The sequence below is a fragment of the Candoia aspera genome, chromosome 17, assembly GCF_035149785.1.
Source record: "Candoia aspera isolate rCanAsp1 chromosome 17, rCanAsp1.hap2, whole genome shotgun sequence".
NCBI classification, from domain to species: domain Eukaryota; kingdom Metazoa; phylum Chordata; class Lepidosauria; order Squamata; family Boidae; genus Candoia; species Candoia aspera.
Window position 1 is genome coordinate 4,564,502 of NC_086169.1, and position 137,455 is coordinate 4,701,956.

Consider the following 137,455-nt stretch of genomic DNA (forward strand, 5'->3'; position numbering starts at 1 on the left):
TAAATGTGGCCCAATTTCCTTGCACCAGGTTGTTGCAAAACAGGAAAGGAAGATCTTTCAGGAGGTTTGAGGATTTCAATTGGACTGGCTTGATTGCAGACTAAAACGGTAGGGATTTCATCAACCTTGAAAGAGGTTTCCCCCATAAACAAGGCTTCTGTTTTTCTGCTTCGTGTGTTTCTCGGAGCGACAGATTTTTTTAGTTGATCAGAGGGGGCCGGTTCCATCGGTCAGAAGCCAGCCTGGCTGCCCACTTCTCAATCTGGAAAAGAAGTCTGCCCATTGCTCCAAGCCACAGTGTGCCTTACTGATGCTCAGGTTAATAAAATGCAGTTGGCCAAGTTGGCACAACGCCCAATAAACCGCCGTTTACTAACCGCAGTGTTTGGATTCGTATTTGCAATAAACCTAAAAAGAATAAGCTGGATATTGATTGATTTGTGCACAATCCCAGCAGAACAGCATAGCCTCCCTCGTCCCTCTGTTGGATCAAAATCCAGGCCATTAATTCAGCTTAATTAAATCTGTACCTAATTGAGATGCGGTGTATTACACAACTGAGCCTCATCCCAGAACATTCAGATTTCCGGCAGGATTCGAGTTCCAGCCCTGAGGTGGAGGAATCTGACGATGGGGGAGAACCAGAGCAACGCAGAGTTGATCACCTGGGATGAAATGGGAGAACCCCAGCCAGGGATGTCCCAGGCGTCCTGGAAGCATCGGTTCCCGCTGACCCCAGACGTAGAATCTACCACGGTATCAACGGAGAGACAACCTAACACGCGAGGGAGGGAGGAATCTCAAACCCCTGAAAGGCTAAGAGTGGTGGAGGCCAAAATAGAATCAATGGAGTACATGTTAAGAAACCTGTCTCTATCATTGGGGGGGCAGGGGAGGCGCGAAGGAGATCCCAGCTTCACGCAACCATCCCCCACTTAATCCATCCCTAATAATGGTTAGCTTGAGAGCCAGTTGGGTGTAGTGGTTAAGACACTAGGCTAGAAAGCAGGAGATTGTGAGTTCGAGTCCTGCCTTGGGCATGAAGCCAGCTGGGTGACCTTGGGCCAGTCACTCTCTCTCAGTCCTACGAAGGAGGCAATGGCGAACCACTTCTGAATCTTGCCAAGAAAACGGCAGGGACTTGTCCAGGCAGTCTCCAAGAATCGGACACGATTGAATGGATTAAAAAAAAAAAAGGCTCGGTCCTAATAGGGCAAAAAAAGGACAGGCAGCTGGGTCTAGTGGTTAGGGTGCTGGATTAAGAATTGGAAAAGCAGAAGGCAAGGGCCAAACTTCTGAAAATGCTGCCAAAAAACAGAGGGACTTGCTTGCGTGCTAGATGGAAGTTAAGACACCTGAAGGCACGGATACCACAGAAGCAAAAATAGCAGCCAGGAATCATGAACAACCCACTTACGTGAGTTTGAGCCTGGCCTTAGGCCTGAAAGCCGGCTGGGTGACCTTGGGCCAGTCCCTCTCTCTCAGCCCAACCCACCTCACAGGGTGGTTGTTGTGGGGAAAATAGGAGGAGGAAGGAGCATTAGGTATGTTCCCCGCCTTGAGATATTTATAAAAATAATAAAGGGATAGAAGTAAAAAAAATAAATTATGCCTATTATGAAAAGCCCCAATGGAAGATTTGGGGCTTAGCTGAGCCTGGGCATGATCCAGCCTGTGGGCACTCGATGCCCCTGGCCCTTTGCATGAAGGCGGCCCGTGAACGTTCAACAGGTACTGCAGCTGGGCAGTAACATTTAGTGGTGCCAATTTCACCCTGGTTAAAGATTCCTGTCCCCCCGCGCCCCCCTTCTCTGCCAGGTGGGAGCAGAACGGAAGCCTGACCGTGCTGCAACGGTGGGTTGCGTCGCATTGTGCTATGCGGGGGAGATGGGAAGGGTGAACTGAAGTGTGGAATTGCGCGGTTCAGCACTCGACCTGAGAATGATTTCCCAGGGTTCTCTAGAATCCGGCGACCTTTGCTCTTTTTCACCTTAATTTTTTCGGTTGTAAAATTCCTTAGGAGGACAGATTGAAGGAACTGGGTGTGTTCGGCCTTGAGAAATGGGCAGGGAGCGGGGAACATAATAGCCTTTGGTATAATACACCGGAGAGCGTCATGTCTTGTTCTCTACCATCTTAGACGCCATGGGACAAAGATCTTAAGAGGCCTGGAGACAGACCCAGTAGGTGAGAGCGGTTTTATGGCGGAACCCACGTCCTGGCGCTTTAGCCGTTAAAGGCGCAGCCCTGATGTGTGAAAAGAACGTGATGACCTGGGGCATGAGTAGTAGATAATATGGGGAGTGGGCCAAGGTGGGGAAAGCTGGTGGGGCCAGATCTAGGTGGAACTAAGATGCAACGGCTAATGGCATGGACTGATCTTTGACTTAGCCTGAAATTTGAAGAGCGGATTGTACGGTGTTTGGGGGCACCATTTCAGAATTCTCTGATCCAGCGACTCTTAAATAGTCTGTGTTTTTTTGGGGGGGGGATATTAAGCTGACTTGCACAGTCTGTGACCCACAAACCAAGCACCCCGTTTGAGCTTCATGTGTTGCGCAAACTCCTGCCCGGATGGGTTCAGTGACGCATCAGTGTGCCGCCCAAGCCCTGAAAACTGGTTCCGTTGAATAAACCTGGGTTCAGTTTATCCACACAATTTTTCTTTTAAACAACAGCTTCATGGATGAACTGAATCCTGGTTTATTAAACCCACAGGACAAATAGTTGAAAGGGGGGGTTTTGATCCCGATCACAGGGACATTGGCTGCCCAGATGTTTTGCAGGGGTCAAAATCTAGGTCCCCGTCTTTGTCTGAGAGTTGTTTACCTCCCTTGCAGCAAAGAGTGGGAAGGGAAATTTCGTTAAGTCAGCCCAGGCAGCTTAAGGTGGTGAAATCAGAATGAAGAATATTTTTATTTCTGCTAAGAGAAGTGGAGGACACTTAGGGCTGAAATAGAAGGAACTCACTTAACCGTGTATGACGGTTACCAGACTGAAGGGGTCCAAAATACCTTCCTTGCAAAGATTTAGGGAGAAAAAAGAGGAGGAGAGAGCTGCTGCATTTGTGGCTGGGGAATGCTGGGAGTTGAAGTCCACATGTCTTAAAGTTGCCAAGTTTGAGAAACACTGGGCTAGAACATGGAGGGCATAGGATGAAGCTGGCTGGCGAGCAAAAGGATGTTTTTCGTCAACCAAAAGGACAAAGTTAGAGGATCGGCAAAGAGAGGCGTAGATATTTTTCTCTTGAGGAAAAAGCTCCAGGCGGGGATTGATTGGTGGAACTTCCATGGACAGAGGCAGTCTACCCCCTGCCCAAGATCCCAGAGCTCTTGCATTCTGGGGGTTTTCGTTAGTGGCTGTAACTGCAGGGAGTCTGTGCCCTCCGTCCGACTCACAAAGGCGTCACGCAGACCCTTGGCAGAGCCAGCTTTCAAAGCGAGGAACAATTGGTCACTTCTTGCCATTGTCCGAAGCGGACGTTTGATCTCCCCAGGAGCGGTGGCGTTCACAACTCTGGTGAGCTGTGCAGCCCCGATACGCTCCCCACCTGCCCCCCTGGCAACACACACCCATTTCTGGTGTGTTTCTAAAATAGAAACTTGACCCAAACAGCAAGACCAGAATAGCTTCGATGTTGTGACAGTCTTCACGGACTGAATGGTGAACTTCATAGCAAATGTTCAATGTGTCTGGAGTCTCAAGGGGTGCCCATGATTAAGCTCTGGTTCCGTAATTAAACTGGAGATCCCCATGGCCAGCAAAAATCTACGTGCCCCCAACTGGTCCCCAAACTCCACCGAGTTGCAGTTTTGAGTGTGATGGGAAATTGAAAGTCATTGTTAATTAAAGGCAATTAAACTGACATTTAAGTTAGTATTTATCCAGGGACCACCCACTCCTTGGTTCTGGTTCCATCTCTTTTTTTTAGAGGGCCCCCCACCCAACAGAGCATTGAAAAACCAAGGGCGATACTCAGACGCCAAAATGGTTGCACGTTATGATCAGAATTAAGAGCAGGGCCAAGAGGATGGCTTCTGGCCCTGAAGGTTTAAATAAGCCTCCAGGCTGGTGGGCAGTCTACCTGAGAGTGCCCCTAGAGCAGTGTTGCTCGACCTTGGCCACTTGAAGATGTGTGGACTTCAACTCCCAGAATTCCCCAGCCAGCATGGGAAATTCTGGCTGGGGAATTCTGGAAGTTGAAGTCCACACATCTTCAAGTGACCAAGGTTGAGCAACACTGCCCTAGAGAAAACATCTGCAGAGGCAAAAGAGAGGTTGGGTCAGTAAGCCATTTGGCAGGGCTCTTCTTATAAAACCTTGAACAGCCTCCCTGCCCCATGGATTGTGCTGGGACTACAATTCCCAAAGTTCCCAGCCAGCTTGCAGGGGTAATCCTCCATGATGGTTTTCTGGGTTGAAGCGATACACGCGAGAGTACCCTCCCCCCCACCTTTGTAGTTGCCCCCAAAGGATCGAAGGAGTTCATACAGGGCTAGGCCTGCCTCCTGATGTAAAGCCTCCCTATCTAGAGGCAGTCTACCTCTGCCCGGGGAACCACACCAACAGCTGGTGTCTTCGGGCACGTTTCCCCTCCGTCGGGGCCGGCTGCAGCGATTGCCGGACTCTTTGGGGGGGGGGGGGTCTGCAGAACCTCCCCATCCCATGAAAGTCCACCTGGGAGCACTCGCCAAAGGCGTCCAAGGCCGGGCGCTCCGCATCCACGCTCCGGTCCACCTTAAGGGATCCCGGAAGGCGGGTCCGGGGGCGGAGGCTCCCGCTCGCGGTACTTGAGCTGCCGGCCGGCGTGATCGGGTTCTCAGATCGGATCCGACCGGATTCCCCACGCATCTCCTCGAAGCAGATCGACGCCGGTTCGCCGCAGGTAGCGCGCGGGGGAGCGCTTGCGAACGCGCCGCGCGTTGCGCTCGCCTTCCTTCGGCGAGTGCCAAGGCTGGCCGGGGATGATGGGAGTTGTGGGACAGCCCCCCCCCCCCCGCCACTTCGCGGGAGGCGGCGGCTTTGGGGAAGCCTGGCTCAGAAGGGGCACATTCACCTGATTTTTTAGAATAAGCTTTTAAAGGCATCGCTTGTAAACCCGGCAGGACTGGGAGAGCCTTGCGAGCTCGCACAGCCCCTTGGGCTCCCCTCCCCACCCTCCCCAGCAGCCAGGAGGATGGGAGTTGTAGTCTGGCCCAGCCAGGGGGCACCAGCTCTGGGCAGGTCTAAGGCTGGGTTTCCCCACCTATACTCAGCCCCAGCTCTCACTAGCTCTTGGGTCTGCTCTCCGCAGGTGACCGCATGACTTCTCCCGGCGTGACTCCAGACACTGAGCTGGACATGAAGGACGTGGAGCTGAACGAGATGGACCCCGAGAAGCAGCCCATGAACGCCTCCTCCCCGCTGGCCGGCTCCCCGGGCAGCCTGGGCGAGAAGAACGGGGCGGTGAAAGTGAAGATGGAGGAGGACGCGGAGGACGCCGAGCCGGCCGCCAAGTTCACCGGCCTGTCCAAGGAGCAGCTGCTCCAGGTGGCCGGCACCCCCGGCTGGGTGCGCACCCGATGGGCCCTCCTTGTCCTCTTCTGGCTGGGCTGGCTGGGCATGCTGGCCGGGGCCGTCGTCATCATCGTCCAGGCCCCCGGGTGCAAGGAACTGCCCAAGCAGGACTGGTGGCAGAAAGGGGGCATCTACCGCATCCTGCAGGTGGAGGGCTTCCAAGATTCGGGCAGCGACGGCACCGGAGACCTGGCAGGTGAGTGGCGGGCGGGCGGGAGGCCCCCCCTTGCCCCTTTAGCGGCAACAAGGGCTGATGGGAATTGTGGTCCCCACTGCCCCCTTCTTGCTTTGGGGAGCAGGCCTGCTCCCCTTCCCTCCCCGCCTCTCAAACTCGGGGGATCCGGGGATTGCTCCGGGAAAGAAATGTCGCCTGGCCTTGGAATTCAGGGGTCCGGTTTGCACGTGCCCCCCACCCCACCCCCGGTCCCAGCCAGCAACTCGGATTTGTTGGCCAAGCCACCCTCGGCTGGGATGAGGGTGGCTTAGCTAGACGGCTGCACATAACACGAAACGGCGATGGGAGGGTGGGGGCTTCCATTTTGCTCGTTCCACTCCTCCACCAAACAGGCAGGCTTTCAATCCACTCACTCTGCTTCTTCATCTTGGGTCCCCCCTTCCCCCACACAAAGCCCCCCTGCTCCAGAGTCTAGGAGCGAAGCGCCTGAGTGAATTTCAAAGGAGCAACGGGTTCAGCAGCTTCAATCCTTCATTTTTGGGCTGGCCGATGCTTGGGGACATGTGACGGTCAGTGGGGTGCCCCTTCTCAGGCTCCAAGGGAATGTACATGCTTGCCAGCTGGACCGCCCTGCACCAAAAGCCAGTTTTAGCCGGCTTCAGCTTCCTGCAGCAATTGCTGAGTCTGGTTTCATCAGCTTCTGACGTCAGTCCAAAGCTGACTCAGCTCCGGGCTGGTTGGGTAAAAGGGCCGTGGGACCATCCTTTCTGATTCCCTCCATCCCCCCCACCCCGTCCTTTTCCTTCCGCCCCAGGCAAAGATCAGGTGGGGTGAAGTTAGAATTTTTAAGATGCTTTGCTGCAGGATTGGTCTTCTTCCCCCAACATCTGACCCTTGGCTCAAACTTTTGGGGGAGTTTGATCTGATGTTGAGAAACTCCAAATAATTGCTGATTGTAGGGCAGGGACTAGCCAGTTTCTCTGGAAAGCCGGTGGTTGTTGCTTCTTGCCCTGGGGCGACTTTGCAGAATTTAAACCTCCGGAAAGAAAAATATTCAGCGCTAAGGAGAATCCAGACAGGGGAGCAGCAAACCAAACGGTGGAGTGAAAAATAAAATAATTTGTCTTATCAAGGGCAATGATTTGCTGTTGATAAGTTTATGTATGTTACTGTAACTCCACAGTAAAAGTTCATTGCCCACAGTTTTTTCTAGCCTGGTTTTGTAGTCTTGAGGACCAGAAGCTTGAAGTTTTTTTTAAAATTAAGCTTAGCTTTCGTCCTGAGAAGGGGTCCAAACAGTTCTAACCTTGTAATGTAGAGCAGCCTTACATCCGGTGTTGCAATTGTTGGCCCTGAGCCTGAGAGGGCCAAAACAAAAACATGTTTTGCTTCCAAGGAAGCTGGATGCCTTTTGTCCCCATTGGACGCCCACAACAACCTTTAGAGGTAGGCTGGGCTGAGAATAAGGAATGGTTGATGCGCGGCCCACTCATTTTGCCCTGGGCTTCTTAACTGCTGACCCATATTGGGTTAGGACTTTTGGCTTTGAAGTGGAGATGTTTGGGATGAGGGATGCCGTGCCCAAGGTCGGTTGCCAAATTCAAACCAGCCCAAACTTGATAGTGGCCACAGTCATGGATATCTCGGCTGGAAGATGGAAAGGCAGGTGGTTGAGATTTAAGAAAATAAGTCTGGGTTGATGAATTGCTCTGGAGGTGGGCAATTATAGAATACTAGGGTGGGGGGAGCCTTGGAGGTCATCTAGTCCAATCCCCGGCCCAGGGCAAGAATTCACTGTCTGATATACCTTCAAAAGGATGCAATTTGCCGCTTGCTTTCTTTTTCTTTCTCTCTTTTTAAAAATTCCCTGCAGCCTCCCATGGTATGATTGTACCACCTAAATTCACCAGCCATGTGCAAAAACAAGTTGCAGCAAGCCAGCCTAATGATAGATGCAAGGAAAATAGGTTCATCGAATTATATTTCCCCGTCTCCTCCCATGAGGTCCTCTCCATGTCCCCTGAAGGAAAAAATTGCTTCCCACAAATATGACCTCCCTTTGCCCAAATTGTCCCCCCCCCATTAAAGTATGTTTTTGATTAATGGGGATGATATTTAAAATATTTTGCTTAAAGGGTGCTATTATAAAGGCTGGGGATGACTGAAGCCTCTTTTTCTTTCATGCGGAAGGAGCTCTTACCTACGACAAGCCATCCGTCCCTCCCCACTTCAAATTTATTTTTTCTCTCTGTGCAGTTTAACACATCCTTGATAGATCCACAGTTAGAGCTCCATGATTGCTCTGACCAGGCTGCTATAACTTTTGGCAGTTTAGGTGGCAAATGCAGAGAAGGACGGCACAGTTTGTAGGGGGCTGGGGCAAACCCCGGCGTGGGAGAGAGGAAAAAAAACACCTCTTCCTCTGTGCTGTTTAAGCCAACATGTGTTGGCTGGTTGAATACATTTCTGCTCGGTTGCCTTTTGGATTAAATGCGGGTCACAGCCTGCAACAGTTGACTGAAGCAAGTTAAACGATTAAAAAGGACAAAAAAAAACAAACCCTGAATTGCTAATTCAGGCTGGGAATGTATAACCTTGAGCAGGGTTTAACACTAGACGGTGTTTGGCATGCATTTTTGTGGCACACACTGGGGAGAACAGGGTCTGGGATTCTGGCCAGTAACTGAGATTCGTTCTCTGCCAGCTCTGGATGGAATGGAGCAGCGCGACGAGACCTGCTTTATTTTGGAATCAATAATTGGTTCCCCAGTTTGATTTCCTGTCTGCCCCATCCCCTTCTCTAATCCCTTTGCTTTGCACTACAGTTAGTCCTCTCTAAATGACCATTCATTTAGTGATGGTTTGGACTTACAGCAGTGCTGAAAAAACTGACTTACAACCAGTTTTCACACTTACGACCGTCGCAGCATCCCCCATGGTCACATGATCACAATTTGGGCGCTTGTCAACCGGTTCGGATTTATGACCGTCACAGCATCCCGCGGTCACGTGATCACCATTTTTGACCTTCCCGGCCGGTTTCTGGCGAGCAAAATCAATGGGGGACCGTGCAATTTGCTTAACAACCATGTGGTTCGCTTAACGACAGCCACAAAAAGGTCGTAAAATCGGGTTGGATTCACTTAATGATCACTTTGCTTAGCAACTGAAATTCTGGTCCCAACTGTGGTCGTTGAGCAAGGACTACCTGTAGGACAGATGAGATGAAAATATATGTAGGGTTAAGTATCTTTGAGCATCTGCAGTGATGTAGTGAAATTTAATTCCAGTCCTTGCATCCAACACTCTGTTCTGGGGTTTCCATCAATAAATTGCGAGGGGGATTGATTATAGTAGCTAAAATTATTGTACAGCCAAGAAGTCGGAACCCTTTATTATATCTCCCAATGAATCCTGCCCACCCTTTTTTCAGTAAATGTGGCACATTGATCTCATTACAGATTTTTGGAACCTGTGCTGGAAGACTTTCTGAGATCCAAAGAGGGGCATGAAAGCGTGATTTTTCCGCACCCTGGTAAACTTGGCTTCTTTTTCCTCTTTTCAGGTGTGAAAGAAAGGGTGAGTTATTTAAGCACTCTGAAACTGAAAGGTTTTGTGATTGGGCCTCTCCATGTTAACACCAAGGACCAGCCAAACGGCACTGACCTCCAAGCCATTGACAAGAAACTGGGCACGATGGAAGACTTCCGAGATGTCTTGCAGGCTGCAAAGAAAAAAAGTAAGTAAAAAATTATACGCACGCACACACACACACACGTATTACAGGTAGTCCTCGCTTAACAACCATTTGTTTAGTGATGGTTCAGATTTATGACGATGCTGAAAAAGCCAACTTATGACCAGTCCTCACACGACCGTCGCAGCGTCCCTGTGGTCGCAGGATCACGATTTGGGCACTTGGCAACCAGTTCCAGTTTATGACCATCACAGTGCCCCATGGCCATGTGATCACCATTGTTGACCTTCTCGGCCAGCTTCCGGCAAGCAAAATCAACGGGGAACTGTGTGATAAGCTTAACGACCACATGGTTTGCTTAATGATCGCTGCAAAAAGGTCGTAAACTGGGGTTGGATTCACTTAATGGCCGTTTTGCTTAGCAACCAAAATTCTGGTTCCAGTTGTGATCGTTAAGCGAGGACTGCTGTATGATTCTGGCTTGTTCAGCAAACCGTGGCTAAAATAAAACAGTTTCATGCTAGGGCCAAATAGAGTGAAAACCTCCACAGGGTTTTCTGGAGTGGCTAAGATGCTTCTCTTTTCAGGTTTAAAAGTTATCTTGGACCTGACCCCCAACTATCGTGGCCAGTTACCATGGTTTACCCAAGACGTGTGGCTCCAAACCAATTTCCAGAATAAAATGACAGTAAGTGCAGAAAAGAGTGTCCACGGAAGGAAAAACCAAGTAGAAGAATATTGGGAGGATCAGCTGGTTCTTTGTCTTAAAAAAAAGAGGCTTTCCTGTGTTTTGAGCTTCTTTTAGAAAATAAATCTGCTGCTCCTGACTTCCTCAACTTGTTGAAAGAGGCATGCGTTAAATTTCTGTCCTTGTCAAAAACAAAGGAGCCTCCTCAGTTTATTTTAAGTGATCAAACATTCGGGCGGGGGTTTTTTGGTCTTGGGGGGCAATTTTAGGAACCTCAGAGATCATCTAGTCCAGCCCAGCTGAGAGCATGGAAAAATCTGCTCCTCAGGATCCCTGGTGCTGGCCATATAGACTGTTTAAAAAACCTCTAACAAAGGGGAGTTTGAATGTTTCTTTTATTTTATTTATGATTATTTAACTTGGTTACAGCCAGCCAACTCTGACAGACTCAGGGGGGCGTACCGAACCAAAAAACCAGTAAAAACCATTCAGAACAAAACCACAAAGACAGCCCAGATTAAAACAATCCTAACAGCGACAAGGAACCACAACAGGGCCCCCCAAAACACATTAGCTGAAATCCCCTTTTTTGTAATCCAGTCCTATTAGAAAAACTAACTGTTGCAGTTTTGCACTTTACCTCTTTCAAATATTGGCACAAGGCTATCGTCTCAATACATTCCACTTTTCCAGTTAACCCTTTTGCAATTTTCCTATATTTTATCCTTGCCTTTCCTTCAAGGAATGTGCAGGTATTATAACTATCTTGGGAAGTTGCTTAAGCTGAGAATATCTTTGCTGGGGGAGCTTCATAGCTAAAGGGCTAAAGTTCTCTGACATTGAAAGTTAATTGGCCAAGATTCATGGGCAAGTAAATCCAGCTGTCACAGCTAGAATTAAGGGTATGTGTTGGGGGTGACTGAGGACTAGTAACTTGTCTGGTTCTGTTCTTACCATCCACCCTGCAGGAAGCAATCAAGTTTTGGCTGCAGGAAGGGGTGTCTGGAATCCAGATCGGAAGCATTGAGCAACTAAACGTATGTAGCTCGCCCATCCTGGCCCCCTTCCACCCAGGGCAGAGGGTTGTATCAAATTGGGGGCACTTACAATGACAGGTGATGTTGCGGATTGGAAAGCAACTTGCCACGGGTCCCTGTTTTCAGGGAGAGAGGATGCCCCTCGCAAGGAGAAGCATCAGAGGGTGCTAAAAACCTGGGGGCTCCAGTCTCAACACCCCCAAATCTGTTTAATCCCCAGGATTCCCAACTCTTGAGCGAGTGGAAGAATTTAACGGAACAATATAATGTTGACGGTCAGGCGAGGTGGGTATCTGTCCCCCAACTGCATCCTTTGGGATTGATTTCCCCTTAGGGAGAAGAGCTGTTTTGCTTAGGGCAGTGTTGGTCAACCTTGGCAGCTGGAAGATGGGTGGACTTCACCTCCCAGAATTCCCCAGCCAGCATGCTTTTCACCACTGGCCAAATTGGGATTAATTCCGCCACCTTCTCTGTCCTCCTCTTACAGGGTGCTGATTGCAATGTCAGGTCGAAAAGATGCTCAAGGGGTGTTTTCCCTTCTCAACGAAATCACGGGGGCCGATCTGCTAGCCAGCCAGTACCTTCAGGGGCTAGTCAAAGCTGCTCAAGATGACATTGAACCAGGATACGCTGCGCAGAAACTGATCAAAGATTATATCCAAGTAGCAGGAAGCAGGTGGCCCAGCTGGAGCGTAAGTTTCAAGCCTTGGGATCGAAGGGAGATGTTTACGTGTGGAAAGAAAATGTCTCTGAATTCCCAGTTGCTCCAAGGTGCAGAATTCTTCTGTCTGAGTTTTAGGGTGGCACGTTTTGGGAAACCCACCGTTGCGGTTTGGGAATCGCAGTGGATGGCTCAGACCAATCCCGTCAACGGTGGCTTCTTGAACGAAGCGAGTGACTTCATGCAGTGTGCAAAGCGAGTGAGCGAGAGAGGAGCCATTGGGGCCTGCTTAGCTTCTTTTCATAAAACAGGGCATGCAATTGCCCTAAGACAGAACTCCTGGTTTGCAGAAAGGTAGAGTTCATATAACACGGTATAGCACAGGAAACCCCAAGGAGCAAATACAGGTAGTCCTCACTTAACAACCATTTGTCTAGTGACAGTTTGGACTTACGATGGTGCTGAAAAAACTGACTTATGACCAGTCCTCACACTTACGACTGTTGCAATGCCCCTGTGGTCACAAAATCAAGATTTGGGCGCTTGGCAACCAGTTCGCATGTATGACCATTGCACCGTCCCATAGTCACATGATGGCCGTTCTTTACATTTTTGGCCAGCTTCTGGCAAGCAAAATCAGTGGGGAACCACGTGGTAACAGCCACATGGTAACAGCCACATGGTCTGCTTAATGCCCATGGTGATTCGCTGAATGAGCACCGCAAAAAAGGTCATAAAATTGGGTCAGGTTTGCTTAATGACTGCTTCGCTTAGCAACTGAAATTCCGGTCCCAATTGTGGTTGTTAAGTGAGGACTACTGTACGGCTCCTTGTCTTGCCTGCTGCTTCTTTCAGTTAAAGCCTCCTGACAGTCAGCCCTTCGAGGTAGGCCTAGTCAGGAAACAGACACTGCAAGGATCGCAGAAATGCCACTTCATTGTTGTAGGGTGTGAGAACGGAATCTCGAAAGCCTGCCCAAGTTGTCTCCTGCTCCCTCTTATACCAAACAGAATCAAGGCAGGGCGATCTTGCGTTTCTTTCACATGCTTTCCCCTTTCCCAGGACTGGGAAACAATTCCCTTAATGGTTCCTGCATTCCTTCGTTAAGTTTTACACCAGGGTTTCTCAGCCTCAGGGGCTTTAAGATGGGTGGACTTCGACTTCCAGAATTCCCCAGCCAGCATTTTTACACTAACCAGCATTCTGTTGGATGCCCTAAACTGGGGCAAAACAGTTTTGGATGCTAAACTGTCTGCTTTTTTGCAGGTGAGCAGACCTGATATTGGGCACTTGGCCAAATCTTCGGGGGAGCAGCTGCTCCGGCTATACCATCTGCTCCTCTACACCCTGCCAGGGACCCCTTTCACAGATTACGGAGATGAAATTGGCCTCCGGGATGCACTGGTGCAGGTAAGATCAGCCACAGGAGAAGGTGGGGATAAGCGCAAATGCCGGAGGAGAGATGTCAGGCAACAAGGTCAGGGCAAAGGGGTATGCTTAGGGGCACGGCTCAGCTTCTACGTGGTGCCCTATAGTTTGCGTTTTCCTGTTGAGACTAGCAGAAGTGGGGCGTTAGAAATAAGTAGTTCAGGATTCTTGTGGCGCTGAAATCCCATCCAAAAGAGAGAGAAAACCCGGTTTGAATGGGAGGAAACCGGGAAACAGTGTTGAGAAACACCGATCTAGAGATAGGAGTGTATGCAAGGAAGCCGGCCAGCCAACGCACCTCCCATGGCTTTGTGGTGTAGACTGGGGGGTTTGATTTTTCCTAACGTCAGAATGCATTTTCCTTGGGTCTGTGTGCCAGGGGTGCTTGATGATGTGGGGGGGATATTTTGCACTGGGGGTCTGCCAACAACATTCCTCTTCTTCCCCCCCCCCAGCCTGCAGCATCCAGCATCACACGCATGCAGTGGGACAACACGGCGAACTACGGATTCTCAAAAGGGGCGCAGCAGGAGGCTGACCCCGTAGGCAGTAACATCACTGTGCAGGTGAGGAGGGGTGCTGTTGGAGAGAAGCTGATTTCGCTGGGATCAAAGGAAAGGTGTAGGGAGGCAGCAGGCTAGAAACCGGGAGGCTGCGAGTTCTAGTCCTGCCTTAGGCATGAAGCTAGCTGGTGACCTTGGGCCACGTGGCTTGCTTAACTCTCACGGTGATTTGCTTAACAACCGCTGCAAAAAAGGTCGTAAAGTTGGGTCAGATTCGCTTAATGACCGCTTTGCTTAGCAACTGAAATTCTGGTCCCATTTGTGTTCGTTAAGCTGAGACTACCTGTAATTGAGGCTAGGATTTTCTTCTTTTTCAAAAAAAAAAAAAATTAATTGATTTTTTTAATTCCACCTTTATTATTTTTTATAAAATAACTCAAGGCAGGGAACGTACCTAATACTCCTTCCTCCTCCTATTTTCCCCACAACAACAACCCTGTGAGGTGGGCTGGGCTGAGAGAGAGGGACTGGCCCAAGGTCACCAGCCGGCTTTCATGCCTAAGGCAGGACTAGAACTCAGCGTCTCCTGGTTTCTAGCCCGTTTTCTTCTTTGCAAAAGGGAATCCATTTGCTTTTTTCTACTGTGCTGTGTCTAGAGATTTCAGCATTTCCAAATCGTTCAAAGGACCTTGGAGACCTTATTTGAGAATTTGGGAACCCCGTGGAGGGATGTTGCAACTGTTGGGTCCCGAATTGCCAGCGCTTCTCCCTGGAGCAAGGCAGACTTTCTGGTCTTTTGTGCAGCAAGCTGTTTGCAAACCCTTCTAGGCAGAAGATAGCTAGAGAATTACTAATTTCCCCACCGTTTTTCTCTCCTAGGCTCAACAGGGCCACAAGGGGTCCATCTTGACCCTCTTCCAACAGCTGAGCGAACTCCGAGGCAAGGAACGCTCCCTCCTACACGGTGAATTTTTCGTGGTCCAGAGCTCCAGCCCGTCGGTCTTCTCCTACCTTCGGATGTGGGACCAGAACAAGCGCTTCCTGGTGGTGCTCAACTTCTCCCCCCGTGAAAGCCCCGTCTCCCTCCTTCACCCTCTCCTCCCCTCCCAAGCAGAGGTGGAGCTCAGCACCCATCCCAGCCGGGAGGAGAAACAGCTGGACCTGCCGAACCTCAAGCTGCATCCTTTGGAAGGGCTGCTCCTCAGCTTCCCGTACGTGGCCTAGCTGGTCTTCTTCCCACGGAAGTCCGCGTCAACCTTCGGAAGCAGATGGCCTCCCGTTTTCTGGAAAGAAGGAACTCGAGCCGAGGGTGGCCTCTGCCGTCTCGCCTGAACTTACTAACCTCCTCCTTTTCTTTCTGCCGGTCTTTGTAACCCCGTAGCACGGCCTTTCCAGACCCCAGACTCCGGCTCCCACCCTCAGCTGACCGGGAGAAAGTCCTGGCTGGAACCGGTGGGGCCTGACGCACCTGGAGGCTGCAGCTGGCCAAGGTGGCTTCAGTTCCATGTACGTTCCTGGATCTGCCAATATTGTCCCCCAAGATCTGATGTCAGCAGATCCACACACCGTCTAGCAGACAGAGGCAGACTCGAGCCTCCGTCGTCTCGGGCTGCAGCCTGGAGCTGATGGGGTTCAACCCAGAGATAATCCAGTGGGAAACCTTTGTGTTGTCCTAGTGCTAGCACACAGGCCAGACCTTTGGACGAGTGGGACCATGGGTACAGTTTCCCCAGTTGCACTGCCGGCCCATTTTGAGTTGGTGGGTCTGCACTTTTCGGCTCCACGTTCTTCCCCAATCACTAGCTGAGTTTCATCCTGTCTGCGTCTGGCCCTCCTGAAGATGTTCTGTCGGCCTAAACCTAACAGAGTGTGCAACCACCTTCTTTGGCGTGGAACAGGTTTTAATAAATGTCTCTTTCCGCTTTTAGACTCATCTGTTTCTATTGAGTACAGCGGAGTCCATATCTAAGGACGTGTGTTCGCCATCTTAGATCCCTTTGCTGTTCGGTTCAGCTCAGCTCACATCTGGGGGAAGGGAGAGAGATCCCTGCTTTATTCTTCCTACCGCTTGGTTTTGAGACCATGGCTGAGCTGAATACAGGTAGTCCTCACTTAACAACCATTCGTTTAGTGACAGTTCAGACTTACAACAGTGCTGAAAAAACTGACTCATGACCGGTTCTCATGCTTACGACCATTGCAGTGTCCCCATGGTCACATGATCACAATTTGGGCGCTTGGCAACCAGTTCGCATTTATGACTGTCGCAGTGTCATGTGGTCACGTGATTGCCATTTTCAACCTTCCTGTCCCATCTGGCAAGCAAAATCAGTGGGGAACCTCATGATTTGCTTAATGACCATGTGGTTCGCTTCACTCCTGCAGTGATTCACTTAATGACTGCCGCAAAAAAGGTCGTAAAATCAGATTTGCTTAAGGACCACTTTGCTTAGCGACCAAAGTTCCGGTCTCAATTGTGATCGTTAAGTGAGGACTAACTGTGCCTATTTAGCAGCTGAGTGGCCGATTGATGGCAAGAGGTTGGATAATGCATGCTTCAGGACACTGCAAGAAGCCAGCTGTTATCTTCACGTATTAGGGAACCAGGGTGTCTTTTTAAGCCGCAGCGTGGTTCTTTTGTCAGGCTGCATTCACACAACAATCAGGGCCCAAAGTGCTTTGCCATCCCCGTTCAGAATTTACCGTGTGTGAATCCAGCCGGTAATTATAAACAGTAGTGAGGATAGGTCTCAAAAGGATATTTTTATACTATAAAAGGAGTATAAGGTACAGTAAAAAGAAATTTCTGACAATTGCATAACTAGACCTTCGTTCATGGAACAGAAGCTTCCATTGCTCAAGGCCCTTTTCTTCTGAATTAGTATTTTAAATGGCTCTGAATATTCGACCATTTTCCCAAGTTGTAGCTGCAAAAGAAGGGTAGGAGCCGACACTGGAAAGGGGAATCTTGGAAAGGGCAGAGAAGGGGACTGTGAATCCAGGCAGGCCGGGTCCTTCCCCGTGAAAGAATTGTGTCTGTTGTTTTGCAAAGGATAACTGTACAGTATGCGTGTTCAGCTGTGTGGATCCTAAAATTAAGCTGCTTTCTAACTAGAGGTTTTTATATCAATGCCTTCCCAAAAGGCTCTGCATTGGGAACAGATGGGAGTTGTAGTCCAACATATCCCACACCAAGCCCAAATGCTGTTGGTTTGCTCTAGGGCACTGTTTCTCAACCTGGGCAACTTTAAGACAGGTGGATTTCAACTCCCAGAATTCCCCAATTCTGGGAACCCTGGGAGTTGAAGTCCACCCCTCGTAAAGTTGGGAAACGTTAAACCGAGGCTGAGAAACGCTGCTTTAGTGTCATTCGTTCTCAAGGTTCGCTTGCATAAACAAATTTATATTTCCATTGCTATTTTAGATGGTTAGTTTAATTAGTGCTCAGCATTTAAAACGAGCAAAGGTATTTTTTTCCCCAGCAGGGAAAACCACGTGTCCCAAAGAGCCTAAAGTTTCTGCCCCTGATACTCCTCCCCTTTAATAACCATCCCGGCCCTCCAGGCGCCTTCCCCTTTAAATCTCCCTCTCCCCTTAAAATACAGCCGACAGTATTTCCTTCCGGGTCGGACTTCTTCCTCGTCTTCGCCAGCCTCTGACTCCGCCCCTCTTTTTTTTCCCCCTCTCCTTTCTCCATCGGCCTACCAGTGACGGCTTCCCCTTTAAGCGGCCCCCTTGACGCAATGCAGGGGAGGCTGAGCCAATGGGAACGCGCTTGGCGGGCCACGTGAGGGAGGAGGGGCGGTGCCGCGCGCGACTTAAAGGGCGCGAGGCGGCGGCCAGCGGCCCAGACCCCGGATGGAGGGGGCGGCGCCAATGCGGCGGGCGCGCGCCCGGACTCGTTGGCGGAGGGATACGCTTGAGTGAGCCGGCCCCGAGCAACGGTTGCCGCCTGCCGTTGGGAGAGCGGGGCGCGCGCGCGGCAGCGGCGGCTCCTCGGCCCGGGGCGGAGGGAGACGGGGAGGCGTCCGCAGGCTGAGAGGTCGCAGCGCCGCTTCCTCGCCCGGTCACCATGGTGAGGGGGGCCGAATTGCGGGGCGGGGGCGTGAGGAGGTGTCCGTGGGCCCCTCCCGGGCTGCGCGTGACCCCCAGGAGGGCGGGGCGGGGGAGGGCCCGGCTTTGGACCCGGGCCTGGCGGAGACCCTCCCTCCAGCGGAGCCCGGTCTCGTCCCAGCCGCCCCCAGCTGGGGGATTTGTAGGTAGAGTCCCCCCCAGACAAGCGGAAGGGGGTGTCCTGAGGGGGCGAGACAATGAAGGGGCTTCGCCTGGGGAGGGGGTGGACCTAGCAGGCTCGCGGGGGGGCGAGGAGAGGAGGGGTCGGCCCCGGAGGAGAGGGTGGGGGGTGTCACGGGGAAAAGCAATCGCGGGGAGGGGCGGGGCTACCAGAGGGCCTGCCCACTGGAGGGCATCTTGGGATTGGGGTGCGCTGGAGGGGCCAAGAGGGGGCGAAGGGCCCTTGCCATCATGCTGGGCCTTGAGTGGAGAGGGAGGTCAGATTGCCCCCCCCCCATCTTATGCAGTCAGTGTACCATAAGCACATCACACAAAGTGGTGGGGGGAATGGAAAGGCCCTGACTCAAGAAAAAATGGAATTTTCTGAGCCTTTTACCTGATTATTATAGACTTGATAGTCCAGGAAGTGAGTGAGTGAGTGAGTAAGTGTGTGTGTGTGTGTGTGTGTGTGTGTGGAGAGAGAGAATGGAAGCATATAGATATATGTATGTGTGTGTGTGTATCTATACGTCTGTGCACATATATTGTACATTGACAGCCCACCCAGGGGTGGTGGACGGAATTAAATTTGGAAGCGTGGGACTAAAATGAGGCTTTAACATAAGAAATGGGGTCCTCGGTTAAATCAGACAACCTGCTCAGAAGCAGCCGGTCTTGCCATGACCTGGCCGGGTTGGGTGCAGCTCTTGTCTGTTGTTGACCGATCCCTTAAGACCCTCTGGAATGCAAGGAGCAGGAACCAGACAAGGTTTCTTAGCGATTGGGACGTATAGAGAAGCGGGTCTGGTTAAAAAGAAGAGGGAAAGTGAGGTGGACGAACATCGACAGTGTTCTTCGTGGGTCCACAGAGGTGCGGAAACAGTCTGATTGAATAGCGTGTGGCTGGCTAATAAAGGATGGTTAGTAGAAGGCAGAGCTTTGAGCTGAAAAACAGGTGTTTTTTGAGAAGGGCAGGTATGGATGTGAGCGGGCCCTGATATGGAAGGGAAGAAAAGGACAGAAAACGTGACACGCTCCAGATCAGGATGCTGGGTTGAAAACATCCGTGGCCCCCTTCATTGTGGGAGCAGAATTATTAAGTTCTTCAGAAAGAGGGGATAAAAAATGTTGGATCCCTGATGGAATAAGATGCTGGTAATGGAGGAAGCCTTGCACATGTGTCTGTTGGGAGTGGGGCTTGGAACTTTTGAGGTGTGCATAGACTGAGAACGAATGGGAAGCACTGATGTGGGCATGGTATGATGTCTCCTAGTTCAGTTCATTCTTTATTACAGTCGTAGACCAGTACAATGAAAAGTACTCAAAGGTGCCCGATAAAATTCTCAGACATGATAAAAATACAATCCGTATCATAGTTGTAATTTAGCGAGCTCGCTATCATTTATACGTACAATCAAGGGAGGATATATCTTAGGGCTGTAACTTTGTTATTCTGGGAGGAGAGAGTTATCAGCAGTTGTCCAGGTGGGAGGAGGCAGATGCTGTATTATTATTTCCCCCCCCCCATTATTGTCTCCATTATAGAAGAGCCAACAGTTAGGAGGGACCTTAAAAACTCTGAAGCAAGAATTACACTGGGAGGGGGGATTAGGAAGGCCCTCAGTGATTTAAGATTGCAAATAATAAAATTTGTAGCTGTAGAGAAACCCTTTCCTGTCCCTCACCTCTACTGCCTGCAGTTGGCTTTTCCCACGTTGAGATTTAGATTATAAGATAGCTTTCTTTTTCTTGCTACTTAACGCTTAAAGCACTCTGGACACTGAAATGAATAAATGCTAATCATCGCAAGTCAAATATTGATGCAGGTGTTGATAGTGATATTACTTCTGTTAAAGGGAGAGTTAATTCAGCCAAACTCAGCTCTGTTGAATTTCGTCTCCCAGCCTGCATAGTCTGTGACCAGGTTGAGTAGAAGTTATTAGAGCTGGAATCCAAGACAGTCAGTGAGAATTATATTGAGGAATGCTGAACTGGAAGGATCTGAGATGAACACAGGAGACAAAAGTGGCTGGAAAGAGTTTGTACCTGGAAAGCTGATGGGTGTCCGTTTCCAAATTGATGATGGGATAAAGCATCAGAAAAACCCTAAATTTTGAACCTTCTAGGTCAGTGTTTCTCAACCTTGGCAACTTCAAGCTGCGTGGACTTCAAGTCCCAGAATTCCCCAGCCAGCCAGGGAATGGCATGCCTGGCTGGGGAGTTCTGGGACTCGAAGTCCACGCAGCTTGAAGTTGCCAAGGTTGAGAAACACTGTTCTAGGTGAAGTGCTCTGCTTCCTTCCAGCTTCACTCCATGCAGGAAACTGCAGCACGGAGCTCAGGAGATCGGAAAGGTGTGAGTAGGAAACTGGCATGGATAAAAGAGGATTTAGACTTTTTATTTTCTTTCCCTTCTGCAGGCTGACCAACTGACAGAGGAGCAAATTGCAGGTGAGACTGTCGCGCTCCCTGGAATAGTTGCGGAATTGATCAAAGTAGCAAGTAGCTGACAACAGCAACCACTGGAGAACAAACAGCTGGTGCTGGAATGTGGAGCTCCAACCAGATTCCATCTGTGGCTGTGAACTCAACTGCCTTTTTGACAGAGAGGTTGCGCTCTCTCAGTCCCTGCTTCCCGTCTGTAAAATGGGACCGCGCGTGGACTGGGCTGTTCTTAGGAACATACAGAGCCTTGACCCCCTGCTCCCTGAACGACAGGCCCGTTGGTTCTTCCTTTACTCTTTCCTGGCTGCTGTCCCCAGCTTGATGCCCTCCAGATGGATGAGCTATCTGTCCATAATCTCCATGCTGATTGGGAGAGATGGCAGACCTGCAGGGCATCTGGAAGCTGGGGAAGACTGCGTACTAAGCCAGTAACTGGAACCAGAGCTTGGGAGCATGCTGTAAATACGTCAGAATAGCCTTGTTTGCTTTGTAAATTTGGAGGGAGGGAGCTCATTGCCTGAGGCTGAGGGGACTGGCTGCCTTGGATCTGACCTTGCCCCCCCCCCCCGTCTTTCTCAGAGTTCAAAGAAGCCTTCTCCCTCTTTGACAAAGATGGTGATGGCACCATCACCACCAAGGAGCTTGGCACCGTAATGCGCTCCCTGGGCCAGAACCCCACCGAGGCAGAGTTGCAAGACATGATCAATGAAGTGGATGCGGATGGTGAGCAGGGCTCTTAACTGGATGCTGGTTGGGAGGCTGTTTTGGGGGAGAGACAAAGGGCTACCGTAAAGCCAAATCTTGACTTTTTCCAGACTTTCAAGTTAGGGGTGCCTAGACTTCTCTGGTGGGGAATCTATCATTGTATGTGTAAATTCCCATGTTTAGGTAGCAAAGAGATCCAGAGATCCCTATCTTCCTCAGGGTCCTGGAAGCAGAAGTTGGTTTAACTGTAGTACCAACCGTCCATCTTTACACAGGCCCTGCGGTGGTCCTTTAGCTGAGAGCAGATGTTGAGCTGTCTGCCATGTACTGTAGAAGCCTCAGCAGCCTTGGAACGGGGGGTGGGATGAAATTTGCCCAGGACTGAACTAACAAGCTGAGTCTAACTTAACATAAGGCAATCTAGTTTAGTTGCAAGGTCTTGTTAGACGCTGCCCAGATTATCCTTCAGGCAGAATAAGTTATAGGGAGGCATATTTGCCAGATCAAGATGTCAGCATGGAATTTTGCAGAGTAGGTTACAAGAAGAACGGGGATACGCAGCGTGGGCTGCCCGTCCTTATTTTGGCAGTTGGCCCTTTTCTTCCCTGTCCTGTCTGAATGGAGAATGTGTTTCGGCCCTCGTTTTCTTCCTGGGGACGTTTGGGTTTCTAGATGGGAGGGTAGACAGACCATCTGCGTTGTAGTGCGGTTGATCTGACTAAATAGCTGATCCTTTCCCAGGAAATGGCACGATCGATTTCCCAGAATTCCTCACCATGATGGCCCGGAAAATGAAGGACACGGACAGTGAAGAAGAGATCCGTGAGGCCTTCCGAGTTTTTGACAAGGTGCGTTTGTTTAGTCTTGAGGAAAAACAGACCCCAGCTAGAAGTCTTGTCCTCTAGTGAGAGGGGGGGAGTAGCATTTTGCACACGCTCAGCAAGTCCTGTTATCTTCAAGGCATCAGGACCAGCCTGGAGAGTTATTTTGAGGAGCCCAAGTGCCAGATTTTTAGCTGGAGACTGATACGCCTAATATAAATGATTTTGCTGAAATGGTTTTGTGAGTTAAATTTTCAGAGGAGGGAGGCTTTCGCCCAGGGAGCTCTGCCTAGCCAGTCACTCTGGCCCTTGAGCGCAGCTGGAGCAGTGAACTTCAGCTTGACCCACGTATCTGATCTGTCCCTTCTTCCTTCTGCATCTAGGATGGCAACGGGTACATTAGTGCTGCAGAGCTGCGCCATGTTATGACCAACCTGGGCGAGAAGCTGACGGATGAGGAGGTGGATGAGATGATCAGAGAAGCGGATATAGATGGGGATGGACAAGTCAATTACGAAGGTAAGAGGGCGCAGGGGCATCTTTAGGCCCTGAGGTGGAAGTCTGGGGACCGCGCCGTCTTGTGGAAGTTGCATTTATTCCAGGCAATCTTGTGTAGTGGAGAGTTTGTTTAATATTTTTCCAAGATAGCTTGAGAACGCTGAGGGCTAGAAACTTGTGAACTTCTTAAGAAAAGGAAGGTTCAGCTCATCCTTTTACAGGTAGTCCTCGACTTACGACCATAATTGGGGCCGGAGTTTCCATTGTAAGTCGTCGCAGTGGTAAGTCGAGACACCACATAACTGGACCTGATTTTATGACCATTTTACGGTGGTTGCTAAGTGAATCACTGCAGTCGTTAAGCGAATCCAGCTTCCCTAATGGGCGTTTTCGGCTGGAAAATGGGGGAAAAAGTCACAAAACCTGATCATGCGACGGTGGGACACTACAACTGGTCATAAATGCGAGCCGGTTGCCAAGCACCCAAAATGTGACCGCGGGGCGGGTGCAATGACAATGCCCGGACGTGCTTTACAGGCCGTAAAGCACCCGTTCTGAGGCCATCCTAACTGTGGACCGTTGTTAAATAAACGGTCATAAGTCAAGGACTACCTGTATGATCTGCAGAAAAGAGGAAACTGCTGTGTTGGTATCTTCTGCTTCCATTTTGGTGCCTATTCCAGTGTGCGTGCTCAGGACCATGGTTTGTATAAGCAGGGCAGATCTACTAGCGGGGTTGCTTTTGATGGCCCCTCCCTTGGACGCGCCTGATCGCCTTCCTGTCTCCTTGCTCCTGTAGAGTTTGTACAGATGATGACCGCCAAATAAGGAAAGCCGCCGCCTCCCCCCGCCCCCGCCCGTTCCGAATGGAAGGATGGCCCGCTTCCCACTGAGACCTTCCCACCCAGCCCCTCCTGTCCGTGTGGAACTCCTGCTTCATCAAGGCTTTCACAATTCATGGCCATTCCCTGCTCCCTCCCTCCCCCCTCCCTCCTCGTGCCCGGGGTGGGGGCAGCTGGGGGGGCAGGAGGCCTGCTTCAGAGCCTTTGCGGAGCGTGATGGAGCTGGACTAAGGTCTTATTGTGAACGGGGGGTGTGGGAGAGGTGAGGCTGCCCCCCTTCCCTGCTTCGGCCCCCACCTCGCAACCGCTTTCTTTCCGGTCTCCCTGCATTCATGGACTGTTGCTGTATGCAGCCGAGAGCATACTTAGGCCATCTACAGTTGTCTTCCTAGGACTATCTGCATATCTTGGGTATATTGTACTTGTTAACCTAATAAACACATTCTCCCCCCACCCCACCCCACTTTCCATGGCTTCAGGGAATGCTTCTGTTCCATTCCAGTTGATGTAAGGTTTTTTTTTCTTTTTTTCTTCTTTTAAATAAACTTTGTGTTTCAAACTGGTGGAGCCAGCTGCTTATGTAGAAATCATGCCCTGAAGACAGACAGACAGACGGCTTTTTTGAAGGGGGGAACGGCGGGGGGGCTCTCATCTCTTTCAGTAGCTTAGAAATCCGTTTTCCAAGTTGCCCCCTCCCACCTAGCGACTGTCTTTGCACCATGCAGGCTGCAGATTCCTTCGAATGGCCATTCTTGGTTTCTCCTTTAATCTGTCCCCTCCCAGATGTGGAAAACCTATAGTTTTCAGCCAGCATATCCTACTCTGATGGTGATGGGAAGTTTGGGGCAGGGGGAGAGATACTGTTGATGTAATTAGTGAAGCTTTGGGATGCCATCAAAAGGAAATTCAAACTCTGGATAGGCAAAATTTGTAGATTTCGGCATAAGATGCAAAGCAAGGTTAGGTCTAACATAGTTCACTAACTCTCTAAATTTCCAGAGAATGTATTCAGCAGGACGCCTAGTGGCATGAAAGAGTGGCCTTTTTATATTTCAGTTTTATTTGGACACCTTTGATATTCTGCAGGGCTGAGTATTTCCATCGTGTTTGCTCGTTACCCAAATTGGTCCCTTTGGGCCAAACCCGGCTAATCTTTTTTGTCTTCATGCAAGCCATTTCTGCAGACAAAATGCCAGAAGGAGTCCAGGGTCACAGGAAAGAGTGATTTGGCTTCAGAGGCAACTTTTATTTTCAAATAAAAAATACACGTGGTTCGGTTGCATGGACAGGATACCCCTGACGGCTGGTTCTTGGCCTCTTGTGCTACGTAAAAGAAGGATGTAAAAGAACGCGCTCCGCTCAAACGTCTCCTTGGCAGAGTGGAGGGCATATGGCAGTTAAGACACACACACGTATACTCAGTTGCCCCGTGGAAGGGTTGCTACTTCACTCCTCCCATTAAACAGCTGCCAAGTGCAAGAACTGTGAAGGAGGAGGGAAGCAGCTGGCAAAACTTCGGAGAGTAACATCTGCACTGCTGTCTGAAACTGATTTAGAAACAGGGTGGAGTTAGCCTAGCATCCCTCCAAAGGGGAAACTGCTTTTTTTTTTTAATAAGGGTGCAGAAAATGCCTTGTGAAGGATGCCTGCATTTCTCCAAATCCTTTGATCTAGACTCCACGCCAAGTTAACAGGATGCTGGTTAAAAGATGGGTACGGTAGACATGCTCAGAGTTCCTCTGTTTAAGGAGCTCTCCCAAGGTGTCACAGCCAAGCATGAATTTTTGTGCAGGGAAAATGGATGATGCACCTTGCCAGAGAAGGGCTCCCTTCCAGGAAAGGAAATGGTTCCTGCAAGATACTGTGATTAAAAGCACCAGATCTCCTCCTCCCCCTACTGTTAGATCAGCACAGAGTATTTGGGAGCAATACGAGGAATTCCCAATTCCTCTTTGGAGAAAGACAGTGACCGTGTCACATTGAAAAAGAAGAAAATTTATAGATCATTGGTCTAGAGAGAGCGATCTGTGGTTTCGCGCTCTTGTCCTCAACACCAACTGCAGAAGGGGGAAGAACAAACTTCTTGGCTGAAATTTTCTCTTTAAAATGAGAATTCCCTACCCATATGCTATGTATCGGTTTTAGAGGGCGGGCGATGCTGATTTGTTAAAGTTATTCAGAATTATCTGAGTATCATTAAACTTCCTGTTTAAAGTGGGTTGGCTGGATACTTTCAGTCAACCTGTGAAAAACAGCGAACCAGTTTCCGTTTCTCTGGCGCTGGGCAGTGCTCATCCCCTCTCATTCTCCAAGTAACAATACATTGCAAATTGCACTTCCCTTTAAAGTGAATATGACTATCTTCCCCTTCCTCCATTCTCTCAACCCCTTTTCTTAATGCTCTTTGTACAATTATATTCTTTGTCTCAGATTCAAGAATCTAGAAGAGCTCCGTCTGTTCTCTCATTCATATCCCTTAGAATCACCCATCTACAACTTTTCCAGATCTTAATATTCCTTACTCTGCTGCCCTCCATTCTTAAAACCTTCAAATTTTTTTCTGAAATTTTTCTGAAAGGCACCAGTTTTTCTACATTAAATACACATTCATCAGAACGCTTCTGCAGCATATATTAAGTTACAAAATCTGCGCACAAAGATCTGTGCAATAAATTTCTGTTTGGGGCAAATACATTACCAAGTTTACATGGGCTAAAAATTTAAAACGTGACCATTTTGCCCTGATAATGAAAGCAATATGGGATTAAAAATAATTGCAATTAATACTGCTATAGGAGGATTATAGTCTGGTAGCCAAAGATGGCCTGGGACATAATCGCCCCTCCTGAATCCAGCAAAACTTTGGAAGTTAATAATAATCCTATCCTTAAGAAAGCAACGTGAAGTCTGTGATTTGACTCAATTAAATTAGAGCCTGAGTAGAATTCAGAGGGTTTTTTTTTTTAAAAAAAAAGCTTTTCTCCCTTGTGAAAAATAAGGGTTTAAATAAAAATCTAGTCTCTGTAAGCAAGCCTGCGGACGGAATTCTACTTAAGGATCCGATGCCCTTTTTGCCCATTCTCTATTTCAGCTTGTTTTATCTCCTACTGAAGTGGGAGAAAAGGCAGGTGTCTGCCCTTTGGTTCTAAATTCAGAGACGCGCTCTTGCACACACATTCACTCCCATGCTTGCCTTCAATATATATTTAAACAGACAGAAATTGCTCTCGCTTCCTTAAAAATATATTCTCTCCCTTCCCCCCCCCCACCCGCCCAAACTGCCTGAGCTTATCAGATTCAGCCAGAAAAATAGATTTGACTGGGTCTTAAGGCAAGACCCCACTGTCCCCTATCATCAAGCCATGAAGAGTCTCCAAAATGCCTTCCAACTCTCTAATTCTATGATGGAGGGGAGGGGTCCCTTAAGAGACCCTCCCTCCCTCCCTCCAAAATGCATTTCCCTGCCATATTTCCTATTTGGCTTCTTTCTCTGAACACAGAAACAGATTGGAGCATCTTATTCTGGTTTTTTGGTTTTTTTTATGCTTATATCTATCTATCCCTTAACCCTACCATCCTTCTCAGAATGGGATTTAGGGTTTTGCCCATTAAAAAAAAAAGTGTTTTTGCTCCTGTGTTTTTAAACAACAGTTTGAGGTTCAGGAGTCAACCAGCTCGATGCTGCGCCCTTGATTGCACCAACCTATCATGTGATCTGGTTGGGTTTGCCTTAGTGCGACATGCAAACTAACCCTAAACCATGGTCGAAACGGCTTAGCGTAACGTCCGAACCTGAACGTATCTTGACGCTAAGCTCTGCCTATTAAAGTTCTGTATCAGACACAGGAGTGTGGGGATAAAAAATAAAATAAAAGGGAATTCCATTGGAGAAAATATTCTCCCTTCTCCCCCAGTGTGCAGTTTTGGCCTCAGAATGAGCAACTCCATTCCTACCACTGCTTACACCAAAAAAAATATGCCATCAATCATTAATAAAAACAACCCCTTTCCCACCCAGCAATTACTAGCTAGGCAAATATAATTCGATTTTTGAATTATAATTCAATTTTAATTATAAATCAAAAACGCAGCTAACCACCTGCAGAGGACAAAAAGAGCTTCTGCCCTCTGCTGGTTGTTGGGAAATTTGCAGCCTGTTACTCATCTGTGCTCTTCCCGCCTCTACCTGCCAGTCAAGGGCTCGGGAAAAGGGACCAGCCCTCTCACGTGCAGAAAAGTGGGGGACTGACCGGGGGGGAGGTTAGGGAACAAAACTGCAACGCTCCCCACGTTTCCCTAGGCTGATCAGTCTCCGAAAACCTCAAACTAGCGGGAACATCCCCACTACGTCCTCGCAATGGGATGGCTGGTTGTGGAACCAGATGCGGATTTGGCGCTGAAATAAGGGGGCGCTTCCAGCAGCGGGAAACGAGTTGTTGCCAGACCCTCCAAGGGCCCTCGGACCAGCGCCGTCTCTGCCCGGCCCCACCGTGTCCTCCTTCCCCTTCCGACAGAGAACGGTCACGTTTAACTGCAAAATGTGCCCCATCCTAAATGAAGATACCACATCATGGGGGGGGGGTGGAAATGGGGGGGGAGTGGAAGCCGTGTTCCCCCTCCCCGAACAGCAACATAGACAATAAATACCCATTTCCCATCCAGCTTTTCAGTGCTCAGCCCCTTCCCCGGGCTGCTACGAGGGAGGATCGTGGCGAATGGCGGGGACCTTGGCTTTGGGGGGGCGGGAGGAGGACCCGGAGGAGGACGAGGAGCTGCTGCTGCTGCTGCTGCGGCGGCCCTCAGCACCGGTACTCGACATCTTGAGCTTGCGCCGTTTGGCCAGAGGGGCGTTTTCCACGCTCTTCAGGAAAAACCCTTCACGCTTCCCCTTGTTAAAGGCCTAGAAAGGAGAGAGAATTTTTTTTTTTTAATCAAAGGCAGAATTCAAGTTTCCTAACAGGGCTGCCTGACTTTAACAAGGCTCATCTGCACATCCTCTAAGTGTCTCTACCACTGAGGCCTCCTCTGCTCTGGAATTTTGTCCCGGACGATTTCTTTGGTCCCACCAAAAAGAAAGATTTCACACCCAGTCTGTAGCAACCGAAAATGGAACCGACCAAACCAGACCCTTTGCTGTTAGTGAGCCGTACACGAAGAACCTGGGCGAAGACGGGCTAAGCCTACTTCAAGTCATAGCCTATAATTTTTGCCTTTTTCCCTCCTCAAAGTGCTAATTCCCAATCAAGAGGCTGCTCTGGGGGTCCACGATAAAGTTTGGGAGGGTGTGCAGGTTGCCCTCCCCTGTCCCAAAGGGCCCCACCCTGCAAGACAACCTTTTGCATCAATGCATCATCCCATCCTGTCCGTCCCTCCAAAAGAGAACTACTTCCCCAGCCTGGAAAATTGGAGCTCTCACCATAAACGTGACGTTGACACCCGTTCGCACAGCAGGTCCGGAGCTCTCGAGAATGTCTGGTGTCATGAGCGGGGTGGAAGAGAGGGCGCTTCCATCCTGGAGCCACTCGCTGTAGCGTAAGTTGGACATTTTCAGTCGCTTGGCAGGGTCCACCGTGAGAAGACCTGGGCAAGGGCCGGGATATGAGATTTAGCCGCAAAAACCACTGTCTTACAATCTAACAGGAGCCTTTTTCAACTTAGTATTTGCCAAACGTCTTGCGCCTCAGCTCCCATAACTGCCCACCTGTGTGCCGATGGGGAATTCTGAGCATTAAAGATCAATTTATCTAGAGAGGACCAGGTTGAGGAATACTAGATTAGGAGACTGGGAGGCAGGCCTGAATAGCTGGAAATGTGGTAGATCCATTGGGTGGGCAAGGGTAGGAGAACAAGACTTCAAGGAGAGGCAAACCCCCCCCCCCCCATTTTTTTAACGGCTGTAATCTTATGGTCCCTGGGAGGGGAACCTTTTGGGGTTGCTAGGCTGTGGGATCTTACAGAAGGGAAATGCTGAGTGGGAAAGCTGAGAAAGGGAAAAGAAGGCATATCAGGTAGCAAGGGATGATGCAGAGACTGTAGTGAGAAGCTTTGGATCAGCGAGATTCAAAGCATCCACTGTTCCTAGGCGTGATCCAAAATAACTAGGTTAGCTAGTCTTGGATGTGGCACAAACTAATACCTTCTTGTGGGTTGTCCAAAGAAAGAAAGTTGGAAAAACTGCGGAAATGCCTCAGCCTTACTTAGATCTGGAGAAACCTCTGGTTCCTTCTTCCCCATGAGATCAAGGGATTTTCCACAAACCCAAGGGTTGGGTTTGCACAACGCACTGAACTTGGTTACTGAATTAACCCATTTTCCGGATCTGCACCACGCTTTAAATCATAAGCTCAACCAGCAGGCTGGGTTTGCACGACACATGCTAAGGCAGTGTTTTTCAGTCTTTACACAACCCATGCTAAAGCAGTGCTTCTCATGCTTGCTGGGGGCTTCTGGGGGTCGAAGTCCAGGCTTCTTAAAGTTGCTGAGGTTGAGAAGCACTGTGCTAAAGCATCAACCAAGGTCAGCGTCGGGCGTTATGCAAATCCAATCACCTGACTGACCAGGCCTAAGCACGTTGTGTGAACACAGCTGGACCCATGATCAAAACCTCTTGCTCTTCCCTGGAAGGCCTCCCAACTCCCACGCCCAAACACAACCCTTCTCCCCCCACATCCGTTCCTCTCCCGGCACCCGGATGTCCATCCCCATCACCTCGAACCAGCTCTTTTGCCTCTTCGGAAACGTTTTTCCAAGCCTCGCTCTCCAGGGAAAATTGCCCTTCCTTGATTTTGTGCATGATATCCGCGGCGTGGCTAGCTGCGCTGCCTTCCTGGCTACTGTGGAAGGGGACTTGGCCAGACAGCATGGTGTACTGGAAGGAGGAGAAGGGAAGTGAGCCGGACCAAGGAACGTCGCACCTCCCTGTGTGACCTGCAGCCTGTCCTACCTTGAAGGGTGGGTGAAAGCTATGGCACTGTGTGGGATGCCTGCGCAGGGGGATTATGCAGGGAGAGTTCCTGCCTAGGCTGAATGGTGCATTTAGCCCTTTGGCTGTCAGAATCCATAAACTGGCTCCCCTCGATGCCCCTGAACCAGTGACAAAATCCAACGTCCTCTTTGTCTAACCGACTCCCGAATTTGTGGCATGGATGTCATCACCACGCCTCTGGCTCTCCTGACAGCAGAAGTGATCTCTCTCTCTCTGGAGATTCTTAGTACAGAATTATTAGAAGAAAATCCTTTTCTTAGTTCTTACTCTTTAAAAACACACACACATATTTGTATCTACAGTCACAAGCCATTGTACATCTTAACCAGGCACTCAAACGACACGTACAACGGCCAAGTAAACGCAGCACACAAAGGATCTCGACAAGGAATCCTGGCTCCTAGATTTTGTTGAAAAGAAACGTCAAAAGGCTAAGGAGAGCGGAGACGTTCCTGGGTGTGACAGGAAGAGAGATCAGAGATGATGCAGGTTCGGGGGCCAATGGGAGAAGGGAAGAAATCTAAGATTTAAGCAGAGAGATGCAAAATTTGCTGACTTCTTTCTCGGACCAGTGATGTTCTTCTGGGCACTGACCTGAGATAGATACCTTAAAAGAGAATGTATAAATCCGCTTTTCTCAATCTGGTGCCATCCAACCATGCTGGGCTTCAGCTCCCATGATGACCCCTAGCCAACATGGCTTGGCCTTGCTGGCTGGGGGAATTATGGGCCGTGAACTCCAACATCTGGGGGACATGGAGTTGGAGAAAGCCATGCTAAATGTTTTCTACGTACACACGCAACCAGGTCCAGCTGCTCGGAGGAAAGACCATCCCCTCCCCTTTTGACCTCAACTCACCAAGATCACCCCCAGGCTCCAGAGGTCGCAGGATTCATCGTAGCCTCCGTCCTGCAGGAGCTCGGGCGCCGCATACTGCAGGGTGAAGCAGGGCGTCTGCATGGGCTGCGAGTTCTGAGGGCAGAGGCGGGCAAAGCCGAAGTCGATCACCTTCACGGGGGCGCCCTCCGACTCATCCGCGTACAGAATATTCTAGGAGTACAGGCATGGAGAGTCATGGCCCCTTGAGTTTCAGGGAACCACGCTCTCGTTACCCCCTTTTGGCATGCCCCATGTGTCTGGCATGGTTTGCGGCAAGGCGGTCAACTGACTCGGGCACGGTTGGGATCAGACAACGTGCTGAGGCGCGAATCACAGAGGGCCATCACCGTTGGCCAAGTTCCCCCGAGCAAGCCAACCACATCACGGGTTCGTGTGCTGCCTGAACCTGATCTTGCGGCCTTTGATCCACCTTGGGATCCACTGAGATACCGGGGAACCCATGGACCGCCATCTCATCCCATCTTGGCAACCCTTTTTGGGGGGAGATGGGCGGTAATAGAAGTTTGAAAAACAAACAGAAACAAAGCCAGCCGGCCAGCTGTAGCCCATGTAAGCATGCACTCTCCAGACCCAGAGCTGCTCATAAGAAAATTCATTTCCAATTTCAGAGGAAAAGCGTGTTTCGGCTGGCTTACGAAAGAACTGAATACGAATCTCTGCTTTGCCCCTCCTGACCCCAGAGGGCTGCTGTGAGGCTGAAGCGGGCTAGCTTCATACATATCGCATTTCCAGCAGGAGAGAGATGTTGCTAGCATCCCTCTCTCAGGCTGAGCAAGGGACAGCAAAGTTCTCAGCAGCAGAGGGGCGACGAGCTCTGGGCTGCCTGACGTTCGTTGGTTATTCATAAAACTCGGATTCCACATTTTCACGGGACCACAATCTCATCTCTCCTTCCTCAAGGTCAGGGCAATGCTTCCTTCGCTCTGTAAGGTCACTTCCCTTTCCCACTTTGACTATGTTGTCTGTGAGTGACAAAAAACTTGCTCTTTTCCTGACCTTCCCTGGATTTTGCAGAATATGTCCAGCAAAGCAAATGCCCGATGCCAGCGTTCCTCAGCCTTGGCAGCTTTAAGACGTGTGGACGTCAACTCCCAGAATTCCCCAGCCAGCATATGCTGGCTGGGGAATTCTGGGAGTTGACGTCCACACGTCTTAAAGCTGCCAAGGCTGAGAAGCCCTACTCGATGCATTTAAACACTGTGATGAATCCCAAATCCTGGCCATGTTGCTAAAAGGAAGGGAAATGACTTTGAGAATCAACAGTGATTCTCAAGTCAAGGTGAATTTCAGCCCCAGACGTAGAAACAGGAGGTACAGAACGCCCCGTGGGGGACGGGGACAGGGCAGGGCCGCAACTGTGGGGGGGGGCAAGCAGGGCATGTGCCCTGGGCGCTGCGCTGGGGGGGCGCCAAAATGGGCGCAGAATCCATGTTTGCCCCGGGTGACACAGCCCCTCGTTAGGGCCCCGGGACAGGACATTCATAAGCAAGCGGGCAAGAGAGTTTCACACGAGCCGCATTCACACAGCTTGGCTACTGAACTGCCCCCTTTTCTGGATTTGCACAGAATACCAAACAGCACTTCAGACCAAGAAGCTTGGCGCACAACGTGCTCGGGATGCGCGCACACCCCTCCAGCTTAAACCTAAGCTGAGCAAGTTGTGCGAATGCAACTTCCTGGTCTTTAAGCAAGCTGCTTCACCGGGTCGTGGGAACACAGCCTTCCCTTTTCCTGGTACCTCGGGCTTGAGGTCTCGGTGCACCACCCCCGAGTCGTGCATGAAGCTGACGGCGGACACCAGGCTGCGCATGATCTGGCTGGCTTCCGACTCGCTGAAGTGTTGCTTCTTCTTGATTCGGTCCAGAAGCTCCCCGCCCCGCAGCAGTTCCATCACCAGGTACGTGTGGTACTGCCGGGAAGGAAAGGGGCAGAAATCAGCCAGGGCCCGGCCCAAAGCAGCCTTCTCCAACCAGGTGCCCTCCGGAGCCCAGAGACTGCCATTCCCACCATCCCTAGTCAGCTCGTAGCAGCTGCAAACCATTTAAACATGCACAGAGGCCTACAGGTAGTCCTTGCTTAACAACCACAACTGAAACCAGAATTTCAGTTGCTAAGCGAATCCAGATTTTTTACCACCTTTTTGTGGTGGTCATTAAGCAAATCACAGTCGTTAAGTGAATCACACAGTTCCCCATTGATTTTGCTTGCCAGAAGCCGGCTGGGAAGGTCAAAAATGGCAATCACGTGACCGCAGGACACTGCAACGGTCATAAATGCGAACTGGTTGCCAAGCGTCCAAATTGTGATCACAGGACCGTGGGGAAGCTGTGACAGTCGTGTGAGCACTGGTTGTAAGTCAGGTTTTTCAGCACCGTCCTAAGTCTGAACTGTCACTAAATGAGTGATCATTAAGTGAGGACTACCTCTATTTCTTAGCCTTTGGGCATCACCAGGAGGGGTGAAGCTGAACATTTCAGCCCCCCCCCTTTTCAGCCCCTTGACCCATTTCTAAAATAGTTAATGGAGTCTACTAAAGGTCAATGCACTGTGATCTTGGGGGGAAGTTGGGGAGCAACACAAAATGAAAGGATCCAGGCGAGGCACCTGTAGCTTGTTAGCTGTCCCCCATTATAGACCCCTGCCATGCTGGCTGGGGAATTCTGGGAGTTGTCGCCCAACACATTGGCAAGACTTTGGGGGAGGTTGCATCTAGCCCACCTTTCCTTCAGGAACTTCGAGCGGCATATATCGTACTTCCTCTTCCTCTTTGTCTCCCCACAACAACAGCCCTGTGAGGTAGGCCCAGAATCCCACAGGGAGCTTCCCAGGCTGAGGTCGGAGTTGCATCTGAGTCTCCCCACTCTTGGTCCCCCTCCGTCATTAACCAGGGTGGATTTCTTGAGAGGCTTCCTCTCCAAAGAGCAAGGCCCCTTACCTGGTCGTGATGGACGTCGTGAAGCTTGACGACGTTTGGGTGGGCTTCGCAGATCTGCAAAGCCGCCACTTCTCGCTGGGTGTTCACTTCCATCCTGAACCAGGAAAAAGGGGAATTAAAATGAGATCTTCCACCAAGTTGCCAAGGGGGAGAAATACCGGGTTAGTGGCCAAATGGGGAACTTACTGATTTCACGGATTTGTACATAGCCAAATAAGGAGATAAAACTTTTCTCTGTCTTCCCATACCATATGTTGTTTTCTCATTAATGCGGGGGAACAATAAGATTGAAAATTTTATTTCTGTCTTACATTAATAACTGAGGCCACCCACTTAAATCTGGCGCAAGGTTTTACTCCGAGCCCCTGGTTGTATGGAAGATTTTCAGCTATCGCAGGCTTCAGTATGAAAATGCCAACATCCCCTTTCCGAATGTGGCCTTTCCCTTTAAAAGGTGGGGAGTTAGAAAGCACCTCTGATTGGCCGCTTCCATCGGACCCTCCCGATTGGCTGGGATCGTGTATATAAATGCCACTGCTCACAGCTTCTGTGCGGCATTTTGCCTGCTGCCTCAGGGCAGAGGCACCAGAAGGCATGTTTCTGGCCGTGCGTGGCTCAGCTGGGGGCAAATTATTTTTGTAAGCCGCCCAGAGTCACTGTGAGTGTGTTGGGCGGCCGTATAAATCTCTTTAATAAATAAAAGTAATAAATAATAAATAAAACTATTTCCTTTTGGGAAAGGAAATAAAAACCGCTACCTCTTGCTGATGATTTTGACAGCAAACTCCGTCCCGTTTTGCCGATGTCGGCAACGGCGGCATACGGAGAAGCTTCCCTCGCCCAGGGGGGGTTCCACCAAGTCCATCTCGTATTTCTGGAAGAACGAGGAATCCTGAAAGGTAGAAAAGGAGGGAGTTAGTGAGCAAGGAGGGTTCCTGTACATACAACACGTCACGCAGCATGGCAAATATAATCACGGAGTCTGTTTTCTAAGTGTCTACAAATACTGCAAATCAGCAATGTATAAAAGGGCGAGAGTCACAAACCAATAGATTATTATTATTATTATTATTATTATTATTTTCCTTTTGGAAAATATTTTGGCAATTAATCCTTGTTAATTTTTTTCTTTTTATTAATAGGCTACGCACACACAATAATACAAGGGAGACCTTAATAAGTAATCAGCTTAAGATCAAACCCTCTAGTATATAACAATTAGTTTATGTGGGTTGTAGTGGTTCTTTTCCAATGTTATACACACCTTTGGATGAAAAAGCTACATTATTTTAGGCTTGTAATACGGCCATCCTAACTTGTAATTAACACTGATAGAATATTTTTTTCCTTCTCTTTTCTATTCTCAATATTCTAAGCTATTTAAATAATAGAATGTTAATCAGTTTTGAACATATTACACGAACATCAATGTATGGAAATAACACAATGTACAGGTAGTCCTTGTTTAGCGACTCCTGCTGCAGTTACTACGGTGATGAAAAAGTAACTTTACGACCAATCCTTGCAGTTACGACCTTCGCAGGTCCATAAAGCGAAGGAAAGCTGAAGTCAGATTGTAAGCACAGTTGTGGTTTCACAGAGCGACTGCTTCACGGATGGTCCTCATCGTGGTCTCTAAATGAGGACTACCTGTACTAAGATTTATAACAAATTAATAAAAAGGGGAAAAAAAATTAAAGAAAGAAGGGAGTTAGAGCCTACGGAGGCTTCTGCAGGGAGAGGACATCTCCCCATGCCCAGCCAGTCTTCTCTGTTGTCTTTCTTAACCCAGCCCCCTCCTCAAACTCCCAGAATTCCCTGCAATATCCCCGCTGGCTAGGGAATTCTGGGAGCTGATGTCCGCCCACCCCATCCATTGGGAAAGGCAATGTTCAGAAATGAGTGAAACCAGACTGAGATCATACAGCGTGGCAGACTAAATTGGAGTTGGATTGTCTGTGATTCAGTACACTGTGCGAACTCCGCCATTCCTTAGCTTGTTGCAGGGCCGTTAAGCCAAAATACACTTGATTTTTCTCAGCCTCGCATGTTCTGCAACGTTCCTTGACCCGCGTGGAGGCTCCTGTGTGGATCCAACCCACACCTGGCCTAGCGTGAAGACTTTTGACTTGAACTTACTGAAATGTCCCTCCACAAGAAGGTAACGGCAGAGGAGGTGCCTTGTTAGGAGATTTCCGTGTTTCCAAATCTACACGGCTTTGCTTTCTACTTCCTTGGAAAGCCCCTTCGTAACCTTTCGAGGCCCACCGCAGAGTTTCCTCAGCTTTGGCCGAGCAAGCTGTGTGAACCGGCCACTCTGGTTTGTAAACCAGGATTTCTACCGCCGAATGTTGCATGGCTTCAGCCACAGCAACCGTCCGCAAGCTGCCCCACTCTCTGATCTGCTTCCTGCTTCTCCTTCCAAGGAGGGAGATGAATCCCTACCTTCATCATGGCGCTGCGGGCCACAGCCGAGCTTCCGGGACGCTCCCCATCAAGTGCTGCCTCAAGTACGTCTGCGGTCACAGCATTGCGGTTGAAGAGGATCGACGGGGCAATGAAGGAATATCCCTTTTGGAAAAAGAGGATTTTCTGACCGCTATGCCAAACTGGCTCTTTTCTCTCTCATTCTTTCTCTCTTTTTTTCTTCTCATCTTCTCTTTTCTCATGTCTCACCCATTTACATATCCCCAAACCTCACAAAAACTGGCTGTTTCAAGATGCGACAATTTTCAGTTTCAAGAAGACAAAAATAGGAGAAAAGAAAAAGGTTTTGTTCGTTTGAAGTTTGCACGCTTTTCCCTTTCCTGTTAGAAACCTTTCCTCCTCTGTTTGAAGAAAGGGAAATAAATCTGCCAATCAATCAATCAATCAATCAATCAATCAATTTATAACAGTCGTCGACCAGCACAAGCAGAGTGCTTAGTGAATATATATAAATCTATCTAAATAGATAATAAGTGAATATATATATATATATATATATATATAATTATGTTTTATAAATGTATTTTAACTTTGTCTTGAATTTTATTTCATTATCTAACAAGATAGATTTACTGTATATATATATTCACTCTGCTTGTGCTGGTCTATGACTGTAATAAAATAAATCTGCCTGACGCCCCAGGAATAGCTATGAGAAGCTTGCCTAACCTGGCGAGGGAGACAACTCCCATCATCCTCAACCAGGGCGAACACTGGAAGCCACTATGTTGAGGCTGGCCAGAATGGAAAGAAATTGCTTCCCGAACAGCTTTCTACAGCCATGAGATTTCAGCCTTCACGATTTTAAATTTTAATGCCGGGGCTTTGAAAAGCTGGCAGAGGATGTTCCCGCGCGGAGGCAAGATCAAGCACCTCTTCTGGGGACATCAAGAGAACCCTGCCCTTGTGGCGTCATTTCACACAAAGTGACGTGTTGGCACAGCCGCAAGAGAGCTATGTACCGTAGCTGGGCAGCTGCTAAGCAAAAGGAAGTTTGAAAAGGACAGCCTGAAACTCGCAGCCAAAAAGGGTGGCAAGCAGAAATCTGGACAGAGTGCTCAAACATAAGCACTTTCATTCTGCCCCACCATCCTCAGAGCGGAGGGAGTTTGTGCAAGACACTTCCTGAAATGGTTAAGTCAGGAAAGGAAAAGCCCTCCCTGGCCTCAAAGCAAAACCACAATTTTCTGGGCCTTTTTTACAACTCAGAAAGGCCTCTCTCCAACCTCTTCTCTCCTCAGATCTCTTTCCTTCTCCCCGCGGCCTATGCTTGTCTGTTTATCTATTTATTAAACACATTTATACGGCCACCCAGCTCGCCCATGGTGACTCCAGCCGCCTTACAGAATTAAAATCCAACATTCAAAAAAACCCATCAACCCCTTACCCCCCACGCCGGCTAAAAACACAATCAAATGTTCATTTAATTACCCCCCCTCCCAATTATTTGCTGCCCCTTGCCCAGGCAATTTGAGTGTGTAGAGGAACCCAAAGCAGTCAAACGCCCCCTGGAATCCTATTTTGGCTGATTAATTTTGATTTTACTCCCTTGAACTACACTTTCCATGGAGTAGGGCCTGGGACTATTAGCCTAATATCTTCCATATCTGTCCTTTTGCAACAATTACTCATGGCAAATTGAACTTCAGAGCAGTCTAAAATTCAATCTGCCGTGAGTATTATTGCCAAGATTAATGCGCTACTGACCTATTACTGCAAATGTCAAAATATTCTCGCAGATGGTGGTTTGTAGTTAACCTCCCCCCATTAATATTATTCTGGACATTTAAAGAATCGGAGGACTCCTGTCATCCAAGTGGGGAAATTACACTGGTTCATTGAATTGCAATGTGTTTTGGGGGGTCAAATGGATCCCGAACATCTGTGTATGGGAAAACTCACAGGGAGAATACTGTATATTTTCCGCAGAAGTGACATTTCTCCTATTCTTCCCCACGAGGGAAAACGATCTGTAAGTGCTCCTGCCAGAGCCATGTTGTCATTTTACTAGCTCTTTTTGTCCCCCTTTTCTGACATCCTCTTTTTTCCTCACTTCCCCCCACTTCGTTTTTTGAGTTTGAATTCATCACTTTCAGGGTGCTTGCAAAATTAGGCCAAGGGTAGGATCCTCTTTGGCTCTAAGCTTTTAGTACTCAAATATACAAGTATTCACACTATACCCCAATTCTGTCTTGACATTTCCCCAACCCTTTCTTCCCCTGCAAAACAGGCTTCTGGTTTTCTACTTTATTCTCAGGTTGCTTGAGAATTCCTTTCAAATTTCTCTCTCTCTCCCTCTCTTTTCTTCCTAACCAAGGTAATGGGCATTACCACAAGCATTGTTTTCTCTTGAACATCTTTCCGGCTCTCTGAAGTGCCCATGCTTCCCAATCTCAAAGAGTCCCACCAAAAAAATTCCCTCCAGAGGTCTTCCACTGGAACAGAACAGAAATGTGGGAAACCAGACCTCTGGGGAAAGGATTGTAAAATGAGCAGCAGGACATCCGTGCACACCCCGACATTCTCAGCTGCCTTGAGTGTGGAGAGCACCACATAAGGTCATACGCTAACTCTCTTTTTGTCAAATGGAATGAGAATGGATAGAGATAAAAGGCAAGATGATTTTTCTGCATGGTACTACAGGTAGTCCTCACTTAACAACCACAATTAGGACCAGAATTTTGGTTGCTAAGTGAAGCGGTCATTAAGTGAATCCGACCCAATTTTATGACCTTTTTTGCAGTGGCCATTAAGCAAATCACTGTGGGCTTTAAGTGAACTATGTGGTTGTTAAGTGAATCATGCAGTTCCCCATTGATTTTGCTATTTGCAATCTTCCTGGCCGGCTTCTGGCAAGCAATCACGTGACCGTAGGACACTGCGATGGTCATAAATGCGAACCAGTTGCCAAACACCCAAATTGTGATCACGTGACTGCAGGGATGCTGTGACGGTCGTAAGTGTGAGGACCAGTTGCAAGTTGTTTTTTCCCACCACTGTTGTAGGTCCGAACTGCCACTAAACGAATGGTCGTTAAGTGAGGACTACCTGTAATGCTTCTATCAATGTTTCTCTCTTTGGCCTTTTCCCCTACATCTGCAATATCTATGGAAACATGGCACAGCCCCCCATTTCAGGGGCTCACCTGGAAGACACGGTCTAGGCTGGGAGGGGTCCCAGCTGGGGAATAGATGGGCTCCAAGCTGGTGAATTCCTCCGCAAAGTTTCGCACGTCCAGCTCGTGGCGAATGAGAGGTTTAAACGGCGGCTTCACCTGGCGCGCTGCTAATTCGACCCAGTCCAGGCCCTGGGGGGAGAAAAATATTAGGGGGAAGACATAGCTAGACTGCAGAGACAAACCAGGTTCTCCACCTCTCTCAACACGCTTGTCCACCCTTGTCCACATTTGGCCTGCTTTCTACAAAAGGGAGTGTGCCAACCTGTGGGATGGCATGTCCCATTCTTCCCGGCCAGTTGTAACTCAAAAGGATTCAAGATGCCCGGTCTCTTTGCTGGAGACTAATTTTGTGGTCTATCCAGACCTCTGACTTCCACACAAAGGCCCAAGATATAAACAACAAAATGGAAGGGCAACCAAATCAGGAATTGGGGAAATAAGCTACAGTGAGGCTGTTTCTTTTCTCAGACCCCAAACATGGTTAAAACCAACCAAGTTTATCATGATGGGTGAATGCAGCCCTTTACAGGTAGTCCTTGACTTACAACCATTCATTTAGTGACCATTCAAAGTTATGACGGCACTGAAAAAGTGACAACCGTTCCTCGCGTTTACGACCATCGCAGTGTCCCCATGGTCACAATCAAAATTCGGGCACTTGGCAACCGACATGTATTTATGACAGTTGGAGCATCCCGGGGTCACATGATCACCATTTGCATCCTTCCCACCTGGCTTCCGACAAACAAAGTCAGTGGGGGAAGCCGGATTCACTTAACGACCATGTGATTCACTTAACAGCCGCAGTGAAAAGGTTGTAAAACCGGGCGTGACTCACTTAGCGACAGAAGTTCCAGTCCCAATTGTGGTTGTAAGTTGAGGACTACCTGTATCTTCAAATGAGTACCACCCACTCACCTTACATTTGATCTTTCTGGGCATTTGTAAGCACATCTTTTTTCGGTCATGAGGGAACAATTCTTGCGTTCTCCCTCCCCCATCTTGTTCCTCTAACCCAATGTTTCTCAACCTTAGCAACTTTAAGATGCATGGACTTCAGCTCCCAGAATTCCCCAGCCAGCATGGGTGGAGTTCAACTCCCAGAATTCCCCAGCCAGCATGCTGGCTGGGGAATTCTGGGAGTTGAAGTCCACGCAAAAATACTTTTCAGGAATTAACTCTTCTCAACATCTCAACAGGAGCAGGAATCAAACCTTACCCTGAAAAAGGGGTGCTCTTTGATCTCCTGGGCTCCCGTCGGGCCGGACCCCAAACGTCTCTTGGGGTCTTTGCACAAGAGCTTCTGGAGCAGATCGCGCGCCTCGGGGCCAATGAGCGATGGAAAGGGTGGGCTGCACTTCAGGATCCGCCTAGGAGTCGGAAACAGCTTAGTCAGCAGGAAGAACTCGTTTGGTGGTCTATAAAATGTCCCCCCACCGGCCCTCCATCTGCGCCACGCAGATAAATTAAGGGAGAAGGCCAGCGAGGGCCGTGTCGTGGGGTCCAAATCCAACTGGGCTGAACACCATTGAAAAGCGACGCTGATCTTGGCCAGGTTGTTTGGAAACAGTCACCTTCTCCCTCAGTTTTAGCTCTTGATCTGCCTTCTCCTGCCTGTTCCTCTTGCTCTGCTTGTCCACAGTGAAGTGGGGCAACTTACAGCAACCTCCCCCCACCGTAATGTCACTGCACAGGCCCCTCTCCTTCATGCCCGAGTTGCGATGCTCCCGTGGGGCGGGTCTTGTGCGCGGACGCTGCGGCACATGCTCTGCCATGGCAAATGCACCTCTTCTTGCTTGCTGGCCAGCAAAAAACAGGCCAGCCCGCCCAGCCAGCTTGCTTTTTGCTGGTAACTGTCAATCCCTGGCTGTTGTCAGCCTTCCCAGGTAGACCAGAAAGGAAACACGACCAGATGAGCTAATTCTACTTTATTGTAAAGCTACATCGACAGAATCTTGCAAGTCTGAAAGTCCAATGCCACACCGCCCCCCGTCTTCTTTACAGCCTGAGAAACCAGGGAGGGTCCCTTCTGAGCCTCTTTCTCCACCCATTATGCAGCTGCGGGCTAAGCCGCCTCTTATCTGACCAATCCCTTGGCAGCGTCTCTTTGCCCCGTCTCCCAAGGCCTTTCCCACATACCATTACAGCTGGCCTGTTTTTGGCCAGCAAGGAATAATTGAAATGCCACTCTTTAATTATTTGATGCCCTCTGCCTGGATTTTTTTTGGGGGGGGATCAAGGAACCAATCCACTGACTTCACTGGCTTTCTCCCCTTCCATCGCTCCCAAGTCTGGGTTAATCCTGCCCCTAATATCCCATCATCTGCTACCTGAGTCAACCTCCGTCCCCCTCACTCTTTCTTCCCAATCCTGCCCACCCAGAGTCTCCCCGTCTCACCTGGAGACCTCCGCCTGTGAGTTCTTTTCCCCTTCGAGGGTGAAGGGCGACGCGCCAGTCAGCAGCTCAAAGACCAGGATTCCCAAACTCCACCAGTCCACAGACTGCATGAAAAGATGCAACTGAACCAGGACTGAACCAGTACAATTCCCCTCTTCCCCTTCTTTCCTCCGCCCCCAGATATGTCTCCCCCTTTCCTAGAAATTTTGTTGCTGACATCAACAAAAGCTTTTGCGCAGACATGGAACACAACCTCCTTTTTCCATACTTGAGAAAACTTTTTTCTGTCCCTCTGCCACCTTTGCCAGCCTCCTCACCTTGCCATGTCCACTTTTGCTGCGAACGATCTCAGGAGCCATGTATTCGATGGTGCCGCAAAATGAGAAAGTCCGTTCTTTCTGTGGTGAGGGGTGCATAAGAAAGAAAGAAAGAAAGAAAGAAAGAAAGAAAGAAAGAAAGAAAGAAAGAAAGAAAGAAAGAAAGAAAAAGAAAGAAAGAAAGAAAGAAAAAGAAAGAAAGAAAGAAAGAGAAAGAAAGAAAGAAAGAAAAAGAAAGAAGGAAGGAAAGAAAAGAAAGAAAGAAAGAAAGAAAGAAAGAAAGAAAGAAAGAAAGAAAGAAAGAAAGAAAAAGAAAATGATTCAGTGCAAATCAGCAAAGAGGCACCAAGGCTGGCAACTTTTCAAACAAGCTGCTGTTTTCATGCAACGGAAAGTCAGGAAGAAGGGAAGGAACAAGCAAGCAGATCAGAACCGAGGATTGCCTAACCCAACATTCTGGGATAACTGCAACTGGCAAGGTCTGTTGTTTGATTCTTGCTTCTGGGAACTGAAATCTAGAGGTAGACTGCCTTGGGAGCTGGAAGCTACATTCCTATTTGTGATAGCCAAACCGAGCAGAAGAGAAGCCAGATTGGAAGGCCTTTCGCAAGATCTTGTTTCCCACAGTGGCTGAGCCAAGGAATGCCAAACCGAACACACTCAGAGATACAGTTTCCTTTACCCCCATAAAAGGCAGTAAGAGGAACAATGGCTTGCTAAGGACAGGGGAACCCAATCTGGGGCCCTCCAGATATTTTGGACATGCTGGCTGGGGAATTCTGGGAGCTGAAGTCCACACATCTTAAAGTTGCTAAGGTTGAGAAACACTGCCCTACAGAGACCCTTGGTGCATTATGGGAGACCCCAAACAGCAAGTCCCAGAATTCCTTTCTGCACAAGGAAAATCTTAGGGCTATCCACACTAAGCCAACGGTCTACAAAAGTCTGCCCACCTTGGATGCCCTTCAGATGGTAAAGACCCACTCCCAGAATTCTCAGCCTGCTAACTAGGGAATTCTGGGAGTTGAAGACCACACATCCAGAAGGCTTCCAGGTTATTGGAAAAAGCTGGTCTTTACTCACTGGAGCTGATTCTTCAAGAAATGCTGCTCTCCCTACCAAAGAGTCTCTCTCTCTCTCCCTCTCTCTCTCTCTCTCTCTCTCACACACACACACACACACACACACACACTTTCTACTCAGTTCTGTCTAAACCTTGATCCAAGTTCTACCCTGGAGCCAGACGATCCATGATTCCGTTAGGAGGGAAAGGGGGTCCTTTCTGAAAAGCCAAACTCACATCCTCCGTCACAAATTCCTTGCTCAGGCCGAAATCTGTCAGCACCACGTGACCCTCGCTGTCCAGCAAGATGTTTTCCAGCTTCACATCCCGATAAATGATGCCAAGCTGAGGAATGAGAAAGGGGACACCCCTCAGGTCCCTGTGCCAACAATCCACAGTAATCTGACAAGCCCAGCAGCCAAAATAATTAAGAAGATTTTAACTTTAAGCTGCACCTTGGAGCAGCAACTTTGGGGCATCGAACCCAGCATTCCCTACCAATGGGCATTCCTGGCAGGGAATGCTGGGTTGGAGAATCGATGCCATGCAAAAATAACTACAGGATCAGGGGTGGGTAAAGTCACTGGCCAGAGATTCATTTGGTACAGCAGGTTTAAATCTTCAATTGTGGTGAACTTGGGCACAGGAAGATTTTACAGGGCAACTGAGCTGAAGATCCCACTGTGCATTTGGCACGGCCTCAGAGGCACTCTTGCTTTTCCAGATGGAGGCCCTTCGCTACCTTTCGAAAGGGGGTCCGGCCAAACCTCGGGCCCAACGCATCCCGCAGCTCTGACCGTGGAAGAATTAAGCCCAAAATCCCTCCTTAGCTCTCACCTTGTGCAAGTGTTCAAGTGCCAGAATGATCTCGCTGCTGTAAAACCGTACTTCGTCCTCCGAGAAATGGTCCCGTTGGTACAAGTGAGTGAACAGCTCACCTCCGCTCACATAGTCTAGGAAGAAAGTGGTTGGGAGCCTCAGTTTGGTGACAACAAGTTTTCCCTCTGGCCCGTTCGCTCAGCAATCCCCGAGGGTCTTTTTATATCTCGTTTAAAGCAATGCTTTCGTATTCATCCCCAGTTTTTTCCCCATGTCTTTCTCTGTTAAATCAGCGTGGTCCGAACCCAAACATTTTTGTGCAGGAAACCTAGAATTCCGACATTTTGAAAAATTGCCATCGACGTTAAGTTTCTAGTCCTCATGGCTGCAGAGAAAAACACTGGAACAGTGGCCATTATGTCTCCTATGATTCTAGTGGCCACATCAACTTCTCCCAAACATGGGCCTGCCAGATGTGTGGCATTCAACTGACTGGGGGACTCCAGTCAAGGCCCACCACGTCCAAGGGTGTTGAAGAAGGTGAATTCCATAAATCTGAGCATGGTCACCATTACGATGGCAACTCCACCTGAATTCTATCAACAGGAAAATCTATAACCCAACTCAGGGTGTATCATACACACCTAGTTAAACATCATCTTAATGCAAGCTAGGTGTACTAATGTATCACTTGGGAGTGGGCAGAGACTACAGCTCACCTGAATTTGCAGCCTGTTCCAGGCTCAATTTAATTGGAATATAATCCCAGACCCATTTCATCCAGCATCCCGCTTCTCAAATCTAGGGAACATCCCACCATCAAGAGTCCTCGCTGACTGCTACTCCCAGAAATTGATAGGTGAAATACAGGTAGTCCTCAACTTATGACCGTTTGTTTAACGATGGTCCGAAGTTACGACGACCTCAGAATGGGTGCTTTATGGCCTATAAAGCACTTCTGAGCGTCACAAAATGTTGCACCCCCCCGGTCACATGATTGCATTTCAGGTGCTTGGCAACCGGCTCGCATTTATGACCGGTTGCAGCATCCTGCGGTCACGTGATTGCATTTTTGCGACATTTTTTGCCGTTTTCCAGCCAAAAACGCCCATTGGGGAAGCTAGATTCACTTAACAATTGTGGCGGTTCGGCTAACGAACTGTGATTCACTTAACAACTGCTGTAAAAATAATAATAAACTTGGGTCCGGTCACGCTGTGACTCGACTTATGACCGCAACGACTTACGATGGAAATTCCGGTCCCAATTGTGGTTGTAAATCAAGGACTACCTGTAGACTGCCTTGGGACATGGAGGTTCCGCTACTCATTACTGGGGCGAACAAGAGGAGATTCACTCAAGAGAAAGTGGAAGTTTCTGTGGGACTTTAAGAGAGCCTGTGTTTTGAAGTCAGCCTACCAGGGAGATCTCCCTGGGGTCCAAGGGCCATACACATCTTTTTAATGCTTCTTTCTTCTGGAAGTTTTGGGATGGCAGGTCTGGAAAGCAATATATCATTTCCAGTAGCAGGAAATCCCTGCTCCCTTTATTCCATATAAATTTGAGGATAGATGGATGGATGGATGGATGGATGGATGGATGGATGGATGGATGGATGGATAGATAGATAGATGGATCCCCCCTGCCTCCATTCCTTCTCCTGCCCCGATTCTCCCATCCTACCGAGAATGAGATGGAGCTTGGAATCCGTCTGGAAGGCATAATGCAGCGTCACAAGGAAAGGGGACTGGCGCACGTGTTCCAGGACGGTGCGCTCCGTACGTGTGTGCTCCGTGGTCTTGGCTTTCGCGACGATGGCGGCTTTGCGGAGCACTTTCATGGCATAAAGCTTGTTGGCGTCGTGGCCGGTGACTTTACGGACCAGGAACACCTTCCCGTAGGCTGAAGCGCAGAAGGCAGGCCGTAAGGAGAAGGAACTCGCCAATCTTTATTCCCCCGATTTATTTCTGACCGATACCCCATCTTTCTGCAGCCCTCTAAACGAACCCCACAACAGTCCTGCCAGGCTGGCTGGGCCGAGAAACGGGGATTGGGCCAATCAGCCAGATCAAACACTCTGCGCCTTCCTTTCTAAACTTTGCCTTTCCCCCTTCAGCTCTTCCGAGGCTGGCAGAAATATTATTTATTTCGCTCTGCAGCTTCCCCAAGCACGTGCTCCCCTTTTCTATCCCGCCCCCCCCAAAACGGTGAAACGTAGCTGCAATTTCAAGATTCTTAATGCTTTTTTGCTCGGGGACGGCTCCATCGTTAGGCAGAGCAAAGCAGAGAGTGGGAGGGCTGTTTGGTAAAACCTTCGTGAACGTGGCTTCCACTCACCTCCAGTGCCCAGGACCTTGAGCAGTTCAAAATTTTCCATTCCCACTTTCTCCTCATCATGCCCAGTTAAGTTTGCTATCGGGAAATGAGACAAAAACACCCGCGTTAAGCCAAGAGTGCAATTCTGCCAATATAAGGAATCAGCAATCCAGAGTTTCTATCCAAGCCTGAGATTTATCCAAGAATTTTTTTTTTTTATCCAAGAATAAATCCAAATTGTATTCCGTGTATGGAATCGTAGCACTGGGAGGGTACTCAGAGGTCATGTAGCCCAACCCCCCAATTTTCAGAGCAGGATCATCTCTGAGAAATTATTCTCCCCCGCCCACCTACCCCTGGCCTCTCCTTGAAGACTAGAATCTTTGCAAATGTTAATTGGATCGTGTCTCTTTTTCAATCTGGTGCTGTTCCAAAGTCCAAGCAGCAATTCCAGAAATTGTAACCTCAGTATTGGAAATCAGGAAAGTCTGATCTAACCATCCCATAGATGAGAGAACAAGTCATTAAACTTGCTCCAGACTTCTGGGGGCACGGAGATAGCAAAATGGCCAATTGCAAGGGGGGAAAAAAAAAGATGAAATTATTTAAGGAAGCTGCACAGTGCCTCCGTTGATCAACCTAAGCACAAGGGTCCGATTGGATGTCTTTAAGATAAGCGTCCAGGGGACAGCAAGTGGAACATATCCATTTATTTTTTTAAAAAAAGCAACATTTTTATTTATGTATGAGAGGCGTGCCAAACAAAGAAAAAAATGTTTTTAAAACTAGTAGGGGCAACAACGTTTCCTTAAAAGCAACACAAAAGCAAGCACCTGAGATCTTGAAAAACTGAAGGGACTGATCTTCAGTAATAGCAGTTCAAATAAGAATCAACAACAGCAGCAAATAGTAATAATAGTGCAATACACCTGATAGTCATGCCATCAGAGTCGATTCTGATTAGAGTGGCCTATAAGCTCTGTAAATAAACTAGACTAATAAATAAATAAATCTTGGTGCCCCTGACCATTTCCCAAGCTACCACAGCAATTCTCAATCTGTATAGTGACATCAATCAATCAATCAATCACTCAATCAACTTTACTGGGTTTAGAGGCTACCTGACTCCCCAGCGTTAACCTTTTGCCTTCAGCAGACTGGATTCTAATATATGGGCTATATTTCAGCCTGTTTGGGGCCTCATCAGTTTTTTTTCCCCCCTGTAATCTGTCGCTTCAATACAATTTTTTATTTTATTTTAGATGCATCAAACCACCTTTCTTCAGCCTAGCGCAAAGCTCTTCCCCTTGGGTTCTGCCAGAGGTCCCGAGGGGTTCCCTGGGAGATCACGATTTATTTTAAAAATTATCTCAAATTCGGGCAACTTCACATTCAAGAGGCAACTTTCATTCTTCATTTGTAGTTTAAGAGCCCTATAGCCAGACAGGCCTACCCGCGAGACAAATATAACAATTTTCTAACTTCTGGCCTAGATTTGAGCCTGAGTGTGCAGGGGTTCCCTGAGGCCTGGAAAATATTTCAAGGGTTCCTCCAGGTCAAAAGGTTGAGAAAGTCTGGATTAATCCAACTTTCTGGGCTGAAACGTGGATGGCCACGCTCAGTGGTGGAGCGTACAGGGCCGGCAAGGCCCCCAACGGATCAGAGGGGCAACAGTGACCCACTTTTTGCCTCCTTATCCTGCAGTGCTGAATCTTCTGCTCACACACAGGTCACACCTCTCCACCCCATTCCCTGGGAGGTGGCCCGTTTCCGGCTGGTAAATCACAGGTTAGCCCACAGGATGGGAAGCGGCCAACACTTGCCCACGGGACTGCAAGCCCAAAGGCTCTCCAACTGCACGCACAGACGTAGCTCTTGCGACCCCTTCTTGGCAGACGATTTCCCAAAGGTTTTCGCAACATTACGCCGGCTTTTATATCAACGGCCTGCGCTGTGCGCTTCCTAAGACAAAAGAGAGGAGTTCTCTTTTGCATCGTTTGTTAAAACCCTTTCCTCCTCCTTCGCGGGCTCTCGTGTAACGTTTCATTCTGGCTAAAGGCAGTCAGAAAGAAGAGGTACGCACACACACACTAGACACCCATCCCAGAGCGGCTGGTATTTTCTCATTATGATTTGCAAAAGTGGAACGTGGGTTTTTTTTTGTGGGGGGAGGCGGTGCTTCTATCCAGGTAATTGAGGAGCCTCAGTCAAAAAGTAAGTCGGAAGGTTGTCAGCCTGGGAGAACCGCTTTGCTAGACCTAAACAAAATCCGTTTCATTCTCTAATCCATTTTCTCCCAAACACCCAGCAGGCGCTTCTGGGGTCTCACAAACGAGGAAGGTCCTGCCGTTACAGGTAGTCCTCGCTTAACAACCATTCATTTAGTGATGGCTCAGACTTACAACGGTGCTGGAAAAACCGACTTATGACCATACTCACACTTACAACCATTGCAGCGTGCCCACAGTCACTTGATCGTGATTTTCGACCCTCCCAGCCAGCTTCTGGCAAGCAGAATCAATGGGGGACCCCGTGATTCACTTAATGACCATGTGGTTTGCTTAATGCCCACGGTGACTCGCTTAATGACCACTTTTGTTTAGCAACCAACATTCTGGTCTCAATTGTGATTGTTAAGTGAGGACTACCTGTATATCTCCCCAGCATGCTGTTCTCAAAGGTAGATTGCCCTGAAACCTGGAGGGTCCATTTTTGAAATCTTGGCTGGCCAATGTGGATAGTCAGGGTTGCCTGTAAACCCCATTTGCCTTGGCTTAAAGTGTCTGTTAAAGTGTGTTTGGGGCACAGTTATCATTCTGTGATCTAGCATAATGATAGCTAAGGAGTGGAAAGAAAAATGGGAGGGGGGATGATTGACAAGTGCTGCAAATGTGGAGGGGGCTAGGCTGAGGATGCATCACAGAAACCTATGGCTGGGTTCAGACAATCTACTTAACCTGGTCACCGAAAGATGAACGAATTGCATTCGCACGTGGATCACTTGAACCACACTTTGGACAGCTGCAGGAGTACAGAAAATGGGTTCATTCCATGCTGACTGCACTGTGTAAACACAACCTATTGGTCAATGTTTTTCAAACTTGGCAACTTTAAGATGTGTGGACTTCAAGTCCCAGAATTCCCCAGCCAGCATTAGCATTAGCTGGCTGGGGAATTCTGGGAGTTGAAGCCCACACATCTTAAAGTTGCCAAGTTTGAAAAAAACACTGCTACAGGTGTCAGTGACATTGGAAGCAGTTTAGATGAGGAGCCTTAAGTTTTCCAGCTGGAAAATGGGCACAGGCAGCCCCTTCATCTGCACCCTTTGGCTGCAAAGTGGGGAACCCTGTTTTAGGTCAAGGCTCAACCCGAGCACGGTGGAGCGGGGGGGGGGGGGGCGGTTCCTTCCCCTGTTGGCACCAGCTCCCACCCACCCCCAATTCCAGGCCAGGCGCTCCTTTATTACCGCCGATCCTTTCTAAAAGAGAAACATTGCTTTATAATGTAGGGATGCTCAGCTGCTGAAGGCAGAGGGGGCGTTAAGCCGCGAAAAAGAGCCGCTGCTGCTATCCCTGCGCTGCAAACGTATCTCTCCCCCCAACAGCCTTCTGCACTGATGTTCGGCGCACGTGCGCGCGCGTCCTCCCACCACCCACCTGCCACCGCCTCCGTGCGCCGCGGCTGCTCGCTCGCTCGCTCGTGCCCCCAGCCCGCCCCCACGTGCCAATCCTGGCGGGGGTAGGCCGGTGATTCAGCGGCACCCACCCCCACGGGAGCCCCGGTTCCAGCTGGGCGGAGGGGCGGGGCTCGCATCCCCTCGGGGGGCGGGGCTTCCACCACTTTGAAAAATAACACTCGGCCGGGCCTGGCCCGGTCGAGCCATCCTCGCTCGGGACGGGAAGGGCGGGCTCGCTGGCCGCCTCGGGCCGGGGTTGGCACTGCCAGGCGCCCCTTCTTTGCCCAGATCTGGGGCGCGCTCCCGCCTTGAAAAGCTCAAAGGAAGGAAGTGGGGGGGGGAGGGGGAGAAGCAACTGGTGGCTCGCCGCTCCCCTTCCCGGGCGTCGGCACCGCGGGGACGGGGAGAGGGTCCCCCAACCATCCCACCGCGCTCCCGGCCAGGATAGCAAGTGATGCCCGCGCCCTGCGTCTCCCCCTCCCGCATCGCTTCTGCTACGGCGGCAGCGAGGGGCGCGCAGTGTCTCCCCGACCCCCTCCGACCCAGCTCGCAGGGCGCGCCCCCAGCCACCCGGCCGCCCCCCAAAAGGGACGGCTGCCCCCCGCAGCGCCCCGGCCCAGCCCGCTCTCCTCCCTGTGCCCTGAACTCCGGGGGCCGTCGCCGTCTTCCTCCCCGCCCGCGGGGCGCCTTCAACTGGCTCAAGCAGCGCCTCGACGGGGGGGGTAGTTGTCACCCTGCAATTCCCGCGGGCTCTCGGACGCCCGAGCCCCCCCTTTCCTCCGCGCCCCCGGGGACCGGCTTGGAGAGCCTCCAAGGGCGCGCGGTGCGCCCTCGGCGCGGCCGGCGTCTCCAAGGTCCCCGCGCGCACCGGCAGGGGACCCTTCCCGGCCGCGGCGGCCGCGCAATCGTGGGGTACCGTTGGTGAGGGGCAGCTCCACCGTCTCCTCCTCGCTGCCGTCCCCCATGGCCGGCCCGTCTCCTTCCTCCTCCTCCTCCTCCTTCCTCGCCCTCCGCCTGTCTCGCGCTGCCTCCGCTCGCCTTACATGCTGCGGGCCGCACGCTTCCTGGTGCAGCGAGCGCCCGCCGCCGCCGCCGCCGCCGCCGCCGCCTCCTCCAGGCCTGAGTCAAGCGGCAGGAATGCGAGCGCCCAGCGAGGGGAGGAGAAAGCGCAGGAAAAATCCGGGGACCCGCCCCGGGGAGGGCCAGGGGACCCCCTTCCCGCGGCGCTCGCTCCTCCACCGCCCCCCGAAAGTTGCCCGCAGTTGTCACCCGCTGGGCGGTCGGGCGCGGCGCCACTTCCTAGAGGCCCCCTCTGCGCCACCGCCGCCACCGCTGCTGCACGTTTGGGGGGGGCAATCGGGGCGCGGGGGGGCTCTTTCCCCTCCCCTGTGCAGCGCCGGGCACCCGACAGCCCCCCCCCCTCCTTGGGTGCTTTAGGAATGCTTGGGCCGCGCAGGGCTGGCCCGGGCGCTGCAATCAGGCCGACGCACGTCGCCAGGAGGGGACAGTGTTCCAAAGGTGGGACAGAGGGCGAAGGCTGGGCATGGGTCCTCGGAAAGTCTCAGGGGGGCCGAACTGGGGGGGGCAACCTGGCACAACCCAGATCAAACCGGGACCCCGGAAGTTATGGGGGTGAGCAGGGCGCCAGGTAATCGATTTAACTCTCCGGTGGCCCCGATGCCCCCTCCCCACTCACAAATCCCCACGCCTGAACATCGGGCTTAGGCAGCATTCAGGAAAATAAAAGCAAGTCGGCTAGACAGCGTCAATCCGCAGCCCAGGGAGCGCTGGGGCGCTTCCCGTCACAGGGTGGTGATCAAACGAAATTAATTGATAATTGGAACGATCTGAAATTCCGATCGGCAGGCGGCTTCCGCAGACGAGCGCCTGTTTGCAGGAGACAGGCGGAAAGCTTCCGTGGTGTGATGATGTCCCTGTTCCACGCCCGAAACTTGTTTTGTCAATGGCCATTTCGTTAAGTCATTATCACAGTCTGTACCTCTTGCTGTAGCTGCTGTGCCTTACACCAGACATACTATTCTTCCTTCTGAAGTAGATTATAGTCCAGGAAAATCTACACGGTGATAAATGCATCAGTCTTTATTGTTTTAACAGTTGGGTTATGAATCTAGAAAAATAATCTCTCTAAGCAATATCTCTTTTCACTCCGGTATTTTTGATTCATGCCTTTACCTGTAGCGCTTACACTTCTTGCATACAAATAAGAAATTAGATGTGTATAGGACAGCTCTTTTCCTTACCTCTCCTTCCTTTCGTTGAATATAATTTCTAGCAGAACTTTAGGAATGCTTAAAAATAGAAAAATAAGTTCAAAAATTCATTTCAGAGGCCTGTGAATGAATGGCCGGATGCAGAGCAATTCAGCTTGGCTGGAGCTTGGCTGCCAGCAAGATGCAAAGCCACATACAGAAAATTTGGGAAGCATTCAGTTTTAAACCCCAGTTGCTGGACGGCTTGATAATCCCACCTTCAGGGCAAAATAAACCATCTCCCCTTTGTGAATATTACCCGAGTTCAAAATCATTTCAGATGATGCATTTGCCCTCCCTGTAAATGCAAAGTCGACTTCTGAAAAAGCACTGATTTTGCCACCTAGAAAAATGAAATCGCCGTGCTTGGCACATAATGCTCTCAAAGCCAACCCACTGTGGTTGGAAAGGTCAAAGAGAAACTGCAGAGAAGCAGTCGGAAAGAATAATCAGGATGCAACACTTCTTAAAACAGGAAGGAAGTACAGTTTTTGTGCAAGAAAACAGAGAAAACAATCCCCCCCGTCCTTTATCTCCACTGCTGGGAAGCGTCTGGTACAACTTATACCTAGTGCGATTAAGGCGGAGTTATGCTGAGGTTCTTTCTCACACTTCCCCTTTTCCCTGGACATCAGAATGTCTTCTCTGAGGCCCTGCTTCCTCCCTTCACTGTTTTGCTGCCCCCCTGCGTTCCCTAGGCCTGTAAGGCACGCCACCGTAGCGGACGAAATGGGTACAGCATTAGATAAAACCTCCTGCCAATCAAACGCAACTCTGGGGCACATCTCTGTCCTTTCCTTAATTGCACTTGGCACCCAGCGATCCGGTGGGCGGGGGAGATTGGTGTCAATCATCCCTAAACTTGCACCCTCCGGATGCATTGCCCGCTCCTAGAATTCCCAGAGGGAAGGCTGTCTATAGGCTAGGAGATTCTAGGAAGCTACCTAGGATGTTGGGAAAATACCAGGTTGGATATGACTGATCTAAAGAGGGGAAGGTTTGCCAAATTCATTAAAAGAAGGAAGTCCTCTGCAACCTGGCCTATTCTTCCTCAGTTCTCATCACACTTCTCTTTCTCTTGGATATATCAGGAATAAATATAAATAATATAAATATAAGTATGATGAATAAATAAGATGGTAGCCACCTGTTGCTTTAATATGGCTGGGTGCGAGATGTGGTATTTCTGTATCTGCTCTTTTAGGGCAGCGATACGCCCTGTTGTACAACTTAGAAGAAAATTTTAGCTGCTTTTAACTGTGAGCTGCATACAGCTTCTACCCACTATGCAAAGAAGGCCAGGACAAAAACAAAATCGGAATTAATTTAATTGCATTTAATTCACAGGTCGGCAATTTGAGGCAGAGATGATTATGCCCTGTGTATTTGCTTTCGCAGACCCGTTGTCAGGGCCGCAACTGGGGGAGGGGGGCAAGCGGGGCATGTGCCCCAGGTGCCGCGCTGGAGGGGGTGCCAAAAGGAGCGCTGGGGTGGGCGCCAAAATGGGCGTGGAATCCATGTTTGCCCCGGGTGACACAGACCCTAGTTGCGGCCCTGCCTGTTGTATCTTATGGCTGTGAAATTGCACTGGCTGCAGAACTGGTGGTTGACGGCTGGCCTATGGAACTCACTGCCACAAGGGAGACCCAATTAGCTTAAATAAGCCTCAGAAGGGGGTTGAAAATCCACAGGGATCTGTGAGAGCAAAAGGATCAGGTAGATTCAGGCAGCTCATGGGCACCACCCCGGACTGGAAGGCCTTGTTTTCACGCAGGGTTCATCCTTCAGGAAATGAGACAACTATCAGGGATGCAGTACCGGTCCCCACCACCAGGGCTTTCCTTGGTGGCCTGTGCATCTTTCCAAACCAGGTTGTGTTTTGGCATTCCTTGTTTCTAGGTTGGGAGGAAACAAGGACAGGCAGTCTTCCCTGAGCATTCTTCCTCCAGAAATATCACAACAGGCAGCTTGGAGTTTGGTCCTCCTCGCCCAGTGGCCGTCCTGAAAGAAATGCACACTCATGCGCCGTCCCATTCCTTTTTCGCCCTTTCTTGCTTGCAAAAGAATAAGGAGTAGCTGAGCCAACAAAATCTGCGTTGAACGTCCCTGTTTTACAGATGACCGCTAGTTGAGAACCGACCATTCTTAACTAGGGGTTAAATATTATATTAAAAATTTGAGTTAAGTACAATGTTTCAGGTTAAATGCACAACACTACTCTGTGTTTTATTATGTTTCAGATGTCTTAGTCCTTTGGAAGTGTTTCTTAAGTATATTCTGCAAGGTAAATATATATATGTATATATATTTAAGTATATTTATATAGTATTGATTTTACATTGTATTGTTTTGTACTGACTGCTATTTTATTTATAAGCTGCCCAGAGTCATTGTGTATGAGATGGGCAGCAGAGAAATCTGATAAACATATATATATATATATACTATATACTATAAACTAAGACAAATATTGGACTCACTGATGCTAAATAACTGTTCTGACTTACATACAAATTCAATTTAAAGAGAAGCTTAGGAACGGAACTCATTCTTAAACTGGGGACAGTACAGGTAGTCCTCGCTTAACAACCATTTGTTTAGTAACAGTTCAGACTTACGATGGTGCTAAAAAAACGACTTGCAACCAGTTCTCACACTTACAACTGTCACAGCATCCCCGCGGTCACGTGATCACGATTTGAGCGCTTGGCAACCGGTTCACATTTATGATCATCGCAGCATCCCATGGTCACGTGATCGCCATTTTCGACCTTCCCAGCCGGCTTCTGGCAAGCAAAATCAATGGGGAACCATGTGATTTGCTTAATGAACACGTGGCTTGCTTAACGCCCATGGTGATTCACTTAACGACTGCCGCAAAAAGGTCGTAAAATCGGGTCAGATTCGCTTAATGACTGCTTTGCTTAGCAACTGAAATTCCTGTCCCAATTGTGGTCGTTAAGCAAGGACTACCTGTATCTTAAATCCCGTTGCCACCCAGGGCCAGTGGCTAATCTCGCCTCACCTCTTTTCTCCTCGCTGGTTGGGGACATCTGGCTTGGAGGTCCTGACTCTCCTGCAAGAACAACAGGTTCTTCAAGGGAACCCCATAACACCCCAGTTCGGCGCTGGCGAAATCGCTGCCGGGGTGTGTCCTGACCCTCTTCATCCTTGACGCCCGAGGATTCTGCTGCCGGCATACGGGAACTCAACCGGCAACGGCGCAACTGGACTTGCGGGCTCTCCGGGATGCTGACGATGCTGCTTGCTTTGCGGAGAAGAGCCGGCGATCTGGGAGAGCTGGAAACTTTTGGAGAGAACAAGGAACAACTTGGAAGAGGGCGAGCTGGTGAGAGCAGAGTAAGCTGCAAATGTGTGATGCTGGGAATTAAATCCTTGGTGGTTTACAAAAAGGTGAATCTGAAAGCCAAACGGGCCAGCGCATCATCCAGGCTACAAGTAAATCTTCACCAAGAAAAGGGAATTTTGCACACAGATAAGCTGCCTGCGTTTGGTTAATGCAGTGTTTCTCAACCTCAGCCCCTTTAAGATGTGTGGACTTCATCTCCCAGCATGGCTGGCTGGGGGAATTCTGGGAGATGAAGTCCACACATCTTAAAGGGGCTGAGGTTGAGAAACACTGGGTTAATGGCTACCGTTTGCTTCATTAGTTAGGTGCCACTGAGTGAAGTTCAGAACGGGCAAAATTTCCCCAGCTTGACCCATCTCTGCTCGATTTTCATTAAAATCCTAAAGGGCCGTCCCTCCAGATTGTTTCTCCTGCTGAGAAATCTTTAACCCTCCCTGGCTTTCAGCAGTACTGCCCTACCGTCTTTCTCCGCCAGACACAGCAGCTTTCGGGATTAGGAGCCAGCTTTACGAACACCCAGACTTCATCGGAAAGCAAAGAAAGCTGGATCATTTGGAACCGAATAGGAAATCCTATTTGTGATCCGGAATCCAAACAATGCTCTGGATGGACCTCTTTTGTCCACCTCTTTCACTGCAAAACCTTCGCCAAACACAACGGTTTGCCCCGTTTCGCCGAGCTGAGGAAGCCACCTTGTGCCCGCTGTGGACTACAACTCCCATAAGCCTTTGCCACTGGCCAAGGCTGATGGGACTTGAACGCCAAGATATCAGGATGTCAGAGGACTGCTTACCCTCGTCGCAAAGGCCTTTAGGGGATTTAGGGGAACCCTTCCTACGAATATAGTTTGGGGGGCGCACCTCCAGTTCTTTGGTTGAAATTGTCCAGGCCTCACCTCTGCTATCGGGCCCATGTTCCTCTTGCCCGGTCAAGCTCTCGCTGCTGCTGCCCGCTCCCTCGGCCATGGGGCATGGCTGCTCTTGGAGAGCCTCCCGGCGAAGTCTCATCAGTCTCTTTATCTTCCCAGCAATCCAGTTACTCTTCCTGGCCAATGAGAAGAAGGAGGAATAAAAGGAGAAGAGGGGAAAAGTTAGAAACTCGTTTCAGGTCAAACAGGCCTGCATGGACAGGTCCGCATGGGTTTTCTCGACTGCAGTACAGAACTACTTGGCTGGAACCTTGTTCCAGGGTGGTGCTTTGTTTGTTTTTTTCCCTTCCCAACTTCTTACAGTTGATGACAATCCTGGGCTTTTCTGCTGCTCTCCCAGCCAGATTCAAAACTGGTTTTGAGTTCAGTGAAGGTTGGTCTGAAGCAGCCTCCTGTTTTAGCTATCCATCAAGTCAAGCTCATCTAAGATTTGATGCTCTGGATGGCTCAAAGCTATCAGGGTTGGGAGCTGACACTACAGAATTGGTTCCTCCTCCCTTCCCCTCTCTGTCTCCTTCCTTCCTTCCTTCCTTCCTTCCTTCCTTCCTTCCTTCCTTCCTTCCTTCCTTCCTTCCTCCTCCTCCCCTCCCCTCTCCTCTCCTTCCATCTGTCTGTCCTTCCTCCTCCTCCTCCTCCTCCTCCCCTCCCTCCCCTCCCTCCCCTCCCTCCTCTCCTCTCCTTCCTTCCTTCCTTCCTCCTTCCCTCCCTCCTCTCCTCTCCTTCCGCCCGTCTGTCCGTCCATCCGTCCCTCCTCCTCCTCCTCCCCTCCCTCCTCCTCCCTCCCTTCCTCCTTCCTTCCTTCCTTCCTCCTCCTCCCCTCCCTCCTCTCCTCTCCTTCCGTCTGTCTGTCCTTCCTCCTCCTCCTCCTCCTCCTCTCCCTTCCTTCCTTCCTTCCTTCCTTCCTCCTCCTCCCCTCCCTCCTCTCCTCTCCTTCCGTCCTTCCTCCTCCTCCTCTTCCCCTCCTCTCCTTCCTTCCTTCCTTCCTTCCTCCTCCGCCTCCCCTCCTTCCTTCCTTCCTCCTCCGCCTCCCCTCCTTCCTTCCTTCCTTCCTTCCTTCCTTCCTTCCTTCCTTCCTTCTTTCCTCCTCCTCCCCCTCCTCCTCCCCTCCCTCCTCTCCTCTCCTCTCCTTCCATCCATCCTTCCTCCTCCTCCTCCTTCCCTCTCTCCTCCTCTCCTTCCTTCCTCCTCCTCCCCTCCTCCCCTCCTTCCTTCCTTCCTTCCTCCTCCTCCCCTCCCTCCTCTCCTCTCCTTCCGTCCTTCCTCCTCCTCCTCCTCTTCCCTCTCCTTCCTTCCTTCCTTCCTCCTCCGCCTCCCCTCCTTCCTTCCCTCCTTCCTTCCTTCCTTCCTTCCTTCTCCTCCTCCCCTCCTTCCTTCCTTCCTTCCTTCCTTCCTTCTTTCCTCCTCCTCCTCCTCCTCCTCCCCTCCCTCCTCTCCTCTCCTCTCCTTCCATCCATCCTTCCTCCTCCTCCTCCTTCCCTCTCTCCTCCTCTCCTTCCTTCCTCCTCCTCCCCTCCTCCCCTCCTTCCTTCCTTCCTTCCTTCCTCCTCCCCTCCCTCCTCTCCTCTCCTTCCGTCCTTCCTCCTCCTCCTCCTCCTCTTCCCCTCTCCTTCCTTCCTTCCTTCCTTCCTCCTCCGCCTCCCCTCCTTCCTTCCTTCCTTCCTTCCTTCCTTCCTTCCTTCCTTCCTTCCTTCCTTCCTCCTCCTCCTCCCCTCCCTCCTCTCCTCCCCCCTCCTTCCTTCCTTCCTTCCTTCCTTCCTTCCTTCCTTCTTTCCTCCTCCTCCTCCCCTCCCTCCTCTCCTCTCCTCTCCTTCCATCCTTCCTCCTCCTCCTCCTCCTCCCCTCCTTCCTTCCTTCCTTCCTTCCTCCTCCCCTCCCTCCTCTCCTCTCCTCTCCTTCCATCCTTCCTCCTCCTCCCCTCCTCCCCTCCTTCCTTCCTTCCTTCCTTCCTCCTCCCCTCCCTCCTCTCCTCTCCTTCCGTCCTTCCTCCTCCTCCTCCTCCTCTTCCCCTCTCCTTCCTTCCTTCCTTCCTTCCTTCCTTCCTTCCTTCCTTCCTTCCTTCCTTCCTCCTCCTCCTCCCCTCCCTCCTCTCCTCCCCCCTCCTTCCTTCCTTCCTTCCTTCCTTCCTTCCTTCCTTCTTTCCTCCTCCTCCTCCCCTCCCTCCTCTCCTCTCCTCTCCTTCCATCCTTCCTCCTCCTCCTCCTCCTCCCCTCCTTCCTTCCTTCCTTCCTTCCTCCTCCCCTCCCTCCTCTCCTCTCCTCTCCTTCCATCCTTCCTCCTCCTCCCCTCCTCCCCTCCTTCCTTCCTTCCTTCCTTCCTCCTCCCCTCCCTCTCCTCTCCTTCCTCCGTCCTTCCTCCTCCTCCTCCTCTTCCCCTCTCCTCTCCTTCCTTCCTTCCTTCCTTCTTCCTCCGCCTCCCCTCCTTCCTTCCTTCCTTCCTTCCTTCCTTCCTTCCTTCCTTCCTTCCTTCCTTCCTCCTCCTCCTCCCCTCCCTCCTCTCCTCCCCCCTCCTTCCTTCCTTCCTTCCTTCCTTCCTTCCTTCCTTCTTTCCTCCTCCTCCTCCCCTCCCTCCTCTCCTCTCCTCTCCTTCCATCCTTCCTCCTCCTCCTCCTCCCCTCTCTCCTCTCCTCCCTCCCTCCCTCCCTCCCTGGCCAGGAGGGAGGCAGGGCCAAAGGATGTGGCCGTGAAGGCCCTCCCATCCTGTGCCAGTGTTGGCCCCATTCTGGCCACTCAATCCATGATCATCCATCCCGTGACATACATCGCACTTCTTTGCACCGTTGGTTGGACGAATGTGTCCCCCGTTCTGCGTATCGGACTTACTTGCCACGAGGAAGAGCTGGGTCCAGCACCCGGTATTGGTCCATAATCTTCTCAACCAGCTTCTGCTTCTCTCGGCGCAATTCACCCAATTTGTCCCTGTGGAAGAAAGAATGAGTCTTTTTTATGATCTGGAGCAGGCGCTGCGGCTGCCTGGACAGTTGAAAGAAGACCCTCCCAGATTCCAAGATGGACACTTCTCCAGAACTGTAGAGTCAGAAGGAAGCTTGAAGGTCATCTAGTCTGACCCTCTTTTTGTGCTTTGGTAGCACTTCTGGAGCAGCAGAGAGTAAGTTTGCAGCACAATCTATGTTTTGTCTCTTTGATACTGGACGAGAACTCTCCTGTTGGGGGGAAATAGGTCCTCTTTCCAAGAAGGCTGGAAGATTGTCACTCCCTGTTTGTTATTGTTGTTTTCCCACCAGAATAAAAAGGAAATGTTTAAAATTGGCCATGGGCCGATCATCACTGACGAAACGGTGAACAGTCAATGTCTTGCCAGATTATTTTCTGGCCCCTTTTCAACATCCTATTGCAGAGCAAGGGTAGGATGACAACAGAGATAAAGTTCCTAGAGAAGCCTTGCAGAAGTTCTATCTCTGCCACCATTTTACTTTTGTAGGGCTTCCCTAGGACTTCCATCTCGGTTCCCATTGTACTTTTGCAGGGCTTCTCTAGGACTTCCTCTCACTGACTAGGAGAATTGCTCAACGGCCCACCTTCACTAAACTTCAGATACCATGGCTGATGGGGGCAATTATTAAAATTATTAAAATCTCCCTTGGTTGAGGGTTTCACACAACACATTAACACCTCCTCGCACCCCGGAGGAGGTTTAACCGGAATGTGTGAACAGGACCTGCAAGTCTTGTGAGCAATCTCCAGCGTCCAATGGGAGAACCAGGGAGAAATATTGCTGAAGAAAGTTTTTGCATTTCAGAAATGAACCAACCGAGAGAACAAACTGCTGAGTTGCTGTCTTTGGTCAACCAGCAGCAGTTTTGGCAACTCACTGATATTGACGCTGCTCTTCCTGAAAATGTTCTCGGTTTTCCATGCTGCGTTCCAACAGCTGTCTGTTCTCCCTGCTCAAAACTTGGATTTCCTGGAGCAGGTGCCGGTTCTCTTCTTCCTGCTTGCCCTTCAGCTGGACCAGGAGCTGCAGAGAGGAATGGACATCCTGTCACCAGAAGGGCCATCAGTGATGGAGCTTTGATATCCAGGTGATACCTTGGAGCGTTGGGCTTCATTTCTTTCACCCAACCATAAAGTTCCTAGAGAAGCCTCGCAGAAGTTCTATCTCTGCCACCATTTTACTTTTGCAGGGCTTCTCTAGGACTTCATCTCGGTTCCCATTGTACTTTTGCAGGGCTTCTCTAGGACTTCCTCTCACTGACTAGGAGAATTGCTCAACAGCCCACCTTCACTAAACTTCAGATACCATGGCTGATGGTAGACCATCTATTGTGGTCATTGTGTCCCCCTATTAACAACTCCCTCGGCTAGGATGATGACCGTTATCAATGGACACCAAGAGGTGGGGTTTCTGCAGAAAGGACAGTGTCAAAAATGTTAAGATGGTGACCATCACCACATAATCCAAGCCCTGCATGTAAAAAAGTCACAGGGTAGTTGTGGTGGCCATCTTAGTTTTCTTGACTCTCCTCTGCCAAGGGGGTCCAGACCATGGAGAACTAGGCTTGTAATCCAGTTCACCCCAAAATCCATTCTTGAGTTTCCCCAAACCCCATGTGTGATTTTTCATATACTATACATAATTTTTCTTAAAGATTTTTTAAAAAGGAAGATAACTACAGGTAGTCCTTAGATAGTCCTTGACTTACAACCACAATTGGGTCCAGAACTTCTGTCACTAAGCGAAGTGGTCATCAAATGAGTCATGCCTGTTTTACGACCTTCTTTGCCATGGTTGTTAAGTGAATCTGGCTTCCCCATTGACTATGCTTGTTGGGAGCCGGCTGGGAAGGTCGCAAATGGTGATCGCGTGTCCCCGGGACGCTGCAACCATTGTAAATATGTGCTGGTTGCCAAGCGCCCAAATTTCGATCACGTGAGCGCAGGGACGCTACGATGGTCGTAAGTGCGAGGACTGGTCACAAGTCACTTTTTCCAGCACCGTCGTAACTTCGAAAGGTTGCTAACTAAATGGTCATAAGTCAAGGACTACCTGTAATATAAAGCAAGAAAAAGAAAGAGATCAAAGAGAAAGCTAAAAGTGCCAGAAAGGAAAAAAAAAAGTAAAAGAAAAATAGAAAAGAGGGGAAAAAAGATACAAAGAAACAGCTTCCGATCTTCTTTACAGCAGGTATATGATTTTCAGCAAGTTATTTTAGTGGGAGAAGGTGATTGGCTGTTTCTCAACCCCAGGGAGCTGGGATTCCAGAGGAGTGTCTTGCAAGCCCTGATCGACTTTCTCTCCCGCCCCCATTAGGCCCGTCTGGGGCAGTCCTACCTCAGATTGGGTGCTCAGGCGCCCCAGGGCCACGTCCAGCTGTTGGTTCTGCTCCTTCAGGGCAGCGTTTTCAGCCTCCAGCCTCACCTGCTCCAACTGCAGGCCCATCAGCCGGTTCCGCATTCCTTGCAGCTCACCCTGGAGGTCATCTTGGGCCCGTTCCTTCTGGACCAAGGCTTGTTTGATCCTGCAACAGTGGGGAAGTGCCATCCTGGTACAGAAGAAGCCTCCCCTCCTTGACACCACTCCTGAAGCAGCGCTTCAGCAAATGGTAGCCATTAAGCCAGTGTTTCTCAACCTCAGCAACTGGAAGATGTGTGCTCTTAGCTCCCAGAATTCCCCCAGCCAGCCTGAATTCCGCTCTGTCTTGGCTCACTCTGGCTAAGTACAGGTAGTCCTCACTTAACGACCATTCGTTTAATGATAGTTCAGAGACCTGTCCTCGAAGTTATGACTGTCACACCACCCCTGTGGTCACATGATCACGATTTGGGCACTTGGCAACTGACTCACATTTACGACCAGTTGCAGCATCCTGTGGTCACATGATCACAATTTGCAGCCTTCTCAGCCGGCTTCCAACAAGCCAAATCAGTAGGGAACCATTGGTTCGCTTAACAACCACAGTAAAAATGGTTGTAAAATTGAGTCCAGTCATTGGATGCCTCACTTATGACCGCATCGCTTAGTGACTGAAATTCCGGTCCCAATTCCGGTCGTTAAGCGAGGACTACCTGTATGGCTAAAAGAGAAAGTAGATGTGGTTTGTGTTAAGGTGGGGGGAAAAAAATCCAAAAGAGACGCCTTTGTGCTGTATTTATCATCAAATCCTGAGAACGCGCAAGAGGCCTTAGGGTCATACAGCCGCTGGATGGTTTCAAAATGGCTCAGGAAGTCAGGTGTCTGCCTGACAAATTTTTCCAGCTTTACCGTTCATGGTCTTCTTTTAAGTTGGCGTATTGATTAGCCAAATCCCGGTGATGTTGCTCAGCTACCTCTAGCCGTTCCTTCTGGGCCTGCAAGGCCACCTCGCGTAGCTCCAGGCTGTCTTTCTGCCCCAACAGCTGGTTATGCCTGTAGATGGACAGGAGGAGAGGGTTGGAAAATAAAATGGGAGGAATTCAAACCACCACCATTACATTGCTCAGAGTATCACAGCTCCTGGGGAATTATTGGGGGAGATGGGCAGTGATATAAATTTAATTAATAATAATAATAATAATAATAATAATCTCCAGTGGTGAGCTAAAGGCCAACGGAGATAGAACACCCGGTGACCTCCAGCTGTTTTGGACTACAACTCCCAGAATGCCTCGCTACTGGCTGGGTCGCCTGGGCCTGATGGATATGGAAGTCCAAGCCATCTGGAGAAGACCATGTTATCTGACCCTGGGACAGATCTGACTTAAACTGTTCAATTGATGAGTCGCTTCCGACTCCTTGTGACTCCGAAGATCCCCTTTGACCAGGATGGCCTTCAGTAACAGTTTCTCTGATAGCACAGAATATACGAAGCTCAGGGCTGAACTGTGGAGTCCTTGGTGCTCTCTGAGCTTGGTGGTTAGATAAAAGAGGGTGTCGCCCACAGCTGCATCACGGGTGGAGAAAGAGGCTCAGAAGGTACCCATCTGGCAAGTCTGAAAGTCCAGTCCTCCCCCCGTCTCCTTCACAGCCTGAGAAACCAGGGAGGGTCCCTTCCGAGCCTCTTTCTCCTCCCCTTATGCAGCTGTGGGCTCAGCCGCCTCTTATCTGCCCTTTCCCTAGGCAGCATCTTTTTACCCTATTTCTCGGTCTTTCTCATGTGCCATTACATAGCAGCATTTGCTATCCTCCCACCATGGGAAGCACATCATTTGCATGGGTGTTCCGTGATTTCCCCCAACCCCCCTGCTTCAGCAGCACCTGCCCTCCAGTTCCCGCTGCTCCTTTTCCAGGCCGCGCAGTGCCACCTTGAGGCCGGCGAGCTCCCCCAGCGTCTTCTCCAGGTCGGCCCCCTGCTGTCGGTGGAGCAGCGTCAAGTGGTTATGGTCCTGCCAGAGGCTCTCATAGCGTTCCCGCCATTCATGATACTTCAACTTCTGCCGGACTTCGGAGAGCTGCCTTTCCGGAAGAGCATGCTGGGAACGTAGAGATAAATGCAGATTGGAGAAGCCAAAGGCATTTGGTAGCTGCTAATGCTGATTAAGAGAGATGACAACAGCTCAGCTGCAGGGAAATACAGGTCATCCTTGTTTAGCGACCACCTTGTTTAGTGACCATTCGCAGTTACGACGGTGATGAAAAAGTAACTTTACAGCCAAATAATTTCTCTAAGCCAAATCATTCCCAAACAATTCCTTTAGCACAGTGTTTTTCAGACTTTACAACTTTAAGGTGGGTGGACTTCAACTCCCAGGATTCCCCAGCCAGCCACCCTGAGACGGGGGAGGATTGCACTTTCAGACTTGCAAGATAGGTCCCTTCTGAGCCTCTTTCTCCACCCATTATGCAGCTGCAGGCTATACCCTCTCTTATCTGACCATTCCCTAGGCAGCATCTCTTCTTAAAGGATGCTGGCTGGGGAATTCTGGGAGTTGAAGTCCACCCATCTTAAGGCTGCCAAGGTTGAGAAACACTGGACTAAATGAAAAGTTATTGGAAGTTCAACAGATCACACATTTCCCTCAGTCGACTAGTGGATCTGAGTTGCCTCGGCTGCAGTAAAGACCATTGCGTGTGCCAATATTTGAAAAGCTCTCCTAACATTTAGGGAAAGCGGGTCCAGACGCAACATCTCCCTGCAGTGCTGAGACAAACCCCCTTTTTGGAGTTTTCACCTGATTCTGCACCAGTTGCTCCTTCAGGAGGTGCAGTTCCTCAAACTGTCTAATGAGGGCGCTCTCAGGATTTCCTTTGGAACTTGGTCCTGGCTCTGCTTGGCTGCAAATGCAGATGAACCCATCAGCAGAGAGAGAGAGAGAGAGAGAGAGAGAGAGAGAGAGAGAGAGAGAGAGAGAGAGAGAGAGAGAGAGAGAGATGAGGGATGAGGGATGGATGGATATAAAGGAGCATCCCAGGTTTATTGGCCCCGGCCACAGACACTCCCAAGGCCTTCTGGTCAGAGACCAGCAAAGCAAAGCCTCTGTGCAAAATTCTGGAAATCGGCAAGGTGTAGCTAAGATTGGGAACTGAAGGGCAGGATTGGCCATCTGGACTGAACAGGGAGCAAAGCCACCCTGCCATGGCTCGGCCCAACTATGTGGGCATTATCCAGTTTTGCCTATAAATGAACATGTGGGCTTTGGATGCAAATTTGCCCTCCTCTTCCCTCCCTCCTTTTGTTCTTTCTCCTTCCCTTTTTCCTCCTTCCTTCCTTCCTCCCACCATTTTTCCTCCCTCCCTCCCTCTTTCTCTCTCTTCCTCTCTCTGATATGGCCGCCCATCTTATACGCCGTGGCCCTCAGCGGCTCACAAAACCACAACAGAATCGTCCCCAGACCATAAATCATAAGAAAAAAGCTTTTTCTTGTGATAAATAAAAGTAAAGGAAAAGCACTCCCCATGCCCAAAGAGCCAACCGCCCCCTGTACATCCCTGTGCAGCTTCCCCAGGCCCCAACCTCACCCGCCCCAGCACTTTTCGGAGGACAGGCGGTGCCTTGTTGCCTCTTTTGGCCAGTTCCCTGCGCCTTGCAAAGCCCAGCCTGCGCTTGGCCAGCCTTACCTGCTGCTGGCCTCTGCCTGAGGATTGTGCTGCTCCTTCAACGGCTGGTCCTTCGGCTCAGCCCCGCCAGCTGCTCTCTCTTTCGGCCCAGCCTCTTCTCTCCCCAGCTCCTGCAACACAGTTGGACAGCCTTGAGCCAGAGACCTTGCCCACCCTTTGCTCTCCTGCAACTCCAGGAGCAGGGAGCGAAGTCTTGGCCAGCAGCTTTGCCTGCACCACCGCATGCACCGAAATTCCAAGCCCAATCGAAGCCCTTTGCTCTCTCAATCAGCCTGACCCACCTCACAGGGTTGTTGTTGGGGGGAAAATAGGAGGCAGGAGAATTCGGTAGGTTTCCCACCTTGCGTGGATGATCGAGGAATATATAATAATAACAGTAATAATCCTGCAACGGGTTGGGTGCAACACTTAACCAACCTGTTGTTCAACCCGTTTAGTATCATCTGCTGCTGTCCTGTAGCACCCCCTGGAGGATGAAGCTGAAATTTAGTACTCCTTCAAGGGCCCTAATTGGCACCCGCAACTCCGCCATTAAGCGAAGCAGTCACTAAGTGGGAAATCACAGGAGGCTGAAAGCGTGGTACCCATCAAAAGTTCCAGCTGTTGACCCCAGGGCCTTTCCCAGCAGTGCTGTTTATACCCCAATGATCCCAATTACCTCTTCCAGGATGGCGGCTGCGTTATCCCTGGCTTCCAGTTGCTTTCTCAAGCTTGCGCTCTCCTGTTCCAGCTCTCCAAGATGTTGGAGAGCCTCTTGCAGGCTGCTGAGCTCAGCTGCCTGCTGGCAAGTTTGGGCTTCAAGGAGGGCCAGGTGGCTGCCTTGCTCGGCCAGCGCCTCCTCCTGGGCCTGAGTTTTGGCCTTCAGCCGCCAGCTTTCCTTGTCGAGCTGCCGCCGGCAGCGCTCTAGTTGGCTCAGCGCCTCCTCCAAGGCCTCTTTCTCAGTCTCCTGCTGAGCCAGGGTGACCCTGTGCTGCTCTAGGCTGCGTTGCAGGCTTCTGAGTTCCTGCTGAGCCTCACTCAAGTCTTCTTCGGTACGTTGGAGCTTCTGGGCTAGCCGGGCCCCCTGAAGATGTTCCTTCTGAAGGCTGTGCTGAGCCTGGCTTAAGTCGACCTCAGCCTGGGTTGCTGCGTCTTGCAGGACCTGGGATCCTGCCTTTAAAGTCTCCTTCTCCCGCTCCAAAGCCTGGATCTGTTCCATCAGGTGCTCCGTCTCTAAGTGCCACCGGTCACATTCCTCCTGGGCTTCGGTGTACGCTCCCTCTATGCTCCTCAGCTTCTCCTCGAGGCTCGCTGCATGAACGGATTCGGCCTCCCACTTCCGCTCAGCCTCCTGCTGCAGAGTCCGAGCCTTGGACAAGGCGGCCTCCATTTCAGCTACTGAGGTCTTGGTTTCCTCCTTCGGGGCCTGGCCTTCTGCTGTTTCAAGGGGGCCATCTTTCTTCTTTTGGTGCACCAGAACCCCTGGTTTGTGTTCCTGAAGGTCTGAGTTCTGCTCTTCCGCCTGGCTGGGCAGCCGCTCCAGCTAAGTGGAAGAACGATGAGAGTTGGCAGTTTGTATATGAATGGCTGCTTATATATGGCCAAAAAAGAAATGCGTTTCCCAAAAAGAGTGCAGATTTGCAAAGAGAATCTGTAATGGTGTGCGGGGATGACCTTGGGAGACAGGAGGAAGAGCTGCAGATGAGGCAACAGTTGGGTAAGAGGCAGCTAAGCCTGCAGAAGGAACGGGGGTGTGGAAAATGTCTCAGAAGGGACCCTCCCTAGTTTCTTGGGCTGTCAAGGCGAGGGGGGAGAGATGTCCTTTCAGACTTGCAAAATCGAGGTCAGCCTTGTGAGGTAGTCCAGCCCAGGAAACCAAAGTTAGGAACGCTAATACTACTTTTATTATAAGGTTGCAGTCACAGAATCTTGCAAGTCTGAAAGCGCCTCCCCCCTCCCTGCCTTTACCTTCAAGAGAACGAGGGAGGGTCAAGTCTGAGACGCTTGCTCAAATTACAGTTCTGCTCTGGACTCAGGTTTCTCTTATCTGACCGCTGCCTTGGTTGCGGCTCTTCCTTCTGTCCCTCAAGGTTATTCTCACTTCCCATTACACCGGTTCCCTAACTATACAGCCGGCTCTAACAGCTCTCCCTTCCATACCGTCCCATCAGGGGTGGTGTCCTGCTGGTTTGCTTCTATATCCTTTGATTTTAACACAGTCTGCAACCTGCGCCGTTCCTGATTCTCCTTCTCTAGGGCTGGCAGTCGATCCGCCTCCTTCATCTCACAGCCCAGCAAAAGGGGTGCTTGGGGAAATTCTGCAACCAGGAGGGGGGGAAATATAATTCTTGCATGCAAATGGATGTAGGGAAAGAGGGTCATGTGATCTGGGAGAACTGAGTATTGGGGCAGGTAAAACTCACCATTCACATGCCAATCAGAGTCTTCAGACCATAATACCTTCAGGGAATTCTCTAAAGTTTCTTGCAGCTGCTTCTTCAGGACCACATTCTCTCTCAAAAGCTCCTCCAATTGGCAAGAAAGCTGCTCCCGTTCCTACGGGCAAGGCCCAGGTTGAAATTTTAACCATGATATTGGGTCTATCATTCCCCATTTTTTTTCCTGATTCTCAGCCCTCTCTCTGCCTTCAACAAGACTCAGCTTAAGAAATTGCAGGGTTTTCCCTCCTGGCCAGAAAAACTTGGATTGTTTAATTCAGACCGGGTGCAACAGGCTGCTCCAAGGAATCCATCCACTCCTGTTCATTTATTTCAATTTTTTTAAAAAGGGAATTGTAGTACAAGGTGAGAGAATCAGAGCTAAACCTGTATATACAGTAAATAAACTGGACTGTAAATTCCCTTAAATCCAACAGTTCTCCAGTCAATTTCACAACCTGATCTAGTCAATTTCACAGTAGTGGAAAATCCATCAGTTCATTTCTCCTTTTTTTAACATAAGTAGTATTTTCTTTAAGATTATGTCTTCCTTCCAGAGAAGTGTGTGGGCTCTTAATCCAAGTCAAGGCCATGGTTGGGTAAAGTGTTTTCTATCCAGCCAGCTTGGATCATGAAATTTCATTCTCACAAAAGAAAGGATTGTGTATGTCTGTGAAGGGAGGGGCGAAATCCTCCCTTGGCATCCCTTTTTCCCTTTTAATTCCTCAGGCAATTAAAATTAATTCCTTCAAGGAATTAAAACCACAGGTCTCTTTCCCAGACTCAGAGTGCACAGCTGCCTTTAAAACAAAGAAAGCCAGAAACAAAATCTCCCAATGTTTTGATTTTATTAGGTAAGAATTATATGCACCTTAAGAACATAAGGTAGCACATAAGGCAACTATAAACAATCCAAATTCTCCAGGGACATTTTTTCCAGCTACATCTTAACCGGCCTCTTTTCTTTTTCTCCCCCATACCCCAAATAGCCCCACCATTTCACACTTGCCCTCCTAAACTGAGTTTCTGCAGTACAACAGGGGACAGAGAAATCTGGGGAATGAAAAACTTTTAGAATAAACCGTCTTCTTGTCACCCTTACCTCTTGGATTTGGTTCAAGTGGTTTTGCAGACGCAGCTTTTCTTTCTCCACCTGACTCAGGCGCTGGCCTCGGGCATAAGTGGCGTCTAGCTCGTCCTCCATCATGGCTTTTGCCTCCAACAGGGCCTTGGAGAAGTCACGCTCCTCCTGAGGACCAAAACAACTTATTCAAGCGCAAGACCAGTTCCCAGCTTAACTTCTGGATGCTATCTTTTCCAAGACTCTGTTAGAGCTAGTACTTCTGGTGTGCTTCTTGTCTGGACTACCTCACAAGGCTGACATCAATCTTGCAAGTCTCAAAGCACATCTCTCCCCCCTCACCTTTACAGCCCAAGAAACTAGGGAGGGTCCCTTCTGAGACATTTTCCACACCCCCGTTCCTTCTGTGGGCTCCGCTGCCTTTTATCCGACCGTTGCTTAGTCTGCGGCTCTTCCTCCTGTCTCCTAAGGTCATTCCCACCTACCATTACAGAATATTAACATAAACTGGATCGACAGGGGTTGCATTAAGAAGGTTCTCATCCCTTGAAAAGCACCAGGTGCAACTTTGTTCCTTACGCAGTTGGGTGAGAAGGGAAATGACGGCTGGGAGAATTCTCCCTTCTCCCATCGTCAGGGGGCCTGGCTAGCCCAGAAGCACCAGCAAGCAGAAGAAGACTTGGCTGAAGCCCACAGGAGCTGGAGGTGCTGAGCCAAGTACCGTGCTGCCGGTGGCAGATAAACAAGGACCTCTGACAGCTGAGGGTAATGCCCGAAGGATAGAAATCATTTTGAGTCCAATAATACTGCCAGCATGCTAGAGCAGAATGAGATTTCTCCTCCCAAATCAGGGTTTATTTCATTTTTTATTTCCCCCTCCCTTCCCTTACTCAAGGTTATATGGTTCTGAGTCTGCTTTTCTCAAAAACCTTGTGCCGTCGGCAGTTGAGCCCTATGCAGTTACCTGGAAAAGTTCATGTTTGGACACACAAAGGTTTTAGGAATTGTGGCTGATTAAACAGCCAAGAAAGGCCTTTTTGCAGTTCTCGGCCCTCTTGCTTCGCAGCCTCATCGTGCCAGGTTTAATCCAGATGGGAGCCAATTTGAAACATACAAGCCAAGGGAGTCGGTTGCTAGGTTTAGAAATCCTGTGCTGTGTCTTTGTTCCCTATCATTTATGTTTCTGATTCTATCCATCAACTCCCTCCTTGCCTCCCAAACAATTCTACTCACAGTGTAGATGCCAACTTTTCATTCCAAAGTTACAGACTCGGTCAAGCCACAATAAAGTTCCAACCTTCAGCTGCGCCCGGCATCGTTCCAAAGCAGGTATCCGTTCCCTCATGGCTGTCAGCTCCGACTGAAGTCGCTCTGCCCGAAATGCCTTCTCTCGCAGGGCGTCTAATTCGTCCTGGTATAATCTGGCTTGGCGAGCTTCACCTGCCAATGCACGGTTCTGGGAAAGAAGAAACAAATTAGAAATCACATCATCCTGATGATGTCATACTAGAGTGGTGATATTAGGACACGCCTGTCGTTTGGACATCATCTCGGCTTGCTGCAGATTCCTGTGCCATCTTTCTCTCAGTCCAGAGACACAGACAGCTGAACGGGCCCTTGAATATAGTTGTCAGCCTGGCGAGGTAGTCCACACAGGAAGCACACCCAGATGGACTAATTCTATTTTGCTGTAAGGTTCCATTTAACAGCATCTTGCAAGTCTGAAAGAGCCTCTCTCCCCTGTCGCCTTTAGAGCCCAGGAAACTAGGGAGGGTCCCTGGTGAGACATTTTCCACACTCCCATTCCTTCAGTGGGCTCATCTGCCTCTTATCTGACTGCTGCCCGGTCTGCAGCTCTTCCCCCTGTCTCCCAAGGTCATTCCCATCCATTTGGGCCCTTTTAGGTCATTCATTTAATGACATGAATTGATGGGAATATCGTCGATTTAAATGAATGGCATGGATTACAACAGAGAGGGCATTATTTCAGGTGCAAATTCAGTCCATGGCTTCTAAAGTGAGGCCTGTTATAGTGAGGTTTTACTAGATTGTGATTACTAGATTACTCAAGACAGCCAGTTTGGTCTAGTGGTGAAGGTGCTGGGCTAGAAACAAGGAGGCTGTGAGTTCTAGTCCCGCCTTGGGGATGAAAGCCGGCTGGGTGACCTTGGACCAGTCCCCCTCTCTCAGCCCAAGAGCCAATCAGGCGTGGTAGGAGAGTTCTAGTCCCGCCTCGGGCACGAAAGCCGGCTGATTATTCTGAGAGAAGCACCTCTTGCCGCATCTTTTGAAGCTCTTGCTCCAAATTCTTTGATTCCTCTTGCTGGTCCAGCAGCTCCTCCATCTTCCTCTCCCTGAAACATTAGATGGGAATGTCAAGTCATTGAAACATGAATTTTGGGGCACAAATGCACACTTACTGTACGTTGTGCTGGTCAAATGTCTAGAAGAGGAGCCAGAGATGGCTATGATGGCGTGTAGAGGGGATGTCCTGGTGAAGGTGATGATTGGCACCAGAAAGACCCACCTCAACCACCGAAGCTCTCTGGAGGACTTTGGGGCACTCCTTCGTTTTCAGCCCAAGAGACAGGATAGCGTAGTGGTGTGGTGTGGTGTGGTGTGGGTGCTGGAGCCCAGAAGATGACTCGGAGGAGGGCTGAGAAGGACCTCAGGAAGGAGAACCATGTGGTCTCCTCAGCTTGAGGAGAATTAGATGTCCTCCATGCAGGTGGAACCTCACCGTGAAGCTGGAAGGGGTTCTTCTGCGTGTGCAGAAGACTCTGCCCAGCCAGCTGCTTCCAGATGTAACGTCGTTTCAAACTGAGTTTTTAGTTTTGCCCAAAGAGGGGGTGCAGTGGGGAAGGTGCTGGACTCAGCATGGGGAGAGCCAGGTTCAAGTCCCCCCTTAACCACAGAAGCCTCCTGGATGAATTTGGGCCAGTCCCTCCCTCTCAGCCCAAGAGACAGGGTGGTTCAGGGGTGAAGGTGCTGGACTAAGAGTGGGGAGAGCCAGGCTCGAATCCCCCTCTCAGCCATAGAAGCTCATTGGCTGACTCTGGGCCAGTCCCTCCCTCTCAGCCAGGCTGCTGCAATGGGGCAGATGCTAGACCAGGAAGGGGGAGAGCCAGGTTCACCCATGGAAATCAGCTGAGTGATTTGGGGCCAGTGGTGTAGTGCTGAAGGTGCTGGAGTAGGAGTGGGGAGACCCGGGTCCTAGTCCCCCTTCCTCCCCAGAGACTCACTCTGGGGCATTCACTCGCTTTTGTTCTACAATCAAGGGTTGTTGATGCAAGGAAAATTTGAGCCAGGGATGAAGGTCATATGGGGAGGGAGGGAGGGAGGGAGGGAGGGAGGGAGGAAGGAAGGAAGGAAGGAAGGAAGGAAGGAAATTTGTGTGGGAAAGAAAAGAGGGGAGGGAGGGAAGGAAGGAGAAAACAGGAAGGAATGGAGGAGAAAAAGAGAGGAAGGAGGGAGGGAAGGAGAAAACAGGAAGGAATGGAGGAAAAAAAGAGGAAGGAGGGAGGGAAGGAGAAAAGAGGAAGGAATGGAGGAGAAAAAGAGGAAGGGAGGGAAGGAGAAAACAGGAAGGAATGGAGGAGAAAAAGAGGAAGGAAGGAGGGAGGGAGGGAGCGAGGGAGGGAAGGAAGGAAATTTGTGTGAGAAAGAAAAGAGGGAGGGAGGGAGGGAAGGAAGAAAGGAGAAAAGAGGAAGGAATGGAGGAGAAAGAGAGAGGAGGGAGGAAGGGGGGAAGGAGGGAAGGAAGGAAGTCTCTCGCAGTGACTTCTGTTAGTTGCCCACCCCAGACCCTCCACATCTTCAGAGCACCCCTGCCAACCCCGCTCGTCCCCAGCCCGGATCTCTGACTCACAGCTCGCCTCGTAGACGCCGCAATTGTGCTTGACTTTCTGCAAGCTGGACCCCGAGACGGGAACGACGGCTCTCCAGCTGGGGAACCAGGCGGGTTTCCTTTTTCTGCTGCAGCTCCCACAATTGCTGGGCAGGAAGCAAGAAAAAACGGTGAGGCTGAAGGTGCAGAGATGGGAACCCTCATTCTGAGGCATCCTGTATGGAGCACGAGGAATTTTCAGGATTGTTCCAAGGGCCTTTTCTCAGATGTTTCATTCAAAAGAAGCTTCTCCCCTTCAGACCCAACTGCACACAAAAAAAAAATACAATGAAGGGGTGGAGCAGCTTCCTTTATGAGGGAAAAAAAAGACAGCCTTGTAACTTTTATTAAATTTTTATAAGAAGAACAAATAATAAAAGCTGGGAGCAAAGCTTCTGCAATCCGTCCCAGTTTTTCAGCAGAAGCTAGAGACTGAGAAAGGCCATTCAACCAGCACAGCAAGGGGAAAAAAGGAAGAAAACTTGAAAAAAAGAGAAGAAACTGAAAGAATACAGTGGTGTAATAGCATTTCCCCACTTTTCCACAATACTAAGGACAGTAATGTCCTGGTGAGACCAATCGCTTTAATTCCATTTTGATGCAAGAAACTCAACCTAGACGATAAAAAGTCGTATGACTGCACAGACAGAGATATATAAAGCCTTGCACTGTCTGGAAAATGTGGCCTCAGAGATGTTCTTCTCTCACACAGCCGTTGAACCCGGGATCAAAACTGGAAAAGAACGGATTTCTTTGTGCTGCAAGTGGGATTTGGTTTTCCATCAATCAGTTTATTACAGCCCTAAGGCCAGATACAATAAAATATCTACTAGTAGAACTGTTACAGACATATATATATATATGTCTGTAACAGTTCTACTATTATATTCTAGTAAAGGTAAAGGTTTCCCTTGACATTAAGTCCAGTCGTGTCCGACTCTCTCCATTTCAAAGCCGAAGAACCGGCGTTTGTCCGAAGACACTTCCTCCATGGTCATGTGGCCGGCATGACTACACGGAATGCCGTTACCTGCCCGCCAAAGCAGTACCTATTAATTGACTCACATTTGCATGTTTTTGAACTGCTAGGTTGGCAGGAGCTGGGACTGGCAACAGGAGCTCACCCCGTCACGTGGATTCGAACTGCCGACCTTCCGATCGGCAAGCTCAGCAGCTCAGAGGTTTAATCCGCAGCACCACCACGTCCCCTATTATATTCTATTGTTATATTAATATATAATTATAATATATATATATATATATATATATATATCAGAAAAACAATATGTATAATGGGATCTAAGAAAATAATTAAGAACAGATATAATAAAATAGAACAAAAATAGTATTTTAAGACGTTCCAAACTTAATTAATGGTCCGGCGTATTGTAAGATGTTAGCACAAAATGGGGAGACTTGGAAGATATTTTTGAGTCCTTGTCTGAAACAAGTAATATTAAGTAGAAATCAGACTTCCTACCTGGAAATTTATTCAAGATTGGATAAAGGAAGGTCTGTCCATAGGGAGAAGCATAATAGCATATGGCTTTGAGCAGCGTTTCTCAGTCTCAGCAACTTTAAGATATGTGGACTTCAACTCCCAGAATTCCCCAGCTAGGCAATGGTAAGATAAGAGGCAGCTGAGCCTGCAGAAGGAATAGGGCGTGGGAAGCATCTCAGAAGAGACCCTCCCTAGTTCCTTGGGCTCTAAAGGTAAGGGGGGAGAGATGTAGAGCTCGTACTTCTGGGTGTGCTTTTTGGCTGGACTACCTCGCAAGGCTGACCATGAGTGTACTGAAGTTTTGATTTGATCTGATTTGATTTGATCTCTGCACAAGGGGGTCTGGCAGTCCGAAGGTCCTTCCTTTGAGAAGAGCAAGCAACAGACAACAGTTGTATCTCTCACCTCCAATCCTGCATCTCGCTCAGAGACCAGCTTTTGAACCCGGGCCACAAGATCCCACAGGAGCTGTTCCATCCTGGATGGGTCCATCTCTCTCCACTGCAACCCCAGGACATTTTCTGGCTCCTGGGTCATCTGGGAAGAACAGCAAGGAGTTTATGATTAGAACACCACCAGTTCTCACTGCCACTTGCCGGCCTTGCAGAACCTGGAACCTTGGTTTTCTCTTTGCATCTAACCAGCAGTTTTGCTTTCAAATTGTAGCCACTCTCTAAAGCTGGAGGGGAGCAATAACTAACAGGATCTGCAGAGAGAAAGTACATTTCTGTCTTTTGCTGCAGTAAGGAAAAGGAGATTTTACAAAACAGTGAGCTGTCCGCAATTCACACTATAACTAAGCAACCGTGGAGCATATTTCATGACTGGTTGAGCAGTCTTAATTGTTTTACTGTTCATCTGCCTTCATTTTATTAAACACGAGCTCAGCTCAATTCAAAAGTGTCTTCACCTTTTCCCTGCTGATAGATTTTTAATAATTGTTCAGCTCGATGCCATGCTATTATTTTTAGTGCTTTAATGTATTTTTGTAGAGGAGTACAGAGATGAGGGAATGTAAGAACCATTAAGAGAAAGTAAAAGACAGCTTGGTCCTGGGAAGGAAGAAGATGTGAGAAAGAAAGTCAAATTAAGCCTGCTCTAATTTTGTTTGGTAATAAGATGGAGTTGAGAAAAAATCTGGCAGGCTTTCAAGATTCTGTTATCACGCAACATGGCAAATATAATCACTTACAGTTTGGCATCTAAGGGGGCCTAAATGTCTACAAATATAGGTAGTCCTTGCTTAATGATCAGGATTGGGACTGGAATTTTGGTTGCTAAGTGAAGTGGTCATTAAGCAAATATGACCCAATTTTACCACCTGGTAAAATTTCTCACATCTTCCTTCCCAGGACCAAGTTGTCTTTTACTTCCTCTTAACAGTTCTTGCATTCCCTCATCTCTGTACTTTTCTACAAAGTTGTTAAGTGAATCACTGCAGGCGTTAAGCAAACCACATGGCTGTTAAGCAAATTGTGCAGTTCCCCATGGATTTTGCTTGCCAGAAGCCAGCTGGGAAGGTCAAAAGTGGTGATCACGTGACCACGGGACACTGCAATGGCCATAAATGTGAAGCAGTTGCCAGGTGCCCAAATTGTGATCATGTGACTGTGGAGACGCTACAACGGTCGTAAGTGTGAGGACCTGTCATAAGTCATTTTTTCCCACGCTATTGTAAGTCCAAACCATCACTAAATGAATGGTTGCTAAGCGAGGACTAGCTGTATTGTAAATTAGCAGATGCATAAAAAGAGGGAAGTCAGAAATGCAATAGTTCTTTTTTAGGTCCTTTTTCCTTTTTTCCCCTTACTATTTTATAGTATTTTATTTTATTTTATTTTATATTTTAAATTCCTGTTAAATTTGCTTTGTTTATCTATTTTTTTCCTTTTATTAACATGTAAAAAAATACCAAGTAACAATACAACGGAGACTTTAATACTAAGTCATCAGCTTAAGACGAAAACCGTTACCATACCACAAACACTTTGATGCCATTCGCAGCAGTTCTTTTTTCAGTGCGATACTCAGCTGGGAGGGAAAAAGTCAAATAACTCTACGCTTTTGTAATACTGACAGCCAAAACTGTAATTAATATTGACAGAAAAACAGTAACCGTTTTTTTTTCTATCGGTATTAATACTCCACAACGATTCACATGCCACCCTGCTCCCAGCAACTCTGGGCAAGTTACAAATGAAAGATTAAAAACATTTAGGAGGATGAGTACAATAATAAGCCTTATGATGATGACGATGACTCCGAGGCAAGGCATTTCCACTTCACTTGGAGATGAGAATATTTGCATTTCTCGATTCTCTTATCGTTTACCTCTTCGATAGCAGAAGCCAGCGCGGCCTGTGCGCTAATTTCCAGAGACTGGATGCGGCCGATGAACACTTCACGCTGCTCACACTGTTGAAGGTAAAAGGAAGACGGTCAGTATTTTTTCAACTCTTTTTTTTCTATTATCTATTTTTTCTAATCATCAAACCCGGTGATTCTTATTCAAGGGGCCGGAAGTCGGGGGAAAACACTCTGCACATGCCCAGCGACAACACGCCGCAAGGGGACAGCCCAGCACTGCAAACAGATTGAAGGTCTCATCACTGTCGCTGCATTCCCACAATTTACCTGAACAGCACTTCCAAGCAAAAGCTGCATCAGCTTCTTCATCTCCTGAACGGCCTGCGCTGAATCAGGAAGAGCAAGGTTAGAAGATTGGGACCCCGTTGCATGTTTATTTCTTGCCGTCCTTTCTCCTTTCCTGAAATGGCCACTTTTTTTTTTTTCCTGGCAAAATCCACTGCTGGGGAAGAAGCCAAAATTCAGCTGGTGTCAGCCTTACCAGGTGGACCAGACAGGAAACATGACCAGCTGAGCTAATTCTACCTTATTGTAAGGCTACATTAACAGCATCTTGCAAGTCTGAAAGTACAATTCTCCCCCCGTCTCCTTTACAGCCCAAGAAACTAGGGAGGGTCCCTTCTGAGCCTCTTTCCCCACCCATTATGCAGCTGTGGGCTAAGCTGTCTCTTATCTGACCATTCCCTAGGCAGCGTCTCTTCCCCCCTTTTCTCAAGGTCCTTCTCACATACCATTACATCAGCCTTCCCAGGTGGACCAGACAGGAAACACGACCAGATGAGCTAATTCTACTTAATTGTAAGGCTACATTAACAGCATCTTGCAAGTCTGAAAGTGCAATTCTACCCCCCTCCCCTGTCTCCTTTACAGCCCGAGAAATGAGGGAGGGTCTCTTCTCTTTGTCTGTCTGTTATGGAGCTGTGGGCTAAGCCCCCTCTTATCTGATTGTTCCCTCAGCAGCATCTTATTCCCACATAGCATTACGTCGAGGGAAGGGGGCTTCCTTTCCCTTTAGAAAAAACATCTTGGATGCAATTGCTGTGTGTTCTGTAGGCACCCAACCCAAAAATGTTGCCAGTTTTTTAACAGCAGGGTCTCCCCCCAAATTTAATGAGCCAAACTCTTTCCAAAGGTTGCCCACCACTTACTAACTGTGAAATCTTGAGCTTACAAAGCTTAACATGTCCATTCATTTGATTTTTAAATAAATACACTGGAAGGTATTCTGGGACCCCAATTCTTCATGGGGATCCACAGCCAGTATACTTTACATTCTGGAACAGAATAAATCCTGCCTGCTCCAAAGCAGGGTTCAATTTCCTGTAACATTCATGCACCAATTTTGTTGTTGTTTATTCATTCAGTTGCTTCCGACTCTTTGCTCCCAGAATTCTCTAGACAGCATGGACCAGCCCACGCCAGAGCTTCCTGTCGGTCATCAACACCCCCAGCTCCCCCAGAGACGAATCCATCACCTCTAGAATATCATCCATCCACCTTGCCCTTGGTCGGCCCCTCTTCCTTTTGCCCTCCACTCTCCCCAGCATCAGCATCTTCTCCAGGCTGTCCTGTCTTCTCATTGTGTGGCCAAAGTATTTCAGTTTTGCCTTTAATATCGTTCCCTCAAGTGAGCAGTCTGGCTTTATTTCCTGGAGGATGGACTGGTTTGATCTTCTTGCAATCCAAGGCACCCTCAGAATTGTCCTCCAACACCACAGTTCAAAAGCATCGATCTTCCTTCGCTCAGCCTTCCTTATGGTCCAGCTCTCGCAGCCATAAGTTACTACAGGGAATATCATTGCTTTAACTATGCCCCAATTAGGGGTGAAAAATTAAGGAGAATTCACATTTCCAGGAGGGGCACAATAGCAATCTAAGGGATGACTGTGAATGTTGCTCAGACCCCATGTAGAGAAATATATAGATGAGGAAAGTATCAGACGCAGGATTGTATAGGCTGGGATAGTAATGAAAAGATGATGATAGAAGATGGATGGATGGAGATAGAAGATGGATGGAGGGATAGAGACGGAAGACGGAACATGGAAGACGGAAGACAGATCTGAATATAGATAACATTGTCATGAGTACAGATGGTGAGCAGCAAGGGGCTCCTATCCAGGGGGGAAAACGCACGCGTAGTTTAGAGGCTTTGAACTGTCCTTCAAAGAAACCCAGAACAGACCCACCTTGAGTTTGGGGTTTATCTGTCTGGGTTTCCCACGCTCCAGTTTGGTAGGATTTTCTGTCTACTTGAGCAGGTAATAAACACTAGAGACTAATTCCTTGTCTCAACATGGTTTTTTGCTTAAGTCAGGACATACATAATAAGCACAGAGGTACTGAAATTCAACAGAAAGATGGAATCCAAACAGAACTGTCCACTAATTGATTTGCAGCCCGTCTCTATTCCAGATTTGGAAGAAATATCTTAAGCCCGCAGCTGTAAATCTGGGTGAGTGATGTTGCTTGTAGGACTTTTGAGAAGGGGGTCAGAGGGTCTGTTATCTGACTATCCTTCACAGCCTAAATTTCCCCCCCAAGGGCATTACCTGTGAAGGGCTCTGTGGCCATAAGATGGAGATTAGGTGGTGGGCAAAGGATCACTTGGTGCAGCTCATTCTGGGAAATGGGAAAAAAAAACAACCACCATGAGAAAAACCTTAAAAATAGTTCATTCATTCAGAAGCTTGTATGAATGTTGTTGTTTTGTATAACCACATTGTCGTGGTTATACAGGGGGTGATCAAGTTGATCCTATGAGATCCCTTCCTTCTCTTTCATTCTTAACTCTACTAACAACTTCTATTTATGCAGGGATCTTCTGCCATCCCTATGGCCAGAAGTCAACCTACAGGTAGTCCTCAACTTATGACCACAATCGGGACTGGAATTTCTGTCGCTGAGGCGGTTAGGGTTAGGGTTAGGGTTAGGGTTAGGATCACACCTGATTTTACGACCTTTTTTGCCATGGTCGTTAAGCGAATCACCATGGTCGTTAAGCAAATCCAGCTTCCCCCGTTGACTTCGCTTGTCAGAAGCTGGCTGGGAAGGTCGCAAATGGCGATCTCGTGACCCTGGGACACTGCAAGCATCGTAAATACATGCTGGTTGCCCAGCGCCTGAATTTTGATCACATGACTGCAGGGATGCTGTGACAGTCGTAAGTGTGAGGACCAGTCGTAACTCACTTTTATCAGCGCTGTTGTAACTTTGAATGGTCACTGAACGAATGATTGTAAGTCGAGGACTACCAGTACTAGATTTTCATCCTTGTATCATGAGCCTACCATGATCCAGGGGTAGGCCTCCGTGGTGTCATCACCTCCTATGTGATGACTGCTTCCCCAGGAGACACACGGCACATGTGCTCCAACTCATTCTCTGAGTGTGTCCTCCATCAAAACATTCCCATGTTCCTCTGTTTCCTTTGATGGCTTCTGTGCATAACTTCAGAATTGCAATATTACCAGTTTTATTTATGGGATACCGTAAGAAGAAGGTACATGATGCTGCTCGAAGGTTAAGGGAACATGAGCTGGGTGGAAGTGGTTGTGAGCAGATGCTGAGAATGGCAGGAAGGCTGTTTGGCTGCAGAGCAATGTTTCTCAACCTTGGCAACTTTAAGATGCGTAGACTTCAAGTCCCAGAATTTCCCAGCCAGGCATGCTGGCTGGGGAATTCTGGGAGCTGAAGCCCACCCATCCTAAAGTTGGCAAGGTTGAGAAACACGGCTCTAGATCTTATTAGCAATGTTAAACACCAGGCAGGTTTAGAAGTTTAGAATTCTACCAGCGTTATTTTTACAGTACTGTGATTGTAAATATATCACGCCATATATTTAATTTACTGCTTTGGGCTAATTTTCACTGCTGCTTAGTTTTTATTTGTTCAGTTTGGATGGTGGTCAGAGGCCAGTGGTGGGCGTGTTATAAATAAAGTGTTTATTTTTTAGAAAATCCATCAAATGCAGAGGTGTGTAGGCACAAAGGGTGGTTAGGCGTGCCTGCAGGCTGAAAATTGGATGAAAACAAGGAAGCAGAGAGGAGATACCGCAGCCTCTAAATAACATTTTCCCCCATACTTAGGAAGATAATGCCCTACATTAGTGTTTCTCAACCTTGGCAATGTTAAGATGCATGGACTTCAGCTCCCAGAATTCCCCAGCCAGCATGGGTGGACTTCAACTCCCAGAATTCCCCAGCCAGCATGGGTGGACTTCAGCTCCCAGAATTCTCCAGCCAGCATGGGTGGACTTCAGCTCCCAGAATTCCCCAGCCAGCATGGGTGGACTTCAACTCCCAGAATTCCCCAGCCAGCATGGGTGGACTTCAGCTCCCAGAATTCTCCAGCCAGCATGGGTGGACTTCAGCTCCCAGAATTCTCCAGCCAGCATGGGTGGACTTCAACTCCCAGAATTCCCCAGCCAGCATGGGTGGACTTCAGCTCCCAGAATTCTCCAGCCAGCATGGATGGACTTCAACTCCCAGAATTCCCCAGCCAGCATGGGTGGACTTCAGCTCCCAGAATTCTCTAGCCAGCATGGGTGGGCGTCAAATCCCAGAATTCTCCAGCCAGCATGCTGGCTGGGGAATTCTGGGAGTTGAAGTCCACGCATCTTAAAGTTGCCAAGGGTGAGAAACACTGCCCTGAATCAAAGATTGCCTTATGTTGTATATTATGACTTGGAGAAAATGCATCTGTGCTTTGAAAAAATGCTCCCAGCTGTGGCGCAAATCCCAGGCCACCTTTCGACTTACCCTGTAGAAACTCTGCAGCCTCTGGAGAACGATTTGGAGCAGCTGCAACCTCCGTTCCTCCCTGTTTTCATCTCTCCAGGGAGAGGGTGGACCCCTAGGAATCAGGTCTCTAGGAAAGAGCACAGTGGAGGATTCAGGGGGGGTAGAATCTCCCGTCTCGGTGCTTCCTCCTTTCTCCTGGGAACTGGGAGCATCTGCCTTGGTCTCTGTGGCAAGGGGTGGAGCCTGAAAGGCCCCAGATGATCAGACATCAGCATACCTGGTCTCCAGGTGGGGTGCAAATAGTTGTTCCCTTCGGGCAGAATTCTGTAGATATGCCAGGTGCATCTCAGTGTTTCTCAACCTTGGCAACTTTGAGATGTATGGACTTCAATTCCCAGAATTCCCCAGCCAGCATGGCTGGCTGGGGAATTCTGGGAGATGAAGTCCACATGTCTTAACGTTGCCAAGGCTGAGAAACAGATGCAGAAACAGACACAGATGCATGGCTCAGAGCATCTTGATTTGTCACAACGTAAATGTAGAGAGTTGTGCCCTCTCTACTTTTTATTTATTTATTTTTATTGATCTATCGGATTTATCACCACCCATCTCCCCCACAAGGAGGGACTCTGGGCGGTTCACCATAAAAACATTTTAGCATACTATAATATCAATATTATACAATAGTATCAATAACATAAAAATAGAAATATGTGGAAATAGAAATAAATCCAGATGGCTAAGATATTCCCTCTATTCAGAAGCAAACCGGGCAATTCTGTGGAGCTGACCATCCACACTTAAAGGTGTGTCTATAAATCTGTGAACAGGTGACCCTGAATTAACGTAATCTATAGTTTATACTGTCCATTACAACATTTAAGGCAAGAGTTAACTCACTAGTTTTGCGTAAAACATTCTCACACCAATTTCATTCATTTGCTCATTCGTTCGTTCATTCATAAGATTTATATGGCTGCCCATCTTGTGAACACAACATAGGCCTGGGCTCCAAACTAGCCTTTTTTTTTTTTAAGACACAACATTTTTTATCCTGGCCACTCCATACACCCCATAGTCTTCACAGATGGTGAAAAAAATTTTTTTTAGAAAAAAGGAAGGGCAAAAATCTTTAAATTATGGGATTTTACCCCAGAAATTCAGGGGAAGAGGCATATCCGTTTGAGAATTCGCAGCTGCTTCTGCCCTGTTTTTTTCCCTGATCCTGCTTGGAGCTATGAGGGTTCAACCTCACAATCAAACCAAGATTCGCTGTTGTGCCGATGGTTTTATGACGGCTAAAGCATGACTCACATCATTTCCATGACCTGGTGCAGGAAGTCTCCATCAACCAGCTTCAGGAAATACTCTTTCGGCGATTCCTCTCCCTCGGAAGGTTGGACAAAGCTCCTGCCCAGCAGATTCTCCAGCATTTGCATCTGTTGTCAAAGCAAGAATGGCCCAACACATCACTCCAGGCTCAGCCACGCAATAATCCCACTTGGAACTTTTGCGGCAAATTGACTGGAGTGCCCAGAGCATGTAATGCTCACAGTGCGATCAATCAACCCACACAGACACCATGAACCTCATCCAGATCTCTAGCCAGTTGTTTTGTTAAAATCAGCACCAATCCTGTATTTGTTGCCCCTTATAATCCGGTTGTTGATTTACTGGGTGGATATCAAAGAAAAGCAGGTGAGACTACAGGTAGTCCTCGCTTAACAACCATTCGTTTAGTGATGGTTTGGACTTACGACGGTGCTGAAAAAACCGACATACAGCCGGTCCTCACACTTAGGACTGTCGCAGTGTCCCCGCAGTCACACGATCACGATTTGGGCGCTTGGCAACTGGTTTGCATTTAAGACCGTTGCAGCGTCCTGTGGTCACGGGATCACCGTTTTCAACCTTCCCGAATGGTTTCTGGCAAGCAAAATCAATGGGGAACCCCATGATTCACTTAACGACCACGTGGATCGCTTAATGCCTGCAATGATTTGCTTAATGACTGCTGCAGAAAAGGTCGTAAAATTTATTTATTTATTAGTCAAATTTCCATTGCCGCCCATCTCCCCCCCCCAAAGAGGGGGACTCTGGGCGGTTTACAATAAATAAAATTGGGTCAGATTCACTGAATGACCGCTTCACTGAGCAACAGAAATTCTGGTCCCAGTTGTGGTTGTTAAGTGAGGACTACCTGTAAACACAGCAGCCAAGATTTGCCTGAACTTGGTCCCTGAATAAATCAGAATGCATCAAACCCTCAACTAACTGACCAGCCTGGGAGAGGGGGGCTGCACAAACCCAACCAAGTTTAAAAGGATCTAGGTTTGTCTTGTTTTGCAGACAGCCATGGGTCTTTAGATAAGCCCACTAAGGATATCAGGTTCATACTGTATTCTGACACTACCCACAACGGAGGAAGGGTTGGTGAAGATGATGGAACTTGCAGAGCTGGCTAAACTGACATCCTTGATCAGAGAAAAGACAATATCTACATTTATGGCTGACTGGAAACCCCTTATGGGCTTTTTGCACGAGACAGAAAGGAAAAAAAATGAACGGATGATTTGTGGTTTGGAAGATGGAGAAAAAAAGATTAGGTAATAGAAAGAAGAGCACTTTTCTTTTTGAAATCCTGGAGTAAGAGAGAACTTTGTAATCTTACTTTTATCTGCTCCAAAGAAAATTGGAGGCTTCTTTATATTTCTTTCCCTCTTTTCTTGTTGCGCTTGTGTCTTTCTTGTGTCTTTCTCTCTTCCCTTACTTTATATTCATGTTTGTTAGTTTTAATCTTTTCAAAACTTTTAAGAACATTTATATTTTAAAAAATGCCGTAGGGCTACTCAAAACGAAGCAAGAAACAAGCAGATCTGGACAATAAATAGTTCCTGATGCTGAAAAGACACTAATCAATCAACAGATCAGAAGATAAGACCCCCTTCCCCAGGATAAAATGGAAAATGGTCCAGGGCTGGGAGATACAATCCAGAAATCCACCATCAAAGATAAGCCTGCCCATAGAAAGTAGCTTAGTATCTCGGCATGTTGAAGTAGGACAGGGATATCTCAGTTTTGGTGGCTCAGGGCTCCACCATGCCCAACTTTTTTTTCCTAGTTTGGAGTTTCTCTTTTTTTTTAAACAAACGTAAGCCTATGTTAGGTTTAGTCTATAGTTTGGGTCTCTCATCTGCCTCTCAATGGTGGGAACTCAAAATTTGGTGATACAAGGAGTGGGGGAGGACAGATGGGAGAGGGTTCAAAAACCGGAGGGGTGATAAATCACAGGTTGCCCATCCTTGGTGGTACTCCAAAACTCCTCTGCCACCAGACTGGAATCCAAAATAAGCTCCCGCCAACCAAAGTTGTTGATCTACACCATGGACTTAGTTTAGGACTTCATCAACCAGACTGAAGCCAAGGGGGGCTTTAGATGAAGTCCTATCAAGATCTCCTTAGCTTCTCTGTCTAGAGGATTCTGAAGATCCTACCACACGTCCAACCCTCCCTGAGCACCCTTGTTTACCCAACAAGACAGGCTCACCCAGGTGACCCAGGGCCCTGATACGAATTCCTCCATAGCTTCAAGCACAGCTTTATCCATGGTGTTGTTGACTCGGTGTCTTCTTCTGCATCCAGGGAGGCCTTAGGCAGACCTGTGCTCTTGCATGATGCACAGCGCCGGGGTGTCTTAGAACTTCCTTCCGTAATCTGGGCTTTTGGAGGGGGGCAGGAGGAAGCTGGGTTGCTTCAGGCAAAGCACCAAATTAAGAGCCTTCGTTGTGCTGTCGTTCCCAATGCAGTAGACAGGAAGTCCTCGAAGTGAAACCTACCCTTTCGAAATTTCTGCAGGGCTCAAGAGACTTTTTTAATTTTTACGAGCAACGGTCCCAAACCAGGACCGGTTTCCAGAAGCCGGGCTGTAATTTTCTTGACTTGCTGCAGGAAAATGACAGAAATGTTGTCAGGGGCCAAGAGGCCACCGTGAGTTCTCCATCATCTCCTCAGAAAGCGTCATCAGACCTGTGGTCTCCTATTTGTCAGCAGGCTCCTTTTTCCCTTCAGTCATTACTCAAAAGCTCCAAATCAGGCCACGGAACATGAATCATGAGGCAGGAAGTTCCAACTGCTCTTGACACATTGCCCACACCGTGGTATTCATCACAAGAGCAGTGCTCTTCGATGGCACTTACAAAGCTGGTTCCCTGCTCAGCTGCCTTCCATTTGCAAATGGGTGTTTGCAAATTCAGCCAGTTGCTCCATGCACTAAACATGGAGAGTCAAATAAAGCTTAGAATTGAACAAGGGCATGTATGCAAGTCCACATTCAGGAGAGGGAAGATTCAAAACATGGTTAGAGTGGTAGGTAGAAAAAAACCAATGTCGCAGAAGGTATTTTAATTTAACCAACATTTAATTAAGTTTAATTAATTTAAACTTTAGTTAAAAGTTTAATTCAAACTCTAATTAAAAGTTTAAACTTTAATTAATGCAATTTATTTAAAATTTAAGTCATTTAATTTTAATAGCACCTTGTAACTTTCTGGGAGCCCCTTGCTTGCTTGCTTGATACGTACTTCAAATTTAGTCACCACCCATCGCAACTCTGGGCGAGTGAGGGACAAAGCTATTGGCTCCTGGCAATCCAAGCACAAGTGAGGGATAAAACTCTACATATGCTTTAGAGTGCTCAGTTGCAGGGCGGCTGTGAAACTTCCTGCAGCAGAAGGATGTTTTGCACAATGAATAGGAATGTGGAACTTTTTTCTTGCAGCGCAGCAATCTGGAGCAGGCTCAACTTATCGATCAGTGATTCTAATTTAACAGACAAGTTGCACAATTTGATGTGCACACCCCCCCCCCCGCCACTAAAGGAAAGACACCCCGCTGTGCTGGTATCAGTTGGAAAAATTAAGAGGTTAAAGCTATGGATGTTTGCTGAATCTCTAGAAAGCTGGCCCCAAAAACACCTCTTCTGGGGAACATGAAGTTCCAGATTTTGCATTCAGGATGTTTGAGAATCTCTGTAACTTCTCTTTTTAAAAATATATTTTTTATTAGAATGTTACAATACTGTGCAAAAAAAAGGATAGAAAATGAAAAGAGTAAGAAAAAAAGAAAAGAGAAAAAAAGAAATGCAGAATTTTAACTTCCGCTCTTCTATGTGAGTTATGGCCCCTTGATGCACACCACAGAAACAGACCGAGATGTCAGAGTTTTATTTCAGGCTATTTATAAACAATCAACGCAACAGAGAAGTTGTTAAAGTAATTATGTACACCAGTGTTCCTCAACCTTGGCAACTTTACACTTTAAGATGTGTGGACTTCAACTCCCAGAATTCCCCAGCCAGCATGCTGGCTGGGGAATTCTGGGAGTTGAAGTCCACGCATCTTAAAAAGGCCAAGGTCAAGAAACACTGATGTAAATGCACACGCCATCTTGAGCCAATTCCCAAATCCTGTGAGGGGCATCTTCTCGTAGGAACCAACTGGCGGTGGAGGGTGGATTCCCACCAGGGCTGAGATTGGCAAGGGCCAACAGGCGTCCGGGGCTCACAGCTGAGAGACGATGTTGGTAGCCAGGCTGCAGGACAGTCCTGTCCCATCTTCTTCCACGTTAAGGGACTTCACTATGCTGTCCTCCACCACCATGGAGAACCTAAAAAATGGAGTGGAAAGAGGGTGAAACGGGGAGGGAGATGGGAAAAAGACAGCTTGGAGCAAAGGACAGGTTTTCCAGCAGGATCGAGGGGGGCCTCTTTTGGAGATAGGGGAAAAAATCGAGGTAGCAGCTGGGAAGATTCAACTAGGGTCCGGTTCAACTGAGGTCCACTTAAGCTGTCCTGTAGTGGCTGGATTATTGGGGAGGGAAACAGTGTGTGTGTGTAATGGCATGTGGGAAAGGCCTTGGGAGACAGGGCAAAGAGGTGCTGCCAAGGGAACAGTCAGATAAGAGAGGGCTGAGCCCGCAGCTGCATAATGGGGGGGGGGGAAAGAGGCTCAGGAGGGACACTCCCTCGTTTCTCAGGCTGTGAAGGAGATGGGGGGGATTATACTTTCAGACTTGCAAGATTCTGTCAATATAGCTTTACAATGAAGTAGAATTAGCTCATCTGGTCGTGTTTCCTGTCTGGTCTACCTGTTAAGGCTGATATCAAACTTGCTCTGAAAGTACAATTCTCCCATCATTACCTTTACAGTCCGATAACTTAGGGAGGGTCCCTCCTGAGCCTCTTTCTCTGCCCTTTATGCAGCTGAGGGCTAAGCCGTCTCTTATCTGACTGTTCCCTTGGCAGTGTCTCTTTCCTCCGTCTCCCAAGGTCTTTCCCACGTGCCATTTCAAAGTGAGTGCGTGCGTGTGTGCGTGGTGATACTTTATTGCAATCCAGAAGGTCCATTCTAATTTTGGGGTTTTCCACAGGGTGCTCACAGGCCCCAAAGTGCCCACAACCCTTTGGCTGATGTACCCGCTCCACCTATTTTTAAGAAACTTTAAAATAAATGGGGAGGGATTTGAAAGACAGCTGAATGGGACAGTGGGGCTGAGGTGCTTTCCCACAGGTCACTGAACTACAACTCCCAGCAGCCCCAGCTCACGTCATCAACGATGGAGGATACTGGAGATGACAGTTCAGCCCCAATAGCAACTAGCAGGCCCAGGCTTGGTTAGCATTTGGATGAGAGACCACCAGGAACAGGTTGGGATGAGGCACCACAAGGAAATCCCAGGAATGCAGGCTAGATTAAGAAGTCAAAATGCATCCTGGGAGAGAGCAGCTTTTGGACCATTTCTCACACAACTTCATGTCCATGAAGTCATTTACTGAGCTGAATGAAGACAAAGGTCTTAGAAGTGGACCAGGGATCTCCAGGCACTCGAAGCCTGGGGGTGCTGACCCATCATTTCTTCAGCATTGCACGTGGAGGGAAGACTTGACACCCCCCCCCCCCCGAATTCTGGTTCTAAGACCTTTTGGATCGGTTTGTCCCGAACAACTCCCGAAGAGATTCCTTGTCCAGCAAGAGGTTAGTGGCCTGTGGGAGGAAGCAAAATTGGGGTTGAGCTTCAGCGTCTAGGAGAATAAACATGGATTAATGGGTGCAGTTGTTTCTCTTTGTATCTTCAGCTTTGATTTTACGGAAGGAAGGAAGGAAGGAAGGAAGGAAGGAAGGAAGGAAGGAAGGAAGGAAGGAAGGAAGGAAGGAAGGAAGGAAGGAAGGAAGGAAGGAAGGAAGGAAAAAAGAGTTGCAGGGGAAAGGGAGACAGAGGAAGGGAGGGAGGGAGGAGAAGGAGGGAAGGGGAACGGGAGAGAAATAAAAGAAGGAAGGATTGGAGGGGAAGGGGAGATGGATGGATGGAAGGAAGGAAGGAAGGAAGGAAGGAAGGAGAATTGGAGGGGAAGGGGGGAGCAAGAGGGATGTCTGCCATTCAAGTCCATCAACTTCTGGCTTTAAACAAGGTCCTGTTTCTATTGATCCACAAATTCCTTAACCCCAAGAGTGTAATTTCCCTTTGCAAGTGAGGCTTAACTCTCCCCGCCGCCAAATCTTGTCCCAAAAAAGCAGTTTATAAATCAACTCCGAAGCAAGAAAGAGGGAACCCCTTTAGCCAAGTCTGTCCCCTCCACAAAGTCCCCACCTTTGCCTTGATGCTGCAAGGGAGCAAAGAAGCCAACTTTACTGACTCAATTTCTAGCCCGGCTTCCCTCCAGCTGCTCAAGGGGAACCTCCCATCCTTTTATCCTCACTGCAGCCCTTTAAGGTAGGCCGGGTTAGAATACATCACCAGCCCAAAGTCACCCTTGGAGTTTCCGTGGTTGAGAATCCACGCCTCAACCTAGCTCGACTTCATTTAAATGTATACAAAACATCCTGTTTCGCCTCCCAGAATTCCCCAGCCAGCATGCTTTAAGAGGGGTGGACTTCAGCTCCCAGAATTCCCCAGCCAGCATGCTTTAAGAGGGGTGGACTTCAGCTCCCAGAATTCCCCAGCCAGCATGCTTTAAGAGGGGTGGACTTCAGCTCCCAGAATTCCCCAGCCAGCATGCTTTAAGAGGGGTGGACTTCAGCTCCCAGAATTCCCCAGCCAGCATGCTTTAAGAGGGGTGGACTTCAACTCCCAGAATTCCCTAGCCAGCATGTTGGCTGAGGAGTTCTGGGAGTTGAAGTCCACACAGCTTAAAGTTGCCAAGGTTGAGAAACACGGGACTAGATGATCTTTGGGGACTCTTCCATTGATTCTAGCACCCTGGGCCTCCCCTGTCCTAGGCCAGTGCCCGAGCCACAACGCCTTGCCCCTGGAGATTTCCGTACCTTTCCAAACGCCCCTGTTGGGTCAGCCAGCATCCGCACCTGTGAAGGAGAGAAAGCAAATCCCAATTTAAAAAATAAGATGGGGAGCTATTCCTGCCTCAGCCAAGGATGCTGGGCTGGAACGCCGCCACGGAAGGGTGGTGGTTTAGAAAGCGTTCAGGGAAACACCGCTGCAAATCTGAACAGCCGGCGAGTGTATCGGCCTCCCCGAGGGGGCTGCCCGCATTCCTCTGTTGCTCTTTCTAGCACCATTTCCTTTGCCGGCCTGCAGCAGAGAGGACCCTTCTCTGCTGTGCTGCTTGCCTAACCACAAGTTCAAGTCACCTCTGGTGGTCAGGAAATCGGCTGAATGCAAAGCCCCTTTCAGTCTTGGAGGGCAGGAGCGGTTTCAGCTGTCAATCACACTGCCACGGGTACGATACAGCCCAAGTGAACTGACAAGCTTTCCGGCCTGAATGCCAATTCTTCGATCTACGTATCGGACAGGAAGGCAGAAACGCACGGATCGTTTTGTGCGGGTCTATTAAAGGAAATCTTTGTGCCCCGCGTACGAGCCTCCCAGGGAATGACTTCTCAAGGGAACAAGGCTGGCTAGTTAAAGGCAGGATGGCGCTAAAGAGCACGCAGTTGACGGAACTCTCTGCCACAAGACGCCCGGCGTAATTATCTGCCCGACGTGATCAGAAGCATCCACACCAAGTACTGGCCTGGCAAAGGAGTGTGGGATTAGGTTCACAAGATCTCTGCGTTCAAAAGGGCCATCTCTCTAGAGGCCAAGTGGTAGGCATCACGGAGAGAAGCAGGGGTTGGACTAGATTACTTCTATGCTATATTCCAAGTGAGTCTAAGACAGTGAGTCTGTGAGTCTAAGACAGTGTTTCTCAACCTTGGCCATTTTAAGATGTGTGGACTTCAACTCCCAGAATTCCCCAGCCAGCCATGCTGGCTGGGGAATTCTGGGAGTTAAAGTCCACACATCTTAAAATGGCCAAGGTTGAGAAACACTGGTCTAAGATCATCATATTCCGTTTTTCAGATTTCAGACAGGAAGGGGTGGTGTCCTCTGCTGGCAACACAATACTGGCTGAGCAGCCTTTGTCATTTGATCCAGAAAGATTATTTGGATGTTAAAATGGTCAATCTGTTTCAAAGCGATTGCTTAAGGAACAACATTCTCAATCCTAGCATGATGCAACTCGGTCTTCCAAGCACCAGGAGCTTGGAACTACGCCCCAATTAAAGAAAGGAGGTGCCCACACCCCTTTGCTTTAGATACAAGCCCTGGCCACCCGTTCTTCCTTGGTTAAGACCTCTCCCAGCCATGAGTTAGGCTCTTAGCTTCCTCTTCCTAGTGGAAAAATGCCAAATTATTGGCAGAAAAGTTTTAAAGGAAAAATAAAGCCAAAAAGGGAAGAGAAGGAAAATGTCTTAGCACATTTATCTGGGCACGGTTATGGCACATTAGGCAAGATTCCCTAGGTTTTTGGCACCTAAGGGCCAAAGCACATACCGTGCAGAAATTTGAAAATCAAATTATTTTGCCTTGGGGAAGGGCGGCAAGATAAATCACTGCTTTTCATTCGCTGAGATCTGTGCCCAACTTCCATGCATCTCCCCTCTGGGAACTCAAAGCAGGCAGCCACAAAGGCCCTCCCAATTATGGATAAAAAGGTCTTTATCTCCTGGGGTTCGGCTCTCGCCCCACCCATCAGGCTCATTAACTCACATTCCTTAGGAATAAGACATAAAGTTTGCTAGTTGAGAGCCTCCAGCCATAGAGATGTGGCCTCACTGCAACTTTACTATGGGAAAATAGATGTAGCTGTTCCAAAGTTGCATTCTGCTGGGGAGTGGAAGCGAGGGGGGGGGGATTCACTGCAGGACGTGAGAACAGGAAAAGAAAATACTTGACGAATAGCTACCCACTTCCGGCATGACTGTACCGGTGCTTTTGTAAGGCAAAAAGGTTCTGAAAGCTTTGCCTCAAAGCAATCAATTTGGATACCTGGCAGAAAGGTTCATTTATTACAGTTCTTCTCCCCTGACTGGCAGCGGCTAATGGCATCCTTGACAGTGACTGAATTCATCCGAGAAAGGAGGGTAGGTGTGTTTGAGAGAACACGGGCCTTCAAACCCTCACAGCTGCCTGAACTAAGCTGGTGTAATGGCACGTGGGAAAGACCTTGGGAGATGGGGTGAAGAGACACTGCCAAGGCACTGCCTCAGATAAGAGGCAGCTTAGCCCACAGCTGCATAATGGGCGGAGAAAGAGGCTCAGAAGGGACCCTCCCTAGTTTCTTGGGCTTTAAAGGAGACGGTGGGGGGGGATTGTACTTTCAGACTTGCAAGATTGATGTCAGCCTTAATAGGTAGACCAGATAGGAATCACGACCAGATGAGCTAATTCTACTTTATTGTAAGGCTACATTAACAGAATCTTGCAAGTCTGAAAGTCCAATTCCGCCCCCGTCTCCTTTACAGCCTGAGAAATTGGGAGGGTCCCTTCTGAGCCTCTTGCTCTGCCCGCTATCTAGCTGTGGGCTATGCCATCTCTTATCTGACCATTCCCCAGGCAGCGTCTCTGGGCCCAGAGACAGATAGAATATTAGCCATGATAATGTAAATTAATAAGATTGTTTTTAAATTTGATTAAAGGGCTCATTTACATTGCGATCTATACATATTTTAACATTTAATTGGAATTTGTAAATTCAAATTTAAAATTATTTTAAATCAGATGGTTCATATTTTAAGGCTAATGCGTATATCTTTACAGAATTGTATCTTGTACTGGTCAGTGACTGTAATAAAATTGAACTGAACTGGGCTCAGTCTCCCAAGGTCTTTCCCACGTGCCATTACACCTGGGTTCCAGATTTGGTGCTCTGGAACAGCCTTCCCCATCTGTAATGGTATGTGGGAATGACCTTGGGAGACAGGAAGAAGAGCCACAGATTACACACATTACGTGACAATCGGCATGTAAAAGGTTTCTCAGCCCACCAAAGGAGACGAGGCATTGGAAGTGTTTCAGAAGGGACCCTCCCTAGTTGTCCAGAGATTAAAAGGAAAGGAAGAAGTACTTTCAGTCTTGCAAGATTGATGCCAGCCCTTCGAGGCAGTCCAGCCAAGAAGCACAACCAGGAGTCTATCTTTATTGTAAGGTTCCATTAACAGAATCTTGCAAAACTGCAAGTCTGTGAGTCTTCCCCCTGTCTCCCAAGGTCATTCCCACATCCTATTTACACCATCCTAATGATTGCAGCCAACATCTCTGAAAAACCTCAGGCCAATGAAAAATAACTGTTTTTCCCTCTCTGGCATGTGAAGGATTATAATTAGGCAGCACCTTTTGTAGATTTCTCCAGAGGAAGAAAAGAAAACCTGCTGCAAATAAATCCCAGAATGAGTGCATAGAAGAAAAAGAAAAGAAAAGAAAGGGTGGGTGGGAAGGCTGATCTAAACCAAGATACCAAGATCAGCATTTCTCTGAATCTTCCAATCTGGGACATCTGGTGAAGGCACGATGAATTATGAATCATGTTCAGTTATATAAGCTTGAGCAACAAGAGGCATCTTGCATAACCTTGCACGGTGCAAATGCTGAAAAACAGTATTTCTGGTTGCCAGGTGTCTTCTTACATCTCCCACATGTGCTTCCAAACAAGACAGTTGCCACCATAAAGGTTAGATCAGTGTTTCTCAACCTTGGCAGCTTTCAGACGGGTGGACTTCAACTCCCAGAATTCTGCTGGCTGGGGAATTCTGGGAGTTGAAGTCCACCCGTCTGAAAGCTGCCAAGGTTGAGAAACACTGGGTGAGATGCGTGATTTAAAAAGACACAAGGTGAAAAAGCCTGCACAGCATGGGTTTCGGAATTCTTTGCAACCCTTAATAATACTTCTGTGTCATGTGACTAGGAAAGAAAACGGGGAGGGGCTTAGGACAGAGACATCAGGAGCATCTGAGCCTCTGCCTGGCTGCCTGCATGGGGGGGGGGGGCAGATTTCTGGATTTTTTTTCCCACAGCCCCCACCCCAATCTTCCGTTTTCAAACCTAGCCTTCCTTCCACCGGCTTCTGCCAATGTCGGTCCTGTCCCGTTGTGTTTTTGGGAAGTTCTCCTCCCGAAGCATGGGCAGAATCCCAACCCCCTTGCTTTAAAGTCTTTCCAACCCTTTGTGGCTTGGAAAGAACGAAGGGGGGGTGTGGAATCTCCCATCCACCCTCCCTTTTTTCTTACCTTTCCTTCTGCATGGTGTGCCTTCCCCCACTCATTCATGACAAAGATATCATTGACGGATAAGCAAGCAATGATCTCCACCCCTTTGCCCTTCAGCTGTCCTGCTTTCTCCACATAGCCGGGCAGATGGGTCTGCGATTGACAGATGTGGGGGGGGGGGAAGGGGGAAAAAGTTAGGAAAGTTCTGAAAACTTTGCTTCAGGCTCTGTGACGCTTTGGGCTGCCCCCCATCCTCCAATTTCCAACTCGGTGCGGGACTGTGAAATAGGATCCCGGATGCTGTTACTCACCTTGGAACACCCTGGGGTGAAGGCTCCGGGCACCCCAAAAAGAATGCCCTTTTTGCCCTTGAAGAGGCTGGACAAGTTCACTTTATTTGAAGGGTCTCCCTCATAGACCTCCACGCTAGGTAATTTGTCCCCAACCTGTCAAAAGAAAGCAAAAACAGGACTTGCCTATAGTTAAGAGTTAAGGGATGAAGTGTTTTATATCTGTTAATTAAGAGGAGGTGGGGAAACAGTGAAACTGTTTCTACTTGTCGTGATGAGGGTGGCAAGTTGCTTTTTAATTTCCCCCCCCCTTTTCTTTCCATATACTTCTTTTCTGCTTTCTTGCCCCTTTTATTCTCTTTCTAGTTTGTATTCTCTTTTATTATTGTAGTTAAAACTTTTAATAAAAAATATTTTTTTAAAAAAAGAAAGCAAAAACAGCTTCTTCTTCCCACCCTGGGGCGGATGCCAAAGCCCAAATTCAAGCTATCTTGGAGGTCTTGCAAAGAAAACCTCAATCTATAACCAGCCCGTTGGCTTGCGGGAACTCAAGAACCCCCAAATAGATCTAGATCAGCTTTTCTCAACCTTTTGACCCTGGAGGAACCCTTGAAATATTTTTCAGGCCTCAGGGAACCCCTGCACATTCGGAGAAGGCAGAATGACAGATCTGGCTGGCACTTTTTGGGGCAGAGAAGCGACTGGAGATTTTACATAAACAGCCCCAGCCCCATGTGGGTCAATGCCCGTTCCCTTTGGGGTCACTGCTTCCTATGGAGGCTCACTGCCCAAAGGCTGGAATTCTCTGGGGCAGAAATTGCCCTCTATGGAAAACAAGGCTTTTTATTACACAGCCCCAGAGCTGATATCCCATAGGGCAACCTGCCTGTGAAGCTAGTTTTCCTCCATAATTCCCAATAAATTAAAGCTGAGCTTCAGGGAGAACCTGCTTTCTATGGGGCAAAGGGGGGGCTTTCAAATGCCCAGACTAATTGCTAAGAGGAACCAGCCCGTTTAGGGCGATGCCCTGTAAAGCAAGGCATATGCACCCCATGGACCGCCCAGGGCGACCCACTGCAATGAGGTAGAAAAACACGTTGATGACTCTTTCTGTTCATTTGCAATCTATAGGAAGAATTTAGTGGTGCTTTGTGTTGGCCTGTTTCATACGGACTGGAGTTTGTATTGATGAGGTGGTTCCGTTGTTTGTGATATCAGACGCTCTCTCCTAGCCTTTTAATAATTATTATAATTTTTGTATTTGTTGAACGCTTTTAAAATTTGGTTTTATGGATTGATTGTATGCCACCCAGAGTCACGTTTTATGAGATGGGTGGCCATGTAAGTATGACACATAAATACATAAATAAGAAAGAAATGTCCATTTCTCTTTATTTGCAGTCTAAAGAAAGAATGTCAATTTCTCTTTATTTATTTGCAATCTGAAGAAAGGAATGTCAATTTCTCTTTATTTATTTGCAATCTGAAGAAAGAAAGGAATGTCAATTTCTCTTTATTTGCAATCTAAAAGAAGCAATGTCTATTGCTCTTTATTTATTTGCAACCTGAAGAAAGAAATGTCTATTTCTCTTTATTTATTTGCCATCTAAAGAAAGAAAGAAATGCCCATTTCTCTTTATTTATTTGCCATGGAAAGAAAGAAAGGAATGCCCATTTCTCCTTGTTTATTGGCAATCTAAAGAAAGCCAGAAGCGAAGCTTTATCCATACTTACTACGCCGGATATACAAAATACCTATTTGAGGAGGTAGGTTTCATAACGCAGCTGATAGCACAGCTATCATATAGCATGCATATCGATTATCCATAAATCAGCAGGCAGGTATGGGGGCTCATGCACCGAGCTTGCTTGCTTGCTGATCGGGAGGCAGAGTCCAAACAGCGCGCAGACCATGAGCGATGCCCTTTGGCACCCACCGGTTGCAGAGGCGCAAGGTTGCTGGGGCTGAGTTTGCAGCGGGGGGGCGGCTTCCTCATCCGCGCAGCGGGTCCTTGCAAGGATTCGGGACGTGCAAAAAGGGGCCCCGACGTTTGCACTCACCTTGAGGGCCGCCATGGCCGCAGCACCCGCTGTGAAGGCCCGTCGGGTCCCCCCGCGGTTTGCAAGCAGGGAACCTGCATACGCTCGCCCCAGCGCCCCCGCCCGGTTCCAGCCCGTTGCCATGGAAATCCCGTGAGTGACAGCGGCCATGGCAACGCCCGACCTTTGAAGTTCTCCCTCTCGCTCTTTCTGCCCCGCCGCCCGGCTCGCGCGCGCGGCCCCCCTTCGGCCCTGCAATTGCGGGGCGTGCACGCGGCCAGCCCCTCCGCAAAGGCGGGTGGGAAATGGGCTGCAAAAGGGGGGGCGGCGAATAAAATAAATTCATATTATTATTATTACTATTATTATTATTATTAGCAACACCAGCTGGGCCATGCTTTGTAGCCAGGGAGTCTCCTCCTTTGCAAAAAAGAAAAGTTTGGGAATTGCAACAGACTGGCATAGGCTTTCACCAGGTCGGGAATTGCATGACTGGGGAGGAAAGATATGAACCGTTGCGACCTTCGCCCTCTTTTTTTTGTTAAGTGGCTTGGCGTTTTTTAAAAGCCCAGCATCCCCAGCCTTCGCAGGTAAAGCCTGGGATAAGATGGGGCTTGTAGTGCAAGAGCGCCCGGTTGGAGGAAGCTGTTTTCCGACGGAAAACGGACAAGGCGGCTCTTGGGCCTTTTTGGCCCGCCGCTAGCGATCTCCAAAAAGTTTTTTCCGGACGGCAGATAAATCCTCCCGGGCAAACCCTGCGAACCTTTGTTCATCAGCGACATGAACATTGCCCAGCTGTGTCATGTTGCATGCATTGCAAAACATCCTTGCGATTATGCAATTCACTTGGACAAAAACTTTCTGGCAGGCAAAAAAAAAAAGGAGCAAGGAGTTGGTTGCAAACGGGCGCGCGCAAAACAAACAAATGAATAAATATTGAAATTTCGCCACCGCCCATCTCACCTGAGAGTGACTCTGGGTGATTTGCAATAAAACTAAAATAAATACAAGTTAAACTACAATAAAACCATTATTCTTAAATAATATAAATATACAGATAAATATATAAAATCCAAGATGGGGATGTTAAAAAGTTCTTAATTAAAGCGGGGTTATGTTGGGCCAAGGTGGCCTCTCGGCGGCAAAATGCGGCTTTTATCGCCGCCCGGAACTGTCTCGCGCGCGGGTCGCGTTTCCCGGGGGACCAAAGCGACCGTTGCACAAGGTCGCCGAAAATGGGTGGGAGGGGCCGGCGGCTTTTCCCCCCCAAACCGGAAGTGGTCCGGAATGGATACCCGCGTGCGCACGCTCTGCTCCCTGCGTGCTCGCGGACTGAAAACATGAAACTCTTGACCCACAACATGCTCACGTCTCACGTGCGGGGCGTGCGACCCGGAGGAGGGTTTCCCCTTCTCATAAAGGTAACGAGGGTTGCAAAGCCTGTTTCCCCAGCCCATGCTTCCTGGTAGGCTGGACTACATAGCCCATCGCTTCGGGCCGGCCTCTCCAGTCTTGCCCCTGGTAGGAGCTGGACTCCGAGCCCCATCCCCCAGCTAAGCTCCCCCAGTTCTGCATTCTCCGGCTGTGCTGGATTACAACTCCCATCATCCCCAACCGCCCCCTCCCTTAGGTTTGTTAGTTTTAGAAATCCGGATGGGCACGAGATGGCAGCAGAGGGAGACAAAACTGGGCTGCCCTTTGAGGTGGGTCTGGTGGCCCCAAATCTAACACCCCCCCCATTGGAGCCTCCCGGCTTAGTCCTCCTCATCCCATCATCCCCAGCCTGGCTGTGGATCATTCTGCCTGGGAAGAATGGGAATAAGAATTGCAGCCTGCTTGATTGGGCCTGAGGCGTGCCCCATAACCATCGTAATTCGGGTTAAGCGTTTCCTGGGGTAATAGGGGAAGAAACGTGTGACCTTTCTCTCTTTTTGGCCCGCAGGCTACAGAGGTGAAGGTGAACAACATCGATTTCAACCCAGATTTCACGGCACGGATGGTGCCCAAAATTGAGTGGGCGGCTCTGATGGAGGCTGCAGAAAGTGTAAGTCCTCAGCTGGCCTCGGGGTGCAGAGGGAGAAAGGCAGAACAGAGAAAACAGTGATCCAGGTCTTCCTTCGTCTAGTCAGCTGGTTGTTATAAATCATTGCGTTGCGTTCTTGAACATGTGTATGTTTTTCAATATTTTTATATTTCCTTTCTTGCAAGTTGCCCCGGGGAACCGTGGTGATAAAATCTATTTATTGCAATTCTATTCTGCTGCAATCAAAAAGTCTCTGATTTAGGAATATGAACAAACCTATGCTTGAAAACAGGTCCCAATTAGTGCGGTTAATGAATCCCACAAATTGGTTGCGTTATTTGAAGTCGCGCTGTTCGAAGTGATCTTTCTACGGAAAATAGGGGAATTGGTTCCAGCTCGGTGGAAATAGGCAATTAAATTTTTTAAACATAGGTTTTTATGTGTTCGTTAATGAAATACTGTATAACAGTAAAAGAGGATAAATCCGTACCAAAGTGTAGCTGCTATAGCCTGTATTCTTCAAAATCAGCCTCTTTTTTGAGCTTTCCTTGAACAGAAACGTCCTCTTCTCCCCTTGGCACAAACCGGAATTAACATCTGAAACCCCAAGGGCAACTGCTCACACACTAGCCTCACACTAACTGAATTCTGGCTCTTATTAAACCCAACCTGGTATCAGTTTATAAGTCGCACTAAATAGAATTTCATGCTATCTGAACTCACGCTAATTGTGACTTACCTGTACATGAATGTAGTATGTATTTATTGAGGCTTCTCTGCTGCCCAATTCCTATTGGTTCAGGCTGAAGGAAGACTAGGAAGATCTGGCTTTGAGTCCACCCTCCGGCATGGAAGCTCACAGGGAGACTGTGTCAGTCACCTTCTTTCAGCCCAACCTAAATCTCAGGGTTGTTGTGAGGAAAATAGGAGGAAGGAGTACTGTGTACTCTATTGGAATTATCAGGGATCAACTCAGCATTGTCTCACAAGCATAGTGAGGGGTTTCTCTAGTAGACGTATCTCTGTTGTGCTTGTGGGATGTCACGTGGGTCACCTGATTTCCATTTCCTCCTCCTCCTCCTCCTCCTCCTCCTCCTCCTCCTCCTCCTTGGAGAGCCATATTAGTTTTTGGTAGCCGAAACTCAAGAGGAGTCTGGTAGCACCTTTACTGATTTAATACATTTTATTAAAAGGCATCGGCTTTTGTAAGCTGCGCTCACATCATCAGGTGCGTAGTGCTGCAGCTCGCGCAAGCTGGTGCCTTTTAATAAAAGGTATGTCACAAAAGGAGCTAGAGCAGATGTTAGGTACGAGTGACAGGGAACCAATACTGCTTTGCGTTGAGGGCAGTATTTTCCCCCCGAAATATTTGTGGGAGGTCATCCCCAGCAGAACCAAATGTGGATGGGAGTTAGCTTCATTCTCCTTGTCTGTTCCTCCTCCTCCTCCCCCCGGTTTGGCTGCTGAAAGGACAGATCGCTCTTAGCAGAGACCTAAACTGATGGGATGGCGAAGGAAACAAAATCTTGAAAGGAACTTAATGTGACTGATGGAGACAAACTGTGTAGGTAGCCAAGGATGTTCATGAAAAAGAGACAGATTGCAGAGGAAGCAGGAGGAGAAAACAAGGACAGAATTGTCAACTGTGTGTAGGGAGGGGCTGAGTTTGGGATCATGTTTCAAGCCCCCTCTAGAGAAGCCAGATGTCCCTTTGAAGCTTATTGGTAACAGACAACTAACAGGTAGTCCTCGGCTTTAGACCATTCGCTTAGCGGCTGTTCGAAGTTATGACAGCAGTGGAAAAAGTGACTTACGACTGGTCCTCGCACTTACAACCGTCGCAGCATCCCCATGGTCACATGATCAAAATTCAGGCATTTGGCAACCGGCATGTATTTACAATGGTTGCAGCATCCCAGAGTTACATGATCACCATTTGCGACCTTCCAAGCTGGCTGCTGACAAGCAAAATCAATGGGGGAAACAGGATTCACTTAACGACTGTGTGATTTGCTTAATGACCACAGAAAAAAGTCATAAAATTGGATGTGGTCACATGATGCCTCACTTAATGACTGCCTCGCTTAGCGACCTGTGTCCCGGCCTCAATTGTGTCATAAGTCAAGGACTCCCTTACAGCATACAGTAGATGGGGGATATACTCGTCCCTGGAGGTGAGCTTGTGACAATGACACCTGGTCTTCATTCCTTTCGCAGTTGGGTCACCGGTCAGATCTCCCCTCTGAGCCCATCACCGACTACGAGAAAAACGAAGATTTTCTTCGGAAAGTGCATCACGTCTTGATGGAGGTTTGACGCTTTACTTCTTTCTCCCTTAATTCATGGAACACGCCCAGCCAAGTCAGGAGAATGCTGTTTCTCTTCTGAAAAAGCAGCTGTGTGTTCTCGTCCTCCTCCTCCCCCACACCCTAAACCTGGATCGCTCTTTCCCAGCTGATTCCGTTCCTTCTTTGATAGGTGGAGGTGATAGAAGGTGTATTGAAATGCCCGGACACGGGACGGGAATTTCCCATCACTAAGGGCATACCCAACATGCTGCTGAGCGAAGACGAGACATGAGCTGTTCTGCTGTCGAAAAAGTGCCAAGACATTCCGAGAGGGGGAGGGGGGGAATATCTTCCCTGCAACCGTCTCTGCATTATTCTTTTGTGTATGTAAATAAATAGGAATGCTTAAAAGGTACTTCTTGGTGTTGACACAGAGTCCTCGGATCGGTGTCTAGTAGATCTGTTTGGAAATTGAATCACAGTTCATGGGTACTGTGGCAAAATGCTGCCGCCCAGATGCCCCGGTCCTAAAACACTCCTATATCTTGAAACAAACCTTTGTTTTTACAGGTAGTCCTCACTTAACAAACATTCGATTAGTGACAGCTCGGACTTACGACGGTGCTGAAAAAAACTGACTTACAACCAGTCATCACACTTACGACCGTCACAGTGACACCCCTCTTGGTCATGTGATCACGATTTGGGTGCTTGGCAATGGGTTTGCATTTACGACCGTCGCAGCATCCTGTGGTCACATGATCGCCATTTCTGAGCTTCCTGGCCAGCTTCTGGCAATCAAAATCAATGGGGAACTGTGTGACTCACTTAACACCCAGTGGTTAGCTTGACACCCACGGCGATTTGCTTAACAACCGCCGCAAAAAGTCGTAAAATCGGGTTGGATTCACTTAACGCTTCCTTTAGCATCCAAAATTCTGGTCCCAAATGTCGTTAAGCGAGGACTACTTGTATTCTGGGCAAGCATGCACCATTCTAAAGCTCCAACATGCTGGTCCCAACCAGACTGTTTTCCAAAAAGGCTTAGCGGGGTGTACAGCTTCCTCCCATTTTCGTTTTTTTAGGAGCCTTAAAATTATTTGAAAAAGTGGGGTAGGGAAGCTCTGCATTAAGGAGTCCATGCTTGGCCAGGAATTAATAGAACTTCCCTTCGTCCTCTCTGAGACTTCTAAGATACAGCTTTTCATTACTTTTATGCTGCTTGGATTGTCGTTCGCCGCCAGGAGCCGTGACCTTGAGACAGGCAGCCATCTAAACTGGGCTAATAAATAAATAATGCATAAAATGACTTGGCTAGATCTCCTGCTTCCCTGGCTGACAGAGACTTCAAATCCATCAGGCCAACGAAAGACGCCACTGTAAAAAAAGGCAGGTGCTAAATGTCGCCTTTGGCCGCATTGGCCTCGTTTTAATTTTTTTCAGTAATAGAGCTCTCTATGAATGTATAACCGCCTATACACAGATCAGAGGTATTTATAATATGTACACACACATAATTTAATTAAAAAAAAAATCCAGCGTCTGTTTTCCCACCTCCTTTTACTCCCTTCCCCCTCCAGGGCCAAGGTAATGTCACCCTGCCCCTTTGGGCAAGGGGCAAGTGAGCCAGCGAGGGGGAAAGATCTTTTTTTTTTTCCTGCAACAAATATACAGTAAAATATATTGCTATGTACATGGCTCTCCCGTTCAGGCCACATGGCCTCCCTTCCTAAATTTAGCGGGAAGGAAGGGAATTGAGAGGAAAAGGTGTTTTATTGCTTTGGGTAGAAGTTGAGTTTGGCTTGATGCGGGGGGGGATCACCTGCTCGGTCTGCTATGGCAAGGGGAGAGGAGACAGGGCATCACACCTGAAAGGAAAAAAAAAGCAGAGTTGCCTTTTTAACTATTGCTACATGGGAATTAAGTGAAGGATGGTGAACGAAAGGCCCTGCCTTTTTTCATCTCGGGGGGTGGTGGGTGGGCTTGATCCCTCGCCACAGCCCACCTCTTCCCCGGGTTTTAAGGCGGGTTACACGCAAAACAGACAGCCCCCTTGGGGAACCCAACTCTCCCCACCCCATTTTTTTTTTTTAAAGTTATTGCTTAAAAGTGATAATGCAACGTTCTGGGAAGGAAGGAGGGAGGGAGGGGGCAGGTCTTGGGGGCGGTGGGGGGGAGAAACGCAGAGGGCCGTCCCCCCCCCAAGAGTGCGCGGAGACAGCGTGGCATCGACAAGGCAAAGCGAGTCAGAGTCCCGTCTCCTTTCCCCCGTTCTCTGCGCCCCGAATTCCTGGGGCATCCAGTGACATCCGACAATGTATTAAAGTGCGCTGAATGAGAAGCAAGCCCAAGGGTTGACCAGGCAGCGTCGGGCAGAAGGGCTGGGCAGCAGGGCAGATGCCCTCCCGAAAGAAAGCCGAGGGAAGTCCGGCTTGGATTCTCTGTCCCAGCCCTGCACTTGTCGCTTCTGAGATGGGACAGCTCCAATTCCCCCACCCCGTCCCTGACAAGATCAAGACAGGAGCCCTCCTTCCCTGTGTCCCTTTCACACAACACTAAGCCAAATGTGATTGCGAGCGCTACCATAGCTAACCAGTGTTTCTCCACCTTGGCCCCTTGAAGATGGGTGGACTTCAACTCCCAGAATTCCCCAGCCAGCTTGGCTGGCTGGGGAATTCTGGGAGTTGAAGTCCACCCATCTTCAAGGGGCCAAGGTGGAAAAACACCGATCTAACCTCCCCCCCACCCCATTTCCCTATCAATAAATTAAATTTAAATATGGCTTCCAAAACATTTCTCCCTCTCTCCGCCAACCAGCCCCATACATCAGTCCCCTCCGGGAAGGGTCGCTGTGGTGTGTCTACTTTCCAATCGCACTCTCCGCTGCACACGAAGCTGTGGGGCGCCCGCAAGGTCGGCATACAGTGAAATGCATGTTAGCGTGGTATGCGAGGGTGGCGGGGATTCACAGCGCGGGGGAAACTGCATCCAGGCCTCCGCTGCATCCCGTCCCCGTCCTGGATGTCTTGCCTCCCCGCCTTGGAATCCGGCCCCCGATTCCCAGCCTCTTTTCTTCAGTCCATCATGGCTTCCAACATCTCCAGGAAGAGCTTATGCATGGGAATTTTGCCCTCCAGTTTCAGGCTGTAGAAATGGTGCAGGACCCGGGTGGCGGTTTGACGCAAGAGAGGGAGGGTGAGCAGAAGGCGGCCGGCTCGGCGAGGCTCCTCCGGGCGCCGCGATGCTTCGTACTCCAGCAACGCTTCGTGAAGCACGTCGCGGAGGCGTTGCACGGCCGCCATGTCCTCAATATGCACAGAGTCTGGAAGCAGAACGGGAAACAACGGGATTAAGACCTGGAGGCCCACTGGGAGCTGGAGAGAGCTGGCAACTTTTCCGATGGGTGGACTTCAACTCCCAGATATCCCTGGCTAGGGGCTTCTGGGAGTTGAAGTCCACGCGTCTTAAACCACGTCGGCTGGGGAGTTGAAGTCCACGCGTCTTCAAGCATGCTGGTTGGGGAATTCTGGGAGTTGAAATAAATCTAAAAGTTGCCGACATGGAAAACCAAGATGCTTTCCTTCCAAAAATATGCCATAAAACTAAAGCCCAGTTTGACTTCCGTGGAGTGATGATCACACACAGGCACAGCTGAGATTTCCACTTTCCCCACTATTTTGGAAGATGGCAGTGGTGAGAGGTCTTCCCTCCCCCACCATTTTTAAAAATTGCATGAAGTCAGTTCTAGGGCTGTCACGAATCCCACTGAATTTACTTCCCAGCCAAAAAAGTGGATGGAAACCACACTGCCGATGTTTAGTCCTCGCACTCCTGAAATGTGGTGGTGTGGGCAGAAAGAAAGCCTCTCCCATAAAGAAGAGGGTGGGGGGGCATGTCCAGCTGGGCAGTTCGATGCCCCCCCTTGAATTCCGAGGTGCATTTTAAAAAAGCCTAACATTAGGTTTAAAAGACGCACAATCAAAAAGAACACTATGGATGATAGACCATCTCCTGCAAGTTCAGAAAATAATGTCTTGGTGCGGGGGGGGAGGACATCTTCTGCTCTGAATTTTGGGCAGAAATGGCACCAGGAGGGAAGTGTTGGCACAGGAGGATGGCACAGAGCCAGACTGTTGAAGAAATAGCCAAAGCCTGCTTTTGCAAGCAAGTCAAAGCATGCATGGAAAAAATTGCAAGGAGCCACCCTGACTTCTTAAGAGGAAGAAGGAAATACACCAAAATGGAAAAGTCACTGTTTCATTGGGGTCAACCCAACGGCTGCACAGAGGGTCAGGTAAAAACAGGCTTGGCATCTGACAAGGTTTAGGCAGAACTTGAAACTAAAAGGAAACATTGTGGAAAGATCAAGAAGTCAAATCAGTATTTCTCAACCTCAGCAACTTCAAGATGGGTGGACTTCAAACTCCCAGAATTCCCCAGCCAGCATTTCCAATTCTGGGAGTTGAAGTCTGCACGTGCTGGTTGGGGAACTCTGGGAGTTTGAAGTCCACCCATCTTGAAGTTGCGGCTGCTGCGTATTATTTGCCGTGCAAAACCCTTTCTGCTTTGTATTTCCTCAACCAGACAGTGGATTGTTCTATCAAGAAGGAGTCATCCCACAGGACAGGGAAAAGGCTATAAATAAATAAAATGTTTAAAAGTAAACATTTTAAAAAGGCTTAATTCTATGATCTAAAGGCAGAGAATTAACTTCTCCCAGGAGGCTTGAAAGCAGGACCGGGATGAATGAGGACATTACATTGCAAATCTTTCAGGCTGTCTCTCCAGCCAGATTGATTGCAATCTACTTTTCCAAACAGTTTTTCCATTTATTTTTCTTTGTATATTATGGTTTTCCTGGTTGATTTTTATAAACCTCCATTTCCTGTCAGTGCCTGAGGCCATGCTCAGTTAAGCGGCTCAGTAGCACTTTGTCCTACACTGGAAAATCTTTTGTCCGTGTTTTGCTTGGATCTCTCTCTCTTTCTCCAAAATAAACTGAATTGGGAATAGGCTGCATCGGCGATCCCCAACTGGAGACATTTCCAGGCATGTGGACTTCAAATCCCAGAATTCCACAGCCAGTATGGCCGTGAGTGAGAATTCTGGGAGTTGAAGTCCACACAGCTGGAAGATGCCACTGTTGAGCTACATAATCTAGAGCTTATAAAAATGAGGAATTAAGCTCTCTGACTGCAGAGATTGATAGGTCAAGCGATAGGTCCCATCAACAGGTCCTCAATTCTGTATTTGCTGAAACTTTGGGATATTGCCTCTTCCCTTCCTGACACCTGTGCAGCTACTGACCTCACCTGAGTTGGCAAGGGCCAATGCCTTAAGCAGCACGTATTCCTCGCGCTCCAAGCGCAGGGCACGGTACTTGCGCACCAGCTGCAGGACCACCCCGCTGAGCTCCAGCAGCCCCGCCGTCCGGGCGGCCTCTTCGTCGAGAGCAAAGTCTTCTGCAAAGACAATCTCGTCTTCGCATGGCAGCGAGCGCCAGGCTACTCCAAGGAGTAAAACTTCCAGCCAGACGCTCTGCAGGACAGACATCTGGTCTGCCAAGGATAATGCTGGAAATCCTAAGCCGGAGGAAGCAAACCAGGAAGGGGGATGAATTCAGACGCAGATATCTGCCCGATCGCGTACAAAGAGTGCAAACCGCCTGCACGTAACCACCCAAGGGTATTTCTAAATAACGCAGGTAGTCCTCGACTTATGACCACAATAGGGACCAGAAAATTCATAGTGAAATGGTGCGGTCGTTAAGTAAGGCATCACATGACTGCATCTGATTTCTCAACATTTTTTGTAGCGGTCGTTAAGTGAATCACACAGTTCCCCACTGATTTTGCTTGTTGGAAGCCGGCTGGGAAGGTCGCAAACGGCAATCACATGACCCTGGGACGCTGTACCCATACTAAATACATGCTAAGTGCCTGAATTTCGATCACGCAACCATGGGGATGCTGTGATGGTCATAAGTACGAGGATGGGCCACAAGTCACTTTTTTAAAGCACTGTCATAACTTCAAACAGTTGCTAAATGAATGGTCGTAAGTTGAGGACTACCTGGATCTTGGTTTTTTTCTTATTTAAAGTCACAAGTGATTCAAACGAGGTTGTGTGTACAAGAAGACCACATTTCTTACCGAATGCTCTTTTAGAGGGCAGGATCCACAAGAGCCAATGAAATAGAATAATTAGGGAATATTATGTACCTCAGTTTCCTGGAGTTTGTACTACTTTTCACTACTCGAATGGCCTTTTTAAAAAAATCAGATGGGTGAGGTGGTGGGGAGATCTGGCTATGCTGTCCCGAGCTTCTTAGAAGAACAGCGGGGCCAAGGGCGATCAATAAATAAAATGAGCACAGAGGGAACGTACCTAAAATGGGAAGGTTATGTTACACTCTTTAATTTCACTTCTTCAGTGTACCTGAAACAAAATCTCCAGCGTCGTGTAAATTGTACAAATAATTTTTAAAAACATTAACCCAGGGAAAAAAGCTTGCTAGAATGAGAAAGACCAAGCAAAGGCATCCCCAGGGACTGAAATAACTAATTTTTGATCGGCTTCCCCCCGTCTGCGGCCTTTCCAGTTGTGCTGGGATTTAGACTCCCAGGATCCTCCATTAACAGGACCACGCTGGTGAGGCATTTTGGGGGTTAAAGGCCCAAGTCAGTGGGGCGGCTGGTCCAAGAAAACAGACTGAGAAGACAGCAGCGGGCACAGAGTGGAGGGCCGGGGGGGGGGAATTCCATGCCTTACCCGGTATATTTTTGGCCCAGCCAATGATGACAACAATTTCCCTGTCCGCCAGATCACACAAAGTACTAGCAGCTTTGGCAGGCCCTTCGGGAAGCGCTGGGTCGGGCATGGCGTACAGCTTCTCCGGTTCTGCTACCAGCAAGTGTGACACCATTGTGTTCATCGGTGCTGGGTTGGAAAGAAGAGGAGAGAAAAGTAGAGAAAGAGAAACCCTTTGGCTCAGGCAATTGCTTCATCCTTCTTCCTCTCAGCAAAATGACACCTGTACACATTCCCTATTGCCAGAGTCGGCAACTAGAAGACAAAGAGGCCGGTACAAGGGGCAAGTCTCTTCTCGCTTTAATTTTTATTTATTTTATTTATTTTATTAATTTACAGGTAGTGCTTGCTTAACAACCATTCGTTTAGTGATGGTTCGGACTTATGACAGTGCAGAGAAAAACCGACTTATGACCGATCCTCACACTTACGACTGTCGCAGCATCCCTGCGGTCATGTGATCACGACTGGGACGCTTGGCAACCAGTTCGCATTTATGACTGTTGCAGCATCCCGGCGTTGGGCGATCGCCATTTCCGACCTTTCCAGCCGGCTTCTGGCAAGCAAAAGCAATGGGGAACTGCGTGATTTGCTTATTGACCATGCGGTTCGCTAAAAGCTGGCGGTGATTCTCTTAACAACCGTCACACAAAAGGTCATAAAACCGGGTCAGATTTGCTTAATGACCGTTTTGCTTAGCAACTAAAATTCCAGTCCCAATTGTGGTCGTTAAGCGAGGACTACCTGTTGATGGCCACCCAACTCGCACACAGAACTCTTAATGTTCTCCTTCCATGCTTTTCCTGGAAATACAGCTGCCACGGCTTGTTTGCTCATTCATTCATTCATTCATTCATTCATTCATTCATTCATTCATTCAGCCCTCCATCTCTGTCACAACTTTACCCCCAAAGCCCATTTCTACCCTGAGAAAAATGGTAGGTTCCAAGCAACCTGCAATTGTACGACTGACGAACGCCTGGAGGGTGGGTGCAAACAACACAACTGGTGTTCCTCACCCCAGGTTAAAAAAGGCACAAGCGACACCACCTTGTGGAAAATCAGCATGTCTGGAAATACTTGGCCTTCTCTATTGCATGCTTGCATTGCTTGTATTCCCTTGCACGGCAAGGATGGATTTATATTGGGGACGGGGAGCCAGCAATGCAGCACCCTTCTCTAGGAATCCTTTCAATCCTGCCCTTGGGTTATGCCAGCCAAGTTGCCATGACAATGGGAATCATTTAAGGAATAATTTCCCCGTGCCATCACATCACCAGGAATCTTTCTCTCATTTTCCCACACTCATCCAGGCTGAATTTATCTACCCTTCCTGCCCATGCAAGGAAATCTTGGCCAGGATCGCCCAGATCCTGGGGTGGCTTAGCGTGGGTGCCAGCCCATCCTGGTTAAGCAAATGATGGCTTGGCAGCCTGCCAGGGGAAGGGCCAAACCCAGAGTCCACTTGAAGGTCAGGAGTGGCAAATGGGTCTCTTCTGGCCACACCCAATCATCTCAAGAACTGGAATTTGGAAGGGGTCTGGCTCCAACAGATGCTTCTGGACCCCCACCCCCAAATTAAGGGGGTGATCCAGCGGCTCAGGGAACTCACCCGACTTCTTGGCGGTCGCTGTGGCGATCTGCGGGGTCACAAAAGTGCTGGGGTAGGGGGCACCCTCCACCTCTGGTCGGCGCTTATATTTCTGTCGGCCTCCACGTACCCGATCGAGGCGTACCCCTGAAAATTGGCAAGGGGAAGAAGGAAGGAAGGATATGACTTGGAGGGAAACGCGCACCTCCATCCATTGCTAATGATTGCCACCTCCCTCGTGCGTTTCTCAAACACTCCAAATTTAACCTCAACTCTTTTATTCTCCCCCCCCCCCCGCCAAATCCTTCCTTCCAAGGAAGCACCTGGGATTTAATTGTGGCATGGAGGAAAAAATAACTCGCTTTATGCTCAGAGGCACTGTCTTCAGAATTTCCATGCCCACCTGAGGCAAAAGCATAGGCCGTGCATGAACACTCTGGAGCCTGTGAAAATCTGCCAGCCAACGTTCCTCCTTGTTCATCAACATGAGACTATCTGGTGTGGTTGAATTACGACTCCCATCGTCCCCACCCATGCTAGCTGGGGAGGATGGAAGTGGTGCTTCAGCAGCTGCTTGGAAAGCAATGGTTGGGAAGGCTGATGGAAAGATGGATCTATGAAATCCACTGTGAAGGAGAAGGAGATGGAGAAGGAGAAGGAAGGAAGGAGAATTGGAGGGGAAGGGGGGAGGGAGGAGAAGGAGACAGAAAGGAGGAGAAAGAGAAGGAATGGAGAAGGAGGGGGAGAAGGTGGAGGAAGAAGAGGGAGAAGGAGAAGGAGAAGGAAGGAGAAGAAAGGGAGGGGAGGGGAGCGAGGATGGAAGGAAGGAGAATTGGAGGGGAAGGGAGGAGAAGGAGACAGAAAGGAAGAGAAAGAGAAGGAAGGAGAAGGAGGACCTGCATCTATAATAACAACTATTATTATTAAGAAAGCAACAGACTAGCTTATGTTAACCCAGTAGTAAACCACGATTCAAGAAGCCACATTTTAATCTTACTGCACCCACAGCTATGGCTCTTCAAATAGTCTTGTGTGGCACACACCCTCCCGCAGCTGAGTCACTCCAGATTAAAACCCCCATCATCTAATAGCCATGCTGGCTGGGATGATGGAAGTTGGGGGCAAAAACATCTTGAAGGTGCCAAATTGGGAAAGGTTGCAAGTAGGCTGCAAAGCTATATCATCAATATTAAAATTAATGTGTAGAGTTTTATAGAGATTTTAAAATTGTTTCTCAAGATTATAAACCTAGATCTATACATTTAACGAACTAACGAAATAATAGAACAATGAATTTTAAATGTTACGATCATTGTAAATCCTGTATTTACTAATATTTTATTCTTCGCCCAAATGAATTATTACTTTTTTTAAAAAAAGGTTGCAAGAGGAATTGATGCCTAATTCAAAAGAGCGCAGGAAAATTGATCACCGGAGGCCCGTTTATAGAGAGTTTTATTTTATTGATAAGAACCACAGCATCATTAAAAGCTGGAGTCAACCTTGTCCGTTGCCTTTTTATTTTACAATGTTGTTATGTCTTTGTTCCTTGGAAAGAATTAACAAGAAATGTTGGGAAGCATAAAAATACAACCATAAAATGGAAAGCAGCACATAGATCAGAGAACGACAGCCTAAGGGATTTTTTTAAAAAAATGAAGTGTTTGGTAGTCCAATTCTTTGCTCAAAGTTGGGGAAAAAATCTGCAGCATTTCTAACAAAGCGGACTTGGCTTTTCAACAAAGAAGAATTAATTCAACTTAGTTACCAACTGGTACTTGATTCTCGTGTTAAGTGCTTTTACTGTCAAAATTTTTCTTTTAATCTTCAGTCAAAACTTATCCTTGTGTAAATTTAAACCCATTATAGGCCCCAGCTCATACGTAACACTTACGCCTAAAGTGGTTTATTTAATGTTCAGCTTCCAATGATATGCAAATTCACTTTAAGCAGGAAACTGTTTTTAAAAGAACAATCACCGTGTGAACCATGCTATGTGGTTGGCTTACAAAACCTAGCTTGTTTCAAACATGGCTTGCCCCTACATTTAAAACCTGAATCCTGGCTTACTCTTCTGGTTTTATGCCGTACTGTATCTCTTCTACGAAAAAAGGAAAACACCAACAAGGAATTGGTTGAACAAGGCACCCCTTGGCGTGCGTAGAAGACTGCACCGTGATCCACACATCACTTTAAGCCATAAGATGGTTTGCATGGTTCCGCTTTGGTCTCAAGTTGGAACCCAGTGAATCTAAAGCTCATTCAGCATCGTGCTTAAGCAAAAAAGGGGCTTTAATGGGTTCTTTAAGGGACTTTAAGTGAAGTGGATTAAATATCTATTCCATTTTATTTTTCACATCGTCCTCCCAGAACTGATCTGGGCAACAGGGGGTCTTCCAGGTGTTAAAGGTAAAGGTAAAGGTTTCCCTTGACGTAAAGTCCAGTCGTGTCCGACTCTAGGGGGCGGTGCTCATCTCCGTTTCTAAGCCTTGGAGCCGGCGTTGTCATAGACACTTCCGGGTCATGTGGCCAGCATGACGACTCGGAACGCCGTTACCTTCCCGCCGAAGCGGTACCTATTGATCTACTCACATTTGCATGTTTTCGAACTGCTAGGTGAGCAGGAGCTGGGACAAGCAACGGGAGCTCACCCCGCTGCGCGGTTTCGAACCGCCGACCTTCCGATCGACAGCTCAGCGGTTTAACCCGCAGCGCCACCGCGTCCCCCGTCTTCCAGGTGTTACTGAACTACAATTCCCAGCATCCCCCACTATGGGCCACACTATCTAGGGAAGCTGGGAGCTGAAGTTCAGCAACAGATGGCTCCGTTCCTCACCCCGTCGCGCCACTGAGGTTTAAGCCCCTTGTCCTGAAGCACTACCTTCTTTCAGCATGCCCACACGCAGGCACTTGGTGAAACGGCACGCCTGGCACGCTTTCCGGCGACGCTTAGTTATTTCACACTCATTGGTGGCTGGGCAGCTGTACTCGATGCTTCCTGTGGGACAGAGCGAATGGAGGCACATTAATGCACAATAGCACAAAACAGCAGAGGAGCGGACGGGCTGGTGTTCCCAGCCGATGCCAGGATTCCAACTCCCATCAGCCCCAGCTGGTGGGGGATTTGGGGAGCTGTTCTCTGGAGCATCAGCACAGCCCTTGATTTCACTCTAGCGAAAATCAGAGCTTAGTCTCCCAGAATTCTCAGCAGCGGCCCCGTGGGCTGGGGAATTCTGCGAATTGCAGTCCTCACAACCAGAAACCTTGTGCCTGGGGGAGTCGGATTCAATTTTCAGAGAGAGGTTGGGACTTTTCTCCCATTATAACTCCAATTTCTTATTTTAGATTGCCACTGCCACACCTTTTCCAACCCCAAAATGGGAGGAAACAGCACTGTCTGTTTTCAGCTATGATGGTCAAAGAAGATGCCGCAGAAAAAGACTTTACAGGTACAAGTTTACTCTATCTGTCCTATTGGCTCAGAAGCAGACTTATGACAGTGCTGAAAAAACCGACTTGCGACCAGTCCTCACACTTATGACCATCGCAGCGTCCCCACAGTCATGTGATCACAATTTGGGTGCTTGGCAACCAGTTCACATTTATGACCGTTGCAGCGTCCTGGGGTCACGTGATTGCCATTTTCAACCTTCCCAGCTGAATTCTGGCAAGCAAAATCAATGGGGAACTATGTGATTTACTTAACGACCATGTGACTTGCTTAATGACCTCTGCAAGAAAGGTCGTAAAATGAGGTCAGATTCAGTTAATGACTGTCTCACTTAGCAACCAAAATTCCGGTCCCAATTGTGGTTGTTAAGCAAGGACTACCTGTATATATTTAATTATTGAGTAGGCTGACAACCGGATGAAGCAATGATAGCTTGCTTGTAGGCAGCCTAACGTCCCTGCACTGGAAACAGAACACTGGGGCAAACAAGGTTTACGGCCAAATCCTGGTGGCTTTTATTCCTATTTTATATCCACCTCTAGTGCTACGGAATAGCACAGGAAAACTGGTTTCCTCAAGGCTGACAGGTTTTAAGGAAGTTGTTCTCCAGCTAAGGCATATTTAACTCACGGAATTCCCCTCCAGCTTCGTGAAGCAACAGAATTTAGCTGTGAGGAGTCATGGTGCAGACATGTGTAAAGTTAGAGAAGAGCATGGATTTAAGGCCAGGGGTGTGCCTTCATCAAGTTATTTGACATATTTGCTCCCAGAGAGTGTGCCCGAATAACAGCAGTCTTATTCTCATCTCAGATTTCCATGAGCCAAGGGGATTTAAAGAGATTTCAGGTTCAAAAAAAAAATGGTTAAGGTGAAAATTCAAGGGACATCCTAAAATACATAGTTCTTTCTATTGGCGGTTTCTGATTTATTTCTTACATTTATATCTGGACACTAAGGAAGATGACTTTGATGGAGATACGCAAGTTCCATTTACCAAAGCAACAGGGTGAAACATCTCTTGAGTCCACAACAGACAGATAATATCAGGAAGAGACTCAGACACTTCCCTAATTCACGGGAGCAGCGTTTCCTTGGCAATTTTAAGCTGTGTGGACTTCAACTCCCAGAATTCCCTAGCCAGCCAGCCAGCCCCATGAGGGCTGGGGACTTCTGGGAGTTGAAGTCCACACAGCTTAAAGATGCTAAGGTTGAGAAACACTGCTTTAATCATTGTATCACACTAGGTTAATCTTGGCCTCTAACATGAACTTGATCCTGCCAGCAGATATTTATCCTACTTGTTAAATGAAACCTCCGCGTTTGGAAGTAAAATACTACTTTTTTTAAATCCGTTCAATCAGGTCCAATTCTCGGAGACTGCCTGGACAAGTCCCAGCAGTTTTCTTGGCAAGGTTTTTTCAAGAAGTGGGTTGCCGTTGCCTGCTTCCCAAGGCTGAGAGGGAGTGACCGGCCCAAGGTCACCCAGCCGGCTTCCTGCCTAAGGCGGGACTAGAACTCACGGCATCCCGGTTTCTAGCCTGGTGCCTTCACCACTACGCCAAGAAGATCGGAGAGCTTCTGACACAGAGGTTTGCTTCAGAAAAGCTAAGGTAGTCATTAGGAAAGAATTCAACTGAGTGCAGGGTATCAAACCCGAGCCTTATTTACGGCAAAGTCAAGGTCGAAATCAGTGTGCCTTTTTCTCTAGCCCAAGTAGCATAAGGGGCGAGAAGACACTCGACTTTTGGACGGAAGGACAATTCCTACCAAGCTCTCAGGTGACAGACTGAGCTGGTATTAGGCTGAGCTGGTATTAGGGCGGAAGAGTGTGCTTCTATGTGGTTAACAGCGGAGAAGGTGGGACTTAAACAGAGCAGCCAGGAAAGGAAGAACTGACCTTGAATCGTTCGCTTGAAAAATGCTTTGCACGCTTCGCAGGAGGCCACGCCATAGTGGTACCCCGAGGCGATGTCACCGCATACCAAACACAGTCGCTTGGGCATGGTGCTTAACATATACTTTCCCCTGCCAGGAGCCTCATCTGGGTCGTCATCATGGCGTCGGCGGGATGCCCCCGTCCCGGTGGGTAAGGTGCTTGCAGGCTCGAGTTCAGCAGGTGCTCCACTGGTGCTTGTGTCCGACGAGCCACTGGGGCTGTGTTGGACGAGGCTATCTGGAGAAGCTGGCTCGGTTTTAATGAAGAATTCCGTCCGGCGTTCCCGGGATGACATGGCTGGAGAGCTCTGCAGGAAGGGGGCAGAAAGATAAACCAGGTACCATCAGAACAGCTGGAATAACCCAAAGAGGGTGTTCAACCAACATATTTATTCAGATTAAAGTCCTAGTTGGTGCATTCGCACAACCAACCAAGTTTGGTTTGTTCTTTCTTTTGGGACTTGGGCAAACACAAGCCTGCTTGATTAGCTTACAGTTCCGTGTCTTGTGTGAACCCCGAAAACCCAGTTTAGTAACTGGGTTTCAGCTGTGTGGTGGGACCAACCCCCCCACCACGCAAGTTTTTAAGTCAGAAGCTAAGTCCCGGATGCAGGAACCAACGGAGGAATCTCTGATCACTCAGACTCCGTGGAAGGAGGCAACTTTTTCCTCCGCCCATTTTAAATTTGGGGTGAGACCCAGTAGAAAAATCCCCAAATGTTCCACTTCAGAAGAAACCCTAATCAAAACACGGCCTACTCATTTTCTGTTCATGCACCAAGGCAATTATTTGCCTGCCTTTTTAAAAAGTGCATCTGAAGTGAATTCAGCTACGCCTCAATTCACGAAATTGCACGCCTCACTCGAGCTGGGGGGGGAGAGACATATTTCAAGGTTTGTTAACAAGCCAGGGCTTAAATTCCAGGGGTAAATTGGGACAGCTGAACCCCTGCAAAACCAGGGTTATCGGGACAGCCACACTGTAACTCCTCCACTTCTGATGATTAAATCACCAAGACGCAGTCCTCAAGAAATCGGCCGTGACTGCACTGTAATCTTCCAGGTTTCAAGACGAGCGTCTTTGCAGACTGAGGGGGGAGCAGGGAAGCAGCAGGATCCCCTTTGGGGGGGGGTGAGCTGGAATGATCCCCCCCTCCAGCTGACTTCCATGCCCCCCACCTAGTTGCTGGCACAATCTGCAGGTCGCGGCACCCAGCCAGGAGACTGGAACGACTTCAAGGTCACTCCAGGGAGATACAATCAGGCATGGCCGGTGGGGGGGGGGGTTGGCAGGAACGAATTGGAATCGGTCACCTTGGCTGCCTCCCCCCCTCTCATTCCTTCCTCCCTGCGCTTCCAAGGATGCGTCCCCCTCCTGAAAATTCAGGAATTCAATCTGCCTGGCCTACAGTTAAAAGCTGCCATCTTTCCTTCCTGCCTATACTACTCCCTGCCTTAATGATGAAGTGCCCCCCACAAGCCGTGGTCCATACAGACCACGATCATCTGCAAACGAATCTTTGGATTTGCCCGATCTGGCCCTTTGCACATGTGTCAGCCAACCGCCTTCAGAATCTCTAGGGTGGTTGCCCGAAATGTCTGGAAATGGAGGGGTCACGGAAAGCTGGCCTCAAAAGAGGAGGGTGGAGGTCCCTTAGATTTTAGATTTTTTTAGATTCCTACCCTTCCTGTTTCTAACCAGGAATTTTCAAGCATGTTCCCTAATTTTCTTGTAAAAACTGGGGGGGTGGGGGGTGGAGGGATGCTACCTGCAGCCAACCAGCTGTTTTGTTAATACCCTGCATGGGAACAGGGAGCACAGAGGACCAGTTAGAGGACTCCACCGTTCACACAACGCTCTAAACCGACTTCACCAAGCAATCGTTTTTGTTTTCCGACTTTTCCCAATGCGGGCAGAGGGACCTTTGTCCCCTTTGCATCAGCCAGTCTCCTGCCTTACCTAATTGAGAGCAAAAGTGGAATTTACGCAAGAAGGGGAAACTGGGGAGTGGGGGGGGAGCACCAGTCAACTTTCTCCCACCCTTTGGCTGGCCAAAACCGTTTGCCAAGTATCTGTCCAAGTTTCTAATTCAAGGGAAGGGACTTTATATAACCCCCCCATGCAATCTCAAATCAGTGACTCAGGGAAGCTGCAGGGCGTATGTCCCCGCGCCCTCCGCAATTCCTCCATGGCTGCGCACGGTCTCCCGGCACCCCGAGGGCATGTGACCATCCTGCGGACGCCTCCAGACATCCTTTCTCCTGCAAAGCCAGCCTTGGCAACCTTTGACCTCTCCTGGAGTTCATTCTTGCCCTGCTCTGACCGGCTGCCCCCCTCCGCCCCCAGCAGGCCACAGTGCCTCCTAGTGGCCCAGGTGAGGGGGCATGTTGAAATCAAAGGACCCTCAGTGAGGAGCAACCCGCGTTCACACATGTCGTGGTGCAAAGGAGTGGGCTGCACGCCAATCCCACTCCGGCCTTGAGAAGCACCCCCGATCCAGGTGGGGGAAGCCCCCAACCTATCGAGAGGCGCTTGAGAAACCATGGGGGGGGGGGCTTTCTCTCACACACACATGTCCTGCCACCATGTGCTTTTGCCCCAAAACAGCAAGCTGGGTGTGTGGATGGCTGGGTGGGTGTGTGATCCTCCCACCCCCAGCTCTCCCAGGCCACCACACCTCCCTTGCGCTAAATCCCCACATCCCCTTGCTTGCACCCCCACCCCCCAAACTCAGGGCAAGTGGCAGTGCATCCCCACACATGTCCAGGAATGCGCTCTCGCCTTGCGCCAGAGGGCGCCCACCGGCGCCTCTCCACCTCCCAGCCAGCAAATCCCCACATTGGGCCACGATTTGCCGGCGGTGACATCCCACCGCAGGCAGGCGGTCCATGCATGCGCCCCTCTCTCGCCCCCTGCCCGAGCCCCGGTGCGCAGGAGGGTGGGCTGGTGCGGCGCCCCCCGCCTCCCTCTGGCCTGTCCCCGCGCCCCCCCGCGCCCCCCGGCCCCTGAGACCCCCAAGGGCCCCTCCCGGCCCTGCGCCCGCCGCCCTCCCCGCGCCAGCACGACCGCGATCGCGAGCAGCCGGCGGGCCGGCGGGGGGCCCTGGGCGGCGAGCCCCCGACCCCCCCCCGCTCCGGGATCGGACTGACCTTGGGGCGCGGACCAAGGGCTCGGGGCGGGGGCGGCCGGGCAGGGGCCGCTCGGGCGCACGGGCGCTGGCGCGCGTCCGGGCGGGTGGCTCAGTGGCCCCGCGCGCCGGGGACCGGCCGGGCCATGGGCAGGAGGAGCCGCGCGCTGGCACCGCGCTCTAGGACACAAAAGGACATCGCAGCCCACTTCCTACTCGGCTTCCTCCAGCTGGCGGGGGCGGGGCCTGGGATGCATATGCAGAGCGGAGGGGCGGGGCCGCGGGCCGCGCCGGCCCTTCCCCTCCCCTCCCCTCCCCTCCCCGCCTGGCCCGGCGGGGCTGCGCGCGGCCCCTGCGAACCGGCGGGGGCGCGCCGAGGCCGGCTGCGCGGGCGGGCGGGCGCGGCGCCGCGGGGCTGCGGGGCGATTGTTCTACAGTAGCCGCGAATGGCTACTTTGAATCAGGACCGGGATAATTACGCGGCAGGGCGGGATTGGCCCCGGCCGCCCGGTGCCGACCCGCGGGCAAGAGATTCCAGGAGCGAACAGGGATCGTGATAGGAGATCCCTGGGAATGCACCGTTGAATTAGCAGCGAGGGATCATCCTCGTGCAAAAAAGTCTGAATAGATCTGGGGGTGGGAGGATCACACACCCACCCACCCAGCTTGCTGTTTTGGTGCAAAAGCACATGGTGGCGGGTCATGGGGCAGTGAGGAGAATAGTCATACTTGGGGTTGGCTGGTGCCTTGAAGTGCCCCTCCTAGGCAAGGACTGAATGAGACCATCTGGATTTTATTATAGTTGGTAACTCTGTGAAATTGTTTTATAGTGTACTTTATATCGGAATTTTATTATATATTTATTGGTTTATGTTGTAAACTGCCCAGAGTCCCTCCAGTTGGAGGAGATGGGCGGTGACAAATTTGATAAATAAATAAATAAATAAGTCAGGGAAGAGAAACCTCGACCCACGTGAAGCTTCCAGGGCCAGGGGCAGTCTACCTGTGCCAGGGTTTGGAGGAGAGATGATAATGGCCGGTAATTCGTGGTGAAAGAAAAGGCCAGGGAGGAATGGAAAGGTGGGAGGGGAAAGTTAATTTGGGGTGATCCTTAATGGGGTGCCTAGGGAAATAGAGCATTAGAGAGATGCAGAATAATCAGAAAGTGGATTGGATAGCTGGTAAGTGAGTATTAAGGGTATGGGATGAACAGAAAGGAAAGAGACGGTATTCATACACAGGGAGTCCTTGCTTAACAACCATTCGTTTAGTGATGGTTCGGACCTACGATGGTGCTGAAAAAACAAAGTTACAGCCGGTCCTCACAGTTATGACCGTCACAGCGTCCTATGGTTATGTGATTGCCATTTTCAACCTTCCAGGCTGGCTTTTGGCAAGCAAAATCAATGGGGAAATCACATGATTCACTTAACAACCATGTGGTTTGCTTAATGCCCACAGTGATTTGCCTAACAACCACTGCAAAAAGGTTGTAAAATTGGGTTGGATTTGCTTAATGACCACTTTGCTTAACAACTGAAATTCCAGTCTCCATTGTGGTCGTTAAGCGAGGATTACCTGTAATAAATAGTAGTGAAGCTTAAGGGGAAGGTGGAACAGAAATGTTATAATAAAAAGTAATACAAGGGGAAGACAGGTTATATATTTAGGAAGCAAATACTAGGCTAGATGGAACTTCCATGTGCAGAGGCAGTTGGCCTCTGAGCAGTACATGCTGAAGATAATTCTATAGACATCTGAGTGGCATTTGCCCAAACCAATCAACCTGACCCAGTGAAACCAATAACCAGCATTCTTATTAGGCAGGATAGAGGGAGCCTCCAGGTGCAGTGACAGTTTATCTTTCAGTAGGTAGCTGAAAGATAGCTGGCTGGGGCATTCGGGGAGTTGAAGTCCACACATCTTCAAGCTGCCAATGTTGAGAAACACTGCTGTGAAACAAGAGGGCAGTGAAGAGAACCCTAACATGATGTTACAAACTTTGCCCTGCAAAAGTTCAGAAAAGAGGAAGCATTTTTTAAAAAAAATACCTCCCTTCCACCTCAAAAGACTTCCAGACTGGAATACAAAGATCAGTATCCCAAATGCGGCAATTGCTCTTCTTGAGTTTGCAGTCTGGGAGGCACAACACAAAAGGAAAAGTAATCAGGGTGGAAGAGGAAAAAAAAAAGCAAAACCAGGAACAGGAACTGAGTACACGGATCTTCTAAGGACCTGCTTGGCTCCCCCACGTACTAATAGGTTGCTTCTCAAACCAGATAGGCCGGCTAGTACCAGTTCTGATCTTTTGAACCTGCCATTCAACCAACAGTCTTGCCCTGGGGCTCTCTAATCAATCCCTGACCTCTTTTTCACCTCCATTACCGTTCTTCCCCCTTGACTGCTGTAGCTTTTCCACTCAGCCAAATGCACCTTCTCAGGACATCCAAAAACTCTTCTTGCGCAAAAAAAGTGTATAGAGTAGAATGACCTGATCTGGCAAAGCCCTTCCTTCCTTCCTTCCTTCCTTCCTTCCTTCCTTCCTTCCTTCCTTCCTTCCTCCCCCTTCCTTCATTTTCTCCTTCCCCTTCCTTCCTTCCTTCCTTCCTTCCTTCCTTCTGCCTCAAGTTGCATTAACGTGATTTTCTGGTGACTTGGCTAAAATTTCTACATTTCTCCAGCTTCAAAATTCTGGGTTTCTGCAGGAAAGGTGCTGGGGAATTCTGGAAGTTAAAGTCCATGCATTTAAAGTTGCTGAGCAACACTGACTTAGATGATTCAGGCAGCTATGTGGCACTTCGCTTGTTATGGAGCCAGCCACCCTGGCTGAGGACGATGGGGTTTGTAGTCAGCACACCTGGAGAGTCTCAGCTGTGCCTGTAGTCCTCCAGGCTCTTTGCAGTCGCAACACTGGCCAATAGGTGTCACACTTCCCCCAGAATAAACTCGGCACCCTCCCTATTTCACCCAATCACAGAATGGAAAAGAAAAATAAAAGCAGGAAATAATCGTTAGTTGTTCAGCCTTTCCCACACTCTGGAATTAAGGATCATGCTTCCAAACTCCCAAGTAAAATGCCTTTTTTGGAAAACAAAACAAAACAAAACGCCTTCATATCCACAGCTACTGGTGTGTTTCAAAGGGACTTTATTGCACTGTTGCATTCTCACAATACGCTTAACCTGGATCCTGAACTGACCCTTTCTCTGGGTGCGCACTATACCCTGAATCACAAACTGACCAAACAGGCTTTACATGACACAGCAGGCTGGTAAAAAAAATGTAAAACGTCCCAGGATGAGCCAAGGCAGCTTGACCTGCATGTTCAGGGTGTTGTGCGAATGCAACCATACAGTACTGTGATCAGCTTCTCAGATGCCCTCAGGAGCAGAATGCTGCCTCTGCAGCAAGATTCATCCTGCCAGTCTGAACAGCCCCCAGCTGGTTTATAGCACTATCTCTTTAGAAATTGAACATGTTGGGTTTTGTTGCTTGTCAGACACCACAGAAGTGAGGAATAAAGGATTCTTATATTTCTGGAAGGACCACAGAGATGGTTAGAGCAGTGTTTCTCAACCTCAGCAACTTTAAGATGCGTGGACTTCAACTTCCAGAAGCCAGGCTGGGGAATTCTGGGAGTTGAAGTCCATGGATCTTAAAGTTGCTGAGGTTGAGAAACTACTGATAGTCCACAATTGGGACCAGAATTTCAGTTGCTAACTGAAGCAGTCATTAAGTGAATCTGACCCAATTTTACAACCTTTTTTGCAGTGGTCATTAAGTGAATCATTGTGGGTGTTAAGCAAACCACATGGTTAAGTGAATTGTGCGGTTCCCCATTGATTTTGCTTGCCAGAAGCCAGCCAGGAAGGTCAAAAATGGCAAACACGCAACCATGGGATTCTGCGAAGGTCATAAATGTGAATTAGTTGCCAAGCGCCCAAATCGTGATCACGTGACTGCAGGGGACACTGCAATGGTCATAAGTGTGAGGATAGGTCATACGTTGGTTTTTTCCAGCGCTGTCATAAGTCCGAACCATCACTAAATGAGTGGTTGTTAAGTGAGGACTACCTGTAGTGAGAAAGGGCAGATCTATTAGAAAGAAGCCAAAGTAATACCTACTGATCAGGAGCTGTCAGGCCAGAAGGCTGTGGGAGGCATTTGGCCCAAAAGCCTTCAGCTTTGGCCTTGGGCTCCATTAGTTACTGGTGCCACCAGTTTAGGAGAATTTCATTCCAGGAGAAAGGTCAGAGCGATGCATCACCAGTGATAACAAGATCGGTTGGTGGGATAGGAAATAGCTTGGTAGAAGAGCTGTGGTCGAGAAATCAGAATTTCCCCAGGTTTGTGGTCCACGTCACTGAAAATTAAATATTGTATCTGATAGATGATTGAGAAAAGACCCCTGACCAGGCTTGATCATCAAACCAAGGGCACATTTAGCCCACAGTTCTGGGTCAGATACTGCTCATGGGATGCATACAAGCCCATAAGCCTGTGCCTGCAACAGCAGGTATCAGTCAGCTGATGAAGCTTGCAGCTTGCCATTGACCCTCTTCTGCTGCATGAAAACATGGAGTTCCCCTTTAAGACCACCTAACTGGTGAGGACTAGCGACATGCAGTGGCTGCCTCACCCAGCAAAATATTAAATTTTAAAGAAATTGGTAGAGAATTTGCAAAATACAGCCTAGGCCCGGTGGGGCACACCTCTGGGTGAAATTGCATGGCACATAGAAAGTGGCATGGATTAATGGAGGCAGAAAAATGCCAATGTGGAAAACCTGCTTGGAATTTAATTAGACATGCCATGTGTTCTTGCCAGAGGGGTGCAGATGGTACCCTGGCTGAGCTAGTGGCTGGTAGGTCCTGGCTAGCAAAGGACTTTCTTGAGACACACAGATCTCAGTTAGATCCCTGACAACTACAGATTTTGTAAAAATCTTGTCGTCATAGCAGGTTGCAGGGCCCAGTTGATTTTTGCTGAGCTAGGGGAAAAAATAGGCACGATTTGATCTGGTTGTTCCTTGGATAGAAATTCTCAGCCTGTAGGCTAGACCGGATTGGCAATGGCCGACCACTTCTGTGCCGTTGCCAAGAAAACCACACAGACATGTCCCTGAAGCTCGGAGCTGGACTAGATGACCTCTGAGGGACCTTCCGGCTGCATGATTCTGTCATACAGTCAAACTTGATTCGAGAGCGGCTTGACCCATTTTGGCAAACACCGGGTTACTTGGTCAAAGTAATTTGGCCAAAAGGTGGATTGTTAGGTGGGAATTTAACCAAGGCTGAAGTATGAGCCCATCCTTTCGGGCTCCAGAGCAAATTCCTTTGTTTGGGTTTTCAAAACTGAAACCAAAGATGGAGGAAGACTGCAGCGGATGGGCATGCATGTGGGTGTGGGTGTGCGGGTGCGTGCGCATGGAGAACGATGGAAGTCACGAGCAGAACAAGAAATTCGGCCAGAGCAGCTGCTGAAAGTCTAGAAAAAGAAACGCAAATGTGGATTGGCACGGGCGCCCGGGCTCGGCTGGGCTGACTGCTAATGGCTTGGCATTTCCGCCCCACTTTAGTGCTGGAGCCCGATCGATTGTGGGCAGCCACAGAGAAGCTCAGGTGATGGATCGGAGTTGCCGAGAGCCGACCACTTCTGCAGCAACGCAGATACATCTCATCAGGGTTGGGTGGCATGGGGTGCCTCGCCCTTTCCTATCCAATGGGCCAGGTGGTCCCACCAAAGTTAAGTGCCAGAAGACACCTGCGGGGTTAGAGTTCAGATCCTGCCCCAGATGCAGCCTCTGGACTGGTTTCTCCCCAAGGGGCGATCTGTGGCTCCGGATCTAGCCACAGATCCATTCAGGAAGAAAAGATCAGGTGATGGCCTGAGCATTCTTCCAGGACGGTCCAGGATATGAGAAGAGAACTTCATCAACGGTTAGGCCGGTGTTTGTCAACCTCAGCAACTTTAAGAGGTGTGGACTTCAATTCCCAGAATTCCCCAACCAGCATGGATGGATTTCAACCCCCAGAATTCTCCACCCCGCATGTGCGGAGTTCAACTCCCAGAATTGGAATTGCTGGGGAACATGCTGGCTGGGGAGATCTGGGAGTTGAAGTCCACATGCTGGCTGGGGAGTTCTGGGAGTTGAAGTCCACATGCAGGCTAGGGAATTCTGGGAGTTGAAGTCCACACCTCTTAAAGTTGCTGAGGTTGACAAACACTGAGCTAGGCAATAGGAGAGGGGGAATTTTTCCATTGTTCATGGCTTGTTCAAAGCTAGACATTCACTGGCTCAGCTTCTCTTGCCCATAGGCTTTGGCTGTGATAGGAACATCGGCAAGATTTTCCCATCCAATAGAGCCAGAGAGTCAGTGAGGAAGGCAGAAAAAAGATCCAAGGGACCTGGAGGGTGGGGAGCATTTGCCATGCAGGCTCTGGAGTCTGGGTGGAGGGGGAAGGCCAAAAGATACACCCATTGGTAGCATTCACAGGAAATGCTTAACCCAGAAATCTGAGTTAAGCCATTTTCTGAGTTTGCACAGCCCACTAATCCTAACTAACGGATGCATTTGCAGCCAAAGCAAACCCAAAAACCAAGCTCAGAACTAACCCAGATCTGCATGTTGGGCCAACCCAAACCTGGCCTGGTTGTGTGAACTCAGCCAGGGAACAGCAAGATCATAAGACTGCGGGTCAAAGGCCGAAATGGCCAACATGGAACCTTATAAAGGTTGCTGAGCTTCTGGCCTCCCTCATTACCGGCCAAACCAGCTGAGGCTAATGGGGTTTGTAGTTCTGAAAAACCTTTGGGAACACAGCCTCAGAGGACAGCTAGGTGGCTTCATCAGCACGGTGCTTATTTTTATTTCTTACTTAAATTAAAAATAAAGATCTATTTCTGCCCAAAACAAACCAGTGCTTGTTCTCAAGTAAGACGCATAGCTTTCGGAAGGGTGGAAATCCCCAAAGATGCTGAAGTCCAAGGCCTAAATTTATCTAGCTGGACTCCAGGGTTTTGCTGAAAGACTGGCGGTGAGCAGGCATCAATGCTGGCTCTGTGCGGCAAAATCCTGTGGCAGGAAGGAGGTGGGGGTGATGTGGGACGGCCGAAGGGAAGATGCTTGGAAAGGCTGGCGATGGAAATAGAGAGCGCTGAGGTGGTCCAGAACGAGAGCGACAGGAGTCTGGCTGGCCACGGAGGGCCCCAAGGAGGTGTTTCAGGCTCCCAAAGGCTTGCCCCTTTGCTCAAGGGGTTGTGGGTCTACAAGACACACAGCCGTCCCTGGAACAGCTTTGGAGAACTTCAGGAGGTCTCAAACTCCCTCGGGGATCTGGCGAGGAACAGGTCGTCACACTGCGGAGGATCCTGTTGGATGGACAACCAGGTTCCAATATCGTCTCCGAAGGGGTAGATCGGAGACCTAATTGGTCCTGGGCTTAGCAAAGTGTCTGGAACAACCGTTTGTCCCCCCTCCAGGCTGGGGGCTGGGGGGAACCTGGCACCCCCACCCCTAAGCATGTTCTTCTTTTCTGCACTGGTCATGGTACCATTGATCCTCGGCCCCAGCAGCACGGCCTCAGCACTGTCCACGTGCCAGACTTTGGACCTGGAGGTGGCGCGGGCCCGGAGGATCCAGGCAGTCCGAGGCCAAATCCTTAGCAAGTTGCAGCTGGTGACGCCCCCCGAGGAAGAAGGGGTGCCCAACCCTCTACCCGCCGAGGTGATGCTCCTGTACAATAGCACGCAGGAGCCGGTGCAGAAGCTGGCGGCCTGCGAGGGACAGCTCGCAACCTGCAATGAGGAAGAGGAATATTATGCCAAAGAAGTGCGGCGAGTGGACATGTTGGCCCTTGGGCATGCTGACAGTAAGGAGGGGGGGCTTAAAAAGGGGGGCGGAACGGCCACTGGCAAGGGGAGGAGAAACGGGGAGCATCTTGGAAGGAAAATGCTAGAGAAGAGAGAGGGCAGAATGATGGGGATCAGGGACTGGCCTTGTGGGGGTGGATGGTGGTGAAAATGGAACTCACAGGAACCTCCACAGCCAGGAGTAGTATACCAGCCGAGGGGGCAAACGGGAGAGGAGCAATTGCTTCCCTGCTCTGCTATTAGGGCTTGGGCTTGTTTTATAGATTATTTTTCTTTCCTGTATATTACATTTGAACCAGTTGCTCTTTCCCAGCCCAGCCTACCTCGCAGGGTTGTTGTGGTTGGGAAAAATAGGGGGAGGGAGCCTTGTGTATGGTGACTTGAGTTTCTGAATAGGGTTTGGGTGTGTTTTATCACATTATTATTCTTTATTTTCTGGATTCTTTTTTAAAAATTAATTTTATTAAAGGTTTTACAAAGAACATAAAAATTAACACAATCAAAGAGAAAAAGGAGGGAAAGAAAGAAAGAAAGGAAGTCTATAAGGGGTTTCCAGTCAGCCATAAATGTAGATACTGTCTTTTCTCTGATCAAAGAAGTTAATTTAGCCATCTTCACAAGTTCCATCATCTTCACCAACCATTCCTTCGTTGTGGATTCTTTATTATTTTTGCTGATTATATTATGGATATTTTTTATTATTTCTGTGGTTGTTGTTTTAGCATACAGACATACCTCGGAGATATTGTGGGTCCGGTTCCAGACCGCCACAATACGGTGAATGTCATAATAAAGCGAGTCACACAAATTTTTTGGTTTCCTAGTGCATATAAAAGTTATGTTTACACTATACGGTAGTCTATTAAGTGTAATATCATTATGTCTAAAGAAACAATGTACATACATTAATTAAAAAATACTTTACAAGTAGTCCTCGCTTAACAACCACAACTGGGACTGGAATTTCAGTTGCTAAGCGGTCATTAAGCGAATCCAACCCAGTTTTACCACCTTTTTTGCGGCAGTTGTTAATTGAAACACTGCAGGCGTTAAGCAAACCATGTGGTTGTTAAGAGAAACACGTAGTTCCCTATTGATTTTGCTTGCTGGAAGCTGGCTGGAAAGGTAAAAAATGGTGATCGCATGACCACGGGATGCTGCGATGGTTGTAAATGTGAACCGGGATCATGTGGCCACAGGGACGCTGTGACAGTCATAAGTGTGAGGACTGGTCGGAAGTCGGTTTTTTGGCACCGTTGTAAGTCTGAACCATTGCTAAATGAATGGTTGTTAAGTGAGGACTACCTGTATTGGTAAAAAATGCTAATCATCATCTGAGCCTCTTTTACTGGTGGAGGGACTTGTAAAAAATGGTAATATCTGTGAAACGCAATAAAGTGATGTGGTATGCCTGTACTGTCTTTTGAGCCACAGTGTCCTTTCTGGGGTCCTGATTACCCTCTCATCCCCTTACCCCACAGACTCTATCTTCAGCCCCTTCTCCACCCCATTTGTCCGTTTCCTGCACTTCGATGTCTCCGCTGCACAACCCAACCTCAGCAGCCTCATCCAGGCCGAGCTGCGGATCTACAAGGTCCCAAATCCAGGGGCCCAAGCCACTGAGCAGCGTGTGGAGCTCTATCAGGTTAGGACCATTTTGTACCCTGCAGTGACTAATATGTGCGCCGATGCGTAATTTAGGATTTGCAGGACGGATACCAAAGAACGAGAACACCAAGAGAGACGTCGGGCAGTGAAACTTTGAAGAAAGTTTAAGAAATTGTCCCTGAATATATAGCACCAAGGGTCCTGCCTGGGGGAGCCCAAATGGCAAGGACGGCCGCCAGAATCCAACTCACAAAAAGGTTGTGTAATGGTATGTGGGAAAGACCTTGGGAGATGGGGCAAAGAGATGCTGCCTAGGGAATGGTCCGATAAGAGACAGCATAGCCTGCAGTTGGACAGTGGGCAGGGCAAGAGGCTCAGAAAAAACCCTCCCTCGTTTCTAGGGCTGTAAAGGGGACGGGGGGAGAACTGTACTTTCAGACTTGCAAGATTGATGTCGGCCTCATTGGGTGAAGCTGCATTGACAGACTCTTGCAAGTCTGAAAGTCCAAATTCTCCCCCCGTCTCCTTTACAGCCTGAGAAAGCAGGGAGGGTCCCTTCCGAGCCCCTTTCTCTGCCCATTATGCAGCTGAGGGCTAAGCCCTCTCTTATCTGCCCGTTCCCTTGGCAGCGTCTCTTCGCCCCGTCTCCAAGGCCTTTCTGGCTGGGGAATTCTGGGAGTTGAAGTCCAGAAGTCTTAAAGTTAACGAGGTTGAGAAAACCTGGTCTAGAAATAAATGACTCCCAATCTCCTTTTCAACAGATATTTACAAACTCATTATCCCTCCTCCCTCTTAGATATCACATAGTTCCCTTCAGACCTTTATGCAACCCTCCTCTCTTCCAGTCATCCAATCCATAAATTGCCTCAACTTTCTCTCCAGAGACAGCACTGCTCAACCAGCAGGCCCAGTTCAGTTTGCAAGTTTCTGGCATCTCCAGCACAGAGAAAGATCCCGGTTTAGTGTTGCATTTCCTCTGGTTTTAACCCTGCTGTGGTGGGAAACTGGCGAGGAAAACTGGGTTCGGTGTTCCAAATAAAAAGGGCAAATCCTCCTCCCTAGATGAGGCAGGCGAGGGAGCCTTCGGCCCCAACCCAGCATTACGTGGGAAGCCGAACTTTACTGCCCAAGCGTCGGGCCGAGTGGGTGTCGTTCAACGTCACCGAGAGCCTCCGCCGGTGCCTGGGGGACCGAGGTAAGACGACTTTGCTCCGCGGGCCGAGAGGAACCGTGGAGACAGAATTTTACCAGCATCCTTCTTGTAAGGAATGTCTGTGTTCAGCTAACTGTGTAAGCTGTCATGGTCAAGGAAAATAAGAGCTTCCTTGTCTCGAGAGCTCCAAGGCTCTCCTGGGGGATAAGGATGCCTAAGAATAAGTTGGAACATGAGGGAGGCTGGCAAGTGCATGATAGGTATAAGTTGGGAGATGGCACGAATGGAAGGGAAGGGAATAACCAGCAGAAACCAGTAGAAGGTAATCCCAGAATGCAAGCATGCGCATATGAGGGATATCTTGTCCTAAAGTAACCAGACAGGTAATTGTAATGTTAAATTCTCCTCCCACTATTAGATCATTCCCCTCCCAAAGGAGGGGCCAAGGCAGAATTTTACTCCTGAAGGAGGGCAGAATCCCTAAATGGTGATGGGTGTAGATGTAGTGTGTAGTTAACATAGAGAACACAGATGTATGCATGCCTATGTACCCTGTGACCGAAATGGTCCAATAATCATCTTATATTTGCAGCTGTATCTTATGGATAATGGTATAAAAGATGCTGTCTACTAACACAAAGGGCTCTCCTTTTCAGAGGAGAGACCCCCTTGTTGCTTGAGCGCTCAGATAAAACGGTTGTCCTATTTCTCACCTGGTGTGGTTATTGGGACCCATACCAGGTTTAAAGGACTCCGGTCCGAAGCCATGATTCGCGGCCCTTTGGAACGATGATAGTAAGAATTCTCAAAACGGTTTGCATTGGGGAGCGATGCGGCGTTGCACAAAGGAAAGGTTCGGTTTAAAGAGTTAAGAATAGACTCGTACAATCTACCTCGCCCGGCTCTTCTGATGCTCCAGAAAATTGATAATAAATATTTGCAATTTGGGGACTCTCCTTCCCATTCATCCTCCCCTGCTTAGATGGCTTCAGCTTGGGGGAGCAAAAGAGTGTGTCGGTCCTGAGCCTTGCACCAACCAAGGATGACCGATTAACCCCCCCGCCCCCCAAATTTCCTTCCACAGGGGGTTTTGGGTGGTCCTACCTCTGCCTCTTTTAACTAGAGAGGTTCAGCAGAGGGGCTGTTTCCTGAAGCCCAGATGAAAGGTTTAAGCTGGTCCTTCAAAGACACCGGAGCAGCAACACCAGCCTTGTGGTTGCAGGATGACAGAGAGTTTTCAAGAAAAGATCTTGAAAGACAGGGCGAAGACATGCTGCCAAGGGAACGGTCAGATAAGGGAGAGCTGAGCCCGCAGCTGCATAATGGAAGGAGAAAGAGGCTCAGGAGGGACCCTCCCTAGTTTCTTGGGCTGTAAAGGAGACAGCAGGAGAATTGGACTTTCAGACTTGCAAGATTCTGTTAATGGAGCCTCACAGTAATTAGCTCATCTGGTCGTGTTTCCTGTCTGGTCTACCTGGGAAGGCTGACATCAATTTTGCAAGTCTGAAAGTCCAATTCTCCCCCCGTCTCCTTTACAGCCTGAGAAACTAAGGAGGGTCCCTTCTGAGCCTCTTTCCCCACCCATTATGCAGCTGCGGGCTAAGCTCTCTCTTCTCTGACCATTCCCTAGGCAGCAGCTCTTCACCCCTCTTTCAAGGTCTTTCTCAGATACCATTATACATAACTCCTGCCATATTCTCTCCCTCCAGGAAGAAAACTCAGCTTCAAACTGGGGTTGCACTGCCCCTGTTGTACTTCCATCCCGGCCAGGAACACGATTAACTCCCAGCATAGTGAGCCATTGGAAGCCCGCTTTGCAGGTATGTTGATTGCTGGTATTGATTAGTGTATGTCTTATTTCGTTGAGTGATGTTCCAACTTTCCTCGGTGGGGCTGAAGGCAGCTCTCTTTCCTCGTCCTGTATTTTCCCTACAATGTAATGGTGGGTGTGAAGGACCTTGGGAGACGCAGTGAAGAGATGCTGCCTAGGGAATGGTCAGATAAGAGAGGGCTTAGCCCACAGCTGCATAATGGGTGGGGAAAGAGGCTCAGGTGGGACCCTCCCTAGTTTCTCGGGCTGTAAAGGAGACGGGGAGTGGGGGAGAACTGTACTTTCAGACTTGCAAGATTCTGTTAATGTGGCCTTAAAATAAATTCAAATTAGCTCATCTGGTCATGTTTCCTGTCTGGTCTACCTGGGAAGGCTGACGTAATGGTATGTGAGGAGGACCTTGAGAAATAGGGGGAAGAGATGCTGCCTAAGGAACGGTCAGATAAGAGAGGGCTTAGCCCGCAGCTGCGTAATGGATGGAGAAAGAGGCTCAGGAGGGACCCTCCCTAGTTTCTCAGGCTGTAAAGGAGACGGGAGGGGGGGAGAATTGGACTTCCAAGATTCTGTCAATGTAGCTTTACAATAAAGTAGAATTAGCTCATCCGGTTGTGATTCCTGTCTGGTCCACCTGGGAAGGCTGACAACAAGGACAACCATATTAGACCAACATCTTCACCACTACACCACCCTGGCTCTGGGTCAGTGGAGGCATCTGTGAATTTTTCAACCTTTTCCTGGAACCACAATGTTCAGAGTGTTTTCTGCACACTGACAGGTCTGGATGACGACCTTATCAAGGAGGCGTGGAAAGGGTGGTCCAGAGCCCCGGACCTCACTAACAAAGCCCCCCACTTGATCCTCACACTGCTGCCCCCAAACCAGCTGGAGCCTGCCTCGAAGGGCCGGCACCGCAGGGCAGCCAACGCGGCCAGCTGTCCCAGGTGAGAGATGTTGGTTCCTTCAAAAACTCCTGCAGAGGGGCGGCTCTGAAATTGCTCTACGGGTGCACCAGAAAGATTTCACAAACCCGCTTGGTTTGCAAAACCAGGAACTGCACATTCCACGTACTGGGAGAATGGCCAAAAGGGAGTTGTTGACCCGTGCGCGTAACCCCCCCCCCCAAATTTAAATTTATTTGCAAACTCAAACATCTCCCAGACATGGAACAGAGGAGAGAGTGGCATTGTCTACAACAGAGGGCAAAAAAAAAAAGGCTACAGGTAGTCCTCACTTAATGACCACAATTGGGACTGGGATTTTGGTTGCTAAACAAAGCAGTCATTAAGCAACTCCAACCCAATTTTATACCTTTTTTTTGCGGCGGTCATGTACAGGAGCTCAAAGGACATCAGGCATTTGTCTGAGAAAGTGGGTGGGGAGCCTGTATTTTCAAAATAGTGATTTTTGACCCAGTTTGCGGAGCTGCATGTGGCCAAAAATGCCAGGAATGAGGGACCTTGTTTCGGGGAGTTCCACAGACTCTGGAGGAACAGATTTAGATGTCAGTTCAGATAACGGAGAGGTGATACCACCACCTTTCTCTTTTTACCTTCTACCCAGAGAAAATAAGTTGGCGTTTCCCCATGTTTCAGCACGAACCGTTTTGTGTGGAGGGCTACCTCTCCATCTAATAATTTTAAAGGACCATCCAGATTTTACAAACCCCCCCCCCCAATAATATGTAATTCCTGGTCAGTATTACTCCAATTCTGAATTCAGAGGGAGTGAAGGCCCAACTTACATAACGTGGGTACTAAATTAAGCCGTTTTCTGGGTTCAAGGATGCATTGAATCAGAATCTAACCCCAAATCACTGAATCGTAAATTAACTAAACTTTGAATGTTGTGTGAATAAAGCTACTAGGGTACTGGCTAAGCATGTTCTATGAACCCAGCTAGGTTGATTTTTTTTTTGTTTTTAATCTGCAAGGATTCATTGGTAGCCAAGTTCCTTCTCAGCATTAACTTCCGCTGTCCTTTTCAATCAAACTTAGCCAACGTGCCTGGCTGTGCCAGCTCATAAAGTGAAAATCAGACCTGAACTCCGTGTTTATGTATTTTAAAGCACCACTTTTTGGAGAGGGCAAACTCAGCCAACAGGTGAAAGTGGCTCCATGTTTTCCCTGCGAAAGCAGCTTGCCATTTTTCTCTTGAGAAAGTCATCTGGCCAGCTTTTATTCCTTATTTTTGTTTCTGATTTTTTTAAAACATGCTTTCACTTCTGAGCTGCCCAGAGTTGTTGGGCACCAGGCGGCTTACTAATTTAATAATAAATTAATTAGTTCAATTTTAAAAACCTACAACAGAGGGCAAAAAAAAAAAGGCTACAGATAGTCCTCGCTTAATGACCACAATTGGGACTGGGATTTTGGTTGCTAAACAAAGCAGTCATTAAGCAACTCCAACCCAATTTTATACCTTTTTTTTGTGGCGGTCATTAAGTGAATTGCCGTGGTTGTTAAACAAACCATGTGGTTGTTAAAGCGAATCATGGAGTTCCCCATTGATTATGCTTGCCAGAAGCCGGCTGGGAAGGTCAAAAATGGTGATCACGTGATTGTGGGATGCTGCGATGGTCATAAATGTGAACCAGTTGCTAAGTGCCAAAATTGTGATCACATGACTGCGGGGATGCCGCAACACAGCCGCAAGTTGGTTTCTTCAGCATTGTCACAAATCCAAACCGTCACTAAACGAATGGTCATTAAGCAAGGACTACCTGTATTTCTTCCTCCTAGAAGCATCAAAGAACTGATTGGGGTAGGGTGGTCTTCCCTTATCAGGACCATCTTTGAGAATCAGGGAAATTCTTCATGGATTCAGGTGAATGGAGCTGGACTTCCTCTTCGCTAATCCAGGGAACCAGGCCCATATCGCGGCTGTTTTTGTTCTCAGACACGGCCCAGTCTTGTGGCTGTGAGTTCCGCTGACCAATGCTATGTGACTCTGCTCCTGAGGCTTCTTCTTCTCTGGCTCTGCTGCAGGAACACAGATCAGGACTGCTGCTTTCACCCACTATACATCAATTTCCGCAAGGATCTGAAGTGGAAGTGGATCCATCAGCCAAAAGGCTACAGAGCCAATTTCTGCACCGGGAGCTGCCGGTATAGCCAGAATTCCAATATGCATTATAACATGGTGAGAATCAGCCTTCTGTCAGCCTTGAAATGCCCAGTGTGGCAACAGCGGCAAACCCTCAAAGAGATAAGCAACCATCCTGTTACAGGTAATCCTCACTTAACAACCACAACTGGGACCGGAATTTTGGTTGCTAAGTGAAGTGGTCATCAAGTGAATCCAACCCAATTTTACGACCTTTTTTGTGGCAATCATTAAGTGAATTACCATGGCTGTTAAGCGAACCACGTGGTCATTAAGTGAATCACGCAGTTCCTCGTTGATTTTGCTTGCCAGAAGCTGGCCAGGAAGGTTGAAAATGGCAATCATGTGACCAGGGGATGCTGTGACAGTCATAAATGCGACTGTCATCACAAGACTGCGGGGGTGCTGCGACAGTCGTAAGTGTGAGGACTGGTCGTAAGTCGGTTTTTTCCAGCACTGTCGTAAGTCCAAACTGTCACTAAACGGTGGTTGTTAAGCGAGGACTACCTGTAACTGTGATGAATTGCCTGCTTGTTTAATTACTGTTCAACCCAGAGGTTTTTAAAGGATCTTTTCAAAGTGGGGCCTTTTAAAGGAATGGGTGTTTTCAAAGAGACTTTTAAAGCAGGGGTTTTCAAACATTTTCAGGCTGTGGAACCTGTTAGGTTTTTGTTTTTTTTAAATCTTCCCAGGGCTTCTGATCAAGAGGCCAAGCTCACGCAATAGAAACTTGGCTGCGTTCAAGCCCGTTCCTTTTTCTTTTTGCCCTTGGACTGTTGCAGAACTCAATCTGCAAACTCCTGTTGGAAAGGAAGGGGAGAATTTTTTTAAAGAGGGCCTGATGTATTTTTCAGGAAGGCTTTTTAATAGCCGGTTGAAAGCGGCTTTGAAATAAATGATGAGCTGTTTGCCAGGCGGCTAGTATTGGGGGGGCCAGGTAATTGGGTGCATGGCCTTTTTCTTCCCCCCTCCTGCACCCCATCTTCTGCAGGTGCTTCCCTTGTACAACAAGTGGAACCCCGAAGCTTCGGCGGCCCCGTGCTGCGTCCCACACAAACTGGAGCCTTTGACCATCCTGTACTACATTGGCCGCTTGCCCAAAGTACAGCAGCTGAGCAATATGATTGTGAAATCCTGCCGTTGCCGTTGAAATGGGGGGGGGGGGTTGGCAAGAACCCCCTTTCTGCTCTCGTCAGAAAAAGTGACTTAACAAGCACCCCTATTTTGCTGTGCCAGCCTTAAAACAAGGAGAACTTTTTTCTTACAGCTCCTTCCACCACTGAACCCTCCTCCCTAGGATTAAGCATCTGGTCCTCGTTCCCAAGAGAAATCCCTCCTCTGTTATCACACATGGGCCACGCAGCTGGAGATTGGCTACCCAGAGGCCCGAGAATGGCTCTCTGGACATGATCAGAGACACTCTTCCCTTTTTGGCACCTAACACGCAGCCCCGGCATGTGGAAGCTGGGCAATTTTGCCCCAGGGTTGAGCAAGAGGTCCCTACAAGCGATCTAGCCAGGAATGGAGGAAGGGACTAGCTTCTTCTGGGAGAAAATCTCAGAGCAATTTTTGAGATCTGCTTCCTGCCCTGCCGTGCACAAAACAAACGGTTGAAGGATTGGCCTGGGGAGAAAGACTGCCAAGAGGCTATGCTGCAGTGCAAAAAACAGGCTGCCAAGCCAAGGACGGCTTGATTGGGAACAGAAGATGCAGGGCAGAGAGAGGAAGGGGGCTGTGAGTTTAAGGGGGATATAAGGGGCAGCAGAGAGAGAGGAAGGCAGGCAGACAGAGGAAGCTTCAGGACTTCTCCGGCCTCGGATAAATATTTGACAGCGAGTTTTGTGGTTTTCGAGCAGAGCTGCACACAAACGGGGCACAGAGATGCCAAGCCCTGGCACCCACTTGCTTGGCACTGGCTGTCTAGGAAGTGGGGGGAAAACAGCTATTAGGGAGAACTCAGCAACAGGGCACACCAGGGACCTGCTAACCCCTTTATTTGCTTGACTGGCTGAAGGGATCCGAGAGCAACTGAAATTTAGCAGATGGGGTTTCTTGGGTCCGAAGTTTTCCAAGCATTGATCGGGGTGGGGCAGTGCCCTTTCAGCCAAGGGAGCAACCCTGAAGATTTACCCAGCTGGGGAGCAAAACTGATTGCTGCCCAGGAGAGAAAGCAGCCACGTTGTCCAGGAATCAGCCAGTTGGCCACATTACACACAGGTTTGCAAACTCTCCTGCTTCGAAACGGTGTTGGCTCTGCTCTGCAGATTGGAGGCTGTTTTTCAAGAAGCAAAGCCCACCGCTTCTTGGGGCACCAAGAACTTCTCTCTGAATTTCATCCTGGAGATGTAGGATTCCTACATGGCCCAGCTCTGCCAGCAAAGGCCAAAACTGGAGATAATCAGTTGGGGTTGGCATGATCCCTGAGTGGAGGAGGCAGCCATCCTCCTTGTAAGCCACCCGTTTTTCTCTTTCTGACACTCTTTCCTCCCTCCCCCCCCTAAAAACAGACCTCAGAAAGAGACCAAACAGATCTTTTGCAGAAGGATTTTAAAGGGAGCTCAAGATCAGCCCCCAGTAATCCACTTTGTTTTACAATGCTGCGGTGCGCTTTGGGTGTCCTTCCACACAATCAGAATTCACTTCTGTGGCTCCCCATGAGAGGATAAAGCTATGAGACTTTATTGACCAAAAAAGGAACGGGGTGCAATTTAAAAAACAGATATATGTCCTCATTTGCTTCCCAGTTTTGGGGGTTGTGTGTTTGAGATGGGGGTTCAGAGGGATGGAGAAGTGGAAGGACCCTCCTGCGGCTGGCTTTGAGTCTCAGATAATGCCTCTCCCTTGCATCTGGAGATGAAGCTTGTCAACCTGTTTCTCCATCTGTTCGGTGAGGGGGTGATTTACCCCTATTTTTTTCTGATAATCTGGGTTGGGAAGGAAAGGAGAACAAGATCAGGGTTACAACGGTCATCCTGCCAAAGATGGGGTCCCGGGGGAAATGTTGCTGTGCCCACAGCCGCAAATTTTGAGACATACACTCCTTTCGTTTCCCATTTCAAAAGATCCTGCATCCTTCACTCATTATTTTGCTGTTCCCTCGTGTGTGGCTCATTCTCCCCCTCTTACCAGGCCTTTCTGCTTGATTTTTACTCGATCTTTTCAGAAAGTTGGATGCGCTGCGGAGCCCAGCTGCAAAGTTACCTACCATCAAAATTTCCTAAGCAGCAGCTGCACTGGACACCCGCTGCATCACTTGCTCTCTAGGCACATGCTAAACCGCGGTGCAATGGCCATTTTACTTAAAACGCAAGGCAACGCTTCAGAACCTCTTTTCAGCAATCAGTAGCACTGCAGTTACAAACTCGGCTTGCGGTAGCCGTTTCTTTCTGAGAACATGCCCAGGTTTCCTCTGTTGTTCTTTTCTTTCATTTCTGCACGTTGTCAGGTCATCCTCGTTTAGTGACCACCTCGTTTAGTGACCATTTGAAGTTACGATGGGGATGGAAAAGTAACTTTGCATCCAGCCCTTGTCTTGATGACCTTCACAGGTCTGTCAAGCAAAGGAAAGCCAATAAAAGATCGTAAGCACAGTTGCAGTTTCACTTAGCGGCCGCTTCGCTTAACAACTGAGTCGCTGGTCCCAATTGTGGTCGCTAAACGAGGACTACCTGAATATAGTTTTCTTTCTTAAAACCATCAATCCCTGACCATCACTCCTCTGGGAAAGCAGAGATGAAGACCTCCCTACATCCTCTCCTCCCCAAATGGTCAGATTGCAATTCAATTTCATATGCCAGCTTCAATGTTCTAGTCAGTTTCTCTGTGGCTATAGAAAATG

General features: G+C 48.9%; 9 protein-coding genes and 1 long non-coding RNA gene across 12 annotated transcripts; 4 read left to right on the top strand and 6 right to left on the bottom strand.

The window, feature by feature from the left end:
• Nucleotides 1-4,769: 4,769 nt before the first annotated feature.
• SLC3A2 (solute carrier family 3 member 2) lies at nt 4,770-15,667 on the top strand. Its single transcript, XM_063317182.1, has 10 exons — nt 4,770-4,885; nt 5,294-5,752; nt 9,297-9,470; nt 10,016-10,116; nt 11,085-11,153; nt 11,374-11,438; nt 11,641-11,845; nt 13,081-13,224; nt 13,698-13,808; nt 14,625-15,667. The coding sequence occupies exons 2-10, from the start codon at nt 5,302-5,304 to the stop codon at nt 14,967-14,969; spliced, it is 1,665 nt and encodes a 554-aa protein (XP_063173252.1). The 5' UTR covers nt 4,770-4,885; nt 5,294-5,301; the 3' UTR covers nt 14,970-15,667.
• A 2,038-nt stretch (nt 15,668-17,705) lies between these two features.
• LOC134506567 (calmodulin-1) lies at nt 17,706-23,894 on the top strand. The gene is made up of 6 exons (XM_063316804.1): nt 17,706-17,820; nt 20,437-20,467; nt 21,041-21,184; nt 21,908-22,014; nt 22,371-22,506; nt 23,285-23,894. The coding sequence occupies exons 1-6, from the start codon at nt 17,818-17,820 to the stop codon at nt 23,311-23,313; spliced, it is 450 nt and encodes a 149-aa protein (XP_063172874.1). The 5' UTR covers nt 17,706-17,817; the 3' UTR covers nt 23,314-23,894.
• A 408-nt stretch (nt 23,895-24,302) lies between these two features.
• Nucleotides 24,303-51,651, bottom strand: RPS6KA4 (ribosomal protein S6 kinase A4). Of its 3 annotated transcripts, XM_063317236.1 has the most exons (18): nt 51,319-51,651; nt 46,748-46,822; nt 46,094-46,312; nt 44,429-44,544; nt 43,829-43,936; nt 42,529-42,609; nt 42,212-42,315; nt 41,033-41,183; nt 39,781-39,942; nt 36,594-36,719; nt 34,907-35,040; nt 34,149-34,242; nt 32,952-33,122; nt 31,172-31,363; nt 30,036-30,195; nt 28,744-28,907; nt 27,975-28,227; nt 24,303-24,505 (listed from the first exon to the last, which is right to left on the bottom strand). In XM_063317236.1, the coding sequence occupies exons 1-17, from the start codon at nt 51,365-51,367 to the stop codon at nt 28,021-28,023; spliced, it is 2,313 nt and encodes a 770-aa protein (XP_063173306.1). In that variant the 5' UTR covers nt 51,368-51,651; the 3' UTR covers nt 24,303-24,505; nt 27,975-28,020. The 3 variants fall into 3 exon arrangements, with proteins under 3 accessions (XP_063173306.1, XP_063173308.1, XP_063173305.1); XM_063317238.1 differs by lacking the exon at nt 27,975-28,227 and having other exon boundaries at nt 24,304-24,505; XM_063317235.1 differs by lacking the exon at nt 24,303-24,505 and having other exon boundaries at nt 26,874-28,227.
• Nucleotides 51,652-56,483: 4,832 nt separating this feature from the next.
• Nucleotides 56,484-65,830, bottom strand: LOC134506846 (coiled-coil domain-containing protein 88B-like). Its single transcript, XM_063317210.1, has 9 exons — nt 65,817-65,830; nt 65,076-65,178; nt 64,162-64,376; nt 63,190-63,333; nt 62,260-62,446; nt 60,800-60,945; nt 59,790-59,885; nt 56,836-57,086; nt 56,484-56,563 (listed from the first exon to the last, which is right to left on the bottom strand). The coding sequence occupies exons 1-9, from the start codon at nt 65,828-65,830 to the stop codon at nt 56,484-56,486; spliced, it is 1,236 nt and encodes a 411-aa protein (XP_063173280.1).
• Nucleotides 65,831-65,949: 119 nt separating this feature from the next.
• LOC134506689 (girdin-like) lies at nt 65,950-77,412 on the bottom strand. Its single transcript, XM_063316967.1, has 10 exons — nt 77,178-77,412; nt 75,252-75,383; nt 73,328-73,452; nt 71,732-71,813; nt 70,757-70,915; nt 69,481-69,627; nt 68,364-68,496; nt 68,101-68,258; nt 66,620-67,483; nt 65,950-66,071 (listed from the first exon to the last, which is right to left on the bottom strand). Exons 2-10 carry the CDS (start codon nt 75,381-75,383, stop codon nt 65,958-65,960), a joined length of 1,914 nt encoding a protein of 637 aa, XP_063173037.1. The 5' UTR covers nt 77,178-77,412; the 3' UTR covers nt 65,950-65,957.
• Nucleotides 77,413-77,488: 76 nt separating this feature from the next.
• On the bottom strand, nt 77,489-82,076 carry LOC134506690 (uncharacterized). The gene is made up of 3 exons (XR_010068827.1): nt 81,974-82,076; nt 79,766-79,835; nt 77,489-77,539 (listed from the first exon to the last, which is right to left on the bottom strand). It is a non-coding gene; the product is annotated as an uncharacterized LOC134506690 (long non-coding RNA).
• A 5,148-nt stretch (nt 82,077-87,224) lies between these two features.
• Nucleotides 87,225-97,038, bottom strand: PRDX5 (peroxiredoxin 5). The gene is made up of 6 exons (XM_063316867.1): nt 96,846-97,038; nt 94,806-94,940; nt 94,516-94,647; nt 90,274-90,312; nt 88,931-88,995; nt 87,225-87,619 (listed from the first exon to the last, which is right to left on the bottom strand). The coding sequence occupies exons 1-6, from the start codon at nt 96,993-96,995 to the stop codon at nt 87,514-87,516; spliced, it is 627 nt and encodes a 208-aa protein (XP_063172937.1). The 5' UTR covers nt 96,996-97,038; the 3' UTR covers nt 87,225-87,513.
• Nucleotides 97,039-98,083: 1,045 nt separating this feature from the next.
• TRMT112 (tRNA methyltransferase activator subunit 11-2) lies at nt 98,084-101,550 on the top strand. The gene is made up of 4 exons (XM_063316647.1): nt 98,084-98,245; nt 98,767-98,868; nt 101,065-101,157; nt 101,326-101,550. The coding sequence occupies exons 1-4, from the start codon at nt 98,165-98,167 to the stop codon at nt 101,425-101,427; spliced, it is 378 nt and encodes a 125-aa protein (XP_063172717.1). The 5' UTR covers nt 98,084-98,164; the 3' UTR covers nt 101,428-101,550.
• Nucleotides 101,551-102,540: 990 nt separating this feature from the next.
• ESRRA (estrogen related receptor alpha) lies at nt 102,541-118,258 on the bottom strand. Its single transcript, XM_063317183.1, has 7 exons — nt 118,073-118,258; nt 114,885-115,230; nt 112,418-112,534; nt 109,558-109,683; nt 107,907-108,074; nt 106,448-106,717; nt 102,541-104,457 (listed from the first exon to the last, which is right to left on the bottom strand). Exons 2-7 carry the CDS (start codon nt 115,216-115,218, stop codon nt 104,210-104,212), a joined length of 1,263 nt encoding a protein of 420 aa, XP_063173253.1. The 5' UTR covers nt 115,219-115,230; nt 118,073-118,258; the 3' UTR covers nt 102,541-104,209.
• Nucleotides 118,259-125,573: 7,315 nt separating this feature from the next.
• On the top strand, nt 125,574-134,767 carry LOC134506847 (transforming growth factor beta-2 proprotein-like). The gene is made up of 7 exons (XM_063317211.1): nt 125,574-125,922; nt 127,405-127,568; nt 128,594-128,726; nt 130,394-130,504; nt 131,291-131,456; nt 133,500-133,653; nt 134,609-134,767. Exons 1-7 carry the CDS (start codon nt 125,574-125,576, stop codon nt 134,765-134,767), a joined length of 1,236 nt encoding a protein of 411 aa, XP_063173281.1.
• The last annotated feature ends 2,688 nt before the right edge of the window (nt 134,768-137,455 follow it).

Excerpts from the sequence above, each read along its gene's own strand:
- SLC3A2 (XM_063317182.1), top strand. The coding sequence starts at position 5,302 with ATGACTTCTCCCGGCGTGACTCCAGACACTGAGCTGGACATGAAGGAC. Across the intron at positions 10,117-11,084 it reads ATTTCCAGAATAAAATGACA|GAAGCAATCAAGTTTTGGCT; the intron begins GTAAGTGCAGAA and ends TCCACCCTGCAG. Across the intron at positions 11,154-11,373 it reads GAAGCATTGAGCAACTAAAC|GATTCCCAACTCTTGAGCGA; the intron begins GTATGTAGCTCG and ends TTTAATCCCCAG.
- LOC134506567 (XM_063316804.1), top strand. Across the intron at positions 21,185-21,907 it reads CAATGAAGTGGATGCGGATG|GAAATGGCACGATCGATTTC; the intron begins GTGAGCAGGGCT and ends ATCCTTTCCCAG. Across the intron at positions 22,015-22,370 it reads CCTTCCGAGTTTTTGACAAG|GATGGCAACGGGTACATTAG; the intron begins GTGCGTTTGTTT and ends TTCTGCATCTAG.
- RPS6KA4 (XM_063317236.1), bottom strand. The coding sequence starts at position 51,367 with ATGGGGGACGGCAGCGAGGAGGAGACGGTGGAGCTGCCCCTCACCAAC. Across the intron at positions 44,545-46,093 it reads CAAGCTCCATCTCATTCTCG|ACTATGTGAGCGGAGGTGAG; the intron begins GTAGGATGGGAG and ends CTTTCTTCCTAG. Across the intron at positions 41,184-42,211 it reads TCACAGGCGGAGGTCTCCAG|GCGGATCCTGAAGTGCAGCC; the intron begins GTGAGACGGGGA and ends TCCGACTCCTAG.
- LOC134506846 (XM_063317210.1), bottom strand. Across the intron at positions 60,946-62,259 it reads GCCTGAGCACCCAATCTGAG|CTCCTGGTCCAGCTGAAGGG; the intron begins GTAGGACTGCCC and ends TCCTCTCTGCAG. Across the intron at positions 57,087-59,789 it reads CCAGCTCTTCCTCGTGGCAA|GAAGAGTAACTGGATTGCTG; the intron begins GTAAGTCCGATA and ends CTCATTGGCCAG.
- LOC134506689 (XM_063316967.1), bottom strand. The coding sequence starts at position 75,383 with ATGACCCAGGAGCCAGAAAATGTCCTGGGGTTGCAGTGGAGAGAGATG. Across the intron at positions 71,814-73,327 it reads CGGCGTCTACGAGGCGAGCT|GGAGAGGAAGATGGAGGAGC; the intron begins GTGAGTCAGAGA and ends CTAATGTTTCAG. Across the intron at positions 68,497-69,480 it reads ACTTGAACCAAATCCAAGAG|GAACGGGAGCAGCTTTCTTG; the intron begins GTAAGGGTGACA and ends CCTTGCCCGTAG.
- PRDX5 (XM_063316867.1), bottom strand. The coding sequence starts at position 96,995 with ATGGCCGCTGTCACTCACGGGATTTCCATGGCAACGGGCTGGAACCGG. Across the intron at positions 94,941-96,845 it reads CGGCCATGGCGGCCCTCAAG|GTTGGGGACAAATTACCTAG; the intron begins GTGAGTGCAAAC and ends TTCTTTTGACAG. Across the intron at positions 90,313-94,515 it reads CACACCATGCAGAAGGAAAG|GTGCGGATGCTGGCTGACCC; the intron begins GTAAGAAAAAAG and ends TCTCCTTCACAG.
- TRMT112 (XM_063316647.1), top strand. The coding sequence starts at position 98,165 with ATGAAACTCTTGACCCACAACATGCTCACGTCTCACGTGCGGGGCGTG. Across the intron at positions 98,869-101,064 it reads TGATGGAGGCTGCAGAAAGT|TTGGGTCACCGGTCAGATCT; the intron begins GTAAGTCCTCAG and ends TTCCTTTCGCAG. Across the intron at positions 101,158-101,325 it reads TGCATCACGTCTTGATGGAG|GTGGAGGTGATAGAAGGTGT; the intron begins GTTTGACGCTTT and ends CTTCTTTGATAG.
- ESRRA (XM_063317183.1), bottom strand. The coding sequence starts at position 115,218 with ATGTCATCCCGGGAACGCCGGACGGAATTCTTCATTAAAACCGAGCCA. Across the intron at positions 109,684-112,417 it reads TGTGGGCATGCTGAAAGAAG|GGGTACGCCTCGATCGGGTA; the intron begins GTAGTGCTTCAG and ends GCCAATTTTCAG. Across the intron at positions 106,718-107,906 it reads CTGGGCCAAAAATATACCGG|GATTTCCAGCATTATCCTTG; the intron begins GTAAGGCATGGA and ends CCTCCGGCTTAG.
- LOC134506847 (XM_063317211.1), top strand. The coding sequence starts at position 125,574 with ATGTTCTTCTTTTCTGCACTGGTCATGGTACCATTGATCCTCGGCCCC. Across the intron at positions 125,923-127,404 it reads GGCCCTTGGGCATGCTGACA|ACTCTATCTTCAGCCCCTTC; the intron begins GTAAGGAGGGGG and ends CTTACCCCACAG. Across the intron at positions 128,727-130,393 it reads CCGGTGCCTGGGGGACCGAG|GAAGAAAACTCAGCTTCAAA; the intron begins GTAAGACGACTT and ends CTCTCCCTCCAG.